Here is a 144,179-nt window from a genome sequence, read left to right as displayed (position 1 = left end):
TGGAGTTCAATCAGGGCAAATGCGAGGTGATGCATTTTGGAAGATCCAATTCAAGAGTGAACTATACAGTAAATGGAAAAGTCCTGGGGAAAATTGATGTACAGAGAGATTTGGGTGTTCAGGTCCATTGTTCCCTGAAGGTGGCAACGCAGGTCAATAGGCATACGGCATGCTTTTCTTCATCGGACGGGGTATTGAGTACAAGGGTTGGCAGGTCATGTTACAATTGTATAAGACTTTGGTTCGGCCACATTTGGAATACTGCGTGCAGTTCTGGTCGCCACATTACCAAAAGGATGTAGATGCTTTGGAGAGGGTGCAGAGGAGGTTCACCAGGATGTTGCCTGGTATGGAGGGCGCTAGCTATGAAGAGAGGTTGAGTAGATTAGGATTATTTTCATTAGAAAGACAGAGGTTGAGGGGGGACCTGATTGAGGTGTACAAAATCATGAGAGGTATAGACAGAGTGGATAGCAAGAAGCTTTTTCCCCAGAGTGGGGGATTCAATTACTAGGGGTCACGAGTTCAAAGTGAGAGGGGAAAAGTTTAGGGGGGATATGCGTGGAAAGTTCTTTACGCAGAGGGTGGTGGGTGCCTGGAACGCGTTGCCAGCGGAGGTGGTAGACACGGGCACGATAGCGTCTTTTAAGATGTATCTAGACAGATACATGAATGGGCAGGAAGCAAAGAGATACAGACCCTTAGAAAATAGGCGACATGTTTAGATAGAGGATCTGGATCGGCGCAGGCTTGCAGGGCCGAAGGGCCTGTTCCTGTGCTGTAATTTTCTTTGTTCTATGAAGCCTAATGCTTAATTATTTAATTTTTAAAGGGAACATTGATTTTCTTTATTAATTTAACATATTAGCATAAGTTTCACACAAAGCGACCTTGATGGGAAATTCATGTTCAGTATTTTACTCAAACAAAATTCTCACCAACGCTCCAGATATTCTAGAAATGTTCATCTTATGTCACACAAGTTATCTAAGATACACCGGGCTATTTTTACAAATGTCACTTTATTTTATCTCACATCATAATTATTTCTAACTATAATATTGCTAGAGTTGCACCAAATAAGCATGTTATAATTAGAACACAGGAAAACAGGCAATCTATATATACACATACAATTAATTAACTACATTGCAACAGCATTCACTTTCGATTATCACATTGCGATTTCTTGTATCACAACTTGACACTTGGTAATGACTGGTTATTTCAGCTTTAATAGGTCAAATCTGTTCAAATATAATACTAATTTCCCTTTCAGTACTCCAACAGTGCTATAGCCATGATTAAACAGCCATTTTCTGTGCACTGGATTCTGTAAGCAAGTTTTATTTTGTTGCAGCCCCCATTCTTTGACCGTAAGCCCATTCTCCAAACCATCTGCCTCCTGACCCCAAATCTCTCACTTTCATGGCTTTAACTACCAAATCTGTGACTTCTTTGCCCCAAGAGCCTCAAACACACTCTCCCTTATTTGGCTGCTCTCCACCATCTTTCCCATGCACAACCTGTGGCCTCTTGACCCCATTTAGTAATATTAATGGCTTTTGATATGCCAGAGCAAGCTTTACTGCTACACAGGAAGCAACTCAGTAGCATTTCAAGAGTTAAATACAACAAAGCCAATATTACCAAAAGGGATCAAGAGGTTGTGGGATGGATAATGGCGAAGAGCAGGAGGCTATTGATGGGGATAGAGTTGGTAGGATAAAGGTTGAAGCAATTGGCTGATGGAGAACATGGAGAGCCATTGGAGGAGACACAGGTTTGCTAATTAAGCCACAGTAATGTTCCTAAGGGCATTCCAGTATTGGAGCAAAAAAGACAAAGAATACTGTCCAGAAACAGAGAAATGCAAAAAATACAGAAAAGCTAAAAAGTGGCAAAGAATTCCATGCAAATGAAAATACAGTGAGATAAGACACACAGACAGTACAAATAGGTAAGGCATACACATAGAACACAATATAACATAACATGAAAAATAACAGTCATTGGAGTCATGCTGCTGGAGATCTAGATTTTTACAGTACAGCAATTGAACACGAGCTGTCAACCACAATCATTCATGGTAACTGCTGTTGGCATCAGGAACAGTTCCCAGAAACAGAAAAATATAGCACGACCCATAATTTTTGGCAGGATTTTGTTTTACATGCAATCATCTCAGCAAATTTAAAGCAGAGTAAAAATCATCAGTGCAGTAGCAGATTTCACTTTTGAAAAGATAAAAAGTACTTACCCCTGTAGCCTTCTGGCTTACTGGTGGAACAGGCCCAGAAAAGCATCCTAGTGTTGATGAAGTTTACAACCTCTGGGTTGCACACGGTATTACTGAGTAGAAACAAACTGACATTTAGTCAATCGTTGACAAGCTGCCAAACCCCTCAGCCCCACCCTTATGCGGAGGTATAATTCAATGGATGCCAGTAAGCCACTCATACTTCCTTAAGTAACCTTTCATCATGTGAGCATCAGTAGGCTGGTGTGCTACCTCTTTGGTGGAATAGCCTCCTTACACTCTACCCAGGCATGCACATGAAGAATGGCTACTTGTGCAACTTACTGGAGGCATGCTGGTTTTTCTGGAATCATACCTCAGCACAAATCATCGGCAAGCTGAAAAATGAAAACTGGCCTTGATAATACCCTAATTAGTGCAGTATAAAAGCAGCATACATCATAAAAACACAGCCCACTGCAAATAAAGTATTTACAGTAACTAGAATTTCAAATATTACTAAATTCAAGCCTCCCTCTGTAGCAGCTCTGGCTGTTGTGCACTATTCCCTAAAGGAGTACTATGAATCCCTGCCATCATGAAGTCCTTATAGGCAGGAACACAACTATTTTACTTGAATAGCTAATCTTCATACAAAAGCTAGGGCAACAAGTATTAGCTGGTTATTCAATTCTAAATACAAGGTGAAAAGAGCTCAATCCTTTCCTTGTCCTTTATCCACATGCACATATAATTACAGTATTTATGGCAAACACCAGCAGCTCAGCAGACTAGAATCAAATCTGGGCTCTTCCTGGGTTGTATCATATAGTACCCACATAATTTGGTACATTTAGGCATCAGGCCACCAGGAACTCTCCATAATGCTTTTTTGTTTTTAACTTTTTTGAAACAAGGGCAATCATTCCCATTTTCACTCCTCAACTCCATGGCCAGTAAGCTAGCGAGACAGATTGATCACTAGTTATAAAAAACACTCTATTTTCATTTCCGATGGGTGGGCAATTCACTTCGCCAATCTACTGACCGAGCAATGACTATAAACACTACCCAAAGTCTTTTACACAGAGTTGTGACTGAAGCATAGTGAGATATTGTTTTGCAGAATTACATACAACTTACAGCATTGAAACAGACCATTCAGCACAACTCGTCTGTGCTGGTGTTTATGCTCCACATGGCCTCCTAATGTTTTTATGCCTGTACAACTGATGTTTATAGGTTCAAACAATTTCCATGTAAGTAGCAGCTTGTGAAAAATGAAATTACAATTCATAAGAAAAGGGCAACGCACAAGTGTTGGTTTTGATTAAATGAACAAACCAGTTCAGAAGTAAAAAATGCTATACTCACTTACCGACAGAACTCATCTGTGTCCTGATGGTCATCTCCATGAAGGTAAACTAGTAAATAGCGAAGCTCCCGTTTGGCATCATTCAGTGCCTGTATTCAACCATTGAAAATAATAAATTAAGAGATTAAAACTATTTTAAAGCATGTTCAATAATTTTACTAGTTGAAAGAGAAAAACAAAGCAGCAAAAATAACCTGATGTTGGATCTACGTTGACAAGGCAAAATTACTGAATATTTAAAATCAAATTGCTCAACCAGTTTGTATAGATCCAGCTTAGATAAACTAGAAAGTCACACGTATATTTAAGCTGTTAACGAGACTTTAGCACAAACCCCAGCATTTCTGCTGGAAATCAGTTAGAAACATATTGAATATCTTTTTCATAGAAATGGACTGGTGTTTCTTGCGTAGGCAGGAGCAATCTTTGATCTCCTCTGGCATGGCAGTGGATGCATAACAATTGGCTTCATTGTTTATGAGTGGGGAATCTGTTAATTACTGTCCCGAGACCCCTGTCCAAAAAGTGCCTGTGTGGACATCAGTCATAAACAAGATCTGACTAAATGGTGATCAACTGTTATGACGGTGCTTCTATATTTTTTGTCAAGTATTTTTTTTTTTTTGAGGACTCATGTATCTTAGAATTATGGACATTGCTTTATTTGGGAAAACTGAAAAGGATTCCATGGATGTTTTTTCACTGGGGTCATTGAAAGGACACAGAGGTCTTGTTTGAAAACACCACTTACTAGATGTCATCTGTCTTCAGATAAATACCCAGTAGGGCCTTTTTGACCTGGGGGGAGATGTTTACAGAGAAGTGACAGGTCAAGAGTTATAGGGGTCAGGAGGCTTGACTCTTGAGATATTGTTTTTGGTTTCGCTTTGGACAGTGTGTTGGGGTGTGAACTGTTTTGAAGACATTTGGAGAAAACCAGCCATGACAGCAGTCACCATCAGCATTCTCTTTCATCTCTTTGAGAACTTCCTGAGAATCAAGAAATAGAGAAACTGATGCTGCATTTCTCCTGGAACGCCTGCCAAACTGATTTTCAATGTCGCCTGAAAAAGACTGTTCTCGAAAGATCCCAGTGACAACTGTCTACGGGTATTTGGGATGCCAAAAAAAAAAGGGACAACTGACATCTTTCTATATCTTCTCTTTTTTTCCTTCAAGAATTAGCAAGTATTTGGCCAAAGTATTCTTTTTTGCTTTTTGTAACAGAGCTCTAAAGAGAAAATCTTTATTTTTCTGGTTAACTGGTGTGTGTGTGTGTGTGTGAGGGGCTAGGGTAAAAGGGAACTTTCATATTTCACACTGTTAATGCTTTGCTTCATTACTGGCTATATCTTGTTTTATAATAAACTGATAATTTTGTTGTTTATTAATAAAACATGGTTGATGTATTTTATTCTGGGATAAGGAGTAGAGTCTATGATTGACCGTTTTAGTAACTGGGTAAACATTCAAATACACTTTGTGACCCGTGGAGAAGTAGATCTAGAAAAGACAGTGCACTCCTCCCACCTCGGTCGTAACACTGTGTACAAATGTAAAGAACGCATATTTTGACCCGACACCGGAGGTTAACATATTTGATAGAAACTAGAGGCCCTGCAGTTTCAATTCAAAAGAAATTCAGTACATTATCTTTTACTATTAATTTGCAGGTAGGTCAAGTAGTGCAATAAATTTATAACTAGGCTTTTATTCATAATAAGTATTCGTGTGGGAGGTAGTGAGAAACATAGAAATTCTGTCTAAAGTGGAAGTACTCATTGAAAGGGAGATGACAATTCGAATTATGTTTACCTGCTGATTTATTCTTGCTTCTGTATAATTTTATTTGTTACAATGAAATTGATTTGTAACTTTTAGCCTGAGTTATATGGTCTGTTTTATGTTTAGAGATATTTAAAGCATGGTGGTTAGGCAAGGCATATTACTTCTGGTGCATGTTCCAACAGTACAAGGGTCCATAATGTACAGTAAATAAACAGCCTCACACACAACAGCATAGGCTAATTTTCAGTCCACATGAAGTGCAGGATGGCTTATGGAAACTGGATTCTAGCAGGGAGCACAAATAAAGCTTATGACTAGCTGGAATTGTACCATTGGTGTCTGCACCTCCACCTGATTCACCAACTTCAGGAAAGAACAAAACAAAGAACAGTACAGCACAGGAACAGGCCATTCGGCCCTCCAAGCCTGCGCCGATCTTGATGCCTGCCTAAACTAAAACCTTCTGCACTTCCGGGGTCCGTATCCCTCTAGTCCCATCCTATTCATGTATTTGTCAAGATGCCTCTTAAACGTCGCTATGGTACCTGTTTCCACCACCTCCCCCAGCAACAAGTTCCAGGCACTCACCACCCTCTGTGTAAAGAACTTGCCTCGCACATCCCCTCTAAACTTTGCCCCTCTCACCTTAAACCTATGTCCCCTAGTAACTGACTCTTCCACCCTGGGAAGAAGCTTCTGACTATCCACTCTGTCCATGCCGCTTATAACTTTATAAACCTCTATCATGTCGCCCCTCCACCTCCGTCATTCCAGTGAAAACAATCAGAGTTTATCCAACCTCTCCTCATAGCTAATGCCCTCCAGACCAGGCAACATCCTGGTAAACCTCTTCTGTACCCTCTCCAAAGCCTCCACGTCCTTCTGGTAGTGTGGCGACCAGAACTGCACGCAATATTCTAAGTGTGGCCTAACTAAAGTTCTGTACAGCTGCAGCAAGACTTGCCTATTTCTATACTCTATGCCCCAACTGATTAAGGCAAGCATGCCGTATGCCTTCTTGACTACCTTATCCACCTGCGTTGCCACTTTCAGTGACCTGTGGACCTGTACGCCCAGATCTCTCTGCCTGTCAATACTCCTAAGGGTTCTGACATTTACTGTATACTTCCCACCTGCATTAGACCTTCCAAAATGCATTACCTCACATTTGTCTGGATGAAACTCCATCTGCCATTGCTCGGCCCAAGTCTCCAACCAATCTATATCCTGCTGTATCCTCTGACAATCCTCATCACTGTCCGCAACTCCACCAACCTTTGTGTTGTCCGCAAACTTACTAATCAGACCAGCTACATTTTCCTCCAAATCATTTATATTTACTACAAACAGCAAAGGTCCCAGCACTGATCCCTGCGGAACACCACTAGTCACATCCCTCCATTCGGAAAAGCACCCTTCCACTGCTACCCTCTGTCTTCTATGACCGAGCCAGTTCTGTATCCATCTTGCCAGCTCCCCTCTGATCCCATGTGACTTCACCTTTTGTATCAGTCTGCTATGAGGGACCTTGTCAAAGGCTTTACTGAAGTCCATATAGATAACATCCACTGCCCTTCCTTCATCAATCATCTTTGTCACTTCCTCAAAAAACTCAATCAAATTAGTGAGACATGACCTCCCCTTCACAAAACCATGCTGCCTCTCGCTAATAAGTCCATTTGTTTCCAAATGGGAGTAAATCCTGTCCAGAAGAATCCTCTCTAATAATTTCCCTACCACTGACATAAGGCTCACCGGCCTATAATTTCCTGGATTATCCTTGCTACCCTTCTTAAACAAAGGAACAACATTGGCTATTCTCCAATCCTCTGGGACCTCACCTGTAGCCAATGAGGATGCAAAGATTTCTGTCAAGGCCCCAACAATTTCTTCCCTTGCCTCCCTCAGTATTCTGGGGTAGATCCCATCAGGCCCTGGGGACTTATCTACCTTAATGCTTTGCAAGACACCCAACACCTCCTCCTTTTTGATAATGAGATGACTGAGACTATCTACACTCCCTTCCCTAAGCTCATCATCCACCAAGTCCTTCTCCTTGGTGAATACTGATGCAAAGTACTCATTTAGTACCTCGCCCATTTCCTCTGGCTCCACACATAGATTCCCTTCTCTGTCCTTGAGTAGGCCAACCCTTTCCCTGGTTACCCTCTTGCTCTTTATATACGTATAAAAAGCCTTGGGATTTTCCTTAATCCTGTTTGCCAATGACTTCTCATAACCCCTTTTAGCCCTCCTGACTCCTTGCTTAAGTTCCTTCCTACTGTCTTTATATTCCTCAAGGGATTCGTCTGTTCCTAGCCTTCCAGTCCTTACGAATGCTTCCTTTTTCTTTCTGACAAGGCTCACAATATCCCGCGTTATCCAAGGTTCCCGAAACTTGCCAAACTTATCCTTCTTCCTCACAGGAGCATGCTGGTCCTGGATTCTAATCAACTGACGTTTGAAAGACTCCCACATGTCAGATGTTGATTTACCCTCAAACAGCCGCCCCCCAATCTAAATTCTTCAGTTTCTGCCTAATATTGTTATAATTAGCCTTCCCCCAATTTAGCACCTTCACCCGAGGACTACTCTTATCCTTATCCACAAGTACCTTAAAACTTATGGAATTATGGTCACTGCTCCCAAAATGCTCCCCTACTGAAACTTTGACCACCTGGCCGGGCTCATTCCCCAATACCAGGTCCAGTACGGCCCCATCCCGAGTTGGACTATCTACGTATTGTTTCAAGAAGCCCTCCTGGATGCTCCTTACAAATTCTGCCCCATCCAAGCCCCTAGCACTAAGTGAGTCCCAGTCAATATAGGGGAAGTTAAAATCACCCACCACTACAACCCTGTTACCTTTACATCTTTCCAAAATCTGTCTACATATCTGCTCCTCTACCTCCGGCTGGCTGTTGGGAGGCCTGTAGCAAACCCCCAACATCGTGGGGGTTTCCTATTCCTGAGCTCCACCCAGAGGAGACAATTTGCACAGAGTTGGGGTGGGGAGGGAAGATAAACTTTTAATTGTTGTAACGGGAAAATACCCTCAATTGCAAACTTAAAATAACTGTAAAAATGAACTTTTGTACTAACCTGACTGTAGGTTCCTTGATAGAAGACTGGATGGATCCTTCCATACTGGTCATCAAAATTTTGAATAAACGCAACTACATCCCCAACAGGATCCGTAACACGGCTCCTAGGATCTGGTCGTATAAACCTTACAGCAAACCTATGCAAAGAGAGTTTAAATTCAGAATAATTGTTTTTATTTTAAGTGATGGTTTTTGAAAATTCTCAGTGTCTCACCTAAAGATGTCCAGTAGCGTATAATAGGTGAACCGGAATGGAAGCATTATCAAGTAATAACTCCATCCTAAGAGACCCTGCAAAATTCAACAGGTGTCATTGTTATCCACTTGAGGATATAAAACTATGAAACCACAACTTGTTTTGTTTTTTCATTACAACAAATTTAAATTTAGTCTAATTTAGTACATGAGGTGAAGTGAGCAGAATTTACCTATTGCCTGACCACACTACCCATCTGGGGCACATGAAGAATACACAGCTACATTGAATACATGAAGGACAACAGATGCAATGCAAATAAGCATTTAGATATGTTTAGAAGCTATCCTATAACATAAACTAAATTGCCTGAATGAGGTCTCTTGCAAACCCAATATAGATATCCATTGACCTCTTAAAACTACAATTAATTTCATGATTTCCCCTGCCCTACCAAGAACATATTTTAAATAAGCAAAAAGGAATAAGATTTGAATTATGCAGATAATGCAAGATGACACAAAAATTTGACATATATTCAACTTTGATAAATAATTCCCAAACATTTTACTAATACTGAGTTACAAAATGAATACATTATGCAAAGACAAAAACAAAAATCTAATTTAGTTAGAAACTGAAATTACAATTTTACTGTACAATTTCAACTGAAATGCAATGAACCATAATATTGTCTCACCCTAGGCTGAGGCCTTGAAACTACATAACTATAGACCCTGTGATCTGCTGTGTGGACTTGAAGTGGACGAGAGGAAGGTGGGTTGAAGACACTGGGAACTCCTTCTTGTTCATTTAGCCTATCCTGAACAGCTGCCTAGAAGATAAAATGGGGATGGAGGGGAAAGAAAAGAGGAGGAAAAATAAGACTAAGAGTAATCCAAATGATCAGAAAAATAAATCCATAACATGGGTTAAATTCTTTCATCTGGCATGTTATGAGAGATATTGTTTATATTAAGGCACCAAGCACTTTGTTGATGTTTGCTGCAATATTAACATCTATATGTCAAAACAAAAACAACTGTCAAATTATGGCAGTTTAACATCAGAAACTTTTGCTTTAATAGGAAACAGCACATTTAAAGTGATTTTCAAAATGAATGCCATAGCCCATTATAACATTTGGCACACAATCTTGTTTACTTCCTTTTTACCTCAATGTTCCAATGATGCTGCTCGAGAGTACGGCGGCATTGGTCCATTGACTCGATACCAGTCAAGTCCTATTGTGAAAAATGTAAATGCTTAAATCAAAGCAAGTTTGCATTCAATTATCAACTTAAAAAATATACAGGTATGTGGCTCAGGACTTCAAGCAACTGTCTGACATTTTATTGCCTTTATGGGTGTTTTCAGGTGCATACCTTCTTTATTTTTTGTACTTTCACCCAAAATTCTTCATTTGTCCCAACACCAAGAACTGAGAGGCTGGTGCACAACAGTTTAAGTACTAAGGTGAATGGTTCAAAGGATGCTCAAAATTAAGTACCTAATAAGATGTTAATTTTGCTGTCTCTGATCTGTTACACTGATTGCCCAACATCAAGTTTCGGATCAGCAGAAATTTCCTCCAACTAAATATTGTGAGGACTGAAGTTACTGTTTATAGTCACCCGCCACAAACTCCATTCCCGAACAACTGTTTCCATCCCTCTCCCTGACAACTTACCTGAAACTGAGAAAGACTATTAATAACCTGGGTATTGTGCCTGACCCCCAAGATGAGCTTCCTACCACATATCCACTCCATTACCAAGACTGCCTACTTCCACCTCCTTAACATCATTCAACTCCAACCAGTGCTTCTGAAACCATCATCCATTCCTTTGTTATCTCTAGATTTGACTATTCCAATGTTCTTCTGGCTGGCCTCCCATCTTCCACCTTACATAATCTCATACTCATCCAAAACTCTGATGCCCATATCTTAATTCGCACCAAGTTGCGTTCATCCATCACCGGGCGGCACAGTGGCGCAGTGGTTAGCACCGCAGCCTCACAGCTCCAGCGACCCGGGTTCAATTCTGGGTACTGCCTGTGTGGAGTTTGCAAGTTCTCCCTGTGTCTGCGTGGGTTTTCTCCGGTTTCCTCCCACAAGCCAAAAGACTTGCAGGTTGGTAGGTAAATTGGCCATTATAAATTGCCCCTAGTATAGGTAGGTGGTCGGGAAATATAGGGACAAGTGGGGATGTGGTAGGAATATGGGATTAGTGTATAGTATAAATGGGTGGTTGATTGTCGGCACAGACTCGGTGGGCTGAAGGGCCTGTTTCAGTGCTGTATAACTAAACTAAACTGTGCTTGCTGACCTATACAAACGCCTGCTCTGACAACGCCTCAATTGTGAAAACCTCACCCTTGCTTTCAAAACCCTCCATGGTCTTGCCCCTCCCTCTCTCTGTAACCTCTGCCAGCCCTAAATGATTTTTGTACTCCTTCAATTCTGACTTCCTGAGCATCTGCGATTTTAAATCGCTCAAGTATTGTTGGCCGTGCCTTCATCTGCCAAGCTCCTAAGTTCTGGAATTCCATCCCGAAACTTCCCAGCCTCTCTCCTCCTTTAAACCTACCTCGTTGACCAAGCTTTTGGTTACCTGTCCGATATCTCCTTCTGTGGCTCTGTCAAATTTTTTAATCGATAAACGCTCAAGTGCCTTGAGATATTTGTTTAAATTAATGGCATTATATAACTAAAAGCTGGTCTTAATTTGTTCTACAAAAACAAACATTCTAGGTCATATGCAAGTTTAAGTTATAACTTAAGTAACACAATGGCTGATTGGTATCTTAGGGTCAAAATTAAAATTTCAGACTTGTTTTTGGATTTTCTCTTTCTTTACAAGGAGTGCAGGAGACTATCTTGCCTCCACTCTGCAACCCTTCTCCCTCTCCAAAGGTTCAGTCCAGAACGCACCATTTGAAGAAACCACCTGACAACTTATGGTGCATTCAATGCCATCCACTCTTGTCTTGGCAACAGCTTGCCTGGCAGTCCAAGAATCTCAGATTTGATCTAATGGATCAAAAGGTGGGTTTTTGTATACCACCAGATCTAAGTATTGCATACAGGATATAGGTGTAAAGCCATATGGTTATTGTTTCATTCAATAGTGAATAATTTTGATTATGAAAACCTTGAAAAGCACTTACTCATTAAAATGATTTTTGCTTTCTCAAATGTCAACTAATTGCTGAGAAAGCCTCCTAATTTGCTTTTCATGTTATTGTTTCTTTCCCAAATATCTAGATTACAAATTAACATGGTCTCAACAGAATATTACTAAACATTTTAATACTGACATCTATTTTAATTCTTGATTTCATCTCATCCAAAATGTCACTAAGCTAAAACCTACAACCCAAATATTTTTGTTTACCAACTATTTTTGATACTAAGTTATTTTGCATAAGTTCTGTATAGTATACTACACCCTTACTAAAACCTTAATTTAGATGCTTTACACTATGTTTAGTTTGCATCAATCCTACCACAAACCGTTAAATAATTTATTTCCTAAGTGGAAATCACTGTACTTGTTATGTTTCTTCTGGAAAAAGAAAGTTAAATTGGTTACAGTTGAGATTATCAGGCAATGCTTACCTAGCACAAAATATGGATTGAATTAATTGTTTTAAAACTATTGGCATTCTTACTGTTTAGAATGTTGCAGGAAAAAACTGCAATTGACAGAGGAAGAAAAAAAATAAGTCAATCATGCCAGATGGGGGATTACCAGAAAATGTTGAGTACAGAAAAATGCCACAGGTGCAGAGGCTTCAGCCCTTCAACACGATTAAATGAATCTAATAAATGAATTAAAAAGTACCCTAGAACAACAACTCATGCCAACCTCAGTAAAATTCTATTACTTTAACGAATTTACCTGAAACTGCAACAATTTCTCAGTCTGTTCTTGCGTTAGTTCCTCCTCTTCATTCCCAGGCGCCGCCATCTTGGATATTGCGTTCCAGGCCTGTGCGGAAGTTGATGATTTTTGGGTAAAGTCACAATCATGAAACGCAAAAATTGCAACCCAAGAATATTCGATTTCTGGGGTTGTGCTGACATTCAAAAACTAAACGAGATACTTCTACGCATCCGGGTTCGGATTTCAGTGCATTCGCTCCCAGCTAGCGTGCCAGGGACGAAGACAGCCGAGGCTGTTCGGTAACACTCGGGATCCCCTTGCGCCGCCCTCAACCGAAGAGCTGAGCTGAATGGAGCTGGTCAGGGGCGGTGCAGTGTAGCGTGTCGCCTGGATTTAGCTGGTTCGGAAGCCCGATGAGTACAGCACGCGACAGGTCTTAGGATCCGGGCTGGGGTTCTAGAACCTGAACCCGGGGTTATAGAATTCCCCAACATCAAAACGCGCCAAAACCTGGAGGTGGCTTTCTTGAATTGTTCCTCACCACACGTGTCTCTGCATGTTTTTTTTCTGTCATCCGCAACACGGACCGAGATCGACAGAGGAAACGTTGCAAGAATGAGGCTGATCACACACAAGATTGTGTGGCCAACGAGCAATAATACTGACAACTGTTATGCATTAGTGAAAAAAGGATTCTTGAAACCAGGCATTATAGATAGAATTATAGATAGTTCCGAAGAAGGGTCACTGACCCGAAACGTTAACTCTGCTTCTCTTTCCACAGATGCTGCCCGACCTGCTGAGTGATTCCAGCATTTCTTGTTTTTGTTTCAGATTTCCAGCATCCGCAGTATTTTGCTTTTATTATAGATAGAATGATAGACACTGTTTTCAAATTATTTTTCTAGGCAACTAATTTTCAAATTTGTAGCTGAAAGTTGTTGTTTTCTTATGATTAAACATTGACTTTTTGAATTGTATGTTGAAGCTTTCTGCTCAGGTTAAATTTGCCTTCTGAGTTCACTGCCCTTAATATCTCCTCCCAGGTAAACACCCCAACACAAATTTGCGGCCAACCCCTTGACGTTGCAATCTCATATGGCCTCACTATTCCCATATCAATCACAGCTAAGCTCAGCTCTGGTCACTTCCTTGTATTGCTCCTCACCTACATCCTCTCCAAAGTCCTTGAACAGTCTGTTACCTCATCTTTCCCAGAACTCCATATTTGAATCCCTCCCAATTAGGTTTCCGTGCCTGCCATAATACTGAAATGGCTCTTTCAAAGTCACAAATAACATCTTATTTGATTGTGACAAAGATCCCTCCGTTCTTCTCAATCTGTCTGCATCCTTTAACACGGTTGACCACACCATATTCTTCCAACAGTTCTCCACTGTCGTCTAGTTGGGTGGGATGCACTTGATTGGTTTCATTTTCTTCTATTTAATCATAGCCAAAGAATTGCCTGCAATGGCTTCCCTCCCCACTTTTGCACTGTTACTCTGGTGTTCCACTAGGATCTATTCTTGGCCTCCTCCTATTTCTCATCTACATGCTGCCCCTTGGTGACATCAATCAAAAACAGTGTCAGTTTCCATACGTATGCTGATGACACCCAACTCTACCTCACCACCACCTCTCTCAATTCATCCACTTTCTCCAACTTGTCAGACTGCTTGTCCGACATCCAGCACTGAATGAGCAGAAATTTTCTCCAACTAAAGATTAGGAAGACCCAAACCATCGTCTTCAATCCCCACCACGTACTCCGTTCCCTAGCCACCGACTCCATCCCTCTCACTGGCAACTATCCGAAGCAGAACCAGACTGTTTGCAACCCAGCTGTCATATTTGACCCCAAGAGGAGTTCTGCCACATCACCTGACTTTGCTCCTGCCCCAGCTCATCTGCTGCTGAAGCCTTAGTCCATGCCTTTGTTACATCTATATTTTAACTATTCATTTGCACTCCTAGCTGGCCTCCCAATTTCTACCCTCTGTAAACTTGAGGTCATTCAAAATTCTGCTGCCTGTGTCCTAACTCGCACGAAATCCATTCACCCATCATTTCTGTGCTCGCTGACCTACATTGGCTCCCGGTTAAGCAACATCTCCATTTTAAAATTTTAATTCTTGTTTTTACATCACTCCATGGCCTCACCTCTTATCTCTGTCATGTCCTCCAGATCTAAACCCGCCAAGGTTCCATACTTTATACTTCTCCAATTCTGGCCTCCTGAGCATCCCACATTATAATTGCTCCATCATTGGCAGTCTTGCCTTCAGCCACCAAGGCCCTAACCTTTGGAATTCCCTCCCTAAATCTCTTTGCCTCTCTCCCCTCTTTTCTCCTTTAAGGAGCTCCTTAAAACAAACCTTTTTGAACTGGCTTTTGGTCATCTGCCCTAACATCTCCTTATGTGGCTTGATGTCAAATTTTGTTCAATGATGCTCCTCTGAAGCACCTTAGGATGTTTAACTATGTTAAAGGCACTATATAAATACAGGATGTTGTTAGCTCACTATTTTCATGAAGGAGGGTATGAATTTCCAATAAAATAGATACTTCTTATGGCTGAATCGGTACCATTCCCCATGTTCTATTGACTGATCTGAAGTAGGAGGGATATTGCCATTGGCCTCAATGTGTTTACTGTTAAACCATAAGGAGGAGCTGGAGTGCATTGTTGAATTGGGTGGCAATATTATGATTTAGTTTATTAAGTTTCCATTGTTTTATTTATAATTTGGGTGTTTATTTCTTGTGGCCCTTTTGTTAGTTTTTTTATTTGATTGATGGCACTGGGGCAACCCCATGTCACCCTGATAGCCCAGTAACAAGAGTAAAGAGGCAGTAGCCAGAGAGACCATTGTCCTCAATATTCCTGGGTTGGGAGGGAAAAATCAGGATTTAACCTAGTGACCCCTGCTGGATAATGTGAGTGGATGGAGATCGTATGAGGACAGGCATGGATTGGCTGTGATCCACTCCATACTCAAATTGCTTGGCAACATGCACTGACTTGGCACACACATGGAGAATGCCAGCTTAAGCAATTTACTGGAATGTGACTGGCGCCCATAAAAGCACATTCATCGAATGAATCATTGACTTTAGGTGAATTGGGAGATTAAATATCTCTAAATTTCAGTTACATCTCTCATCATATGCCCTTTTGTGTCATACAAACCTCCTTAATTGAAACTTTGAGTTCTTATTCGTAGTTATCAATATTAAGAACTATATTATAGGTACATTCTACATGAATAAGATATGATATAAGCATTTTGTTCATTTAGATGAATCACACCAGATAAAACTAAGCTTAAAACAATTTTAAATGACTTACTCCTATTAACTTTATATCTGATTAAATTCTGTAACTATTTTTTGTCATTACTACAATTCAGATCACTTGCCACAATGCAAAATGCATCTGGAGGATAATCTGAGATAGAATGGTTTGTGGTAAATGGACAGAAACACAACATTCACCATAGAGCACCTTTAACATAGTAAGAAATCACAAGGCACTTCACAGGAACATAATCAGACAAATATTGATACTGAGCCAAAGAAGGAGATATTTGTCTTCACTTTATCTGACTGGTTGCCTGAACACAAACAGATGCTGTAGACTCAACTAGTATTTTGTATATACACAAACACCGTGCAAATTAATGCTGGAGAAAATTCAATACTCCACTCATGAGATGTAAAATGATTTCTAAATTAAAATCATATAATTCAAAAAAGTGATTTAAAACAGTTTCTGTGGTCTTCCACTGTGTTCATTAAAAAGATTTTTCCCCATTGGCTTTTCACATTCACATTTACTGTTTTTTAGTTGTAAGATGTAGTGAGCAAAGAGCTTCTTCTGCTATTAGAATTAACTTCCACATGTGATGATTCTGTGTAATTCATATATTAGGAGCATTAATACAATACTAATCCTGGGTCTATTTTTTTTTCAGTGGCATTAATTGAACATGCTAGATTTGGAGAGTTCTATGTTTTGTTTAGTTTGTATCAATTAAATGTATTACATTCTAATTCTATAATGGAACCTATATGATCCATAATAATGGAAGCCGTCCCTTGGTAAATAATTGAAATTGGTAGATAATTAAGTCCCTGACTTTTGTAGACTATGGTACAGCAATACCATGGGCATAATAATTTAGAGAAGTAACATATTTCCATTAGCAGAAAGGTCAATATCCTGGGGGCATTGATTTAAACTAATTGGTAGAGGGATTAGAGGAGAGTTGAAGAATATTTGTTTCACCCAGCAGGTGGTGGGCTCTGGAACTCACTGCCTGAAAGGGTGGTAGAGGCAGAAACCCTCATCGCACTTAAAAACACTTGGATATGCACTTGAGGTGCCATAACCTACAGGACTACGGACCAAGAGCTGGAAGGTGGGATTAGGCATAGAGTCATAGAGTTATACAGCACAGAAACAGGCCTTTTGGCCCATCGTGTCCGTGCCGGCCATCAAGCACCTATCTGTTCTAATACCATTTTCCAGCACATGGCCCGTAGCCTTGTATGCTATGGTGTTTCAAGTGCACATCTAAATACTTCTTAAATGTTGTGAGGGTTGCTGCCTCTACCACCCCTTCAGGTAGTGTGTTCCAGATTCCAACCACCCTCTGGGTGAAAAAAAATTTCCTCAAATCCCCTCTAAACCTCCTGCCCCTTACCTTAAATCTATGCCCCCGGTTATTGACCCCTCCGCTAAGGGAAAAGGTTTCTTCCTATCTATCCTATCTATGCCCCTCATAACTTTGTATACCTCAATCAGGTCCTCCCTCAGCCTTCTCTGCTCTAAGAAAAACAACCCTAGCCTTTTCAGTCTCTCTTCATAGCTGAAATGCTCCAGCCCAGGCAACATCCTGGTGAATCTCCTCTGCACCCTCTCCAGTGCAATCACATCCTTCCTATAGTGTGGCGATCAGAACTGTACACAGTACTCCAGCTGTGGCCTAACTAGCGTTTTATACAGCTCCATCATAACCTCCCTGCTCTTATATTCTATGCCTCAGCTTTTTTTTTATCTCCAAAATATACTTTATTCATAAAAATCTGTAAAAATTACATTCCCAAACAGTTTAAAACAGCATCAAGTCAAAGAATACAGACAGTGCAAAGGTGATCAGTTACCTTCTATACAATCATGAGTTGCCTCACAACCCTTCCATTTCATTGTCATGCCATATACATTTTTACATTTACAGCACACAAAATTTCTCCGATACAGTTCGAGGGGTTTCCCATGGATCCAGCCCCTCAGTTCAGCTTGGTGGGGGGACCTTACACTGTGGTCTTTCCCCATTGAGCCTTTGCTGCGGCTGCCCCAAGCTTTAGTGCGTCCCTCAGCACGTAGTCCTGGACCTTGGAATGTGCCAGTCTGCAACATTCGGTCGTGGACATTCTATGCCTCAGCTAATAAAGGCAAGTATCCCATATGCCTTCCTAAGCACCTTATCTACCTGTGCCGCTGCCTTCAGTGATCTTTGGACAAGTACACCAAGGTCCCCCTGACCCTCTGTACTTCCTATGATCCTACCATCCATTGTTTATTCCCTTGCCTTGTTAGTCCTCCCAAAATGCATCACTCACACTTCTCAGGATTAAATTCCATTTGCCACTGCTCCACCCATCTTTCCAGCTCATCTATATCGTCCTGTAATCTAAGGCTTTCCTCCTCACCATTTACGACACCACCAATTTTTGTGTCATCTGCGAACGTACTGATCATACTTCCTATATTCACGTCTAAATCATTAACGTACACTACAAACAGCAAGGATCCGAGCACCGATCCCTACGGTACACCACTGGTTACAGGCTTCCACTTGCAAAAACGACCCTCAACCATCACCCTCTGCCTCCTGCAACTAAGCCAATTTTGGATCCAATTTGCCAAATTGCCCTGGATCCCATGGGCTCTTACCTTCTTAACCAGTCTCCCATGCGGGACCTTATCAAAAGCCTTACTGAAGTCCATGTAGACCACATCAACTGCTTTACCCTCATCTACACATCTAGTCAATTCCTCGAAAAATTCAATCAAGTTTTTTTAGCCATGATCTTCCCCTGACAAAGCCATGCTGACTATCCATGATTAATCCCTGCCTCTCCTTCTTCTTTGGCCTCCTTGTCTCGAGAGACAACGGGTAAGCACCTGGAGGTGGTCAGTGGTTTGTGAAGCAGCGCCTGGAGTGGTTATAAAGGCCAATTCTAGAGTGACAGACTCTTCCACAGGTGCTGCAGATAAAATTGGTTGTCGGGGCTGTTACACAGTTGGCTCTCTCCTTGTGCTTCTGTCTTTTTTCCTGCCAACTGCTAAGTCTCTTCGACTCGCCACGCTTTAGCCCCGCCTTTATGGTTGCCCGCCAGCTCTGGCGATCGCTGGCAACTGACTCCCACAACTTGTGATCAATGTCACAGGACTTCATGTCGCGTTTGCAGACGTCTTTAAAGCGGAAACAAGGACGGCCGGTGGGTCTGATACCAGTGACGAGCTCACTGTACAATGTGTCCTTGGGGATCCTGCCATCTTCCATGCGCCTCACATGGTCAAACAATCTCAGGTGCCGCTGGCTTAGTAGGGTGTATATGATGGGGATGTTGGCCGCCTCGAGGACTTCTGTGTTGGAGATACGGTCCTGCCACCTGATGCCAAGGATTCTCCGGAGGCAGCGAAGATGGAATGAATTGAGACGTCGCTCTTGGCTGACGTACGTTATCCAGGCCTCGTTGCCGTAGAGCAAGGTACTGAGGACACAGGCTTGATACATGCGGACTTTTGGGTTCCGTGTCAGTGCGCCATTTTCCCACACTTGGCCAGTCTGGACACAGCAGAGGAAGCCTTTCCCATGCCCTTGTTGAATTCTGCATCGGGAGACAGGTTACTGGTGATAGTTGAGCCTAGGTAGGTGAACTCTTGAACCACTTCCAGAGTGTGGTCGCCGATATATATGGATGGGGCATTTCTGACGTCCTGTCCCATGATGTTGGTTTTCTTGAGGCTGATGGTCAGGCCAAATTCGGTGCAGGCAGCTGCAATCCTGTCGATGAGTCTCTGCAGACACTCTTCAGTGTGAGATGTTAATGCAGCATCGTCAGCAAAGAGGAGTTCCCTGATGAGGACTTTCCGTACTTTGCTCTTCGCTCTTAGACGGGCAAGGTTGAACAACCTGCCACCTGATCTTGTGTGGAGGAAAATTCCTTCTTCTGAAGACTTGAAAGCATGTGAGAGCAGCAGGGAGAAGAAGATCCCAAACAGTGTAGGTGCGAGAACACAGCCCTGTTTCACGCCATTCAGGATCGGAAAGGGGTCTGATGAGGCGCCGCTATGCTGAATTGTGCCTTTCATATTGTCATGGAATGAGGTGATGATACTGAGTAGCTTTGGTGGGCATCCAATCTTTTCTAGTAGTCTGAAGAGACCACGTCTGCTGACGAGGTCAAAGGCTTTGGTGAGATCAATGAAAGCAACTTAGAGAGGCATCTGTTGTTCACGGCATTTCTCCTGTAGCTGGTGAAGGGAGAACAGCATGTCAATGGTGGATCTCTCTGCTCGAAAGCCACACTGTGCCTCAGGGTAGACACGCTCAGCCAGCTTCTGGAGCCTGTTTAAAGCGACTCTAGCGAAGACTTTCCCCACTATGCTGAGCAGGGAGATTCCACGGTAGTTGTTGCAGTCACCGCGGTCACCCTTGTTCTTATAGAGGGTGATGACATTGGCATCGCGCATGTCCTGTGATACTGCTCCCTCGACTCAGCACAGGCAAAGCAGTTCGTACAGTGCTGAAAGTATAGCAGGCTTGGCACTCTTGATGAATTCAGGGGTAATGCCGTCCTTCCCAGGGGCTTTTCCGCTGGCTGGAGAATCAATGGCATCACTGAGTTCCGATTTTGTTGGCTGTACGTCCAGCTCATCCATGACTGGCAGAGACTGGGCTGCATTGACGGCGGTCTCAGTGACAACATTTTCCCTGGAGTACAGTTCTAGGTAGTGTTCCACCCAGCGGTCCATTTGCTTGCGTTGGTCAGTGATTGTGTCCCCTGATTTAGATTTGAGGGGAACAATCTTCTTGATGGTTGGCCCAAAAGTTCTCTTAATGCCATCATACATTCCTCTGATATTTCCGGTGTCAGAGGCCAGCTGAATATGACTGCATAGGTGTTGCCAGTAGTCATTTGCGCAGCGCCTGGCTGTTCTTCGTGCAGTGCTTCTGGCTGCTTTAAATGCTACGGATGTTAACTCGCTGGGGGCTTTCTTGTAGTTCAACAGTGCAATGCGGTTAGCACCTATGACAGGTTCCAGCTCTTCAATGTGAGATTGAAACCAGTCTGCATTCCGCTTCACACGTTTGCCATAGGTGGTCAAAGCTGAGTCATAGATGGCATCTCTGATGTGGGCCCACTTAGTCTCTGCATCCAAGTGGAGATTAATCCTGTCCCTCAGAAGTTTTTCCAATAGTTTCCCTCCCACTGATGTTAGACTCACCGGCCTGTAATTACCTGGTTTATCCCTACTACCCTTCTTGAATAATGGTACCACATTTGCTGTCCTCCAGTCCTCTGGTACCTCTCCTGTGGCCATAGAGGATTTGAAAATTTGGGTCAGAGCCTCTGCTATCTCCTCCCTTGCCTCACATAACAGCTTGGGATACATCTCATCTGGGCCTATGGATTTATCCACTTTTAAGCCGGCTAAAACAGCTAATACTTCCTCCCTTTCAATGCCAGTATGTTCAAGTATATCACAATCCCCCTCCCTGATCTCTACACCTACATCGTCCTTCTCCATAGTGAACACAGATGAAAAGTATTTAAAACCTCACCTATGTCTTCTGGCTCCACACAGAGACTGCCACTCTGGTCTTTAATGGGTCCTACTCTTTCCCTGGTTATCCTCTTGCCCTTAATATACTTATAAAACGCCTTGGGATTTTCCTTTATCTTGCCCACCAGTTTTTTTTCATGCCCCCTCTTCACTCTCCTAATTACTTTTTTAATTACCCGCCCCACCCCACCCCACCCCCAACACTTTCTATACTCCTCTAGGGCCTCTGCTGTTTTCAGCCCTCTGAATCTGCCATAAGCCTCCTTTTTTTCCTTATTCAATCCTTTATATCCCTTGACATCCAGGGTTCCCTGAACTTGTTGGTCCAATCCTTCACCTATATGGGAACATGTTGGCCCTGAACTCTCACTATTTCCTCTTTGAATGACTCCCACTGGTCTGATGTAGACTTTCCTGCAAGTAGCTGCTCCCTGTCCACTTTGGCCAGATCCTGTTTTATCATATTGAAATCTGCCTTCCCACAATTCTGTACTATTATTTCCGGTCCCTCTTTGTCCTTTTCCATAACTTCCTTAAATCTTACAGAGTTATGGTCACTATCCCCAAAATGCTCCCCCACTGACACTTCTACCACTTGTCCAGCTTCATTCCCCAGGATTCGGTCCAGTACCGCCCCTTCTCTTGTAGGACTTTCTACGTGCTGGCTTAAAAAGCTCTCCTGTATGCACTTTAAGAATTCTTCCCCCTTTAAGCCTTTTGCACTAAGACTATCCCAGTTGATATTAGGGAAGTTGAAATCCCCTACTATTATTACCCTATTATTTTTACACCTCTCTGAGATTTGCCTACATATCTGCTCCTCTATCTCTTCCTGACTGTTTGGAGGCCTGTAGTACACTCCCAGCCAAGTGATTGGCCCCTTTTTGTTTTTGAGTTCTACCCATATGGCCTCATTTGAGGAACCTTCTAAGATATCATCCCTCCTTACTGCAGTAATTGACTCCTTGATCAACAGTGTAATGCCACCTCCTCTTTTACACCCTCCTCTGTCACGCCTGAAGATGATATACGCCGGAATATTGAGCTGCAGGTCCTGCCCTTCCCTCAACCATGTCACTGTGATAGCAATAATATAATTTTCCCACGTGTTAATCAATGCCCTCAATTCATCTGCCTTACGAGTAAGACTCCTTGCGTTAAAATAGATGCAATCCAGCCTTGCATTATTTGCTTGTGCCTTAACAGGTCTATATTTGCTCTGCTTTCCAGACTGACTCAGTTTCTCTTCTATATTTGACTGTGCATCACCCGCTCCTGTACCTCCACTCTGTATCCCATCCCCCTGCCAAATTAGTTTAAACCACCCCCAACAGCACTGGCAAACCTCCCAGCAAGGATGTTGGTTCCCTTCCAGTTCAGGTGCAACCCGTCCAACTTGTACAGGTCCCACCTTTGCCAGAAACAGACCCAGTGATTCAGGAAACTAAAGCCTTCCCTCCTGCACCATCTCTTCAGCCACGCATTCATCTGCTCTATCCTTCTATTCCTATACTCACTAGCACGCGGCACCGGGAGTAATCCAGAGATTACAACCTTTGAGGTCCTGCTACCTAGCTCCCTAAATTCTTGTTGCAGGACCTCATCCCTCATTCTACCTATGTCGTTGGTACCAATGTGTACCACGACCTCTGACTGTTCACTCTCCCCCTTCAGAATGCCCTGCAGCCGCTTCGTGACATCCTTGACCCTAGCACCAGGGAGGCAACATACCATCCTGGAGTCACGTTTGTGGCCGAAACGCCTGTCTGTTCCCCTTACGATTGAATCCCCTATCGCTATAGCCCTGTCACTCTTCTTCTTCCCAGCAGGATGGCTCTTTTTCAACCGGTACAGACACAGTGGGCCGAATGATCTCCTTCTGTGCTGTAAATCTTTCTATGTTTCTTTGTAAATAATGTAAATTTAATGATACTGTCTTGGGGCTGTGAATTTGATTTACATCACATAGGAGGAGAATGGTACAGTGAGATGAATTCTCACAATAAGTTTTATCTAAAAAGTTCCAGTGGATGAACCTTTAAGTTGTTAATTACAGCACAGATAATGGGGATGCCATTATATTTTAATGTACATTTTTGAACACTTCCATAAAATTTGAAAGCAGCTTAAGTACTGGTATACTCATTTTTGATCAGACCAAATGCAGGCATTTCAAACACGCTCTTTTATTGCACAGACTAGGGAATAAACATGTTAATCTGAAATATTTTCTTTTATGAAACAATAAAGCAAAGAAAGGCTACAGATGCACCATAACATTATTAGTTCTAAGTAACTAAAATGATTATATGCTTTAAATGGGGGTTAAAGATATGTCAGACCACAAGGCTACAGAGCCCCTCAGAATAAGCTGAAAATAGGGTTTCTTAAATTTGTATGGACTGAAGAGAGAGCAGTGAAATCCTCATTCAGAATTTCTTTACCTAAACAAGGCTTATGAATGTAAATGAACAGTAACATGATGACTACAGCTCAGCACTTTATTATTTGCAAAGCCAAACTCCGGAGAGATGACAACTTTAGGACAGCGGGAGCACGCAGTGTCCACGGGGATGCTTGAGGCCTTCCGCGACCGGTGGGCACCGGGGGAACTGGAGTGCTTCATCGACACCTGGGATTGAACTTTAATTTGATACGTGAAACTTTCTTTTCTTTCTTTTTCTTTCTTTGGCCTCCTTGTCTCGGGAGACAATGGGTAAGCACCTGGAGGTGGTCAGTGGTTTGTGGAACAGCGCCTGGAGTGGCTATAAAGGCCAATTTTAGAGTGACAGACGCTGCAGATAAAATTGGCTGTTGGGGCTGTTACACAGGTGGCTCTCGCCTCGCACTTCTGTCTTTTTTCCTGCCAACTGCTATGTCTCTTCGACTCGCCACTCTTTAGCCCCGCCTTTATGGCTGTCCGCCAGCTCTGTCGATCACTGGCAACTGACTCCCATGATTTGTGGGCGATGTCACAGGACTTCATGTCGCGTTTGCAGATGTCTTTAAAGTGGAGACATGGATGGCCAGTGGTTCTGATATCAGTGACGAGCGTCCTTGGGGATCCTGCCATCTTCCATGTGGCTCACATGGCCAAGCCATCTCAAGTGCCGCTGGCTCAGTAGGGTGTAAATGCTGGGGATGTTGGCCGCCTCGAGAACTTCTGTGTTGGAGATACGGTCCTGCCACCTAATGCCAAGGATTTTCCGGAGGCAGCAAAGATGGAATGAGCTGAGACATCGCTCTTGGCTGACATACGTTGTCCAGGCCTCACTGCCACAGAGCAAGGTACTGAGGACACAGGCTTTTGTGTTCCGTGTCAGTGCGCCATTTTCCCACACCCTCTTGGTAAGTCTGGACATAGCAGCGGAAGCCTTTCCCATGCGCTTGTTGATTTCTGCATCGAGAGACAGGTTACTGGTGATAGTTGAGCCTAGGTAGGTGAATCACTTCCAGAGCATGGTCGCCGATATTGATGGATGGAGCATTTCTGACGTCCTGTCCCATGCTGTTCGTTTTCTTGAGGCTGATGGTCAGGCCACGTTCGTTGCAGGCAGCCGCAATGCTGTCGATGAGTCTCTGCAGACACTCTTCTGTGTGGGATGTTAATGCAGCATCGTCAGCAAAGCGGAGTTCCCTGATGAGGACTTTCCGTACTTTGGTTTTTGCTCTTAGATGGGCAAGGTTGCCATCTGATCTTGTGTGGAGGAAAATTCCTTCTTCTGAAGACTTGAACGCATGTGATAGCAGCATTGAGAAGAAGATCCCAAACAGTGTAGGTGCGAGAACACAGCCCTGTTTCACGCCATTCAGGATAGGAAAGAGGTCTGATGAGGCACCACTATGCTGAATTGTGCCTTTCATATTGTCATGGAATGAAGTGATGATACTGAGTAGCTTTGGTGGACAACCGATCTTTGCTAGTAGTCTGAAGAGATCACGCCTGCTGATGAGGTCAAAGGCTTTGGTGAGATCTATGAAAGCAACGTAGAGGGGCATCAGTTGTTCGTGGCATTTCTCCTGCAGCTGGTGAAGGGAGAATAGCATGTCAGTGGTGGATCTCTTTGCTCGAAAGCCGCACTCTGCCTCAGGGTAGACACGCTCAGCCAGCTTCTGGAGTCTGTTTAAAACGACTCGAGCGAAGACTTTCCCCACTATGCTGAGCAGGGCGATTCCACGGTAGTTGTTGCAGTCACCGCGGTCACCCTTGTTCTTATAGAGGGTGATGATATTGGCATTGCGCATGTCCTGTGGTACTGCTCCCTCATCCAGTACAGGCAAAGCAGTTCATGGAGTGCTGAGAGTATAGCAGGCTTGGCACTCTTGATTATTTCAGGGGTAATGCCATCCTTTCCAGGGGCTTTTTCACTGGCTAGAGAATCAATGGCATCATTGAGTTCCGATTTTGTTGACTGTCCAGCTCATCCATGACGAGCAGAGACTGGGCTGCATTGATGGCGGTATCAGTGACAACATTTTCCCTGGAGTACAGTTCTAGGTAGTGCTCCACCCAGCGGTCCATTTGCTTGCGTTGGTCAGTGATCAATTTCCTTTTAATGTCCTTTTATTTGTGGTGCCCCTTTAAGAAGGGGTCTTATTACCTCTTCTTTCATTAACAGGAGCACCCATGTCAATCATGGCGAATGAGAGGCAGCCTGTGCGCAGGCGCATAGGGCACGTGGTCGCGGGGCGGGGCTTTGGCCCATGGCTGTTAAATAAAGGTGACGTAAGGTAGTCGGAATAGTTTCCGGTGTGTCTCCGCTGGGTTCCGGTTTCGCTCACTTGTAGGAAGCCGTTTGAAGATGGCGGAAGACTTTGGTTTCTTTTCCTCCGACAACGGCACAACGGGCAGTGCCGAGGAGGACCCAGCCGCCGCCTTCTTGGCGCAGCAGGAAAGCGAGATTGCCGGCATCGAGAACGATGAAGGGTTCAGCATTCTGGACGGGGGAGAGGTGCCGTCGGCCTTACAGGCGCACTCGCACGACGTTGGAGGTGAGAGCGGGGAGCCGGGCGGTGGGGGCAGGGTTGTTACTGTTCCTGGGTCTGGTGTCTGGCCGGAGATGGGGTTGCATGTTGGAAACTTGTGCCAGATGGTTGCGCTTTTTATTATTATTTCCAATCTTCCTGCTGACTTTTACTGTTGACTGTCTTCTGGATTTGTTGTAAAGTGGGCAGTGTCGCTGGAGTCACTGCAGTTGGGAACATGCCCGTCCCTGGGACGGGGAAGCCTCCTCCGCTGAGGAGGAGCTTCGAATCCTGGTTCAGTCAGCCCGCCCCAGAACCTCTTGTAAGTTGAGCCTTGGATGCGTTGAATATTGCAGCGTCATCCTGATATTGTCTGCTGTAAAGGAGAATTGTTTGTGGCTGTGTTCCAGTTTATCTTGCTTCCCTTTCTACTTCGGCGCTGTTTGAGGTTTTTTAAATTGTGCATCTGTCAATGAATTGATGGAAGTAGAACTTATCAGTACTCCCCAGTTTTGTAATGTTTCCTGGGTAACGGTCTGTAGGCATCCCAGAGCAAATTTGCTTGTGTTATGTTAAACTGTGGACGAAGTATTTTTCTTTTGCTGTGCTAGTTAATTTTGAATCGTGTCAAAATTTTGTACAGGATGCTGATTCTGCTTTGGTTTAGTTTTAATGTATTTCTGCTAAACTTAACATTCCTTTTCAGTATCTCTTTTTACCAGTGACCGCAAATTAGTGACCTTTAGTGCTTACTGTATCTGCACTTTATTAGATGAAGTGCCTTGTTCAGCCACTTCCCCGATTGAAAAAACGAGGTTTTTCGCATTACTTTGTTCAAATTTTCAACCATTGCATGTCACCGTAACTGATTCTACTGAATTATCACCAAACTACTTTTGCGATTTAAGACTACCTAAAATTTTTAGACCGTTCGGGTTTAAATTTTGCTGACTACGAAAAAACGCAAAAAAATTGAGGGCTAAAAGAAGCTTCAGTGGCTATTAAATGATGGAATAGGCAAATGGTTGATGGAATTCATGTCATGTGAAGTTGTAAGTTTTAAAAAGTAACTACATTTTGGGGGAAAATGAAGATTTTGGGGGTTTAGATTCAACATATTGGAAAGGCACATGAAGTGGATAAGACTCTGCACTGATTAGACAATGGTCTTCCGCTCTTGTTGCTATCTCAAATTCAAGTATCCTAAACATTTGAAGTTTTTAATGTAAAAGTATCATTCAAATAAATGTATCTTTTATTTCATGAAGGGTTTGGAAGCTGACTGCTAGATCACTGGTCCATAAATTGACTTTTCCACCATCTTGATTGGCAATTTAAATGTCTAGCCTTCTATGTGCATAGTGTTTGAATTATTAATTGAAAAATTATTTTAGCTGGAGTTGCCATTTGGAAAAATACTTTAACTGTATATAGTCTTTTCATGTGTTTCATATAGTTGCAGTGGTTCAATTTGAATTATGCTTTGCACTCTAGTTCTGTGGTGGCAGCTGACCTATCTTACTGAATAACATGTCAATTTAAATCTGATTTGGCTTGGTTGTGATTCTTCCACAGTCTTCTCCATGTTTACTGCAGAGTAACTGAATTGCAATCAAATGTAGACATTCTGTCTTTATTTCTCTCTCTCGTCTGATACATGAGGTAAGTTTTCATATTTCCGCTGCTTTAGATCAGTTCTAGAACGCACTCAAGGAATTGTGGGATCTGGGAAAGGGGGTGGGAAAGTGGAGCTAATGTAGAAGTTCAGCTGCAATCTTATTGGCAAAGCATAGTCTACTCCTGCTCTTATTTGTGTTCTTATGACTTGGTGATTTGTGCATTTAATCAAACCATTTGGAAGACCCATTATCCTTGACCATCAGTCCAGTGGATATGCAATATCAAATGCTCGAATAGTATGTTCTAAGTCAGAATTTTACCAGTCCTTCCTCACCAGCAGAATAAACTGAGTATCCTGCCTGTTTGCATTGTGAAATCCATACCAAGAGATAATCATTAACTCTAGAATATTCAAAGCTTGCCTTCCCTATGGACATTTTGTTGAAGGACAGCTTAGCACTTTGTGCTACATCTAGTTGTGCAGCATAATCATCAGTGGGGCTGTGGGGCCTGAACTGCTGTGGTAAGAGCTATCTGTGTGGGTTTTCTCCAGGTGCTCTGGTTTCCTCCCACAAGCCAAAAGACTTGCAGGTTGGTAAGTAAATTGGCCATTATAAATTGTCACTAGTATAGGTAGGTGGTAGGGAAATATAGGGACAGGTGGGGATGTTTGGTAGGAATATGGGATTAGTGTAGGATTAGTATAAATGGGTGGTTGATGGTCAGCACAGACTTGGTAGGCCGAAGGGCCTGTTTCAGTGCTGTATCTCTAATCTAATCTAATTAAGCAGAATAGAGATAACCCTCCCAAAAAAAGAAAGCAATATCAGGCAGCAGATTTTAAATAATTGAACTCTCGTTTTGTTTATGGATTTTATTTTCTGCTACCTCTTTTGTATATTGAGGTGTGAATGCCTATAATATGAACGGTGTGCCGATGTCACTTTGTTACACATACCGAACACTTTAAAATGTTGTGCATTTCAGCTTTTGTCTGAAATGGAGATCCTAGTTTTCAGGTTCACTGACCAAGCACTTAAACAAATACTCAGATCATAGTTTAACAGTTAGACTTTGGCCTTAGAGGGGTACAATTAACCAAACAATTTGCGTTGTATGTTAAATATCATCTGATGAACATTGAGGGATCCACTGGTACTGTAAATTAAAATCTGGCATCTGTGCACCCTTCCTGTTAATGTTTTTCATTATAAATCTATACATGTAAAGTGAGAGCTGCATTATGTCTGTATGCCCTTCAATTATCCTTCCACTCTTAACCTTTCTTCTCCTGAAGATAGTACTTGAACTTGACTCACTATGTGCCACCATGGGGGATTGCTTCAAATCTTAAAGATTGAAATTGGCACATTAAGAAGCTGAGTGTATTCCTCTCTGGAATTGTACACTTTTTATAAAACTTTCACTGAATTCAGGTTGCTAATCCCATGCAATAGCTTTTTTTTTTCCCCTTACCTCCCTCCGTCTCTACATTTCTTCAGTTCAGTACTTCATTACCACGGTTTCCAGCCCTCAAGGCCACGAGGGTGAATAACCTGTCATTGCTTACCTAGAGGAATGTTGTCAGTGATTGATGATAAAAGCAGCCATCACTGTTTAAAAATTGATATACATGCCCTTCACTATAAATTTCACATGGCTTTTTTGAATTTCTGCCTTTGTCCTTGTTCCTGAAGGCAGTGACATAAGTACCAGTAGCAATTTGACGAATCAAACAATTATTGCTGAGTTTATCTTACATTGGCACAGATTTTACATCAAGGGCAACTAAACAGCAATCTGGTAATATTTTTCCCTCAACCAAGGATACGTGGTCAGCTATAGTCTTGCTCCCTTGGTTGAAATCAGTTAACGTAGCACAGATCGACCTGGATTGTACTATCATAGCTTATCACACAGATATTGTGGGTATGTGTTCTTCTGCTTGCTTTAGGGAACTTTGGCGAGGGGTGTGGGAGTGCTTCTTGCTAAATTTTGTTTCCCCACATCTGTTCCTGTTTGACTACCACAAATTGAACCTGTTTCTTTGGGTAATCTGAGAAACGTTTATTCCTGTTGAGAACGTGCCATGAAAATGTTAACCTCTGGTAATGTCTAATATTTTAGTTACCTTGATGTGCTTTATAGACTTTCAGAAATGGCTATAATTGGGTATAATATTTGGGCCCAATTATCGATGCTGACATCAATATCATTTCAATCCAGAAGAAATGTGAGGTAATGCATTTGAGGGCAAACAAACTGAGGAATACACAAATGGTAGGACACTGACATGTAGAGTAGCAGAAGGACCTTTGGGTGCATGTTCACAGATCTCAAGGTAGCAGGACAAGTAGCCAAGGTGGTTAAATCTTATGGGATGCTTTTCCTTCATTAGCTGAGGGATAATCTAAGTTTGCAGATGAGGCAAAGCTGACTGGAGCTGTGAGGAGGATGCAGGGAAGCTCCAGTGTGATTTGGACTGCTTGAGTGAGTGGGTAAATACATGGCAAATGCAGTATAATGTGGATAAATGTGAGGTTATCCATTTTGGTGGATTATCTGAACGGCAATAGATTGGGAAAGGGCGAGGTGCAGTGAGACCTGGGTATCCTTGTGCACCAAAGTAAACATGCAAGTGCAGCAGGCAGTTAAGAAGGCAAATAGTATGTTGGCCTTCATAGTGAGAGGATTTGAGTACAGGAGCAAGGATGTCTTGCTGCAGTTATACAAGGCCTTGGTGAGACCACATCTGGTGTATTGTGTGCAGTTTTGGTCTCTATCTGAGGAAGGATGTTCTTTGTATGGAGGGAGTGCAGTGAAGGTTCACCAGACTGATTCCTGGGATGGCAGGACTGACTTGTGAAGAGAGATTGGGTCGATTTAGGCTTGTATTTGCTAGAGTTTAGAAGAATGAGAGGGGATCTCAGAAACCTACAAAATTCTAAAGACTGGACAGAAGGATGTTCCAGATGGTGGGAGTCCAGGACAAGGGGTCACAATCTAAGGATAAGAGGTAGGACTGAGGTGAGGAGGGATTTCTTCACCCAGAGTGGTGAACCTGTGGAATTCTTTACCACAGAAAGCAGTTGAGGCCAAATCACTAAATACATTTAAGAAAGTTACAGTTCTTGGGGTTAAAGGAATCAAGGGATATGGGGAGAAAGCAGGAACTGGGTGCTGAGTCTGAATGGCCTACTCCTATTTTCTATTTATATACAATGTAAAAACAGGGAGGTCATACTAGAGCCTTATAAAACTAGCTAGGCTACTGCTGGCGTACTGTGTATAGTTCTAGTCACTGCATTACCGGAAGGATGTGATCACCCTAGAGAGGGTGCAGGGAAGATTTATGCGGATATTGCTCCTGTACAGTTTTAGTTGAGTGAAAATTAGATAGGCTGGGTTTGTCTTTTTTTGAAAAGAGGCTGACAAATCTTAAAATTGAGAGGCCTAGAAAGGAAGGACCTATTTCCCTTTTTAGAGGTCAATAACTTGTAACCAATAATGGGGCATAGGTATCAAGTAATTGGAAGAATTACAGGAGAGTTGAGGATCTTTTTTCACCCACAGGGTGCTGGGGGTCTGGAACTCGCTGCTTGAAAAGATGGTAAAGGCAGAAACCCGCGTCTTTATTTTTTTAAAAAAAAAACATTGGGAGTGCTCTAACCTCTGCTACAGACCAAGAGTTGGAAAGTAGGATTAGGCTGGCTAGCTCTTTCAGCTGGCCCAGATATAATAGGCTAAATGCTTTCCATCTGCAACAATTTTTCTTTTGTTTTGCACTGCTTTTATATTGTGGCTTGTGCAAATGACATTGGGAAAATTTGGCATACATTGGCAAGATGGGTATGAAAACGGGCATAAATAAGATCAAGGAAATTCCATCCCAAACTTCTGAGCATTTGAAATGGAACTAACTGATTCCAATTTGAAATGCTGTCGGAAACTTGCATATTTTTGGTTCTTTTGACCTTGCAGAATGAAATGCAGCTATCATTAAATTTAATGAATGCCTTGTTGGTGCTGGCTACATATTAGAACACCTTCAGTAGGCAGATCAGATTGTGTTCTGGGCACATGATCTGTATGATCCAGCTATTGAAATCTGGTTGTATTTTGCATTGTATTGAGAACATAGTCTTGAAACTTCAACTTATTCAAGCACTTAATTTAGAGTTGTATATATCTAGATGTGTACTTATCTCTTCAGCAAAACTGAGATTCATTCTTTCAGCATCCTAAAAATCAAATTTTTCTGAAGGTTTAGATAATTTAGTGCAAATGAGTATTGACATCACTAGTTCAATACTGACAGGAAGTTATTGGACTAGATTTTACAATAGTAACTGAGGTTAGCAGCACTTTTATCTTTGGAATTTGGACAGCAACTTCTGGTGACCACGTGGGCAAATGTGAAAATTGAGGTTGCTGTCTAGGATGTCTTATTCAAAACTGTGAAAAGATATTTTGAATGCTGAAGTTACTGTACTTGTTTACGGACTAAACTCAACAAAATTGAGTATTTACAAGACTTGCATTTATATAACATTTTCACGACCACTGGACGCCTCAAAGCACTTTAGAGCCAATGAAGCACGTTTGAAATTACTGATGTAATGTAGATGTGGCAGCCAATTGGCCTGTGGCAAGTTCCTATAATGTGGTGATGACCAGATAAACCTGTTCTTGTAATGTTGATTGAGGCATAAATATTCCCTAGGACACCGGGAATAACTTGTTACTGCTCTTCAGAATAGTGCCATGGGATGTTTTACATGCACCTGAGCTAGACAAGGCCTCGCGTTTAACATCTCATCTGAAAGACAGCACTTCTATCTGTACTGGAGTGTCAATCTTAGTTTTTAAACTCATGTTCTGGAGTGGGACTTGAACCCACAACCTTCTGACTGAGGTGAGAGTGCTGCCAAGTGAGCCACAGCTGACATTTAGTACCTTTTTTAATAGTGTGGTTAGTCTTGGTTACTGCCAAACAAAGCCTCTGGCAGTGAAAGTTAACCTAAAAGTGTGGAGTCTTAATCTTTCAGGTTTTAATTATTAGATATTAAATTTTCTTTGGTTCCTCAATACAACCTTTTCCCTCCAATGCTTTCTTAATGTGATTTGACGCTGAATTCACTATTTTAACTGACTCCTTGGTTCTGACTCCATGCTGCTCATTAACTAACAATAATTCTTCAATCTGTTTAAGGATGTACAGTTTTCCCTGTTCATAGGTCCCAGAAACCTTTTGGAAGGTGCTGCACTTTTTGGATCTTTAAGAAGCTCCAGTGCAAAACAGCATAGAAAGTCTGAGTAAGAGTAATGGTTTGCTGCTGACAACAAAATGTTAATTATACAAGTACAAGCTTTGCAGTGGGTTCCATTGAAGTCAACTTGCTAAAACTTTTCTCTGGTGATTATCTCTGGGCTGTGCTATGGGACTTCAAGAAGAAAATACATTGACTCTTGGGGTAGAGTTGAACCATGGGAATTGTCATGTGGGTGACCTTTAACGTCTCCATTGTTTAGTAAATCTATTGTACACACAGATGAAAGCTGCATTCCTGTTTTGGATTTTTTTTAGCCCTCTTTGACATTGTCTTGATATGGGCAGCATTCATTAAAATTTTGTGTTGCAGCCTTGAAGTCAGATAAACTATGTTCAGATGCTACTTTACATAGTACATTTGCTTATATACTTAATTGGCAAAAGAAGTTGCCTGTAGGTTAGATTTGTAGTGTTATTTTTAAACTAGTTGTATTGAGAATATTGTCCTACAGTGTTTTCATTAAATATCCTGTTGCAACTTTATATAGTCAACGTTTGAACTTTTTTCCTTTTTCAGGTAGTTTTGAAGATGAGCTGTCTGCTGTTAATGGAGAAGTGTACCAGGTTGGTGTGGAAATGTTTAAGAAATGCAGTAATTTTCTAAAAAAAAAAAAAGAAACACCTAGTAGAATATTTCAGTAATTGGGTAATTACTGACTTTGTATAATACACAGCAAGTCAAACTTAATGTTTATGGGTAATTTGCTAGTTGCGTGTGATTGTTTTAGGTTAGCAAGTTTAAGAAAAATTGTGATGCAGCTGACTTTTTTTTTTAAACCTTAATTATAGATGTATATCTATTTGCAAAATTCCTAGGTTACAAAATCAGGACATTAAAACCATTTTCAAATGCAGTTTTGTGGCTGCACAACATTAAATTGAATGCTGATGGTTGGGCCTTCTAATTTATTGAGTTTGGGTCAAGAAGTTGATTAGTCTTTCAGAATGAACTGTGATGGAATTTCAAGACTTTAGGTTTTTGATAAAAATTTGTAATGAAGATTAGCTCTAGAAGTAGAATTGTGGAGTTTTTTCACCCAATGGGTTGGGGGGGGGGTGCATTCTGGAACTCGCTGCTTGAAAGGGTGGTTGAGACAGAAATCATTGCATTTTTTAAAAAAAACTTGGATATGCACTTGGCTGTAACTTAAAACTACAGACAGAGGTGGAAAGTGAGATTAAGCTAGATAGCTCCGTTAGTATAGACTCAATGGGCTGAATACCATAAATTTTCTGTTTCTAAATAGTCCACTTAAGCTTTACCTGAAAGCACAGATCTCGAATTTTGGTTTATACAGTGCATATCTCTGCAAATCAGCCAACTTATTAAGTTAAACATAATTCCAAGTTGATCAGTTTTAAAAATAAAGATGAATTAAAAATAAGGGAGTTGTACATAATGCTGCAGGTGTCGGTGGTGGGAATTAAGACACTTTTCCAGCAGGCTTGAGACCTAAAAGTTGACTGCTCATCTGGTGTACCTTCTAGGATCCGGTTTGCACAGAAATTGAAGGATGGGTGGTAGGGAAGAAATTTCAACAATGAAAAGGGTTGTGTATGGTCAGAAAATGACACTAGAAATGGCCTTTGTCACAAATCACTTGGGCATTGATGTCACAAATCACTTTAGTGAAGCTATGCAAGTGGTTGTGTTGTCACAAAGCATAGTGGTGGCACAACATATAGTGGACTAAAGTTTTAAGGGAGAAGCCTTCATTAAAATGAGGAGAATAAAAACACTGATTGGACCTATCCGAATGTTCTGGGTACTAATAATATGCTTATTTTAACATGAAGATTAAAGACTTAACAGTTTTGTCCATATTCTTTATACACTTAAGCAGGGATTTATAAAGTGGCGATAGATAATTGCAGAACCATCAATAGAAATTGAGTCGTACTTGTGTAATAATCTGTTAATACAGGAGTCAAATGGCCCAAATGACAGTTATGCAGCAATAGCTCGAGCAGATCGCTTGAGCCAGGAACCGGAGAGCATTCGGAAGTGGAGAGAAGAGCAGCTAACTCGTCTAGAAGATCTTGGTAAGAAAAACTGTACAACCTTAGTGACTTGTAACATTGTAACCATAACTATGAAAAACTGATTTGCCACTCAGTATGAGAATTAGGAACTGTAATTCTGTCCATATTCTACATCTGCACCTGTAAATTCTTACGAAATAAACTTAGTGTAAACATTACTGGTGTTGAGTGAAATGTAACTTTTTAACACATGGAAGAGGTAAACTTTTGTGATTATATGCACTAAAGTTGTCTAAGTTTTTGCTGCTTTTGTGTGACTAACCCATTTCTCCATATTTGTTTCAGTTGTGTGATTGAAATTTTACTCAATTGTACTTGGCTAATTCAGTGGCAGCATAATTCTGTCTGGTGTATGTGGCAACCTCATTCCCAAAATCATGATATCCAACTTTATTTATCCACTAGAGGAAAGTACATCCTGTAAAAAGGACTTTTAGAGCAATTCAAGAATTGGGAGATGTGAATTTTTCTTTGCTTGATTTGGTTAAGTAAGTCATTGATCTATTATGACCAAGAAAAGGTGTTCATCTGGAATATAACTAGTTTATGCCATCTCTTGGAAGCTTCTGCTTCTATCTGAGTGTGACAGAAGACTATCAGGTATTCAACTAACCTCTGGGGGAGGTGGGGGGGGGGGGTGTTGTGGAGAAAGAATTGACGAACTGGGAATCAAATGGTCGTGAGTTACAGCTATTGGTTGTCAAACTTGTAAATCAACATTGGAAATGTTAAAACAAAGTGTCTGAGTATCTTTCCTGTTGTACAGCTGTAGAATTGTTTTTCTTCTCCTTAGATGCTGCTTCTCAAAAAGCAGAAATAGAGTGGAAAGAGAAGGCACGAAAGGAACTGGAAGAGTGGTATGTCCGCCAGAATGAACAGTTGGAGAAAATTAAAAAGAATAACAGGTATGGCTAAAAATCCATTTAAAGTACAATTTATCTGTAGAAAATGTGTAATCCTAAACCTGGTGCTCAAATTGGAAAAGTTTGCAGAACAACTGATAACTTGCTAATTTTGAAGTTGTGAAATAGATTGCCTTGTACATAAAGTATACTTGTGAATATCTATTCTGTATTGATTCACCAAAGTTGTGAATGACTGCAAAATGAAATTCTTAGCTATAGGTACAAAGTTGAGTAAACAAATTCACTCTCAGTAACCTGAGAATATTATCTGAATAGTATTTCAAGCTGTTTTGAATCCAGAGTGTAGACATGAAATTTAAGAAATAAAGACTGCATTAAAAGTGGAAGTTTGGAACTTGAATTACATTCCTGTTCAGTTTTAAAATAACTGCAGTCCCTCAAATTGATATTTGAGGTTCCAGTACATTCACATTATAAATGTGTACATTTTGTATTGTGAAACCATTGGACATGCAGCTCTGCATTCACTTTATGAAACTATTGTATAATTAAAGGTACATTGGCATATTGACATTATAAAAGCATTAGATTTGGGTATATTCATGTATTTTATGAAGGTGTTTGTATTCATGAAGTTAAATGTGTGTTTGAGCAATATATTGGCTAGGCTTGGCACAACTGCACTTGGAATGATTGTGAACTTAGTAAAGCAGCTTATTTGATCTTGGATTCTGAGTTAGTATGGTGGGTGGTTAGGTGGGCACAAGGTGTCCCTAAAGGAAGTCACTGCAAAGTTACTATGTTACTAAGAAATACTAATGCTGTTTAGCTCATTGTTTCTTCCTTCCTCTTCCCTCCATCTTGTTTGCCCCAGAGCATTGAGCTATCCTTAAGCCAGAGAGAAGCGCTTTAATTGTTCAAACACCATAATTAGCGCTCCCAGTTTTGATGTGTTTTTCTTTAATCAGACTGTTCAAATTTTTTAGCTATTTTCATGGATTATTTTTTTTTTTTTTGTTAAACCCTTCTGTTACTCCTGTGTGCTATGTGATCAAGCATCTCTTCCTCCAGGGAAGTAAATTCAATCCCAAAAATATAGGCAGGAGTTGCTCTGAGGGACATGCAGGTTTTAAATATCACCTGTGGGTGGTTATTGCAGAACCAATCTGTATTAGGAATGTTCCTACTAGAATTCTTGCTGGCAATTTAATTGCACAATAGAATAAATGAGATTATTAAATCTTGTTGCTTTACAGGTATGATCTATAAATCATGTAAGTACTTAAACATTGGCTAATAGGAACAATCAAATACTATGGTATTTAGAAATTGGATCTCTTATTAACACAGCATACCTTTGTAGATAGTTAAAACATGTTTTATACCTTAGACATTTGAAGGACTATTTTCCATTTATGGATATTTTGTAGGACCAGATACACACATTTGAAGGTGGCAGGATACTTGAGACTTTTAATGGAGTCCTTGGCTTTATGAATAGAGGCAGAAAATACAAAAGCAAGGAAGTTATACAAACATTTTTACAACTTGCTGGTTAGGCCTTAACTAGTGTTGACCAATTTTGGACTATACTTTGGAAGGTTGTCAAAACCTTGGAGGGTGTAGAGGTGATTAGACTATTACCAGGGATAATGACTTCAGTTATGTGGAGGAATTGGAGGAACTGAAATTGTTCTCCCTTTTTGGAGTAGAGACGATTAAGTAAAGGTTTGATAGATGCTCCATTATGAAGGGCTCTTGATAAATAAGGGGAAATTGTTTCTGTTGTCTGGTTACCAACCTTCCTGTCAACACGTTTGAGAATTTGCAAAAGAATCAGTGGGGAGATTTTTAGTTATGATTTGGAAAAGGAATTGAAATACAGTGGGGAAAAAAATGAAGGGCTATTGAAAGAGGAGTGGGATTCATTGAATACCAGTCAGCCAGCATTTTTGGCTAAATGGCCTCCATCTGTGCTGCATGATTCTATAATTTGCAGAAATTCCAGTTGAAATGGAGCTTTATTTGCAATATTGGAGCGTACTAGTAAAATTTGGGGAAATTTAATAAAATTTGGCCAACATGCTTTTTTTTGTTTGGGATGATGTGAAGATTTTGCTAATCTAAGCATGCTTATGAACTTCAATGTTTTGCTAAGTAACAACTTCATATGTAGCTGCTTATTTCTAGAACTTGTATACAGTGACAACTAATTTCAGTGACATTGGAGACCATAATTGCAAATTTACTCAGCATTGTAAAGTTGGTTTTGCTTGGGACTAGAAGTTCAGCTATTGCGCTAATAATCTTGCTTATTTTCAACTACAGATTTCCAGTAGATGCATCTTGCAACTTTAACCACTTTCCCAGTTTTATTCCAGGCAAAGGTGAAATACTTGCTACTGCAGATATTAAACTCTTAATAAAATATTAACACTGTCCTTCCTCTTTTTTTTTATCTTTATCCGTTCTCTACCCACCTGTTGCAACTTCTGTGCTCCTTTCCTGTTGGTCTGCCGATTCTCACTTTCTGGACTAACATGCATGCGCACTAGGATCGCTGATGAAGCTTTCTACAAACAGTCCTTCGCTGATGTGATAGGCTACGTGTATGTTGGCTTATTTTTTTTAATAGTGCTGTAACATTCTAGAATTTCATTTTGCTGTTTCAAATCTGAGTTAATGGTAATGCTCTGAGACTTGAAGCATTTTACAATATCTACACATTGCATTTGCACACTGGGCTGTTCAATAATAGTTGCAGAATCAGCTTTTTGATGCAATTTTAACTTTCCTCAATATAGCAATTTTAGTTCCATCCCCAAAGGTGTATATACTCATTTTAAGACCTGAGACAATTATAGACATCATTCCATGTCTGTTTGCACTGCCCCCAGTGCCTTTTACAAGTGTAGCTGTTCAGATGAGACTAGATGATGTGTTGCAGCTAATTTGACTGACTTGCATTACTGTCAAACCTCATGTTATCTATAGATGTGCATTTATGTTTCAGAAGTTGAGTCATTAATAGTACAGTCCTTGGCTAAGCTCTCCTTTGTACTGAGGCTAATTGAAACATCTTTTGGTCTGGTTAAAATCAGCTAGCTTGGTACAGACTGGGGATTGAACATTGCTTTTTACTTGCCTGTTCTAATTCCAACATTCAAAGTCATAGTGATTCATTGAACTTTTGCAAACAAAGTTCAATAATGCACTATACAAGTGCAGATGTCCATTTTATAAGATTATGCATGAATTAAAAACTGAATATGGGAAATGTGTAAGTCTTGGGGAAACATTGCTCTCCTAATAGATTTTTTCATTAACTTAATTTTTAGTAATACCGTTTCTATAGTAGATTCACATTAATTTTTGCACTGGAGCCTGCACTCCTAGGAGTACTTTACAAGCACCTATTCCTAAATGGGGAGAAAAGCTTATGCCCAAGATTATTTTAATACTTGAATAGTTTTTTCCTAAAGAACATATGCTATAAATGAACTTCTGGGAGTTAATGGTATACTTCTGGTTGTTGTACTTTTAGTATTACAATTCAACTGCCATTTCAAATTCACTGCATTACATGCTTGATTTACCACCTTAAGGTTAACCAAAACAGTACTTTTCAGCAGCATTTAAACTAGAGATTCTGTTAAACAAATACCATCATTCATTCATTCTCCAGTTTGCCATGCCTCTTGATCTGGTTTTATCAACTGTTTCTCATGTTTGTGGATACCTCATTCTTGTATAGAGGTCTAAGTAAAAGGGAAGTTTTCCATTTGTGCTGTTGGGTATTAAAGGAATCATGTCTTGCAGCAAGTCTTATAACTCAGTAAGACTGCATTTTGAGTACTGTGCAGTTTTGGGGTCCCTGCTATCAAGGATATTGAGGCAATGGAAAAGAGCACAAGTACAGGCTATCTGATATACAGTTACAAAAGTATTAATTTGAAATTTTCACTAGAACAGAGCAAATTAAGGGTGTTACATTGTGAAGATTGAGGGTAGAAAGTTTCTAGTGATTGAGGGAGATAGAACAAGGAGACATAGTCTGTCCTAAATGTAAATGTAATCTTAATGTTACATCCAAGATTTTTTTTAACACTACCCAGACTGGACTGTAGGGCTGTAAAATATACTACAGCAGTTGGTGATTGAAGCAGAAGTCATGCCAGCTTTTAAGAAAAGGCTGTTTTGAAGAAAACTTTTATAAGTGGTGGCATAAGATTAGCATTACTACTCGTGCAAGATATAAACAGCAGCACTGAATGCCTTATTTTATAATTGTCTATCTCCTTTCCAACAGGATTATTACCCAGCTTGTTGACTGGAGGCATTAACTTTTTTAAATCTTAAACAAAAGTATCCTTACTTTGATTTTCAGTGTATTTGCCTATTTATTGGGTGAGGGTAGGAGAAAATAGGTTAGCAAGATCAGTTATGCACACTGAAGTGGATAGTGTTTGGGTTTTGAGCATACTACTCTTGCATTCCATCCTTAAGTCCAGATGTTGTCATTGACAGTAATATAAAGCTGAAGAGAGTTTTTAAAAGCCTGCAAAGAGCTTGTTTAATGCAGACTTGAAAATATTTTAGTGACCCTAAATGTTAACAGTAACCTAAGATCCAAGTAATAACTAGCGATGGTATTGCTTGGAACTGCCCCTTTTTTTTTTTATTCAGGAGTTTTCAAGCAGTGCTAATAGCCATGTGATGAACCAAGAGCATACAATGAGCTACATGAAATCTAACTTTCAAATAAGTTTAGTACTGATTAGCTTGAAGCAAAATCACCAAGTCAAATTTGAGGTACTGGCTCTAATACGGTTTTACCTAATAGTTTGGAATTGCTTTTGCAGTGAAGGTACCATATAACTTCTATTTTTAGATCTCGACTACTTGAGTGTCCACATTTCATCTCTTAATTTCTTCATGGTTCAGTGATTTTAGTGCAAGTCCAGATGTACTTGACCTGTTTTGAAATATTTTGATCAAATTCCACTCTCTGTTCTGTTCATGTTGTAACCCTGAAAGTGTCTAACCTTGAATCTGCTTTCAGACATCTGTTCCAAGATTATCTTCACCCTCCTGGTAATACACACAAAGGATATTTAGCTTTGGTTTCTGTGGATTAACAAAACTTTTAATCTCAATTTGTGGGTTTATACTCTTGGTTGTCTTCTGACTAGATATGTTCATCTTTATAGTTTTTAATCCTGATTGAATAATGTTTTGGCCAGTCCTTGTTCAAATTGGTAGGTATTGACTTTTTAATTTGTTTTCTCTTATTTGGGTATCACTGGCTAGGCCAGCATTTATTGCCCTTGCAGAGTGGCTCATTAGGGCATTTTAAGTGTCAGCCACATTGCTGTGGTTCTGGAGTCACATGTAGGCCAGTCCAAGTAAGGACAGCAGATTTCCTTCCCTAAAGGACATTAGTGAACCAGTTTGGTTTTTACATCAACCAACAATGGTTTTATGGTCATTAGACTAGCTTTTTTTAATTCCAGATTTATTGAATTCAGATTTCACCATCTGCTGTGGTGGGATTAGAACCCATGTCCCCAGGGCATTAGTCTCTATCTCAGAAAACAGAACTTGTGCCTTGCAAAGTCGTCACCCCTTGGGTGAAGGGAAACCTGAGGAAAGATGAAAATTAAGTTTGACTGCAGAAAATTTTTTGTATATTGTGGGAATTGAAAGAATGGATCCAGTAGCTTAGTAGTTGATGGACTAGAAACTGTAAGCAATGAGGTCAGATCTCTATAATTAGCTGTGAAATTGAATTTTAAGTGCTATGAAAAGTCACATTGGCTTTAACTGTAGCTGTGATGCATTTGAGCTACATGTAACAAACCATTCGAAGGGAACAAACATGATGTGTAGTTTGCTTCTCATTCATTATGTTGGCAGGCCATGAAAAATGTCATTTCAGTTTTCATCAAGTTATGCATTTCTTCAATCCTTTTCATTTACTTAATGAATTTGCATGTCAGCATGTAATATACAGTTCAGTGGGGAAGGTGAGTTTCATATTCTTGAATGGAAAGCTTGTTGATTCTGTGCAAACAAATCCTGAAGCTGAACAGTTTAGACTGAAGATTTGAGTTCTGCCTGCTTTTATGAATATGCTTAACTTTCCTATTATAGCACTGATCTTTTTATGAAGTTATTTGGAAAATAATTGTGAAGCCTTGGACACTGCACATTGATCTGAGTTTGAGGAAGAGCAAGCTGAATTTTTCTTAGTGTATCACGCTGAATGGCTGTGACTAAATATGATGCATGGTTTAGTAATAAGCCATACGGACGTGAATGTTCTAGATTCAATCCCTGGTCTTGTACTAATACAACTGATTTTTCTGGCGTAGTAATAGGAGAACTACACCTCCATCTCAAGTTAAAGGGGTGGAATCAACCAAAGCTTGTGCTCCTGATTTTCTACAGCCAAGCCTGACTGCAACATCCAGTTGAGAATAGAGGGGGTGGGGTGGTGGGGGGGTGGGGGGGGGGTGTAGGTTAAGTACTGTAGAGCATTGTTGCTACTGCCTGTGCAAAGGAGGATTCATTGCCTTCAGAAGGTGGGGTAAGTGTTTGTAATCTTCGGCTGTAGGAAGCAAACATCCACATCAATATGTAGCAAAGTAGTTTTTGTTTTTGTTTGACATGCATTCAGTAAACTTATCAATGTGCTTATTTATAGTCTTGCCTCACCTGTGGTTTATCATTTCAGAGCTGCTGAAGAGGCCTTTGTCCAGGATTGTAATGAAGATACACCTGGAACAGAATGGGAACGAGTAGCACGTCTTTGTGATTTCAATCCCAAAACCAACAAGCAGTCAAAGGATGTATCACGTATGCGTTCTGTACTGATATCACTTAAGCAGTCACCATTAGTCCGCTAGACATGTTGCATAGCACTATTGTGTGGGCTTTCTTATTGGCTCTAGTTGGTTCCCACAAAATTGATGGCCATTAGAATAGAAGAATGAATGTTAGTCATTCCTGTTTGGACCAAACCATTGTAAATTAAAGATCTGAAGTGTTTAAGTGATTCATTTTTTTCCCCCTCCTTTTCAACTGTTTGTGGTTATTGCCAATTTCTTGAGTTATTGGACAGTCCAGTAAAATGGTTGCCCTCATACACTCCTGAATCTCATTAATGTTAACTTGCTCAATTATTGATATCCCACACTGTTGTGGTGCTGCATCACATGACTATTTATGCATGAATTATGAGTCCAATCTATTGGCCCTTGTTTAAAAATCATGTTGACTACACTGTTCTGCATTAAAAGTTAAATATTAAAACTTTTTTCAGTGTCTGTTTAAAACTGTATAAATATTGATGTCTGAAGTTGATTCGTGTTAACATCATAAACAGGCCTGATAAAGTGTTTGGATCACTTTCCTTTTAGGATGGTGAAGCATTGTGCACCTCTGTCCAGTTGTAAGCAATACAAACCTGTGGCCAATTTTGGGGTTTAAAGATTTCTGGGAGATATTCTGCAACTCCTATGCTAAGGTAATCTCTAGGAGACTTTGGCTATCCATTACAATACCAATATACTTTCCCCCCACTTGTCTGTTCTAATGGACTGTCCTATATTACTAGAGACAGTACAGGACTAAGACAACTTTCATCTATCTAGTCAGTCTAGATTTGACTTCTACACTGTTTCAAGCCTTTCAATAGAGATATCTGGGGTTGGGTGGGGAAATCTATTGCCCTCTTAAATTTAGGGCATTGTTTGCACTATCTTGCTGTTCTACATATTCATCAGTATCTCAAAAGTTGCATCTTGTATGTGTTTATCTTCAACACCTCATTCTAGAGCGTTAACTTTATCAGAGTTCAAGGTTTCCAACCTTGAAAGTCTTAATACCTCTTAAGCTGCCTCCCACTAGGTTACAAGTCCCTAGTACCTATAGTCTTTCTCCAACACAAGTGACAAATCCATTTATCAACCTAGTTACACTTGTATTTTCTGAAGCCAGGATGCCCTTCTCTCTTCCTCCTTTTCTCCCCACCCACCATAGTATGTTCAAACAATGCACAATATTTCAGGTGGCTGCACAAATTAATATTTCTTGCCCTCTGGGTCCTGAATGCACTTGAGTTTACATCCCAGAACCCATTTTGCCTTTTCAGTAGTGCACATTATGCTGATGCCTTGAGGGCAGATCTCCAGTGCTCTTGCTGCTTTCTATAGACTGATTTCTACTAATGTTATACTCCTAATTTCCCTTCAGTTTTGCATATTAAATGACATATCTTAGTTTTGTCTAGATCCTGCAACTGGCTAAATGGCCAGTAATAGTGGAAGCTTGCTAAAGATAGCCCAGGATTTACTTAACCTTTTGACATTTGGTATTCTAATGCCACAATAGGCCATGCCATAATCCACTGAATATTGCTGAAGTGTAACTCCCAGTACAGGCCTGCACTGGTGCAGGACTGTCATTTTTCTCATCAGTGATGCACAAATTTGCCCTTTTATGCTGGAATCTTGATTTTTTTTTTTCCTTGCATTGTTTGGCATTCACAGATGTACAGATAAAGCATATGAGGTGATGGGCTGGCCTTATTGCTTGTTTTATACCCTTATTCTGTAGCTGGATTGCGATACTAAGGGTTGGGCAGGTGTAAGCTTTGTACAGTTTGAGTAAAGATTAAACTTTCACCCATAATTATATTTGGTCCAGCCTGGCTGTCCAGATGTAACTGTCCTCTAGAAAGTTATGAATCTCTACAACTGGTCTAATCATACAATTTTGGCAAATTTGGAGTGCTTTTCATGCTTATTCACCTGTATTTTAATAAAACTGCAGTGGCCAGCTGTTTCAATCCTCATGCCCCTTCCTTACCGATATTTTGCAGCTTCTAACTCTGACAAATTAACAGTTCTGATTTCCTTCAGTGATCATCTCATTCTGTGCCTTTCCTATCTTGTAATCTATCATGCTGTCCAGGGTTTTGAAAGAAAAAACTTGCATTTATGTAGCAGCATTTGGACATCACAAAGTGCTGTACAGCCAGTGAACTACTTCAGAAGTGTAGTCACTAACATGGAATGTTTGTCTAATACCAAACTCTAGTACTGTTTGTCAAGCAAGATCTAATATTGGTAAATCATGTTATGTTTCTCTCGATACACAGCTTCCTTTTAGTGAGGAAGATTTAAGCATTGTTCAGTGAATTATTTTTGAACACCGGCTGCATAAATAATAGAACTTCAAATCACACTCTTTGCACTAAAAAGCTGTGATTGATCTGCCATAAATTGAATTCTGGCCATCTGAATTAACTCATTATTTTTCTTTTGTGGGATGTTGGCATCACTGGCAAGGCCAGCATTTATTGCCCAGCCCTAATTGCCCTTGACAACTGGGGCTGTGGGTCTGGAGTCACATGCAGGCCAGTCCAGGTAAAGATAACAGATTTCCTTCCCTAAAGGCCATTAGTGAACCAGATGGGTTTTTGCAACAATTAGTTTCATAGCACTATTACTGAGACTAGCTTTTAATTCTCAATGTTTATTAATTGAATTTATTTAAATTTCACCAACTGCCGTGGTGGATTTTGAACCTGGCCTGGGGAATTAGCTTGGGCCTCTAGATTATTAGTTCTGATATGACCACTGTCACCATCTCCATAACTTGAATGAAATGCTGGTGGTTTAACTTTAGATCTGAGTGGGTAGTGTAGTAATGTGCATTAAAAATTCTAGTGACTCTCAATTTGGTATTGGGGCAAGGCATCAAGTTGATGCCAGAATACTGCTTTTTCTTTTGGGCCATGGAGGAAAAGATGGGTTGGTCCTAGTTTTTCCCCTCTAAGTGCTTGCCAGCACTTATTTTAACCTCTGGCCTGCAGTTTTAGTTCCAGTTTCCTCCATTTTTCTGACTTTTTTTTGGTATGTCTAGGTTATGCATTTTCTCATGCTTATTCCAGATAAATAAAATTTAATAATCCTGTTACCTGACTGTTCTTTATCATCTGACATCTTATCCAGGTTGAAGGTAATTCAACCCATTAATTCCATTTCTGGGCTTTAATCTCCCTTTTTTGTTGAAATGTGTGCCTATCTTTTTAGTCTTCCCTTCTAAGGATGCTGGCCAATTTTGCTGTCTTCCCAACAGCTTTTGCATAGATCTTTCCTTAAGTGGGTTGACTATCTTAAAAATGTTTACAGCCTATTAGGATATGAAAATGTCCCAAACATGGATTTGTCTAAATGTTTGAACAGACACTAGCTTTTTTTAGTGAATGGACAGAAGAGTTGCTGTAGAACTGCAGTGGTTGAAACTTGATAGTTATGACCTCACTGGCATAGAGGAGGATACATGTGACTTAAGCTGGGGAGTGTTCAGTACACAAGGTAGGTTAAATTCTTCCCGAACCAGTTGTGAATCTCATGCTCAAGTATGCACAACGTTTACAAATATTCACATTAATTTGGTTTAGCAACTAGTTTATCTTGTCTTGCAATATTAACTGTACTCCCTTTTTTGAATAGCTGTTTTGCCCATCCCTGCATTTGAGACATCTATCTAGCCTGATCAGTTGAGCCTCCAATCATCAATATGTGGCAAAGTACCAAATTTACTGTAGCCAAAGCTTTAGTCAGACAAGCTAAAGAAACTGGACAGTGATTTGGGATGCAAACCTTAAACTTTTCAGATTAAGCACATATGTAACACTTCATTCTCCTGTAGTCCAGACCACTTCCTTTTTTGGGGGGGAAGGAGGGGAAGAATTTTTTCTCAATTTCTTGCCCATTCTACAAGACCAGTAGAAGCGAATCAAATTCTGTAATGTTCTATTTAACGGCATTGCAGTTTCGAATTGTTAGTCTCTAAGTATCCAGCTACACAGGCAAAGACAAAAGAGGCCAAAACTAATACCTTGTTGATTCAAGTGCTAAATCTGACATTTCACTTTTCAGGGTAACCAGAGGTGATGTCTTTCTGCTCTCATGCAATAGGTACAAAGTTGCATCTAGAACAATGTGCCCAGAATTAATCTTTTTGATATAAATTGCTACAGATAACCCACATTCTTTGCTTTAAAGGAGCCAATGCTCTATCACAATGTCCAACCATTAGACTGAGATTAACATTTATTACTATCAATGGTTGAAATGTGATTGTTATGAACTCACTGGCACAGAGGAGGATGCATGTGACTTAAGCCAGGGAGTGTTCAGTGCACAAGGCAGGTTAAATTCTTCCCCAACCAGTTGTGAATCAGAGGTAATATGGCACAACCTAATCAGATGTTTTTTTTAAGTGTACTAGGTTTAAAATACTTTTCAATGTATTTCTTGCACAGCTTCAAAATAGGTGGGATTTTTGCATGAACCCTTTTCATAGAGCTTCATAGACACGTATAGTGAATTTTCAATCCCTCCCATTGAGCTCCAATGTCTAGTTGATGCATCGATAAATGTTGACGAGAACCTTTTTTCTGTACTAAAATCTTCTCACTCCCACAGTTAAAGATGAAGTAAATGAGTTCCACAAATTCATCCCTTGAAGAAAAATGTTTAAATTGAGATTACGGTTATCTTAAACATTTCCCTTGGTTCAACCATTGGAAACTTTATTTCTCTGAATCCATTCATCTGCCTGTGTTGGCTTTTTGCAAGATGGTTTCTGCCATTTGGGTAATTGCAAGACGACCCAAGCAATTCTCATTGCAAGTCAGATCAATATATTAAATGAAAATTGACCTCCCACCTGAAACTAGGGTATCCTTGAAACTAAGTTGAAGTCATTTTTAAAATTGGATTTATCTATCACCCAAATTAACAATATGGAAATGTTGACAACCCACATCACACATTCTATGTTAATGTCTGAAATGTGTGTAAACAAGACTACTTGAGTGGTATTATGCAGGAGGAGATGGGGACATTTTCCATGTGACTTTGAAGGGGATTTGTTGGCTGTGCTGGGAGTGAGGGCACATTCATGCATTCCTGAGGATGATTGAATAGATCGCTAGGAAGTCAAGATTGCTTGGTATTTGCCAAGTTTCAAGAGGAGGCTGTATATTCATTTTGCATTGACAAACTATACACTGGAGCAGTTGATTCAAAGTTTTAATTGGCACAGCTCTTCATTATCCACCTAAGTGCAGGTTTTGTTCACGTCCTTCCTAAACCATATGGTAAATGCCCAGTTTATTTAGCAACTGTTCAATTTGAGAATTTTTCAATTTTGGTTTGTTAACTTGAATCATCCTTGCTGCAGCATATAAAGGATCTAGTAATATGACCACTGTCAAGTGCTCTCCAACCTCCATTTTCCATGGTTTCATTTTTCACTACTGCAGCAGCTGTATCTATCAAAAAGCAGTTCAATGAGTTGAGCACTTCCACCAACCAAATTGAAAGATCCTCCCTCATTATTAATACTGTGCTTTTAAACCAGTGTCATGTTAACAAGTGAACCTTCAGTGCAAAACCAGCCATCTTTTTCCTCCATCACCTGTGTATATGGTCTAGTAATTAGTCTTTTGTAAATAATGGTTCAGATATTTTGAATTGGTCTAGCAATCAGTTTTGTACACAGCTAGTGCTTTACTTTAATTTTATTCATTTTTATTTAGCGATCACTGAACCAGGCCCTTCGGCCCATCAAGTCTGTGCCGACCAAGAACCACCCATTTATACTAACCCTACAGTAATCTCCTATTCCCTACCACCTACCTACACTAGGGGCAATTTACAATAGCCGATTTACCTATGTAAGTCTTTGGCGGTGGGAGGAAACTGGAGCACCTAGTGAAAACCCACGCGGGCACAGAGAACTTGCAAACTCTGCACAGGCAGTACCCAGAATTGAACCTGGAGCTGTGAGGCTGCGGTGCTCGCCACTGTACCACCCTTGTATATAAATCTGTGCATATAGACATGTCAGCTGTGGCTTTGTTGGCTGGCCTAGGCCAGCATTTATTGCCCATCCCTAATTGTCCTTGAAGGTGAGCTGCTGCCCTGAACTGCAATTGATGTGATATACATACACCCACAGTGCTGTTAGGAAGGGAGTTCCAGGATCTTATGTTAGTGACTGTGAAGGTACAGCAATATAGTTCAAATTTGGGATGGTGTGGAGGGGAACTTGTAGGTTGTGGTGGTGGTCCCATGCATCTGCTACCCTTGTTCTTCTAGGTGGCAGAGGTCATGGGTTTGGAAAGAGTAGTGAATCTTAATGGTACACACTGCTGCCACTGTCAGTGGTGGATGGGGTGCTGATCAGGCAGGCTGGATGGTGTCAAACTTGAGTGTTGGAGTTGCACTCGTCCAGGCAAGTGTAGAGTATTCAATCACACTTCTGACTCTCGTGCCTAGGAGATGGTGGACAGGCTTTGGAGAGTCGGGAGGTGTAACTCACCACAGAATTCCCAGTCTCTGACCTGCTCTTGTAGCCACAGTACTTGGGTAACTGGTCCAGTTTTTGGTCAATGATAACCTCCAGGATGTTGACAGTGGGGGACTCCGTGGTAATGCCATTGAATGTCATGGGGAGATGGTCGGATTCTCTTGGATATGGTCATTGCCTGGCACTTGTGTAGCATGTATGTAATTTGTCCAGGCCTTGCTGCATGTGGACACAGACTGCTTCAGTATCTGAGGAGTCTCAATTTGTGACATCAGCAAACATCTCTACTTCTGACCCTATGATGGAGGAAGGATCACTGAAGCAGCTGAAGATGGTTGGTCCTAGGACACTACCCTGAGGAACTCCTGCAGTGATGTTCTGGGACTGAGATGATTGACCTCAACAAGCACCACCATCTTTTTGTACTAGGTATGACTCCAACCAGTGGAGAGTTCCCCCTGATTCTCATTGACTTCAATTTGGCTAGGGCTCCTTGATGCTATATACAGCCAAATGCTGCCTTGATATCCAGGGCAGTCACACTCTCCTCACCTCAAGTTCAGCACTTTTTTGTCCATGTTTGGACCAATGAGGTCAGGAGCTGAGTAGCCCTGGCAGAACCCAAACTGAGCATAGTTGAGCAGTTATTGCTGAGTAAGTGCTGCTTGATTATACTGTTGATTTACAGCTTCCATCACTTTGCTGATTGACACAAGACTGGGGTGGTAATTAGCTAGGTTAGATTTGTCATTTTTTGTGTACAGGAAATGGCTGGGCAATTCTCCACATTTGGGTAGATGCCACTGTGCTGGACCAGCTTGGATCGGGGCACAGCCAGTTCTGGAGTCATAAAATCATTTAGAGCTCAGAAGAATGCCATTCGGCCCATCAAATTTATGTCTACTCTTCACAGCTATGCAGTCAGTCCAACTTCCTTTTTGAAGTCTGATTGTCTTTGCTTCCACCACTCTTCTGGGCAGTAAGTTCCCAGGTCATTACCATCTGTTTTTTTTTTTAAAAAGTGCTTCCTCATTTTTGGGCAAAGGTTGCTGGGGGGGAAACTTTCAAACTGTCCCCAGTCCTTTGTACCATTTGTTAATGAACAGTTTTTCCTTATCTACCTTATCTAAGCCTGTCATAATCTTGAACACTTCTATTAAATCTCCCCTCCTTCTCCTTTGTTCTAAGGAGAACAAACCCAGCTTTTCCAGTGTAACCTTGTAACTAAAATCCCCCATCCCAGGAACCATTCTAGTAAATCTTTTATACCCTCAAGTCTTCAGTGCTATTGCTGGGATGTTGTCAGGGCCCATAGCTGTTGCAATATCCAGTGCTTTCAGTTGTTTTTTGACATCAAGTAGAGTGAATTGGATTGGCTGAAGACTGGCATCTGTGATGCTGGGAACCTCAGGAGGAGGCAGAGATGCATCATCCACTCGGCATTTCTGGCTGAAGATGAATGAAAATGCTTCAGCCTTGTATTTTGCACTGTGTTGGGCTACCCCATCATTGAGGATGGGGATATTTGTGGAGCTGCCACCTCCTGTTTAATTGTCCACCTCCATTCACGACTGGATGTGGCAAGACTGCAGAGCTTAGATCTGATCTATTACATACTGCTTCTGCTGTTTGGCATGCATGTAATACTGTGTTGTAGCTTTGCCCAAGTTGATGCCTCATTTTTAAGTATGCCTGGCATTTCCTCCTGCACTCTTGGAACCAGGGTTGCTGTTTGTAGAGTGGGGTCATGAGGTTACAAATTGTGGAGGAGTACAATTCTGATGGTCAAAGCACCTCCATGGATGCCCAGTTTTGAGTTGCTAAATCTGTTTGAAATCTATCCCAAGTAGGTAATGACAACACCTGAGGGCATCTTCAATGTGAAGATGGAACTTTGTCTCCAGGAACTACAAGGACTGTGGTGTTCACTCTTACCAATAATGCATCTGACAGGTAGTGTTGAGTACAAGGTCAAGTAGATTTTTTTCCTCATTGGCACCCTCACCACCTGCTGCAGACCCAGTCCAGCAGCTGTCTCTTTTTGGACTTGCCAGCTCTGTCAATAGTGGTGCTACCAAGCTGCTCTTGGTGAGGGACCATTGAAGTCGTGCCTTACCACCCTCTGTGCTTCTTCCAAGTGGTCTTCAACATGGAGTGCTGGTTCATTAACTGAAGGTGGTAGTGGTGATCTACAGGAGGTTTTCATGCACATGTTTGACTTGATGCCATGAGACTTGGAGCCTGGAGTCAATGTTCAGGACTCGCTGGGGATCCTGACTGTTGAGGAGGACTATCTGGCAGTTAAGAGTCAACCACATTGTCTGGAGTCATATAGGCCAGACCAGGTAAAGACAGCAGTTTTTGTTCATACAGGACATTAGTAAACCAGATGGGTTTTGACAACAATGGTCACCATTACTGAGACTAGATTTTTAAATTTGATTTATTAATTGAATTTTTAAGTATTTAGATGAGCACTTGAAATGCCATAGCATACAAGGCCACGGGCCAAGTGCTAGAAAATGGGATTGGAATAGGTAGGTGCTCGATGGCCAGCACAGACATACTGGGCTGAAGGGCCTGTTTCTGTCCTTTATGACTATGAATTTAAATTCCACCAGCTGTCATGGTGGGATTTGAACCCATGTCCCCAGAGCATTAGCCTAAGCTTCTGGATTGCTAGACCAGCGACATTATCACGACGCCACCACCTCCCTGGAGTCAGACGTCTGTTCAAGTCCCACTCCAGGACGTAAGCACAAAAACCAAGGCTGATGCTCACTCCAGCGCAGTACTAGGGGGAGTGCAGCACTGTCGAGGTGGCATCCAGATAAGACATTAAACCAAGGCCCTGTCTGCCCCTTCAGGTGGATTTAAAAGATCCCATGACTTTATCAAAGAGCAGGGGAGTTATCATCTGTCCGTGAGAGATAAATATTGGCAATCAACATCAGATATCACATTGCTGTTATGGAAGCTTGCTGTGCTGTGCCAAATTGGCTTCTACGTTTTATACATTACAATAGTAACCACACTTCAAAAGCTAAATCATTAGCTGTAAAGTGCTTTCAGACATCTGGTTGTGGAAGGTATTCTATAAATGCAAGTCTTTTATACTTTGCTTACCTCATTTGAAGAGAACTGCAGGTAACAAAAATTCTCAGGTGCTGAACCATGATGACTAAAATGTCAAAGTTGATGATGGGGACATTTGTTTTATGCAGATCCTAATCACTAGTTCATAGTTTGATACTGCTTGAGTTCCATTAATGTGTAACAACTAACATTAAATTTGTACAATTAATTCAGGCCATTAATGCATTTCACTTTTTACTGTATTAGACACTTGAAACATGTTTGGCACTTCACAACATAGTGTGTATTCTTTGTGTTGATGCCTGTAAGATTGCTATGCCAGGCACCAAAATAGGCTTTTTCCTGTAGCTAATTAGATTTAATAATTGTCTCTGTTAAATTTACTTATCACTCTTTAATTACGACTGATTCAGCTAGTGACTTTTTTCTAGTCATAAAATGTGAACTTTTGAAATATTCTTTTACACTAAAAGTAGTAAATACTCAATTTAATTTCATAAATGATCAAATGGAACAGGTTTGAAGGATATTACTGTCAATTTACAAATGGTGCAACTTGTTTGACTTTCATGTCACTAGTTCACATTGCTATATCTTTGCTTTTTTAAAAAAAAGCTTGTATTGAAGTACTGGAGATTTTTTCATATCACTCACCCTTGTATGTTTCTTAGTGTCACCTTGGCTCAGTTGGTAACATTCCTGCCTCAGGTTATGGCTTTAAGCCCCACTGCAAGTCTTGACAATCTAATTTAAATTGGCATTTGGTGCAATATTGAGATGATTCATTATCAAAGCTACTATTCTCCAGATAAAATGCTAAACTGAAGCTATGTAACTCTTTAGCTGAATGGAAAAGATATTTCATCATTTTAGGTGTAAGAAGGAAGTTCTTGTGCACAAAAAACAAAATACTGCAAATTAGGAACAAAACATCATGGCTGGCTGTCTCAACTCTACTTTCCTGTCTGTACCCTCACCGCCCCTTTGACTCCCATATCTATATAACTCAGCATTGAATAAATTCAATGACCTAGCCTCCACTGCTTTCTGGGGAAGAGAATTCCACAAACGACACTCAGAACTTTCTTATCTCAGTCTTATTCCTAAACTGTCTCCTAGTTCTAGTCTCCCCCCACAAGATGAAACATCCTCCCAGTATCCACTCTATCAAGTCCACTCAGGATCTTGTATTTCAGTAAAATCACCCCTCATTCTTCATTCCCAATGGGTATAGGTCCAACCTATTCAGCCTGAATGAGTCAAGTGAACCTTCTCTGAACTGCTTTTAATGCAATTGTCTCCTTTTTCTAATAATGAGACCAAAATTATACACAGTACTCCCAATTATGGTCTCACCAAGGCCCTGGACAGCTGCAGTAAAACTTCCCTACTTTTATACCTGATTTTCCCCTTGCAGTAAACACAAATTCCATTTGTCTTCCTAATCACTTGCTGTATCTGCATGCTAACTCTTTGCAATTCATGTACCAGGACACCACCATGCTCTGCAATCTCTCAGTTTAAATATACTGCTTTTATATTTTTCCTGCCAAAGTGGACATGTTCCCATTTTCCCACATTATGCTCCATCTGCCAAATTTTTGCCCACTCAATTGACCTACCTATATCCCTTTTGTGGACTCTACCTCCTCTTGACAACTTTCCTTCCTATCTTGGTGTCATCAGCAAATTTTAGCTGCCATACATTTGATCCCTTCATCCAAGTCATTGATATAGATTGACAATATTTGAGGCCCCAACGCTGAATCTTGTGGCACTCCTAGTCACATCTGTCAACCTGAAAAAGACCCATTTATCCCTACTGTTTCCTGTTGGCTAACCAATCTCTACATATCCCCTACACCATATGCTCTTGTGTTGTAACCTTTTGTGGCACATTAACGAATGCCTTTTTGGAAATTCAAGTATGCCATATCTACAGGTTCCCATTTATCCACATTGCTTATTACTTCCTCAAAGAACTCAAATACTATTTCCCTTTTCTGGACTCTTGGCTGATCCCATTATGACTTTCTAAGTATCCTGCTATAACCTGTTACGATCAGGTGAGGAGGTGGTATAGGGTTCTCCCTGCCTTTTCCTGGTTTGGCCGTAACAGGGTTTAGTTTTTAAAACACTTTTTTTTAGCTTCCCCGAGCCCTTGCTCACTGCTTTCTAATTGTAAATGTAAAGAAATCAACCAGACAGGTTTTCTCAGATTTTAAACAAGAAAGGTGTATGTTTATTAACCTTAACTCTAATTCAGTTAAAACAACTAGTGATCACGCTAGCATGCATATGTAATATCCACACAAATGGATACAGGAGGAGAGAGAATTAAAGGAGGCAAGGTTTGAAGTAGATGGAATTCAGTTACTGGTTTTGGGTTGGATGTAAAGTCTTTGAAGTTGAGTCTTGCAGTTCTCTGGGCCCAGTACACTCTTTCTAAACTGTTTTGTTGGCACCGGGAGGTTGCAGGGGTCTTCAGTCTTGAGGCTTGTTTCTGTGGGTCCCTGGAACTTTGCATAAGAGAGACCTTGCTTTGAGCTTCAAAGAGCAATCTGCTTCAGAAATTTACTGTGAGCACAATTTGATCAATTCCCAGGTTGGCCAGTTTAGTCATGTGATGCTCTTTCACACAGCTAGTCACCTGTAAAGTTGATTCTTCCAAGCTTACCAGACAGTATGTTTGGGGGGTGGGGGGCATGGTGGAATGCTGGCTGTTACAAATGCAATGACTCTCAATGTCTCTTGATCATCACCATTGACAAAACCCATCTGGCTAATTGAATCCAGGAGTATTTCCATTTTCTCTCTGGGCAACTGTCCTCGTGTAATGCAAATGTACAGCCATGTTTTCAACCACTGCTCTGTGGTCTCTTTAAAATAAGTTATGTTCAATGTCCAGTAAATGTTCAAATGTTCCAGATGACAAAATTAATAATTCCATTTGGCAGGTGTGGTTTCCATCACAAACCTTTTTAAGAGTCCAGCAATTTCCCTATGGCAGATATTAGGCTAACTGGCCTATAGTTTCGTGCTTTCTGTCTCCCTCCTGTTGTGAATGAAGGTGTTACATTTGCTATTTTCCAAGCTGCTGGGTCCCTTTCAGAATCTTAAGGAATTTTGGAAGGTTAGAAACAAATACCTCTGGCTCTATAGCCATTTCTTTTAAGACCCTAGAATGCAGCCATTGGTCCTGGGGACTTAGCCTTTCGGTTTAATAGTTTTTCCAGCTCTTTTTTTTCCCCTAGTGATGGCTATTTCACATTCCTCCCTCCTTTTTCACCTCTAGGTTTTTTTGAGTATATTTGGGACATTTTCCAAGTCTTCTACAGTGAAGACAGACACAAAATACTTGTTCAACACCCCTGCCATTTCCATGTTTTCCATTATCAATTCCCCAGACTCGTGTTCAAGGGGACCAACACTACCTGTAGCTACTCCTTTTGTTTCCCTGTTTAAATACTTGTAGAAACTCATCTGTTTTTATATTACTAGCTAGTTTTCTCTCTTACTTTCTCCTTCCTTTAGTCATCCTTTGCTGGTTCTCAGTCTGTCCAATCTTCTGACCTACCACCAATCTTTGTAGATTGTATGTACAATGTTTCTTTCAATTTGATCCATCTTTAACTTTGTTTAGCCACAGATGATACATCCTTTGTAGTCTTTCTCACTGGTATCAATCTTTACTAAGTTGTTAAATATCTCGTTAAATGTCTGCCACTACATCTCTACTGTCCCTATTTTTTTAACCTAGTTTCCCAGTTCACTTTAGCTAGCTTTGCTTTCATAACCTTTATTAACTTTTTATTTAGGTTTAAATACTAGTCTTAAACCCATACTTCTCGCCTCCCCTTCAAACTGAACATGAATTTCTTCATGTTATGATTGCTGTCGCCTAGAGGCTCCTTTTACCATGAGGTTATTGATTGCTCCTGTCTCATTGCACATTACCAGGTCTAAAATAGCCTGCTCCCTAGCTGGCCCTAAAACATACTGCTCTAAAAAAAAAATGTACCGAATACACTATGAACTCATTTTCCAGGTTACCGTTGCCAATCTGATTTACCTAATCCACATGCAGATTCAAGTCACCTATGTTTATTGTACCTTTCTTGCACACTGTTATTTCTTCTTGTATACTCAGTCCTACAATATAATTGTTAGTGGGCCTATGAACTACTCTCAAGTGACTTTTCTCCTTTTCCTATTTTTTATCTCTACCTAAACTGCTTCTACATCTAGCTCTTTTAAGGTCATCTCTCCACTGTACTAATGACATCCTTTTAATAGAGCTACCCCACCACCTTTTCCTAGCTTCCTGTCTTTCTGAAATCTCAAATACCTTCAATATTCAGGTGCCAACCATGGTCACCTTGCAACAATGCTTCTGCAATGGCTATCAGGTCATGCATATTTATTTATATCTGTGCTAACAATTCATCCATTATGTTATTGCTGCACACATTCAGACAGAGCTTTTATCTTTTTACCACTTCTGCAATCTCTCTAATCTTATCTGCCGGTGCACTCTTAAGTTTGCATGCTCTGTCCCTTCCTGCCACACTCATTACCTAAATCGCTACCCTGCTCATGACTTCATTGTTTCACTTTGATTTACCACATGTCCTCTCATAATTCTTTCCCCCCCCCCCCCCCCCTAACTGTTTAGTTTAAAGCCCTCTCTACTGCCCTAGTTATAATACTCACCAGAATACTGGGCCCAGCATGGTTCAGGTTAAAGCCTGGCTACCCAAACCCAACCACATGCGTTGGGATCAGGTCTGTATTCTGCGCCCAGCTTTCGGGCTCTGGTCGGGCTGTACTGTTTTGTTTTTTTTGTTTTGTATTTTTGTTTTAGTTAAGACTTTCTTTCATATGTTTGGGCATTTAAAAAAAAAAATTAAAGGACTCTGCGCCCATTTGGGTTGGCTGTCAGGTTGGGGATTTTAATTTTATACCTGAGCCAGGCTTTGGTTCAGGTGAAGATTGTGCCAAAAGTGAGGCTCCCACTTTTCCCCAGTACTGGTGCCAGTGCCCCATGAATCAACCTATTTCTCCCATTCCAGTCTCTGAGCCATGCATTCATTTCTGCAAATTTTATTTACCCAATGCCAGTTTGCTCATGGCTCAGGTAATCCAGAGATTACTTTTTGAGGTTCTGCTTCTTAATTTAGCTTCTAGCTGTTCATCTGCTCTAAGCAGAACCTCTTTCCCAGTCCTGTCATTGGTCCCCACATGATCCACAACTGGATCCACTTCCACTGCAAGTTCCTCTCCAGCCCCGAGCAGATGTCCCAGACCCTGGCACTAGGCAGGCAACAGTCTTCCGGACTCACTCAGCTGCAGAAAACTGTCAATTCCCTGTCTGCTGTGCTGCCCACCCCCCCAGAAACATAGCCTTCTGGATTCTTGCTTTCAGCTGCAGAGAACTGTCTAACCACTGCCTATACTATTTCCTCCTACTGCTACATTCCTATTTACTGCCCCCCCCCCCCCCCCCACTTTAATGTCTGCCTGTGCCATGGTCCATTTGCTCATCCTCCCTGTAGTCCTCTGCTCTTGTCCGTGCAAGCTGCAAGAACCTTGAACCTATTGGACAATTGCAAGGGCTGAGGCTTTTCCATGTCTACCTTCTGTTCCTCACTCAGTCACACCCTCCTGTCCCTGACCACATCTGATGACCCTATCCTAAGGGGTGTGATTTCTTTCTGGGGCAGTGTCCAGATGATTTCCCCCTCCCTGATGCATTGCAGCAGCTGTAGCTCAGCCTCTAGCTCATTGATTCAGCCAAAGCTCCTTGAGTCATAGATGCTTACTGCAGATGTGGTTGCCTTGGACCACACTGGTGTCCAGCAGCTGCAACACATCACCTGTCCAGTTATCTTTATTCTGCAAATCAGCCAAAACAAAATGATGGAGACACTCAACAAAAAAGGGTGTAACTGTCCAGACACTCAGCAGAAAGGGTGTGTATCTAAAACAGCAGACAACCAGTTTTAGCCTAGTGTGAAACAAATGGTTATAGCACTGCATTTAAACATCAACTGACTCATTTTTCCCAATAGATATTGCCTAACCTGTGGAATGTGGTGTTTGGCCACCATTTTTATCACTCAACCAGCATGAGCAAAAAAAAAACTGCAGTTAGTAATGCTTTGCTATTGCCAAATTATATATTTTTTTTACTTAAACAGAAATTTCCCTGCTTTGGGGATGTGAGTATGAAACGACTCAAAATAAAATATAACCTGGGGAAAAAAGTTGGTGAGTCAGTTTGTGGGACTAGTGCATACAGCTCGTAGACCAAGGAGATCAGAATCTAAGAGGTTTTAAGGATGTCCTTAGCTGGAGTGACTGCTAGAGCCTAAGCTCTAAATAGCTGAAGGAAAAAGCACAAATGAGCTAAATGAGTGAGGATGCACAAAAGGTTAGAGTTGGAAAAATAGACATGCAGAAGAATGGATATGTAGGAGTTGAGCACCAGGCTGAGAATTTTAAATTATAATTGGGGGACTGGGAGTCAGTTTACACCAGCAAACACAGGGGTGATGGGTGTGCAGGTATTAATGCAAATTATGATAGGTAGCAGTGTTATGGATAAGCTGACATTATGGAGGATAGAAAACTAGCAAGGAGAGCATTGGATTAATCATTCCAGAGGTGACAAGTGCTTGGATGAGTATTTTGGCAGCAGATGGGTGAGACAAGAAGAGAGATCATTATAGAGTTGGAAATCTTTTGTGATGGAGGGGATAAAGAATCAAACCCAATGTGGTGTCAAGTAGGATGCTATGGTTTTGAACAGTTGGCTTGAACCTGACAGTGGCCAGAGAGGGGATGGAGTTTGTGACTGGACCAAAGATCTTTAGTCTTCCCAATGTTTAACTAGAAGCAATTGCAACTCTTCCAGGACTGGATATTGGACAAGCAGTCTGAAAAATTGGCGAACAAGCTGAGATGGAAAGTCAAAACTGGTATTGTCTGTGTTTACGTGGAACGTAATTCTACGTCTTTCAATGAGGTTGCTGAGGTGTGACTTTTTAGTTGAAGGAAAAATGGGCCAAGAATAGGTCCTTGCCACCACCAGAGGTAATGGTGCAGGGCTAGGTTAAGAACTCATTCCTGGAGATTGAATAGGTAAGAGTGAAGGCAGCCATTCTCAGTTACAGCAGAGGAGAGGTGTTGAAGGATAATGTGATTGACCATTTAGAAAGCTGTTTTTAGCTCAAATGAATAGTGCACTATAATGGATGTTTGTGGCTTTGATTAGCAAAAGCCATAAAAGATGCTGACAGGCTTGAAACTGAAGCAAGTCAAGTATATTTTTCCTTGTTGCTTCTGTCACCACCTGCTGCATACCCAGTCTAATAGCTATGTCTGTTAGGGCCTGGTCAGTAGTGGTGCTACTGAGCCACTCTTCCAGGACTGGATATTGGACAAGCAGTCTGAAAAAATTGGCGAACAAGCTGAGATGGAAAGTCAAAACTGGTATTGTCTGTGTTTACGTGGAACGTAATTCTACGTCTTTCAATGAGGTTGCTGAGGTGTGACTTTTTAGTTGAAGGAAAAATGGGCCAAGAATAGGTCCTTGCCACCACCAGAGGTAATGGTGCAGGGCCAGGTTAAGAACTCATTCCTGGAGATTGAATAGGTAAGAGTGAAGGCAGCCATTCTCAGTTACAGCAGAGGAGAGGTGTTGAAGGATAATGTGATTGACCATTTAGAAAGCTGTTTTTAGCTCAAATGAATAGTGCACTATAATGGATGTTTGTGGCTTTGATTAGCAAAAGCCATAAAAGATGCTGACAGGCTTGAAACTGAAGCAAGTCAAGTATATTTTTCCTTGTTGCTTCTGTCACCACCTGCTGCATACCCAGTCTAATAGCTATGTCTGTTAGGGCCTGGTCAGTAGTGGTGCTACTGAGCCACTCTTGGTGATGGACATTGAAGTTCCCCACCCAGAGTACATTGTGCCCTTGCCACCCTCTGCTTTTGTTGTTCAACACGGAGGAGTACTGATTCATCAGCTGAGGGAGGGCAGTAGGTGGTAATCAGGTGGTTTCCTTGCCTATGATTGACCCGATTCCATGAGACTTCATAGGCTCTGGAGTCTATGTTGAGGACTCTCAGTGCAACTCCCTCCCTGTATACAACTGTGCTGTTGGGTCTGTCCTGGTGGGACAGGATGTACTCTTGGCATGGTGGTGTCTGGGACATTGTAAGGTATGATTCTTTGAGTATGACTATATGTCAGGCTGTTGCTTGACTCCTCTGCAGAACAGCTCTCCCAGCTTTGGCACAAGCTGAGATATTAGTAAGGAAGACTTTGCAGGGTCGACAGGGCTGGGTTTGCCATTGTTTCTAGTGCCTAGGTCGATGCTGGGTGGTCCATCCAGTTTTGTTTGTTGATTTTATAGCAGTTAGATACAGCTGAGTTGCTTGCTAGACCATTTAAGTGTCAACCACATTTGTGGGTCTAGTCACATGTAGGCCAGACTAAGTATGGACAGTAAATTTCTTTCCCTCAAGGACATTAGTGAACCAAATGCGTTTTTACTACAATTGACAGATTTCATGGCCATCATTAGACTAGCTTTTAATTCTAGATTTATTAATTGAATTTAAATTCCACCTTCTGCTATAGGCAATACCCTGGGTCTCCAGAGTACTAGTCCAGTGACAATACCACTACATCTGGTCTCTTATGCATCCCTGACTTTAATCACTCCACCATTGGCTACACCTTCAGTTGCCTTGGCCCCAAGCTCTAAAATACACTTGCTATCCTCCTTAAAACCTACTTCTTTGACTCTGATTTTGGTCTTCTGACCTAATCTCCTTATCTGTACCATTTTTATGTTCCTCCTGAATTGCCTTGGGATGTTTCATTACATTAAAGGCATTATATAAATATTGTTTGGTCAGTTGAAATTTAACAGCAATAGATTTGTTAGATAAGGGTATTGAGGGATATGGAGCAAAGGGAGGTAAATGGAGTTAGACATAATCCATGAAAAATTGATTAAACAAGCTTGAGGGGTTGAATGGCCTACATTTTAAAATGCAGTGCTATAACCATTTAGGCTCAATGCCAAATTGAGTTTTAAAAATGCTTACTCAATTTGAGCAATCTTACTTAATGTGCAAAGACTATGAACACATCTTCAAACCATAAAATTAGCACAATTGGTTGTGCATGTGTAAACATGCATGTACCGAGCTTGTGTGACAGCAAAATATTAAGTCTACTAGGCTAAAACTGGTTCTGCTGTTTGATATTTAGGATAGATACTTGTGGGATGGTTATGAAATCAAATTTAATTTTGCATTATAAATTACCTACACTAATCATGAATCAACACTAGCAAAAGGATGTTCCCCTGCCTGTAGCCTCCTGACCCTACTTCATCAATGCCAGCTGTCTTTTTCCTCTCCCTCCTGCAAGTATGCTGAATTTGCTACTATGGTGTATATATAAAAAAAACTAGATTGAAGATGTTTACACCTCCATGTATTTAAATGGATTTGGTCTCAGTTATAAAATGAAAGTGACACTTAATCCACCAATGAATAAAAATATTCACTGTTACAAATCAGCTATCAGTATAAGCTTGAACTGCAGTGAAGGCTGGCTAGTTATATAATGATGCCATCTATTGGTGAAATACATGACAGATTTTAACAGCACAGTGTGACCACTATCTAACAATAGCTTATAACTTTAAATTCACAAGCAAGGCAAGTTAAAAATCAACTCAATCAATAGATTGAAACAAGTTAACCACCTTACTGTAATCTATACAAATCCAAGTTCTTAATGGATAAATCTAATGCCTGGTATGGCATTTAGACGAATGTATCCTGATCAAATGAAAATGTTTTAGATAAATTGAGAATTTATTTGCTCTGACCTTGTAGCTTAGTTCCCAGGAAGGATGCAGAGTCTGGTAGTTAGTGGCAAAGATGACCTGATTAACAAGCACCACTTGGGCTGATTGGTTAATCAGCATTGGGAATAATAGATCAACATTTGTTTCACAGTTGGTGACATTTGTGATCAACCGATCTCAATATTGGTGCACAGTATTATAAGGCTCATAGCCACTAATTGGACTCCAGTTAGGGTCCAACTGTCAGTGAAAAACTTGATTGTTTAACACTACTGAATGATCAAAGCATAGTGTAAATTAACAATTCTAATCCATCACAGATGAAGATTGCATGTGACTTGCTCCATTCAGCAAGTCCCATTCTTTGCTTCATGGCACTTCTGAAGTAGATGAACTTTGAGTATAGCTGACTTGCAGTTAAGAAATTTAATAAAAACTCATCTGGCTGAGGCACTCATTCAAAACTTGGTAATTTGAGGATAAAAGTATCTCACATGAAGATCAATGGTTCAATCTGTTGGCTTGAGAATTGGGGTACATTTGAACTTTTCCTTGCCACATCTTTCCTTTAAAGCCATCAACTTTCTAGGTACTTAGATCTGGATTTATGTACCAATGAATTAAATACAAACTAATTTTGATAGCAAGAGTTGCAGTTTTAAGGTAACATATGCTCCACAGTGCTGTTATTTAAAAAACAAATTGCTACTTAAAACATAACTCAAGCTATATTCTCCCTAATGAATTTCTCATTTTAGTCCTGCGTGTAAAGAACCTCAAATTAGTATGTCCAAAAACAAAGTTCATCTGTTTCAGAAGTGCCAAGATGCAAAGAATGAGTCCTGCTGAATGAGCAGATAACAAATTTGACAGCAGTATAGAATAAAGCAGTGCATTGAATTTAAGGTAGTAAACTTTCAACATTAGTTTTATTTCCATTGTAATAACCTCAAACATCTTTCAAAACAATTTCTGAAGCACATTTTAATATACAGATTAAATACAATACATTTTTATATAAAACATACAGTCGACATCTAAAGGTACACAGGCATTGGAGGCCTCAAGCTATTACCAGCAGTGTTAGATAAGTTTAGTCTGTTTGCTACTCAGTTATTTTGATTATAGCCTTTATATAGAGTGCAGCATGCTGGCAACAGGATGCCTACACTTCTTGACCAGACAAAACCAAACAATTGTGCAAAGGTGAAAAAATGTGGGCATCTGGCACTTCTCCATAGGGTGAATCAGCAAGTCATCCAGGCTATGGATTAGCAAGGACGAGGAGCCAAAAGTTTTACTGCTCTATCGAGGTGTGCAAATTATGTATGGCAAAAGAAAGTGTAGATGGAGAAGGTGGTGTGGGGGCGGGGGGGAAAAGGAGTACAATGAGAATGTGAAACAAGATGTGAAATCCTGGTCTTGTTCCAAATCCACTATTAAAGGGTTTCCTTTGCAACAGCCAGTGATAATGTAGCCAACATTGCTCGTTGAAATGTTTGGTACTGGAAACTCCCTAAATTTATCACCAGAACACTGAATGCTGAAATTGTATTTCCAGAGTCCATTTCAATCATTCATACTTATTAGAAAGGATCCATAAAAGAAACTTCCTGTTTGTTTATTTGCATTTTCCAGTTTCAGATGCTCCTGCACAAACACCAATAGCAGAAAATTCACTTATTCGTTGCGCTTCATTGCAGTAGCTACCACCCCCACCAGGATAGCAGCAACAGTAAAACCTTGGGCAAAGATACGTGCACGCATCAACAGTTGAGATTGTCGAGTCTTGCCATGTTTAAAAGCGATCAAACCATAGGTAAGAGCACCTGCTGTGCCTAACATTCCTATAAAAGAAAAAAATCAAGACATTTAAAACTATATTCCAGGGGCATGCAAGTTTTGGTCTTCATGCATATGGAGCTTTATGCAATTCCTAAAGTTAAAATTGTGTTCCTATTAATTTGCAAAAAATCAAGTTGAAATCAACAGATCTTTATGTTCTGTCATCCGCTTCAACACCAATGAGGCAGCAATGCTAAAATACACCTTTGCTCAATCTCCAGGTTCATCAAATACAATGAATAACCAGCAAACTGCGAATATGACAGTTGTCTGGGCTTTAAGGGCAGTTTTGACAGCTTAGCTTTAGTTTACATTATTTAAGCCAAATGATAGCACTTTTCACCATTTACAGCATTGCATACTAAACACGGTTATTCCAGGTTGGCGTATAACCTGACAATTCAACTGACATCACTGGACCAAATTAAGTCACTCGACCAAGTGTGGATTAAGGAAAGCCAACACATAGTTAATCACAATTTGACCTTCAACTTGATTGAGCTTTTGAGGTAAATACAGTTCAGAGAAATCATTAAAGGCAAGAAGTCACTTGTGGGAGCAGTGTACAGGCCACTTACCATTAACCACATTGTGGGACAGGGTATAAAGGAATAAATAATGGCAACTTGTCAAAGGTACAGCAATAATTATGGGAGATTTTAACCTATGTGTAGACTGGAAAAATCAGATGGGCAGAGGTAGCCTAGATGAGTACATAGAATGTTTTCAGGATAATTTCCGGGAACAATATGTTCTGGAGCCAACCAGAGAGCAGGTTATACCAGACCTGGTATTATGCAATGAGATGGGATTAATTAATGACCTCAGTTAAGCAGTGAATTTTACATTCAGTTTGAGGGAGAGAAAAGTGGGTTCAAGACTAGTATTTTAAACTTTAAGGGCGATTATGAAGGCATGAAAGTGGAGCTAGCTAAAGTGAACTGGCAAATCAGGTTAAGCGATAGGGCAATAGAGATGCAGCGGCAGACATTAAGGGGATATTTCAGAATACATAGAATACATTTCAACGAGAGAAAAATTCCAAGGGCGGGACCGGTCATTCGTGGTTAATGGAAACCGATAAAGATAGTAACAAACTCAAAGAAAAAGCCTATAATTGTGCAAAGCTGGGAGGTAGGTCAGAAGATTGGACAGAATATTAATAACAGCAAAGAATGACAAAGATTGATCAGGTAAAATTAGAGTTGAGAGAAAGCTAGAAATATAAAGAGAGTTTTTACAGGGGAGGTGGTGGTGTAGTGGTATTGTCACTGGACTAAACCCAGAGACTCAGGGCATTGCTCTGGGGACATGGGTTCAAATCCCACCACAGTAGAAGGTGGAATTTGAATTCAATTAATAAATCTGGAAATTAAAAAGCTGGCCATGAAACCATTGTCAATTTGTTGCAAAAACCCTGGTTCACTAATGTCCTTTAGGGAAGGAAATCTGTCCTTATCTTGTCTGGCCTACATGTGACTCCAGACCCACAGCAATGTGGCTGACTCTCATGTCCTCTGAAATGGCCTAGCAAGCTACGCAGTTGTATCTAACCGCTACGAAGTCAATAAAAATGAAAGAAAATGGACAGACCACCCGGCATCGACCTAGATACCGGAAACAACAATGGCAAACCCAGCCCTGTTGACCCTGCAAAGTCCTCCTTACTACCATCTGGGGGCTTGTCCCACAGACCAGTTAAGCAACAGCCTGACAGTCATACTCACGGAATCATACCTTACAGAATGTCCCAGACACTGCCATCACCATCCCTGGGTATGTCCTGTCCCATGGGCAGGACAGACCCACCAGAGATGGTGGCAGTGGTATACAGTAGGGAGGGAGTTGCCCTGGGAGTCCTCAACATCGACTCCGGACCCCATGAAGTCTCAAAGCATCAGATCAAACATGGACAAGGAAACCTCCTGCTGATTACCACCTACCGCCCTCCCTCAGCTGATGAGTCACTACTCCTCCATGTTGAACACCACTTGGAGGAAGCAAGGAAGGTGTCGAGGGTACAGAATGTACGCTGGGTGGGGGACTTCAATGTAGATCACCAAGAGTGGCTCAGTAGCACCACTACTGCCCGAGCCCTGAAGGACATATCTGCTAGACTGGGCATGCGACAGGTGGTGAGGGAACCAAGAGGGGAAAACATACTTGACCTCATCCTCACCAAACTGCCTGCCGCAGATGCATCTGTCCATGACACTATTGGTAGGAGTGACCACTGCACAGTCCTTGTGGAGACGAAGTCCCGCCTTCAAATTGAGGATACCCTCCAGTGTGTTGTATGGCGCTACCACCATGCTAAATGGGATAGATTTCAAACAGATCTCACAATGCAAAACTGGGTATCCATGAGGCGCTGTGGGCCATCAGCAGCAGCAGAACTGTACTCAACCATAATCTGTAACCTCATGGCCTGGCATATCTCCCACTCTACCATTACCATCAAGCCAGGAGACCAACCCTGGTTCAAAGAAGAGTGCAGGAGGGCATGCCAGGAGCAGCACCAGGCAAACCTCAAAATGAGGGGTCAACCTGGTGAAGCTACAACACAGGACTATCTGTGTGCCAAACTGCGTAAGCAGCATGCGATAGAGCTAAGCAATCCCATAACCAATGGATCAGATCTAAGCTCTACGGTCCTGCCGCATCCAGCTGTGAATGCAGTCCATGTAGAAATGCAGCAAGACCTGGACAATATCCAGGCTTGGGCTGACAAGTGGCAAGTAACATTCGTGCCACACAAGTGTCAGGCAATGACCATGTTCAACAAGAATCTAACTATCTCCCCTTGACATTCTATGGTATACTATCGCTGAATCCTCCACTATCAACATCCTTGGGGCTACCATTGACCAGAAACTGAACTGGAGTAGCCATACAAATACTGTGGCTACAAGAGCCAGTCAGAGACTAGGAATCCTGGGGCGGGTAACTCACCTCCTGACTCCCAAAAGCCTGCCCACCATCTACAAGGCACAAGTCAGGAATGTGGTGGAGTACTCTCCACTTGCCTGGATGGGTGCAGCTCCAACAACACTCAAGAAGCTCGATACCATCCAGGACAAAGCAGCCCGCTTGATTGGCACCCCATCTACAAACAAACATTCACTCCCTACACCACCGATGCACAGTGACAGCAGTGTGTACCATCTACAAGATGCACTGCAGCAATGCATCAAGGCTCCTTAGACAGCACCTTCCAAACCCACAACCTCTACCAACTAGAAGGACAAGGGCAGCAAATGCATGGGAACACCACCACCTGCAAGTTCCCCTCCAAGTCACACACCATCCTGACTTGGAACTATATCGCCATTCCTTCACTGTTGCTGGGTCAAAATCCTGGAACTCCCTTCCTAACAGCACTGTGGGTGTACCTACCCCAAATGGACTGCAGCGGTTCAAGAAGGCAGTTCACCACCAACTTCTCAAGGGCAATTAGGGATGGGCAATAAATGCTGGCCTGGCCAGCGACAGCCAAATCCCATGAATGAATAAAAAATAAAAAAATTTTTAAAAGGTGTTAACAAAGTGAGCATGGGTCCTATAAAGTGATCCTGGGGAATTAATATTGGATAATAAGAGATGGCAGATGAACAGAAATTTTGCATCGGTCTTCACCATTGAGGATGCAAGTAACATCCCAGTATTAGGTGCAAGTCAGGAAATGGAAGGGAGGGAGGAACTTGAGAAAATTGCAATCACCAGGGAAGTAGGCATAAATGGGTCACTTTCTGGTTGGCCAGATGTAACGAGTGGTCTGCAACAGGGATCTGTCCTGGGGCCTCAACTTTTTACAATTTATATAAATGACTTGGAAGAAGGGAATGAAGGTATGGTTGCTAAATTTGCTGATGACACAAAGATGGGCAGGAAAGTAACTTGTGAAGAGGACATAAGGAGGCTACAAAGGGATATAGGTTAAATGAGTGGGCAAAGACCTGGCAAATGGAGTATCATGCGGGAAAGTGTGAAATTGTCCACTTTGGCAGGAAGAATAAAAAAGCATATTATCTAAATGGTGAGGGATTGCAGAGCTCAGATGCAGAGGGATCTGGTGTCCTAGTACATGAATCACAAAAGGTTAGTATGTAGGAACAGCACGTAATTAGGAAAGCTTATGGGATGTTATCTTTTATCGCGAGGGGAATTGAATACAGATGTAGGGAGCTTATGCTTCAGCTATACTGGGCATTGGCGAGACCACATCTGGAGTACTGTGTACAGTACTGGTCTCCTTATTTAAGGAAGGATGTAAATGTGTTGGAGGCAGTACAGAGAAGGTTTACTAGACTAAACCTGGAATGGGTGCGCTGTCTTATGCGGAAAGATTGGACAGGCTAGGCATGAATCCACTGGAATTTAGAAGAGCAAGAGGCAACTTGATTAAAACATACAAGATCCTGAGGGGTCTTGACAGGGTAGATGTAGAAACAATGTTTCCCCTTGTGGGAGAATCTAGAACTAGTGGTCACTGTTTAAAAATAAGGGGTCGTCCATTTAAGACAGATGAGGAGAAATTTTTTCTGAGGGGCGTGAGTCTTTGGAATTCTTTTCCTCAAAAGGCAGTGGAAGCAGAGTCTTTGAATATTTTTAAGACAGAAGTAGATAGATTCTTGATGAGCAAGGGAGTGGAAGGTTTTCGGGGGTAGGTGGAAATGTTTTGTAATCAGTTCAGCCATGAACTTATTGAATGGCGGTGCAGGCTCGAGGGTTCGAGTGGCCTACTCCTGCTCCTAATTCGTATGTTCTTATTGTGTCTGGACTGACTCTTCGAATGAGCAATTCAATTAGTGCTATTTCCCTACCTTCTCCCTGTAACCCTGCACGTTCTTCTTTTTCATATAGCAGTCTAATTCCCTTTTGAATGCTTCAATTGAACATGCCTCCACCACACCCAGGCTGTGCATTCCAGACCTAACCACTCTGCACAAAAAAGTTTTACTTTGTCGCTTTTGCTTCTTTTACCAATTTCTTAAAATCTGTGCCCTCTTGTTCTCGATCCTTTTGCGAGTGGGAACAGTTTCTCTCGATCTACTCTGTCCAGACCCCTCAAGATTTTGAATCACTATCAAATTTCCTCTCAGCTTCTTTTCTCCAAAGAAAACAGCCCTAACTTCTCTATCTTCATAACTGAAGTTCCTCATCCCTGGAACCATTCTCGTGAATCTTTTCTGCACTCTCTCCAATGCGTTCACATCTTTCCTAAAGTGCGCCGCCCAGAACTGGATGCAATACTCCAGCTGAGGTAGAACTAGTGTCTTATACAAGTTCACCATAACCTCCTTGCTCTTGTACTCTATGCAGGTATTAATAATGCCAGGATACTGTATGCTTTATTAACTGCTCTCTCAACCTGTCCTGTCACCTTCAATGACTTGTGCACATCCACACCCAGGTCCCTCTGCTCCTGCACCCAGTTTAGAATTGTGCCCTTTATTTTATATTGTTTCTCCATATTCTTCCTACCAAAAGGAGTCACTTCACATTTCTCTGCATTGATCTTTATCTGTCACCTGTCCTCCTATTCCATCAACTTGTCTGTCCTTTTGAAGTTCTACACTATGCTCCTCACAGTTCACAAGGCAATATAAAATAAAGGATGCAATTCTAAAGAGGGTGTAGCAGCAGAGAGATCTGACGGTATAGGAGCACAAATCATTGAAGGTGGCAGGGCAGGCTGAGAAAGTGGGATCCTGGCTTTTATAAATGGAGAGTACAAAAGCAAGGGAGTTATGATGAACCTTTATAAAACACCGGTTCGACCTCAACTGGAGTGGTGTGTCCAATTCTAGGCACCACACTAAGAATGTGAAAGCATTAGAGAGGGTGCAGAAAAGATTTGAGCCTAGTCAAAAAGAAAAAGGAAGCATTTGTAAGGGCTAGAAGGCTGGGAACAGATGAAGCCCTTGAGGAATATAAAGACAGTAGGATGGAACTTAAGCAAGGAGTCAGGAGGGCTAAAAGGGGTCATGAAAAGTCATTGGCAAACAGGATTAAGGAGAATCCCAAGGCTTTTTATACGTATATAAAGAGCAAGAGGGTAACCAGGGAAAGGGTTGGCCCACTCAAGGACAGAGGAGGGAATCTATGTGTGGAGCCAGAGGAAATGGGCGAGGTACTAAATGAGTACTTTGCATCAGTATTCACCAAGGAGAAGGACTTGGTGGATGATGAGCCTAGAGAAGGGAGTGTAGATAGTCTCAGTCATCTCATTATCAAAAAGGAGGTGGTGTTGGGTGTCTTGCAAAGCATTAAGGTAGATAAGTCCCCAGGGCCTGATGGGATCTACCCCAGAATACTGAGGGAGGCAAGGGAAGAAATTGCTGGGGCCTTGACAGAAATCTTTGCATCCTCATTGGCTACAGGTAAGGTCCCAGAGGACTGGAGAATAGCCAATGTTGTTCCTTTGTTTAAGAAGGGTAGCAAGGATAATCCAGGAAATTATAGGCCGCTGAGCCTTAAGTCAGTGGTAGGGAAATTATTAGAGAGGATTCTTCTGGACAGGATTTACTCCCATTTGGAAACAAATGAAATTAGCGAGAGACAGCATGGTTTTGTGAAGGGGAGGTCGTGTCTCACTAACGTTTGAGTTTTTTGAGGAAATGACGAAGATGATTGATGAAGGAAGGGCAGTGGATGTTGTCTATATGGACTTCAGTAAAGCCTTTGACAAGGTCCCTCATGGCAGACTGATACAAAAGGTGAAGTCACAAGGGATCAGAGGTGAGCTGGCAAGATAAATACAGAACTGGCTCGGTCATAGAAGACAGAGGGTAGCAGTGGAAGGGTGCTTTTCTGAATGGAGGGCTGTGACTAGTGGTGTTCCTCAGGGATCAGTACTGGGACCTTTGCTGTTTGTAGTATATATAAATGGTTTGGAGGAAACTGTAGCTGGTCTGATTAGTAAGTTTGCGGACGACACAAAGGTTGGTGGAGTTGCGGATAGTGATGAGGATTGTCAGAGGATACAGCAGGATATAGATCGGTTGGAGACTTGGGCGGAGAAATGTGAGGTAATGCATTTTGGAAGATCTAATACAGGTGGGAAGTATACAGTAAATGGCAGAACCCTTAGGAGTATTGACAGGCAGAGAGATCTGGGTGTACAGGTCCAAAGGTCACTGAAAGTGGCAACACAGGTGGATGAGGTTGTCAAGAAGGCATACGGCATGCTTGCTTTCATCGGTCGGAGCATAGAGTATAAAAATTGGCAAGTCATGCTGCAGCTGTATAGAACTTTAGTTAGGCCACACCTAGAATATTGCGTGCAATTCTGGTCGCCACACTACCAGAAGAACGTGGAGGCTTTGGAGAGGGTACAGAAGAGGTTTACCAGGATGTTGCCTGGTCTGGAGGGCATTAGCTATGAGGAGAGGTTGGATAAACTCGGACTGTTTTCACTGGAATGACGAAGGTGGAGGGGCGACATGATAGAGGTCTACAAAGTTATGAGTGGCATGGACAGAGTGGATAGTCAGAAGCTTTTTCCCATGGTGAAAGAGTCAGTTACTAGGGGACATAGGTTTAAGGTGCGAGGGGCAAAGTTTAGTGGGGATGTGTGAGGCAAGTTCTTTACACAGAGGGTGGTGAGTGCCTGGAACTTGCTGCCGGGGAGGTGGTGGAAGCAGGTACGATAGCGACGTTTAAGAGGCATCTTGACAAATACATGAATAGGATGGGAATAGAGGGATACGGACCCCGGAAGTGCAGACGTTTTTAAGTTTAGACAGGTATCAAGATCGGCGCAGGCTTGGAGGGCTGAATGGCCTGTTCCTGTGCTGTACTGTTCTTTGTTCGTTCTAATGGTTCCAGGGATGAGGCACTTCAGTGATGTGGACAGATTACAGCAGCTGGAGCTGTTCTCCTTAGAAGGTTGAGAGGAGATTTGATGGAGGTGCTCAAAATCATGAGGGGTCTGGACAAAGTACAGGGGAATAAACTGGCAAACGAGTTCAGAACCAAAGGTCACTGATTTAAGGCGATTGGCAAAAGACCAAAGAGTGACATGAGGAAAACATTTTTTTACATAGCGAGTGGTTAGGATCTGTAACGCACTGCCTGACAGTGTGGTGGAGAGAATGTGGGAAAGGGGAACTAGATAATTATCCGAAGAACAAAAAATGTTGTAGGGCTACGAGGAAATGCAGGGGAATGGAACTAGTTGACTTGCTCTGGCAGAGAGCCAGCATAGACAGGACACTCCTGTGCTGTAACCATCTGATTCTATAAATTTTAGAGATTAGGCACTGTGTGGCAGTAGGGCACTAAAATCTGAGTTTGATCGCTGCAAGCATTGATATAATTTTCTTTTACTGCTGCATACTTTGAGCAATAGTTTTATAATGGATATTAAAATTGTTATAAAAGACCATCACAAAACAAATTCTATAGCAATGCTGAATGAGAACAATCATCACTATGGTTAAGCTAAGGAACGTAATGTACAAGATGGAAAGTTAAATTGGGCCAATTTTTCCAGTCACCTGTAGGATGATAATTTTGTTCCTCAGATTCGGCCTGTATAAATTTGTATTTTTACAGTCTAATAGATGTATTATAAGAGAGACTGGCCAATATATTTAAAAAGTTATGATATTTTGAAAAACAATTAGAACCGTGAGATCAGCGTCATGAAGAAAAGTTAATAAACTCAATACGTAAAGTACAAAGGTGCATACTGATCTTTTAACAACCAATTTCAACTCTGTATGTCAATTCAACTGTCAACCAGAGTTCAGTTTGGAGCTCTTCCTTTTGCTTGAAGATTAATTATAGTTTTAATGGGCCCTTTTTCCCCAACGTCATGACCCAATTACTTTCACCTAGCCTCATTAATCTAAACTCCTGTACTGCCCCAGGGAACCCGCTCACCGATTGGCACAAACGGATTCTCCTTCGTTTTCCTGATAAACTTGTCTCGAAACCCTTCCTCCTTGGGTTTGGGGATTGAGGTAAAACCCTCGATATCCGGAGGCTTCGTTAAATCGAGCACCGAAACTGCAGCAAGCGACTTCATTCTTATCAGCTTCCGCTACTCCGGGAACCAGGACATGTGACCACAATGAAGGCGCGGCTTCAGCCACTCCCTCCTATTAGGAGCAAAGGCAGGGCCTTAACCTGTGATTGACAGCCATTCCCTCCTATCACGAGCAAAGACAGGGCTTTAACCTGTGATTGACAGCCACTCCCTCCTATTAGGAGCAAAGGCAGGGCCTTAACCTGTGATTGACAGCCATTCCCTCCTATCACGAGCAAAGACAGGGCTTTAACCTGTGATTGACAGCCACTCCCTCCTATTAGGAGCAAAGGCAGGGCCTCAATCTGTGATTGACAGCCAATCGCACCACCATCAGTAGAAACGGTGGGCTTATTGTCATCGTATTATCTTATAACTGAATCATTTAATCAAAAAAAGTATTAGGAAGATTAATAATCATTGGTAGCACAAATCTAATTTTTATTCCTAATAAATTGCAATTATGACGCTGGTCGACCAGGAAGGTCAGAGGTCACAGTTGAGGCGGGGGTGAGGCACGTTGCTGAAGTTGAGCGGACATTTGCTGGAAAATGCCGAAAGCAAAAGGGAAAACCAGGAGGAAGAAGTTTGATTATAAATCTGATCGGAAAAAGCTGAAACGGAAAATGCTGAAGAAAGCGGCGCCGCGGATCGAGTGGTGAGTGTAAGTGGGGCTGGGGCCGCTCCCAGGCAGCCAGGAACCTGCTGCAACACGTACTTCCCCTCCGCAGGGATAGTCGCTGCAGGAACCTTTCCAAAAGTAGTGGAAACTTTCATATAATATATGGAAACTTTCATCACACGTTGAGCAATCAGAAGATGACAATGGCCCTTGCCGGTTTATTCAAAGTAATTCCCGGGTAGCAGTTGTACTTCTTAATCATTTCCTCTTCCGTCGTCTGGCTTCTTTCGCTGTGTTAGCATGGTTTAGCCGGCACCACCCCTCACCTCTGAGTCAGTGGAATGAGTTCCCTCAGTACAATATTGAGGGAGTGCTACATTGTCAGAGGTGCCATATTTGAATCAGATGGTAAAGAAAGGAAGGCATTCCCAGGTGTCTTACTCCAACATTGTTTTCAACACAGACCATTTAAAGGGAAACGAGATATTTTCACGAGAGAGAAAGGAATACACAGATGCGTTCATTGGGTATGATGAAGTAAACAGTGGGAGGAGGCACATGTGGCTGTAAATTCTATCTCAATACTACAGTGGAGTGTCAGCCTACATTTTATGCTCAGACCTTTGGAGTGGGACTTGTCCAATCACATCGTCCTATTATCGCAAAAATATCCAGGCACTGGCAGCAGTGAAGAATTGGGCAACTAAACTGATATCTTAACTTGAGGCAACAGTGATGTGTGTGGGGGGGGGGGAGTTAAAGAGCTCGGGGTTGCTTACTTTGGAGAAAATGCTTCGGTGAGATTTTATTCAAAATTCCTAAGGAAATAGAGAAATTGATTAATGAGTTCAATATTGCCACAAATTCCACGGTACACAGATATTTAGATTTAACTACCTGATATAGAAGGTGGTGAATGTGTGGAATTGACTAGCAAGGTAATATTGGTAGATACTGCTGGGAAAATTTTAAGGAAGAATTGATTAGCTATTTGAGGGTGTGTTCAATTTATTGTTGGAACTGGCCAGATAGATTTCAGAGTACTTTCTGGTCCTGTACTTTCCTAGTAGGGTTGGTGAAACATTTTGTTTGCTCTTAAATAAGTTACTCTGTTACATTGCTTATTTGCAGTGGTCACTAAATTATTGTGCTGGAATGCTTCAGATAGTATTTTTCAGTGTAAAGTTCTACAAATGATGACTTAAAGAGTTTAATTGAGCAAAGTGTTTAATTGAAGATTTTTCTTTTAAGTGCACAGATAAGAAAAGCATGGAACATCAAGAAATCAGTTGCTCAGAATCTAGCTGACATGGGTTTAGCATCTGACCCAAACCGTACAATTCCCATTAAGAAGAACAAGGTGTGTATTACTTTGATTCTGCATTAATGCTAAAAAATTGTCTACTCACTGACACACACACTACAAAGATTTCAGGTGCTTGACATAGAACTGTAGAATATGATGAGTTTTCCATGATGACCTGACTGCATAACATTCATAGTGATTTATTGCTTGTGCCTATAATGAAGAGAATATTCTCACCTACATATTCCCGCTTATGTTGTTAATTTGCAAAATAATGCAATTGATTCTTAGACTAAACTTGAAGATCACCTATATGAAAATTACAGCATAGTTTCAAGCTGCTTGACCATTTTGATGAAATGACATCTCAAGTGGACATTAGAAAATCCTAAACTATAGTTTCGTACAAAAGCAAAGTACTGTGGATGCTGGAAACCTGAAATAAAAACTGAAAATATTAGAAATACTCAGCAGGTCTGGCAGCATCTTTTGAGAGAGAAACAGAGTTAATGCTTCAGGTCGATGACCTTTCAACAGATATGTTCTGCTGAAAGGTCATTGACCTGAAACATTAACTCTTTCTCCACAGATGCTGCCAGACATAGGATCAGGAGTAGGCCATTCAACCTGTCGAGCCTGCTCTGCCATTCAATTAGATCATGGCTGATCATCTACCTCAACACCCCTTCTGAGTATTTCCATCACTTTCTGTTTTTATTACTATAGTTTTGTACTTGTTTCAGGATGTAGAAGCCACTACCAGAGCTGCATTTAATACTTGTGGCAAGTTGCCCTGAGATACTGGTGGTTGGTTTTCTCCTTAAACAGCTGCATCCTTGTGGCAATGCTGCTCCCACATTGGTATTATGTAGGGAATCCCAGAACCTTCACCCAGAGATGATGGAGGAATGTGTCCAAATCAGTTTAGTGTATGACTTGGAGGAGGTGTTCCCATGATCTTGCTATTCCTGTCTTTCTCTGTGGCAAGAGATTGCAGGGCTGGGGTTGCTGTGCTGTTAAGGTAAGTTTGGTGAGTTGTTATCCAGAAGATAATACACACTCCAGACACAGTGTGTTGGTGATTGAGGGGCTGAGTTTTGAGTTCTGTAGCAAGGGCAGTAATTAGGCAGACTGCTTTGTCCTGGGTAGTGGCAAGATTCTTAAGTGTTGTTGTGGCTGCGCTGCACCTTTGCAGCTAAGTGGTGACTATTCCATCAAGTTCCTGACCTGAACCTTGAATATGCCGGGAGAGGCTTTGAGAGTCAGGAGACAAGTCATCTTTCGCAGATTACTTCACCTCTGCCAGAATTTCTAGCCAAAAGTGTGAATGTGGCTGATCTAGATAAGGTTCTGGTCAGTGGTGACCCCAGGAATGTTGATGGTGGGGAATTTGGCAATAGTAGTGCTGTTGAAAGTAAGTGGGGAGTGGTTTGGTCTTATTTGTTCTTAGGATTTGGTCCACACTGCCAAGGAAAAATTTATTGCCCATCCCTAGTTAACTTGAAGGCTTTGAGAATCAAGCATGTTGTATGGGACTGGAATCACATGTTGGTCAGATCAAGTAGGAAGAGCAGTTGTATTCCCTGAATCATATTAATTAGCCATTTGGGTTTTTAGCACCAATCCAGTAGTTATTGTGGCCATTTTTTCTTGTATTAGCCTATGAATTATCTGATTTGTTGAATTCATTTTCACAATTTGCCATCATAAGATTTGAATTCATGACCTCTGGGTTAATAATCCAGTACTGTAATTACTATGCGAGCCTTTGGCTTGCTTAGTGGTATTATTCCTTCCCGAGTCAAAAGGTGCAACCATTGAACCTGCTCCAGGCAGTCAGCATGGATTTGTGGTGGGTAGAATGATGCCTAATTATTAGGCTTGTTGAATTTTTTTTGAGAAGGTCAATTAGCACGGGAGTGTATATGAATGTTATCTAAATGGACTTCGAGTATGGGCATTGGCCTTGGAGGGGTTACACAGCAGATCGGCCAAAATGATACCTGGGATTAAAGTTATGAGACCAGGTTGCATGAACTTACTTTGTATTTCCTTTAGTTGATTGAAGAATAATCGAATTGGGGTCTTTAAAATGATAGTGATTTGATGCGTTCCTTACAGGAAACCTCTTTCTTGTGCGCAATGCTGAACAGGAAAGCAAAATTAGAACTAGGCATTTAGGAATGAAATTGGGAAGCACTTTTTCATGCAAAAGATAGTTGAAATCTTCCTGCAAAAAACTATGGATGCTGGGTCAACTGAAATTTTCAAGACTGAGAATTGCTCGATATTTGTAAAATAGCGTATCATGGATAGGGTGCAAAGGCGGATAAATGATGTTGATGTACAGACTAGCCACAATTTACTTCCATGGTGGCAGGCTTAAGGGGCGGACTGGCCTACTCCTATTCTTGCGTTCCTTAATTAGAATGCAAGTCTGAGGCCACTATGCTGAAGCTGTGTAGTGTTTTACTCAGACCACACCTTGATACTGCCTTCAGTTCTGTTCATTGAAGCACAGGAATCCTCAAAGTGGTGCAGAGAAGGGTCACAAAGCTGTGTCAGAGGACTGAGTAATGAGGAAAGGTTAGAAAAACTGATTCTTCAACCTTGAAAGATGGGAGAGAGGGGACATTGTAGAAGTGTACAAATACTATGTACAATAAAAAAGATTCATTTGGAGTACAATTACAAATTAAACCACCACTTCAGGGATGTAGGTACATTATAATAAACAGCAGCTTCAGGACATACCAGGAATGGTCTTTGTGGTAGGATGATGGGGTTAAAATCTCTGGTCCTGAACTTCCTCAGTGTTTAGTGCTCTTGTGGTGCCAGAAAGAGAGTAGCACTGAGAGTTTCCTGCACAAGTTGTCAGGCAAACCCCCTACCTGCCAAGACTGAGGCACACATTATTTTGCCACATGAACATTAAAACTTAAAATTGTAAGCCCCTGACTGGAAGGACATTTGTTCCAACACTGCTAGTACTATACAATCGGGACCCAGTCGTTGCTTCCCCAAAACACAGAAGAAGTGGTCTCACCATTTTTAGTCACATGACTAACTGGCTGTTGCAGAGAATTTAAACTTCCAACAAAGGATTTGAACTCGGACAAAGCCGTGTGCTCATGGAGTGAAGATCTCTCCTGGAACTGAAACAAGAATTGCCTCCTCTCCTATCTGCTTGCTCCATCTCTTTCCCACGGAACTGAATCTTGTGAAGACACGTAAACTCAGAAAAATCTCCTACTTGAACAAGGTTTACGAAGAATACTGGGCCCCAATGAAACACAAGACCATGGCCGGAGTTTTACGCCACCCCAATGAGCCGGATGGTGGCGGGGAGGGGGTGTGGCGTAAAATGGAGCGGGAGGCTCCAGGAGGCTTTCCCGACCTGCTGCTGCCTCTGCCCCTCTTTACGTAAGGCGGGGGGGCGGAAAACAGCCCGCCCGCCACAGGCCAAACAAGGCCCTTAAGTGGCCGCTTAACGGTCATTTAAGAGCCTTCGTCCACCTCCACGCGGATTTTACGCATGGCAAGCGATTGTCCTGGAGCAGGGAAAAGCCACTTGAGAAAAGCAGGTGGCCTCTCAGTGTACCAGGGGAGGGGCCCTGCTCATTGGGAACAGGGTGCCTGATGAAGGGCCGCCCCTGCTACCCCAACCCCCCCCCCCCCCCAACTGACCACCCTTGCCTCGCCGGGGCCCGATTACCCCTGGTGACGCAACCAAAACTTACCTGCCTTCCCAGCTCCCAGGCATCTTCTGTGCACGCTGGGCTGCAGTGGCCACCGCTCCCAGTGGTGCTGCTGGGACTGAGAGCTGCTGGCCCGTTGATTGGATGGCAGCTCAATGAAGCGGATGGAAGTTCCGCCTCAGAACAATTAAAGCCTAGGGACCTGTAAGATGCGGGTCGGATCCCCAGGCGAGGCGGAAGCGGGTTTGCCACCGGCTTTTCAGTCGGTGGCCGGCTCCCGTCCGCCCAATGTGAAATCCCGGCCAATATCTTCAATCAAGGACTACAGCAAGCTCAAGAAACAGTAACAAGATATTGCCTGAAACTGTTCTACTTATCTTTTCTTCTGCTCTTTTCTGTCCCTATTTGCATGTGTGTATCGCGTGTGCATGCTAGCATGGGCATGTCGTATATCCGTAGGCGTTAACCGTATTGGAGTTTAAGTTTAAGGTTTAATAAATTTCATCTTTCTTCTTTAAACCCCAGAAAGCCTGTATGTGCTCATTTCTTTGCCGTTATAATTGGAAAGTTGTGGACAAGGATTCACAAAAAGGGGAGCTCAATTGGAAACTGTGAACAAGGACTCATAAAAGGGGAGCTCAAAACACACTGTGTTTTAAAAAAACAGGTGAAGATAGTAACAGACCCCCTAGACACATTTTTCACCTGGTCATAACAAAGTTTATTTTCAAAAAAATCAGATGTGGTGTGATAGTGCTTTGAGAAGGTTCGGCCCCAGGAAGTTTTAATGCAAAAGTGCATAGCGTATATAAAGACAGTATTCTTCATCAGAGCACTTGGAGGATGAATGGGGGGGGGATGCTCCTGAGATTTTTTAGAGATACAGCACTGAAACAGGCCCTTCGGCCCACCGAGTCTGTGCCGAACATCAACCACCCATTTATACTAATCCTACACTAATCCCATATTCCTACCAAACATCCCCACCTGTCCCTATATTTCCCTACCACCTACCTATACTAGTGACAATTTATAATGGCCAATTTACCTATCAACCTGCAAGTCTTTTGGCTTGTGGGAGGAAACCGGAGCACCCGGAGAAAACCCACGCAGACACAGGGAGAACTTGCAAACTCCACACAGGCAGTACCCGGAATCGAACCCGGGTCCCTGGAGCTGTGAGGCTGCGGTGCTAACCACTGCGCCACTGTGCCGCCCCATTTTCTTGATGTGTTTGTATTTGAGCCACTCGGAGCATCTCCCAACTTCAGATGAAGTTGTCTCTTGTGAGACCAATGACTGGTCACAAGCCATCTGTGCTTGGAGATGTCATGAGAGGGTGGGTAGGTAGTTACCCAAGTGCTGACCTGCAAGCTTTCCTAAAAAAGGTGGCAGACAGGAGGGACAGACTCTTGGGTGTGCTGGAGTGAGGTCGCCCCAGACATGAAGTCGACTCCCTTATGCTGAGGACTGCACAGCAATGTCAGAAGTTCATTGGCTTGACCAGGGCAAGCCAAGTAAGGTTCAAAGCAGTTTGTCCCTTTCTTCCTTGTCCATCCTCGGCACCAACACGCTGTCGACCTTATTAAAATAACACTTTGTCGTACTCCGCTCTATTGAAGGGCACCAAAAACTCTCTTCTGCACTATGGCCACACACCTTTCAAACACCCACATTTCCCTGGAACAAAAACAGAAAAAGCTGGAAAAACTCTGTAGGTCAGGCATCATCTGTGGAGAGAAAAACAGTTAACATTTCAGGTCTGTGACCTTTCATCAGAACTGGCAAAAATGTAATAGATTTTGAGCAACTGAAAGTTTGGGGGGGGGTGGGGTGGTGGAAGAACAACAAAAGGAAAGGTAGGTCAGTGATAGGGTGGAGGGCAGGAGAGATTAAATGACAAAAGGTTTCATGGTACAAAGCCAAGGGGAGTTGTAATGGGACAAGTAAAGAAACAAAAGCTGTGACTGGATGAGGTGTGAATGGCAGGATAGCAGCTGTCCAAACACAAAACCAACAAATAAAAACACGAAAAAATGGGGGCAGAGGTTATGATCTAAAATTATTGAACTCTGTATTGAATCCAGAAGGTTGTAAAGTGCCCAAAAGATGAGGTGCTGTTTCATGAATTTCATTGGAACACTGTAGTAGGCCAAAGACAGAAAGTTCAGAGTGGGAGCAAGGTGGAGAATTAAAATGACAAGTGACAGGATGCTCAGGATTGCACTTGCAGACTGAATGGAGCTATTCCACAAAGCGCTCACCCAGTCTTTGTTTAGTCTCCCCAATGTAGAGGAGACCACATTATGAACAGCGAATACAGTATACTAAATTGAAAGAAGTACAAGGAAATCACGGTTTCACTTAAAAGGAGTGTTTGGGGAGTGACCTTAACATCAACTCTGTTTTTCTCGCCACAGATGCTGTCTGACCTAAGTTTTTCCAGCATACACAGTATTGCTTTTATATTAGTGCATACATATTTCTCTGGGGTGGAGTTCATAAGAGGTGCACAGCGGGTCCTAACACTGAGAGAGTTCCACAGTACGAAGATGGGAATGAGACGGTGTTGCAGTGGAAGTGCTGCTACAACACTAGAGGGGACGATAAGAGACTTGTTTTAAAGGGGCTGATACATGCTAAAGATCGGCCTAACTGTCCCACAGAAGGCCTCAGCCATGACCAGTGCCTTCAGCAGCTGAGTGTTGAAGGCATAATGGAGGCATTTTAAGGCAGTTACTGCTGCTTCCCAGAGCCTACTGCTGTCTTTCCATGGCAGCCCTGTGAAGTGGCTGTAACACAGGTGGACAGGGGCTAGTTCACTGGGGACCTTGGCCCTTCCGCTGCTACCTTTTATATAGAATGAGAGGTCAGTGGTGGTATCGATAGGAACAGCAGGTAGGAAAATACAGACCAGGCATTAAACAGTGGTAGGCCTGACTGACAGCAATTTTCTTCCTCCTTTGATGCTATCCTGCCACCATTTCAAAGGAAAATCCTGGTCTTGGTTTTTATAGAAAGATATAACCTTCCTAATTTGTATTCTTTTGATCTGCCATGTTGTTGAAAGTGTTGCAAAACAAGAACACTTGTTTTTACTAGCTTCTCCTTTATGTGGAGGCAGACCTGTACCAGCTATGCTGAAAAGTAATGGAATTATCCTGCATTTCATGGGCTTCAGTGGATGTTCATTGGATCATGGGCCACTTTAAACTTTAAAAAAAAATCCATTTTAATTGCCGCTTCCAATGCAATTCTCTTCCAAGTGGAAAGATAGATGAGTGGATAATCATTTTTTTTACTTCTTCACAGCCAAATCATATAGATGCATGTAGAAGATTTTTACTGTTCCTCTGCCAGCCCTTCAGTTACTGTTGTGGAATATTGGTTGACTGAAGCTGGACTAAGGCATTAACTGTGTGCATGTTAGATCAGAGCTTAAAATTTTACATTTATTAACACATCTCTGAAAAGTCTTATCTTTAATGTAGCTCTATTGAAATTTTATTCAAAATGCTGCTACTTTCTCCTTGATTTGTGAACTGTGAACTGCTATTAGTGTTGCCTTGGTTCAATTGGTAATGCTCCTGCCTCTGGATTAAAGTGCTACTTCAGGACTTTAGCAATAAATCTAAGTTAACAATTTGTTCTGGTGTCGAGGGAGTGCTGCTTTGTCAGAAATACTGTCCTTTGTACGAGACCTTAAATCATGCCTCTACCTGCCTGTTTAGTTGGATGTTCAAAGACACATGGCACAATTCGAGGAACAACCTGTCCAAAATATTTACATTAGCAAACATCACCCAAAACAATTTGACTGGTAATTCATCTCATTACTGTTTGTGGGACATTTTTGTGTGAAAAATAACTGTGACATTCACCTGTATTAGTGGTGTCCAACTTGGGCCCCTAACACCTTTTGACTCTAAATGCTGGAACCACTCAGCAGGTCTGGCAGCATCTGTGGAAAGAGAAGCAGAATTAACGTTTTGGGTCAGTGACCCTTCTTCGGAACTCCGAAGAAGGGTCAGTGACCCGAAACGTTACCTCTGCTTCTCTTTCCACAGATGCTGCCAGACCTGCTGAGTGGTTCCAGCATTTCTTGTTTTTATTTCAGATTTCCAGCATCCGCAGTATTTTGCTTTTACCTTTTGACTCTAAATCTGTGTGTGCTTATGTATCTTACTTCCTGGTTTTTTCTGTTTGAATGTTGTGAGCCTGGCAGTTTGCAAAGGGCTTTTTCTGGCACATGTCTTATTAGTGGATAAATTTTAATTCAACACCAAGATTGATGTATGCACGTTAATGGAAACATGGATTTAAATTTTTATGTGACCCCTGAGGCTCAGTGGTACATGCTTCTGTGATCTATGATTGCACTGCACTTCAAAGCAGTTCATTGCATGTTCATTGTAAATGAAGTGCATTGTGAGTTCTCTGAGATGTGATAAGTATATAAACCAGCTTATTTTCTATTAAATATGTGCAAAATAACTTCTCCAAATTATTTGAACTTTATGTAACTTGAGTAGCTGAATTTGAGTTTTCACTTTAAACCTTAGGTTTTGGGTGATGTACTTTGAACAGTTGTGATGTGGAATTCGGACATATAACATTTTTAGTGGCATGACTTTCCTACATTTTTAGTGGCATGACTTTCCTACATTTTTAGTGGCATTACTTTTCTTTCACTTGGACAGAGCGTGAGACACTTAATTGGCCTTAAGTATGTTATACTGCACCAGTGTTCTCCCTTCTCAGTATACAGTATATACACACTGTAAGAAGTATCATAGGCACCAATCTGTACAGCTGTAGTGTCAAACATAGGTTTTGACAAACCAAATCTTTCGTACTGTTTCTATGCATGAAGTGGGGAAGAGTTTCAGAACAAATTCAACCAATATTTCTGCATTTCTTTTCTAATCTGCTTACAAATATTGTGTTGTAGACAAATAATGGCATATTATGTCACTTATTCTTATGATTACCTCTGTTCATTTAATTTGTTTTACAGCAAATTAAAATGGAAACAGCCTCGACAGATGGAAAACACGTCGTTATTAAGCCATATGTCATTAATGGTTTGTATCCAGTTGTCTTTTTTTCATTTTAGATGCCCTTATGTCAGCATTACTATATCGTAGATTTTTTTTCCCTGTCTTTATTTGACTTTTGCAGCTGTTGATGATTCCATCAGGGAGGCTATGACCTAATTTTTGTGTGTGGATTAGCAGAGGATGAGACTAACAAATCCAAGAAAATTTGTTTTATACTTTATTGTTGGAATGCTTAATTCATAGTAATTCTTTAGGTACATATAATACTGAATAAATAAATAAAAGTAGTGATAAAACTGACATATGTGGGAACCTATTTATAGACAAATGGTCTTGCTTAGTTTTATTAAAGTGAAATATAAACTACTCCCCATCTTTCTCCATTACAGAGCTAGAGGCAGAGGCTAGCCTCCCAGAAGTGAAAAGGTCTACCCTTTCCAGAGAATTAATTGATTATGTGCGGCATATGATTGAAAACTACAAGGACAATTACAAGGTATGAAAAAAAGTTTCATGCAACATTGATCTGGTTTCAGAAGATAGTGTTGGCAGCATACAAAGCTGACCAACAAAATTGCTCCTTAGATAGTCTGACAGAAGCAAGGGACCACTTTCTGATTGGTGAGATACTATGTTTGATATATGGAAGTGAATAGTTGCTGTATTTAAAATTGAAACTAAATTTCTCAATAAAACAAAATTGAAATTAAAGATAGATGAAACTAAAACTAAAATCACTTCTTGAACGAGAACATTGAACAGTTGTCCACAACTTTTGAAACATAAATATCTATTGTCATTCATGCAGCAGTTTATTATTTTTCACCATTACTTGTGGCCTTAAGTTGTATGAGAAATGAAACAACAATTGACATTTCTAAAAAAAAATTTGAAAAAGAAAAGATTAAGTTAAAATGCAAGTGTAAGGCATTCGTGTTTCACAGTACTTAATTTTGTTGAATATTGTCAAATAATACCAGATATCACAATCTAACATTGTAAAACTCAATAGCCCGATAGTTACCAGGAATATAGTAAAACATCCTTGTGCATATGGCCAGTCTGGGTGGGCACTGCCTAACAGTGCATGTGACTCCTGCCATTGCAGGTGAGTCTCTCTTTTCTGAATTAGAAAATTTTAAATAAATTGCATTATAGAAAACATTTTAAAAATTAGGATTTATCTGAAATTTAGTTTTGTCACATGGCAAAAGCATTCTACAATTAATTTAATAACAACTGCTGTGCGGGAGTCGGGGGACAGACCCGGGTGTGATTTGATGATGAGGCACACTGTCACCGCAACAGTCTGGGTGGGACAAGTGTTGGAATGTATAGCCAAGCGGGAGACTTCATTTAGGGGCTGATGTCATCACCCCTCATCTCGGTTTCCATCAAAGCCATGATGTCAATGCAATCGTTCACATTGAGCTCGTGGGTGGTGGGAGCCTTGTTCACAAGTGAACGGACATTCTGGAGAAAGATATGGAGAGCGTCAATGAAAGCTGATCCACGGGTGGAATTTATAGGGTAAGTACTAGAAGGGGTGAGTGGGACAAGGAGGAGATAGGCAGGAAGGTCAGTGAGAGAGTAGGATGGGCAGTTGCAGGTTGAGGCAGTTAAGAGTGCCTAATTGAGCCCTTTGAAGGATGCCAGGAGAAGCAATGAGGGAAATTGTCGGCTTATCTAAAAGGAAGTCAAGCTTGGGATGACAGCAGAATTGTAGGTAGGTCACAGAGTACTGAAGGGCTGGAATTTGGGAGGGCAGAGTACCCAAGAGGGGAGAAATGAAAGGAGGCATGGTGCCATGAGAGAGGGGTATAGGAGGGATAGACAAAAGTTAATAGGGAAACGGAGAGGAGACAATTGTACTCCAAGGAACTGTTATTTTATAGATATGAGATGGCGAAATGAAAAAGAGAATGTTTAAGAAGTGCATTGATGAAACAAATTTGATTAATCTGCCAGGCAGGGTAGTAGAAGAAACACGTTAAGGGCATTGAAATTCAGTTGGCTGTCAGGCTAAGAGAATTGAGACATTAAATAGATGAGTTTTGATAAGCCAAATTTTTTTCATCCCTAAATTCTGTTAAGTCAACAAGCAATTCAACCACGGGAGGGCAAGGCTAAATCTAATCCTGTCCTCATAGAAAACACTTTGGGTAGGAATCGGTAGCTCAAACCCTGGTCAATTTCCTGTACTCACCACAGCAAAGCTGTAGCTCAGATCACTTTTGCTCAGTATAGATCAGGGATTGAATACTTGAACTTTCTTGATCTATATTGTTCAGTGCAATGCACTGATTTACAAGCGCAATTTTATTTTAAAATCAGAGCCATTGAACATGTGCTGTTCATTTCTCCATTTAGGCTATGGCGAGAGATGAGATAAACTATTACCAGGACACACCACATCAGATCAAGAAAAAAATTGAAGCTTACGAACGTTTTTATCCAAGTGAATACAATGTTTTGGTTGCTTCTTTGCCAGGAAAGATGGATGTATCTTGAGACTGGATTTTTTTCTTAACAGGCTACAGTGTGCAACAACTACACTAGCAGCCTTAAGAACTGGAATTCTTCTGTTGTTCAGTTCTTGTATACCATTCCATTTTGCAAAGGGACTATTTGGACTATTCTTGTAACTTTTGAGGGACAACAGCTATTTGTGAATTTCTACTCCTAGAAGTGAGTGGTATGGCCTGTTATCATTAAAATTGTGGATCGAAGATTATTTTTTGCTGAAGATTGAATGTGTTCAAAAGTAACCATAGCAGTTGGATGTGATGATTCTTTGAGGTTTACAAATGGATTTTGATAGTTCTGTTTGTATCTAAAACTATAATAAAATACGCATTTATAGCAATATTTGGAGAGTTTTTATATTTGATTAGAAGAAAGCTTTACCTCCATATGTGGCCTGTGTTACACTTGGCCTGGTAGTTGATGTTGATATTAACTACCAAAAATGAATGAGGGGTGGAGGGTGTTCCCATTTCCCAGCTCACATCATTAAATCTTAAATAAACTGTAAACTTCATACTACAGTTCAGGTAGAGTCAATTTCATGTCTCTAAGGGATGACGTGCAGCTGATTTTGCAAAAGTAACAAATATGCTTAAATCAGTATCATAAATCCCAGAATAGCACTGAACACTTGGATTAATTTATAGCTATCAGGAAAGATTGAACAGGCTGGGTTTTTCAGAAAAAGTAAGAGGTGACCTGATGGAAGCTTTTAGGATTATGAAAGGGTTTGATAGGATAGACAGAGAAGATACTTCCACCTGCTGGGAAGACCAGAACTAAGGGCCATAAATATCATCATCTTCTTCTTTGGCCTCCTTGTCTCGGGAGACAATGGGTAAGCGCCTGGAGGTGGTCAGTGGTTTGTGCAGCAGCGCCTGGAGTGGCTATAAAGGCCAATACTAGAGTGACAGACTCTTCCACAGGTGCTGCAGAAAAAATTGGTTGTCGGGGCTGTTACACAGTTGGCTCTCTCCTTGTGCTTCTGTCTTTTTTCCTGCCAACTGCTAAGTCTCTTCGACTCACCACACTTTAGCCCTGCCTTTATGGCTGCCCGCCAGCTCTGGCGATCGCTGGCAACTGACTCCCACGACTTGTGATCAATGTCACAGGACTTCATGTTGCGTTTGCAGACGTCTTTAAAGCGGAGACATGGATGGCCGGTAGGTCTGATACCAGTGGCGAGCTCGCTGTACAATGTGTCCTTGGGGATCCTGCCATCTTCCATTCGGCTCACGTGGCCAAGCCATCTCAAGCGCCGCTGACTCAGTAGTGTGTATAAGCTGGGGATGTTGGCCGCCTCGAGGACTACTGTGTTGGAGATGCGGTCCTGCCACCTGATGCCAAGGATTCTCCGGAGGCAGCGAAGATGGAATGAATTGAGACGCCGCTCTTGGCTGAATATAAGGGTCGCTAAATCTAATAGGGAATTCAGGAGAAACTTCTTCACCCAGAAATTGATTAGAATGTGCAATTCACTACCACGAGGAATAATTAAAGCCAACTAGCATGGATGTATTTAAGGGGAAGCTAGATAAGCTCGCGGGAGACAAAGACAATATAATGGGGTTAGATAAAGGATGGGAGGAAGCTAGTGTGGAGTATCAACACCATCATGGACCTGTTGGACCAAATGGCCATTTTGTGCTGTAAATACTTTTTAAATTTGTTTGTGGGATGTGGGCATCGCTGACTAGGCCAGTATTTATTGCCCATCCCTAATTGCTCTTGAGAAGGTGGTGGTGAGCTGCCTTTTTGAACCGCTGCAGTCCATGTGGGGTAAGTACTCCCACAATGTTGTTAGGAAGGGAGTTCCAGGATTTTGACCCAGCGACTGAAGGAACAATGACATAGTTTGAAGTCAGGATGGTGTGTGGCTTGAAGGAGACTTGCAGGTGGTGGTGTTCCCATGCATCTGCTGCCCTTGTCCTTCTAAGTGGTAGAGGTTGCGGGTTTGGAAGGTACTGTCGAAGGAGCCTTGGTGAGTTGCTGCAGTGCATCTTGTATATGGTACACACTGCTGCCACTGTGCATCAGTGGTGGAGGGAGTGAGTGTTGAAGATGGTGGATGGGGTGCCAATCAATTGGGCTGCTTTGTCATGGATGGTGTCAAGCTTCTTGAGTGTTGTTGGAGCTGCACCCATCCAGGCAAGTGGAGAGTATTCCATCACACTCCTGACGTGCCTTGTAGATGGTGGATAGGCATTGTGGAGACAGGAGATGAGTTACTCATTGCAGATTTCCTAGCCTCTGACCTGCTTTTGTAGCCACAGCATTTATGTGGCTGGTTCAGTTCAGTTTCTGGTCATTGGTAACCCCCCAGGATGTTGATAGTGGGGATTCAGCGATGCTAATGCCATTGAATATCAAGGGGAGATGGTTAGATTCTCATTTGAGATGGTCATTGCCTGGCATTTGACGCAAATGTTACTTTCCACTTATCAGCCCAAGCCTGGATGTTGTCCAGCTCTTGTTGCATATGAACACGAGCTGCTTCAGTATCTGAGGAGTCGTAAATAATGCTGAACATTGTGCAATCATCAACAAACATCCCTACTTCTGACCTTATGAAGGTCATTGAGGAAGCGACTGAAGATGGTTGGGCCTGTTGGTTGGGACATTACCCTGAGGAACTCCGGCAGTGATGTCCTGGGACTGAAATGATTGACCTCCAACAACCACAACCATCTTCCTTTTATGCGAGGTATGACTCCAACCAGCGGAGAGTTTTCCCCCTGATTCCCATTGACTCCAGTTTTGCTATGGCTCCTTGATGCCATACTCAGTCAAATGCTGCCTTGATATCAAGGGCAGTCACTCTCACCTCACCTCGAGTTCAGCTCTTTTGTCCATATTTGGACCAAGGCTGTAATGAGGTCAGGAGCTGAGTGGCCTGGCGGAACCCAAACTGAGCGTCAGTGATCATTATTGCTGAGAGTGCTGCTTGATAGCACTGTCAATGACCCATTCCATCACTTTACTGATGATTGAGAGTAGACAGATAGGGTGGTAATTGGCCAGTTTGGATTTGTCCTACTTTTTTGTGGACAGGATATTCCTGGGCAATTTTCCACATTGCCAGGTAGATGCCAGTGTTGGAGTTGTACTGGAACAGATTGGCTAGGGATACAGCTAGTTGTGGAGAACAAGTTTCAGTATTATTAGCAGAATGTTGTCGGGGCCCATAGCCTTTGCAGTACCAGCACCTTCAACCATTTCTTGATATTACGTGGAGTGCATCGGATTGGCTGAAGACCGGCATCTGTGATGCTGGGGACCTCAGAAGGATGCTGAGATGGATCATCCACTTGGCACTTATGGCTGAAGATGGATGCAAATGCTTCAGCCTTTTCTTTTGCACTGATGTGCTGGGCTCTCCCGTCGTTGAGGATGAGGATATTTGTGGAGCCTCTTCCTCCTGTCAGTTGTTTAATTGTCCACCACCATTCACGACTTAAATGTGGCAGGACTGCCTAGCTTAAATGTGATCTGTTGGTTGTGGGATTGCTTAGCCCTGTCTATCGCATGCTGCTTCTGTTTGGCATGCAAGCAGTCCTGTGTTGTCGCTTCACCAGGCTGACACCTCATTTTTAAGTATGCCCTCCTGCACTCTTCATCGAACAAGGGTTGCTCCCTCGGCTTGATGGTAATGGTAGAGTGGGGGATATGCGGGCCGTGAGTTTACAAATTGTGGTTGAATACAATTCTGCTGCTGCCTCATGGATGTCCAGTTCTGAGTTGCTAGATCTGTTCAAAATCTATCCCATTTAGCATGGTGGTGGTGCCACACAACACAATGGTGGATATCTTCCGTGTGAAGACGGGACTTCATCCCCACAAGGACTGTGCGGTGGTCACTCCTACCAATATGGTCATCGACAGATGCATCTGCAACAGGTAGATTGGTGAGGACAAGGTCAAGTGGGTTTTTCCCCTCTTATTCGTTCCCTCACCACCTACCACAGACCCAGTCCAGCAGCTATGTCCTTTAGGGTTTGGCCAGCTTGGGCAGTAGTGGTGCTACCAAACCACTCTTAGTGACGGACATTGAAGTCCTGTGAAACACTATGCAGTGAAGTGCAGTATTTTTGGAAGTATGTTAAAATTGACAACAAAAACAAGAAATGCTGGATTCACTCAGCAGGTCTGGCAGCATCTGTAGAAAGAGAAGCACAGTTAACGTTTCGGGTCAGTGACCCTTCTTCGGAACTGACAAATATTAGAAAAGTCACAGATTATAAACAAGTGAGGTGGGGGTTGGGCAAGAGATAACAAAGGAGAAGGTGCAGATTGGACCAGGCCACATAGCTGACCAAAAGGTCACAGAGCAAAGGCAAACAATATGTTAATGGTGTTTTGAAAGACAAAGCCTGAAACGTTAACTCTGCTTCTCTTTCTACAGATGCTGCCAGACCTGCTGAGTGAATCCAGCATTTCTTGTTTTTGTTTCAGATTTCCAGCATCCGCAGTATTTTGCTTTTATTAAAATTGACAATGTCCACTCATTTAAATAGAATGGGTAGTTTTTTTTAAATTTTCATTCAACTAAATAAGAACATATTCCATTTATATATGTTTAATATCTTAAATGTAATCTCAAAAAATAGTAGGAAATTCAACTCCTGGTAGGTCATTAATTACAAATACTTGTATTGCAAACAAATACTTTTTCCTCAATTTGTGGCACTTCCATAATTGAAATATGCCATTACCTTAAATACTTAAAAAAAAAATGTTCCTCCAAGATATATACTGCTATAATAGTAAGCAATTTATGTCAACTTCTGATGGCACCAGAATGTTTCAAACAGATAACCTACTCAATTGTTTGCTCTTGCCTCTTGTTTTCTATTAATACCACTGTATTAGCCAGATTTCTGAAATTTAGCAAAATCTCAAACCGCATTATCAAGCTAAATACTGTGGATCAAATTTCCAGCATTTTCTCCTTTTTTAATATCATGCTTAATCATTTACGTCTCTTAGGTTTTCTCTAGCAAATAGCTTGTCTGCAATCTTTATTGATTCTCACAAACAACTCCCCTTAAATTTTGGACAACCTATGCTAAATAAGAAATAACAGAAAATGCTGGAAATACTCAGCAGTTCTGGAAACCTCTGGAGAGACCAGCATCTGCAGTATTTTGCTTCGGAGAAAGTTTCTTAATTATCATCTTTTTCGCTCCTCTTTCCTCACCTCTCCAAGAAGAGGTGTATGATTTCAGCAGCTAAGCTGAAATAAGGACAATTTCAGAAAGTTGAAGTTACAGTTACAGTATGAAATTAGTTTAACAGTTTGAAAACAAGATGGCTTTTTTAAAATAAATGGCTTCTGCAATACTTATTCAAATTCTGCAATCTGGAAAATAAATAGAAATTGATTAACAATTCAATTTGCCTCAAATCCAAAATTAATAAATCTTTTCTTATAATCGGTGTATAAACATTGAAAATCTAATGTTTGAACAAATGTGTATATAAATAACTAATTAGAAATTTGAATTGACAAATAGAACCACTAAATTAGCATAATTGCCCCAATTTAAAATTCTCATCCCATTTTCTTTAGAATATTTGTGGAAAATTTTTAAGGTGCTTCATAAAATGAATTTAAGTATACAAATTTCCATTTAATCATGCCTATTAAAAGTATATGGAAATAAAAGTAATATAGCTGTCACTTAATGACTTGAGTAAAAGCTTTTGTGACGTATGAATGGAAATCTTTTTTTAAAAGCATTTGAAGTTGTTAAAAAAAAAAAGTCTGCTATTAATATCAACCGATTGAGCAACTTACAGGTTAGTGCCAAACGACATGACAATGATGCAGCTTTTATTTAAATAAAGAAGTATCAGATAATGCAAAACAGATTGAAACCACAGTTAAACCAATGACTAGTCTGCTGGTGCTGTGGCCAATTTACTCACTTTACATTTGTAAAGTTGTATGTTTCAGTTCCATTAGCGATGGATACTTGAATCCACATTTAATAATGTCAAGAGTAAATGAAGCATGGTGGAATAGTTCTAATCTAGAAATTTTCACTATTTCACACTTAACTGGGGCTATTCTGGCTCTAGCCTCTACCCATGTCTCCATGGACATTCCGAAGCAAGACCTGAATACAAAGGACTAAAAGTTTTCAGCATCCATTTACCTTGTGCTCTAAGTTAATATATTCAGTATGTTAAATAGCGGTCATTCTGATGAGGCTTTTTCTTCCACTTTTCAACTGCTTTAAAATGAGCTAAAAATATCCTTCTGTTCTTTGCCTTTGGATGAATGTACCCCATGTCATGTATAATTATTTACAGCAATTTGATTTTTTTTTTCCAAGTTAGGAAAAGCCTGTGATTCTTTTAACCAATGCCACCTGGTACTACCACAAGAATCTACTATTGTCTGTATATAATTAATTAGTAGGCTTGCAGTGTCCACTGTTATAAAGTACTTTTGTTTAGCAGCTTGGCAAAAATGTAGTGAAATACTTCAATAATTACACATACATTCAAGAAAAAAATTATGAATGATGTCCCCAAATTAGAAAAAAGTGGAAATTAATGGGAAGATTAAGACATGGAGAAAGACTGAAAAAAAAAAACAAATTGTCAGAAAATGCTGATTTGAAATGAAAACTTGCAATTTTTTATAGTACCTTTCATATTGCCCCAAAGCACTTTACAGCCAATAATTTTGTTTTGAAGTGCTGTCACCGTTATTGGCAAACATGGCAGCCAATTTGCCAAAGAAAGAGCCAAGAATGTAGGTTGAAAAAGTAGGGTAAATTGTACTAGCTATAGAAATCTTATGTCTGACATTAGGATTGTCAAAAATGTAAGACATCATATTCAAGAATGCTGAAACTCAGTGTTGCTTTGGAAAGTAGTCCTTGCATTCAAGGACTTATGTAAAATGAAATTAAGTATGTATACCAGTACATAATTTCTTGCAAAGTAAATCTATAGCTTTTCCCCTGATTTGGCTGAATAAATTATGAAAAGACATGAATTACAATTAAGCATTACAGTATTATACGGTAAATAAATTTCTAACAATCTCCCAGTAACATGAATTGATGTCTGCTCAGCTTTTCTGTGAGATCAACTGTGTGATAAGTTCCTTAACGTCATGGATACTTTTAGGGATCTCTGTTCCATCCTCAGTGACATTAGTAGCCAGGAGGAAAAGCTTTCTTTCATAATTCACATCGTGGAGTCGAAGCTTTCTATGAAGATCAGAAATATTAAGAGCACCATCAAGGTCCTAGGAATAAAATTAATACAACTATTGAAATAATGGTTACAAGTAACTTTTCTAAAGTACAGTTAATGAATACTGTGTGTCTATTCATCGGTGGTAGGAAAGAAAGTCAAATATGTAATAGAAAAACATCTAGAAACTGATGTTATAATAGAATAGTCTGCACAGATTCCAAAAGGGAAGGTCATGCTTGACCAATCTTACTGAATTCTTGAAGTAACAGAACATAGATAAGGGTAATGACTGCAGTAGACACAATATATTTGGATTTCCAAAAAGCCTGACCCATGACTAAGGTCACAACGTGTGCAGTCAGGGGACAAATAGCAGAACCAATGGCGATCTGGTTCCAAAACAAAAAAAAAAGGGAAAAAGGTGATCTTTGGACTGGCAAATAATGGGAAGTGGTGTTTATCACAAGCTTCCTCCCACCCTTCTTCATCTAATCCCATCAACATATCCTTGGTCAAGGATTGGCGCTGGGACCACTGTTGTTCACAATTTACATAACAGATTTGGGGCTGCATTTTAAAATTCTGCCACCGAAATAGGTGGCGGGTGGAAAAACCTGTAGCCCATATGCACGGGGCCCACATTGCGGAGCTGCTGCGATTCCGTGGAGGGAGCTGGCGAGCCGTCCCCGGCAACAGTGTCTGGTGCCAATGCACAGGCACCATTTTTAAAGGGCTTAGAGCTTTTAAATTTCAAAAGGGACAGTGACTTAAAAATTCTTAAAAGTTCTTAAAAATTAATAAAATTAATAAAATAAGCTTTCCAGGCCTTCTCCCACAGCACCCCCCACCCCACCCCCCCCCCCCACCCCCAAATAGCACTATACAGCATTCCTGCCCTCCCACCTTGGAATACCTGTGAAAATTTGATCTTCCACCCCACCTGCCCCCCCACAAAGTTCGGAACCTATGTCCTTTACACCTTCCCATCATCGCCCCGACCAATCTGAAGCATTTTAACCGAGCTCCCCACCACCCCTTCCAAATCACCACCTCCCCCCTCCCCACAGGTGTTGCGCGGTTCCCTGAACGGGGATTCACTGGCGTGGCATTGCCAGCCGCCTGAATGAAGATTGGTGCGGCAAATAAGGAGGCAACAGGACCTTCGTTAAGTCAGGTATGTTAATTTATTTAAATATGGAAATCGCGGCCCCGTCGCCAAGTGGTGGAGGGGTCATTGCGAAGCCTCTCCACCTCCGTTGAGATTGGGATGGGGCCTGCCAGCATTGGGGTCGGTGGCAGACCTCATCCGTTGCGTTCTTCATGCCCCCTCGCCACTGTTCCCGGCGTCAGAGACCCTTTAAAATCCAGCCCTTGCACTCAGGAATTGGAAGTACAATTTTTAAATTTGCCGATGATACCAATTAGGGGATTTTGTTTAATACAGAGGAGGACTGCAACAAAATACAAAATGCCATTAATAAACTTGTAGAATGGGCATGTGATGATCTTCAGTATATACAAGTTGTTACGACTGACCGCTCCTGTCAAAGCCCCCAATCAAAACATACGATTCTGACTGTGGTGGGACCACAGGTTAATTCAATCCCGTTGCTCCACAGTTCGGCTAACATATCATTTAAACTTTCCAAATTAAAGACCCAGCCAAATTGTACCATATATTAATGCCCAAATAAGGCTAACCAAACCAGGTGTCTTTAAATCAATAAATTAACTTTAATTAGAAGAACTAAATTCTTAAACACTACGAAGATATAAACAACATTTAAAATAGAAAAAAATTAGAGTCCTTGCAAATTACGGTCCAATGTTGCTCGAAGTCCCCACAGAATGTTGCTTTCCTTCTCCAGCGAATTTCAACAATTAACGACTTGCAAACTCTTCCAATGGAATCAAGCTGACTTGAGTTTTTGAGGGATAAAAGATTGTCATAGTCTAACTTCCCTTTCTTCAATTTAAATTACCAGAGAGCTGTGTTTGGCTTGACTTTTTCTTAGAATTTTGTGAGATAATAACAAAACAGACTAAAATTCTATTCCTTCAGTTTAAATGGTTGAGAGCCCTTTTTCAGGTGTCTGAACACCACGGATGTCTGTCTCCTTTGTTTGTGTGTTCTGTCAGAATAAACTGTCTTCAACTAAAAGCCAGTTCAAAACTGAATTGTAACAAATGTATCGCATGAGACTCACTCCCAGTGGCTATAACTATGGTAATGAGAATGCACCCTTTGAATCACAGTCTCCAAATGGCTGTTTCCAATGCCAACCAAAAATGCACCTTTCTATAATTCCTGAGGCTGGTTCTTAAAGCAATACTGATCCTTTGCAAACCTTAAAGGCAAACTGCATATTCTCCGGAGAAAAAAAAACTACAGGACCATTTCACTCTACCCCTAGCGGAATGAAACGCCATTCCTGAAATGCATTTCATTACAATGGGTAATAAAAATACAAATTGAAAATACGCTAACTCATTTTTTTCCCACACATTTACAGATATACACATTTCTAAAAAAAAATGTTTAGACTACAGCAACAAGTTCCACCAGAACATTTCAACTTTAAATTTTCAAAAGGTTGTTCCAATTAACCCATTTCAAGTTTACAAGCACAGTCTTCCAATTGTTTCGTGTTTTCCTTCCAAGTTTCCCTATTGTCCATCGCCTCAGCCAGGTGAGCTGCACAGCTAGGAGCACAGACCTGGGTTCACTATTCTCTGAGAAGTTTCTCAAATGCCCCATAACCTATGTGGCATCACTTGACACTGGAAAACCCTGTCCGATGTAACAGAAGCTGATTTTTTCTTACCCTAGGATGTCAAAGAAATTTGACAGTATCCTTCCAACACATCTGTCTCTTTAAGACACACTGTCTTGCCCACTCTGTCCATACATGAGAATTTGAACAACAAAAGAACAAAGATAATTACAGCACAGGAAACAGGCCCTTCGGCCCTCCAAGCCTGCGCCGATCCAGATCCTCTCTCTAAACATGTCGCCTATTTTCTAAGGTTCTGTATCTCTTTTCTTCCTGCCCATTCATGTATCTGTCTAGATACATCTTAAAAGACTCCATCGTGCCCGCATCTACCACCTCCACTGGCAATGCGTTCCAGGTGCCCACCACCCTCTGCGTAAAGAACTTTCCACGCATATCCCCCCTAAACCTTTCCCCTTTCACTTTGAACTCATGTCCTCTAGTAATTGAAACCCCCACTCTGGGAAAAAGCCTCTTGCTATCCACCCTGTCTATACCGCTCATGATTTTGTACACCTCAATCAGGTCCCCCCTCAACCTCCGTCTTTCTAATGAAAATAATCCTAATCTGCTCAACCTCTCTTCATAGCTAGCGCCCTCCATACCAGGCAACATCCTGGTGAACCTCCTCTGCACCCTCTCCAAAGCATCCACATCCTTTTGATAATGTGGCGACCAGAACTGTACGCAGTATTCCAAATGTGGCCGAACCAAAGTCCTATACAACTGTAACATGACCTGCCAACTCTTGTACTCAATGCCCCGTCCGATGAAGGAAAGCATGCCGTATGCCTTCTTGACCACTCTATTTACCTGCGTTGCCACCTTCAGGGAACAGTGGACCTGAACACCCAAATCTCTCTGGACATCAATTTTCCCCAGGACTTTTCCATTTACTGTATAGTTCACTCTTGAATTGGATCTTCCAAAATGCATCACCTCGCATTTGCCCTGATTGAACTCCATCTGCCATTTCTCTGCCCAACTCTCCAATCTATCTATATTCTGCTGTATTCTCTGACAGTCCCCTTCACTATCTGCTACTCCACCAATCTTAGTGTCGTCTGCAAATTTGCTAATCAGTCCACCTATACTTTCCTCCAAATCATTAATGTATATCACAAACAACAGTGGTCCCAGCACGGATCCCTGTGGAACACCACTGGTCACACGTCTCCATTTTGAGAAACTCCCTTCTACTGCTACTCTCTGTCTCCTGTTGCCCAGCCAGTTCTTTATCCATCTAGCTAGTACACCTTGGACCCCAAACGCCTTCACTTTCTCCATCAGCCTGCCATGGGGAACCTTATCAAACGCCTTACTGAAGTCCATGTATATGACATCGACAGCCCTTCCCTCATCAATCAACTTTGTCACTTCCTCAAAGAATTCTATTAAGTTGGTAAGACATGACCTTCCCTGCACAAAACCATGTTGCCTATCACTGATGAGTCCATTTTCTTCCAAATGGGAATAGATCCTATCCCTCAGTATCTTCTCCAGCAGCTTCCCTACCACTGACGTCAGGCTCACCGGTCTATAATTACCTGGATTATCCCTGCTACCCTTCTTAAACAAGGGGACAACATTAGCAATTCTCCAGTCCTCCGGGACCTCACCCGTGTTTAAGGATGCTGCAAAGATATCTGTTAAGGCCCCAGCTATTTCCTCTCTCGCTTCCCTCAGTAACCTGGGATAGATCCCATCCGGACCTGGGGACTTGTCCACCTTAATGCCCTTTAGAATACCCAACACTTCCTCCCTCCTTATGCCGACTTGACCTAGAGTAATCAAACATCTGTTCCTAACCTCAACATCCGTCATGTCCCTCTCCTCGGTGAATACCGATGCAAAGTACTCGTTTAGAATCTCACCCATTTTCTCTGAGTCCAAGCATAACATTCCTCCTTTGTCCTTTAGTGGGCCAATCCTTTCTCTAGTTACCCTCTTTCTCCTTATATATGAATAAAAGGCTTTGGGATTTTCCTTAACCCTGTTTGCTAAAGATATTTCATGACCCCTTTTAGCCCTCTTAATTCCTCGTTTCAGATTGGTCCTACATTCCCGATATTCTTTCAAAGCTTCGTCTTTCATCAGCCGCCTAGACCTTATGTATGCTTCCTTTTTCCTCTTAGCTAGTCTCACAATTTCACCTGTCATCCATGGTTCCCTAATCTTGCCATTTCTATCCCTCATTTTCACAGGAACATGTCTCTCCTGCACGCTAATCAACCTCTCTTTAAAAGCCTCCCACATATCACATGTGGATTTACCTTCAAACAGCTGCTCCCAATCTACATTTCCCAGCTCCTGCCGAATTTTGGTGTAGTTGGCCTTCCCCCAATTTAGCACTCTCCCTTTTGGACCACTCTCGTCTTTGTCCATGAGTATTTTAAAGCTTACGGAATTGTGATCACTATTCCCAAAGTAGTCCCCTACTGAAACTTCAACAACCTGGCCGGGCTCATTCCCCAACACCAGGTCCAGTATGGCCCCTTCCCGAGTTGGACTATTTACATACTGCTCTAGAAAACCCTCCTGGATGCTCCTTACAAATTCTGCTCCATCTGGCCCTCTAACACTAAGCGAATCCCAGTCAATGTTGGGAAAATTAAAATCTCCTATCACCACCACCCTGTTGCTCCTACATCTTTCCATAATCTGTTTACATATTTGTACCTCTATCTCACGCTCGCTGTTGGGAGGCCTGTAGTACAGCCCCAACATTGTTACCGCACCCTTCCTATTTCTGAGTTCTGTCCATATTGCCTCACTGCTCGAGTCCTCCATAGTGCCCTCCTTCAGCACAGCTGTGATATCCTCTTTGACCAGTAATGCAACTCCTCCACCCCTTTTACCTCCCTCTCTATCCCGCCTGAAGCATCGATATCCTGGGATATTTAGTTGCCAATCATGCCCTTCCCTCAACCAAGTCTCAGTAATAGCAATAACATCATACTCCCAGGTACTAATCCAAGCCCTAAGTTCATCTGCCTTACCTACTACACTTCTTGCATTAAAACAAATGCACCTCAGACCACCAGTCCCTTTATATTCATCATCTGCTCCCTGCCTGCTCTTCCCCTTAGTCACACTGACTTCATTATCTAGTTCCTTACAGGCTTTTGTTACTACCTCCTTACTGTCAACTGACCTCAATTGGTTCCCATCCCCCTGCCACATTAGTTTAAACCCTCCCCAACAGCGTTAGCAAAAGCACCTCCAAGGACATTGGTTCCAGTCCGGCCCAGGTGTAGACCGTCCAATTTGTAATAGTCCCACCTCCCCCAGAACCGGTCCCAATGTCCCAAAAATCTGAACCCCTCCTTCCTGCACCATCTCTCAAGCCACGCATTCATCCTGACTATTCTTTCATTTTTACTCTGACTATCACGTGGCACTGGTAGTAATCCTGAGATTACTACCTTTGAGGTCCTACTTTTTAACTTGGCTCCTAACTCCCTAAACTCTGCATGTAGGACCTCATCCCGTTTTTTACCTATATCATTAGTGCCTATGTGCACAATGACAACTGGCTGTTCACCCTCCCCCTTTAGAATGTTCTGCAGCCGATCTGAGACGTCCCTGACCCGTGCACCTGGGAGGCAACATACCATTCGGGAGCCTCGTTTTCGACCACAGAACCGCCTATCTACTCCCCTTACAATCGAATCCCCTACGACTATAGCCCTTCCACTCTTTTTCCCGCCCTTCGGAACAGCAGAGCCAGCCACGGTGCCATGGACCTGGCTACTGCTGCCTTCCCCTGGTGAGCCATCTCCCTCAACAGTATCCAAAACGGTATACTTGTTTTGGAGGGAGATGACCGCAGGGGACTCCTGCGCTGCCTCCTGCTCTTTCTCTGCCTTTTGGTCACCCATTCCCTTTCTCCCTCAGCAATCCTAATCTGCGGTGTGACCAATTCACTAAACGTGCTATCCACGACCTCCTCAGCATCGCGCATGCTCCAAAGTGAGTCCATCCGCAGCTCGAGAGCCGTCATGCGGTCTAACAAGAGCTGCAGCTGGACACACTTCCTGCACGTGAAGGAGTCAGGGTCATCAGCCAGGTCCCTGAGCTCCCACATTGAGCAAGAGGAGCATGATACGGGTCTGAGATCTCCTGCCATTTTTAATCTTAAGTTTAAACTTAGTTAAATGAAAAAGGAACGAAAAGTTTTTACCAATCACAATAAAACCAGAGAAATCGAAAAAGCCTTACCTTATAAACACCCCACCGAGTCCTTTTTTTTGGTTAGAGGAGGAGGGCGGGTGGGAGACACTACAAGTGTGGTGTCTCGGGTTCAGAAACCGCCCAAATATATAGTGTTTTACTTACCCAGCAGCCCCCTGGCCTCCGCCGAAAAACAAAAGGAAATTATATTTACTTTCAAACGGACTTTCCCAGCTGCTCACTCGCTCACACGCTGCTCCCGAAAAAGCTGCTGCACTGAAAGGAAAGTTATTTTAAACCGCCCAAATATATAGTGTTTTACTTACCCAGCAGCCCCCTGGCCTCCGCCGAAAAACAAAAGGAAATTAAATTTACTTTCAAACGGACTTTCCCAGCTGCTCACTCGCTCACACGCTGCTCCCGAAAAAGCTGCTGCACTGAAAGGAAAGTTATTTTAAACCGCCCAAATATATAGTGTTTTACTTACCCAGCAGCCCCCTGGCCTCCGCCGAAAAACAAAAGGAAATTAAATTTACTTTCAAACGGACTTTCCCAGCTGCTCACTCGCTCACACGCTGCTCCCGAAAAAGCTGCTGCACTGAAAGGAAAGTTATTTTAAACCGCCCAAATATATAGTGTTTTACTTACCCAGCAGCCCCCTGGCCTCCGCCGAAAAACAAAAGGAAATTAAATTTACTTTCAAACGGACTTTCCCAGCTGCTCACTCGCTCACACGCTGCTCCCGAAAAAGCTGCTGCCTTCTTTACTACAGTGACTGTTCTAGAGTCTATGCAAATTTGAGCCGTCCCATCAGGTTTAGTCATCAAGATCATCTGCGAATTCCAGCTATCCTGACTAGGTTCATCTAAGCTGTCCTTCAGCATGCATTGTACCTCTGCTTCCACTTGGGCCTGTCTGTCTGGACCTAAGCAACAAGGATGTCGTTTTAAAGGAACGGCTCCCCCTATACCCACATCATGTGTGTCTAAGGTTGTACATCCTGGCTTATCCCTACAAACTTTTTGAAACGTTGTGAAAACCCTGGTTAGGACTTCACGCTGTTTTGCCTCCAAGTGTAAAAGCCTATTGTTTACTTTTCCTAGCCATTCTGCATTTGCTAATGGGATAGTTGGAGGTTCAACCTGAGAATTTCCTAAACCTACTTCTGCCTCATCCTCACTATCCTTTTCCTTTTCCACAGTCCCGATTACCTGACATATCCTCCTCCCTGCGGTAATATGGTTTAAGCATATTAATGTGACACAACCGGTTCTTCTTCCAGCTATCAGGGGTGTCAATCAAGTAATCTACCTTACCCACTCTTTTGATCACTCTATATGGGCCACTGAACCGTGCTTTCACTGTTTCTCCCTGTGATAGTAACAACACTAATACTTCATCCACTGGTTTTATGGTAGGTTGTGGTTTTCCCACCGTTTGACAAGTGTGGCATGCCCTACAAAACTCTCACATCCTTTGTAAGACCTGGCCAGTAATAATGTTTACTTATGTGTGATTTGGTCTTCCGAATTCCCCCATGTCCTGAAAAGGGAATGTCACCTTAATAATCCTTGGTGATATTTAGGTGGTACCACTATCTGTTAAACAACTGTCTAGTCTTGGTCGGCTGGTCTATGATGCTCTCTCCATTTCCTCCTCAAAACCCATATTTTGCCATATAATAGCCTTTCACCTCCGCTTCTGACAGAGCCTTCTGTGCTATTTGGTAGATCTCTGGATCAGCTTGCTGTGCTGCAATGATAGACGATCTGTTAAATATCTCATTTGGATTATCTAAATCCCCAAATAAGGTTTCAGATGCCTGATTATCTATTTGTGGTGCCCCTTTTACCTCCGACAATGGATCCTGTTTCGCCATTACTCAGGTAACTACACACACAGGAAATATTCCCGGAACTTGCTCCTGTAATTGCTCCGTTTCCTTAATTTCACATGGTTCCTCTGTAACCATAGGAGAAACTGATCCAGCCAAATCATTTCCTAGGAGTGGATCAATTCCCTTTACTGGTAAACTGTAGACAACATCTACAGTTAATATGCCAGATATTAAGTCACTCTCTAGGCATAATTTATACAAAGGTATGGGTATACACATCCTGCCAATTCCATTAACTAAAACTTTAGCGTTCAAGGTGCTCTCTGGTGGAAAACTCATCTTTCCCAAGCAAGAATGTTTGGGTTGCTCCTGTATCTCTGAGTACAAAGATAGGTTTTCCTGCCTCACTTACAGGATACGGAGTTACTCTCCCCTTTAACAAAAAATCATTATAACTCTCAGGTATTTTATTATTAACCTCTACACTCCTCTTAGTTTTAGTATCTGGTTTCACATTCACAGCTGTCATTAAAGCTATAGCCTGGTCTGCTATACTCTCAGTCAGAGTCTTTTCCTCTGCACTCAGAGCGAAGAGGGGACATGAAGAAACACTGGCGGGCAAGATAAAGGAAAATCCTAAGGTGTTTTATAAGTATATTAAGGGCAAGAGGATAACCAGGGAAAAAAAAAGTAGGGCCCATTAGGGACCAAAGTGGCGATCTGTGCATGGAGCCGGAGGACATGGGTGAGGTTTTAAATGATTACTTTTCATCTGTGTTCACTATGGAGAAGGACGATGCAGATGTAGTGATCAGGGAGGGGGATTGTGATATACTTGAATAAATTAGCATTGAAAGAGAGGAAGTATTAGTTGTTTTAGAGGGCTTAGAAGTGGATAAATCCCCAGGCCCAGGTGAGATGTATCCCAAGCTGTTATGTGAGACAAAGGAGGAGATAGCAGGGGCTCTGATACAAATTTTCAAATCCTCTCTGGCCACAGGAGAGGTACCAGAGGATTGGAGGACAGCGAATGTGGTACCATTATTCAAGAAGGGTAGCAGGGATAAACCAGGTAATTACAGGCCGGTGAGTCTAACATCAGTGCTAGGGAAACTATTGGAAAAATTCTGAGGGACAGGATTAATCTCCACTTTGAGAGGCAGGGATTAATCAGGGATAGTCAGCATGGCTTTGTCAGGGGGAGATCGTGTCTATCTAACTTGATTGAATTTTTCGAGGCAGTGACTAGATGTATAGATGAGGGTAAAGCAGTTGATGTAGTGTACGTGGACTTCAGTAAGGCTTTTGATAAGGTCCCACATGGGCGATTGGTTAAGAAGGTAACAGCCCATGGGATCCAGGGCAATTTGGCAAATTGGATCCAAAATTAGCTTAGTGGCAGGAGGCAGAGGGTAATGGTCGAGGGTTGTTTTTGCGATTGGAAGCCTGTGACCAGTGGTGTATCACAGGGATTGGTGCTGGGACCCTTGCTGTTTGTAGTGTACATTTATGATTTAGACGTGAATATAGGAGGTATGATCAGTAAGTTTGCAGATGACACAAAAATTGGTGGTGTCGTGAGGAGGAAAGCCTTAGATTACAGGACAATATAGATGGGCTGGTAAGATGGGCGGAACTGTGGCAAATGGAATTTAATCCTGAGAAGTGTGAGGTGATGCATTTTGGGTGGACTAACAAGACAAGGGAATATACAATGGATGGTAGGACCCTAGAAATTAGAGGGTCAGAGGGACCTTGGTGTACTTGTCCATAGATCACTAAAGGCAGCAACACAGGTAGATAAGGTAGTTAGGAAAGCATATGGGATACTTGCCTTTATTAGCTGAGAGGCATACAAGAGCTGTATAAAACGCTAGTTAGGCCACAGCTGGAGTACTGTGTACAATTCTGGGCACCACACTATAGGAAGGATGTTATTGCACTGGAGGGGGTGCAGAGGAGATTCACCAGGATGATGCCTGGGTTGGAGCATTTCAGCTAAGCGAGACTGAAAAGCTAGGGTTCTTTTCCTTAGAGCACAGAAGGCTGAGGGGGAACATGATTGAGGTGTAAAAAATTATGAGGGGCATTGATAGGTTAGTTAGGAAGAAACTTTTTCCCTTAGCGGAGGGGTCAATAACCAGGGGGCATAGACTTAAGGTAAGGGGCAGGAGGTTTAGAGGGATTTGAGGAAAAATCTTTTCACTCAGAGGGTGATTGGAATCTGGAACACACTGCCTGAAGGAGTGGTAGAGGCAGGAACCCTCACATCATTTAAGAAGTATTTAGATGAGCACTTGAAACGCCATAGCATATAAGGCTACGGGGCAAGTGCTGGAAAATGGGATTAGAATAGTTAGGTGCTTGATGGCTGGCACAGACACAATGGGCTGAAGGGCCTGTTTCTGTGCTGTATAACTCTACTCTAACTTTGTGTACCCCAACAAGTCCTATGGGTTTACCTCGCATTGTCCAGCACTCTGAACGAAGATGACCCGTTTTGTTGCAATGTTAACACTTTGGCTTGCGAACCTCACTTCTACCCTCAGCACCTTCCTTTCTGACCTGGGGCATTCCTAGCTGTTCCTTCTTGTCCCCGGCCACTTGTCTTCCTTTCACTCTCCCACTTTCTATCCTTCTTGGGTTTATGGGGGTGATGGACAAAATAGGTTGGCTTATTCACAAGCTCAAAATCATCAGCAATCCCTGCTGCTTGCCTAGATTTCAAAACTTTCAGGTTATCTATGAGTTCTTACTACTGAAGGAATGGAGTTTTTAAACTCTCAGAGAATCAATTCTCGAAGGTTCTCATATGTGGGTTCTATCATTAATGCCTGTATCCAACGGTCAAAATTCATCTGCTTCACCCTCTCAAATTCTATCGATGTCTGCCCAGTCAATCTCCGTAAGTTCCTAAACTTCTGACGATAAGCTTCAGGGACTAACTCATTACGCAGAGAGAATAGCCTTTTTTGCCATCTCATAATCTGCAGAAGCCTCTTCAGAGAGCATGGCATAAGCATCATGAGCTCTGCCTACCAACCTGCCCTGCATGAGCAATGTCCAGCTTTCTTTCGGCCATTTCATCTGTTTGGCTATTTTATCAAAAGATATGAAAAATGCCTCTACGTCCCTTTCCTCGAACTTAGGAAGACCCTGTATAAATTTAAACAACTTCTTGCTCGGTCCGGATCTAAATTCAGATTCTTCCTGACCCGAATTTTCCCTGGATTTAAGACTACCCCTTTGTCTTAGTTCCATCTCTTTTAGCCTAAATTCCTTATCTTCTCTTTCACTCTTTCTCTGATGTTCAAGTTTTCTTATTTCTAACGGAATCCTAGCCAATTCCACTGCATCACTCTCGAACCTACTACCTTCTTGTTCCTCGTATTGCCCTTCATCTATATTATCATCACCCTCTTCTACTAATTCCAAATGTTCAGCTATCAATCCAATTATCCCTGCTTTTTTGGCATCTGATTTCAATTCCAACCCCAATTTCACTGCCAATTCTTTTAATTTATTCTTAGTTAAAGTTATCAAGTCACTCAGGGAAACATTCTGCTTTCCCAAAAACTCTGCTACAACCACTAATGCCATAACAATGGTATAGACTGTAAATTATTATACAAGAGACCTGGTTCTTTTAATTTCTTTGTAACTGGCATCTGATTTAGATCCCAACAATCAAGTTTCCAATTGATAAGATCCCAGACTTGACAGCAATTAATCTGATACCAAACACAAGACCCCAATTTAAATGTTATCCCAGAGACAAGTAATTACTATTATTCCAAATGCAAACCCTGCAAATTTGTCTGATTCTGATCCCAGACGCGAGTCACCGAATTAAATATGATTCAACTGCAAGCGAGCCCCCAATTAAGATATGATTCAAATCCACAGATGAGAAACCCAATTAATATGTGATTCAAATCTTGAGTGAGCCCCCAATTAATATGCTTTTCAAGTCGCGGACGAGCCCTCAATGTTACTGACCGCTCCTGTCAAAGCCCCCAATCAAAATATACGATTCTGATTGTGATTGGACCAACGCACTGTTAATTCAATCCTGTCACTCCAAAGACTGGCTAACATATCATTTAAACTTTCCAAATTAAAGAAAGACCCAGCCAAATTGTACCATCTATTAACCCCCAAATGAGGCTTACTAAACCAGGTGTCTTTAAATCAATAAAATAACTTTTTAATTAGAAGAACTAAATTCTTAAACACTTTGAAGATATAAACAACATTTACAATAGAAAAAAATAGAGTCCTTGCAAATTTACAGTACAATGTTGCTCAAAGTCCTCACAGAATGTTGCTCGAAGTCTTCACAGAATGTTGCTTTCCTTCTCCAGCAAATTTCAACAATAAACGACTTGCAAACTGTTCCAATGGAATCAAGCTGACTTTTAGAGTTTTTGAGGGCTAAAAGATTGTCATAGTCTAACTTCCCTTTCTTCAATTTAAATTACCAGAGATCTGTGTTTTGGCTTGACTTTTTCTTAGAATTTTGTGAGAAAATAATAAAAGACAAAAATCTTATTCCTTTAGTTTAAATGGTTGAGAGCTGTTTCTCAGGTGTCTGAACACCATGGCTGACCTCTGTTTGTGTGTTCTGTCAGAACCAACTGTCTTCAACTATAAGCTAGTTCAAAACTGAATTGTAACAAATGTATCGCATGAGACTCACTCCCAGTGGCTATATCTATGGTAACGAGAATGCACTCTTTGAATTGCAGTCTCCAAATGGCTGCTTCCAACAGCAACCGAAAATGCACCGTTGTATAACTCCTGAGGTTTGCTGGTTCTTAAAGCAATACTGATCCTTTGCAAACCTTAAAGGCAAACCGCATATTCCCGGGAGAAAAAAACTACAGGACCATGACAAAGTGCAAGGTAATACATTTTGGTAGGAAGAATAAGGAAACCACATACTGTTTGGAAAGCAAGTGTCTAAATGGGTTTAGTAAGATAGGGATCTGGGTGTACAGACACACAGATCATTAAAATAGTTAAATAAAAACAGAAAGATCTGGAAATAGGATCTGTGAAGAGAGAAGCAGGGTTAACGTTTCAGATCTGTGACCTTTCATCAGAATAGAAGTAAACAGTAGTAAAGGAGTGATGCAGGTTAATAACGCCATTAAAAAAAGGAAAAAAGTACTGGGGTTGATTTCTAGAGGGAAAGAATTGAAAAGCTGGATCCAAAGCCGTTGGCATTAGTCTGCCTAATATTTAGATGGAGGATGTCAGACGGACAGTCTAATAGCACTGAGGCAATGCAGAGTTTCGAGCCATAGTGGAGTTGGGTATCCTCAGCATGTGGAAGCTGGCCTTTGTGCCTATGGCTGATGTTGCAAGGGGCAGCATTTAGATGAGGAAGAGCATAGGGCCAAGGATGAAATCTTGGGGTAACTCTCAAGAACATGTTGTAGGGGTGGGGGGAAAAAGCCACTGCTAGAAATGCTCTAGTGAAACTAAGCAAGGGTAAGCTTTGGAGGACAGTGCTTGCTGTTCAGGGAATTGCAGACAAAAACTCGGGTCTGACCAAAAATTAGAATACAAACTACACCATTGGTACCAAACATGTATTAAATTCTCCACAAAATCCAATAGTGCAGAATATTTCCACCATCTAAATATGATTTGTGAACATTACCCAGACAATTTAATTAAAAGTTTAAACAAAAAGCCTAGGATCATAGTAGTTAAGATGTTCCGTTCATGAACCTGTGATTGTGGATTTGAATATCAGGGCTGTCTGTTTTAGATATACCAGCCACAAATATAGCAAGTTTAATAGATTCTCAGCTGAAATGCCACATGAATCATCCATGGAGTGAAAACATGAAAGATCGAACATGCTCCCTTGAGGTGCATTACTTTAAATGAGTGATACAAAGAAGCCTGCAGCTCAACAGTCCGTTCTCATTTCCCCTTTCCTTCCACCCCTGCAACAAAGGACTTCCATCAAACACACGTTACCTGTTTATTTGCCAGTAGCACTAGTGGCAGCAATGGATCTTCTTTGAGCAGTTGATGCAGCTCCTGCCCAGCAAGAGGCAAACGTTCCTGGTCTGCAGAATCCACCACATAAATCAACATTTGGGCTTTATTTAGGTATAGATTCCAGTATGAACGCAAGTTGCAGCTACCACCAACTGTTGAAAAACAAAGTATCTTTAAGAACTAAATTGGATATTTTGTGCAATTTTAAGTTAAAGGCATATACTATTCAAACTGCAACTTGCATTTCTATAGCATTCCTCAAATGCTGCAAGATGTCTCAAAATACTGTAAGTGAATACCAAGCTGGAGGGAAAAAGGGAAAATGGAGAGGGTTAGGGTAAGAATCTGTTGTCACAGTTGTAAAGTTTTGAGGAGGTTTTTAAAAGTAGGGAGAAAGGTGGCAAAATGGAAAATAACTGGACAGATATTTTCAGAGGATAGGAGCATAATGATTAAATAAGCGGCCCCCACGATGGAGCAGAGGACAAGGAGTATCAAGATGTTAAAGCAGAGCATGTGTGCAGGAATATGAAGCTGGAAGAGGTCATTATCGCCATGGAGGCATTTGAAAGCGAGGCTAAGAGTAGTGTTTGAGCACTGTGAACCAGCAGAGCTTGGAGGATGGGGTGGGGATAGGTGATGTTAGACAAAAGAAAATGAGAGTGAGGATACAGACTGCCATGTTATCAATGATTTGTAATTGGTAGAGAGTTGAAGCAGCGAGGCCACTCAGTTCATTAGAAAAAGTTGTGCCTCAATGTAATTAAGCTTGGTCTTGGATTTCATCAGTAGTGAGGGCATGGTGATGCTGTGATGGTGGAAGAAAGTAGTTGGTATCAGTGGATGTGGATGTGCTGAAGGAAACTGAGCTTCGGATCATGCAATATTGCAAGGTTCTGTATCTCCTGATTTAGTCTGAGGTAGTAATTGGAAGGATTGATGGAGTTATGGTCACACTGATGTAGGTGTTGACCACTGTCAAAGCAGTTTTCAGTTTTATCAATATTAAGCTGGAGGAAATTTTGGTTTAGTCTTGGTGTTGATGTCCTAAGCAATCCACATTATAATAGATGATCAAAAATGATTTTGTGGCTGTAATATTATGTTAAGCCATCTTAATATTTTGCAGTTTAGTTTAGGTCTACAGCGCAGTGAAATGGAAAATCATGGGGTGGAACTTTTAATTTTGGTGGGTTGTAAAACAAGTGATAAAGGATTAGCTGGTGTTATACATTCTGCCCAACTTGACTTGAGTTTTTAAATCTGTCAGCTATCAAGGTCATTTGCCTGGCTCCAGTCCACAAATTACTAGATTTATTGAGTTTAATTTCACAGCTTTTCATGGTGGGATTAGAACTCATGACTTCCCGGTACCATAACCTTACTAAGGTTTCTGGTTCTGTGTATTTCTGGAACATAGGAAATAGGAGCAGGAGTAGGCCATCTGGCCCTTCAAGCCTGCTCTGCCATTCAACCAGATCATGGCTGATCTTCTACTTCAACGCCATTTTCCCGCACTATTCCCATATTCCTTGATATTTTTAATATCGAGAAATCTATCAAATTCTGTTTTGAATATACTCAATGACGGAGCCTCAACAGCCCTCTGGGGTAGAGAATTCTAAAGAGTCACCACCCTCTGAGTGGAGAAATTCGTCCTCATCTCAGTCCTAAATGGCTTACCTCTTATTCAGAGACTGTGCCCCCTGGTTTTAGACCCACAGCCAGGGGAAATATCCTTCCGGCATCAACCCAACGAGCCCTGAAAGAATTCTGTATGCTTCAATGAGATCACCTCTCATTCTTCTAAACTCTAGAGAATACAGGTCCAGTCTCCTTAGTCTCTCCTCATAGGACAATCCCGCCATCCCAGGAATCAGTCTGGTGAATCTCGGTTGCACTCCCTCTATGGCAAGTATGTCCTTCCTTAGGTAAGGAGACCAAAACTGTACACCTTACTCCAGGTGTGGTCTCATCAAGGCTCTATACAACTGCAGCAAGACATCTTTACTCCTGTGCTCAAATCCTCTTGTAATAAAGGTCAACATATCATTTGTCTTCCTAATTGCTTGCTGCACCTGCATATTAGCTTTTAGTGACTCATGAACAAGGACATGCGGGTCCCTTTGGACATCAACACTTTCTAATCTCTCACCATTTAAGAAATATTTTGCATTTCTGTTTTTCCTACCAAAGTGGATAATTTCACATTTTTCCACATTATATTCCATCTGCCATGTTCTTGCCCACTCAGCCCTGTCTAAATCTCCTTGAAGTCTCGTTGCATCCTCCTCACAACTCACATTCCCACCTAGTTTTGTGTCAGTATATTACCACTAATCCCATGTGCTCTAATTTTGTTTACTAACCTCCTGTGTGGGAACTTATCGGAAGCCTTCTGAAAGTCCAAATACACCACATCCACTGATTCCCCCTTATCTATTCCGCTAGTTACATCCTCAAAAAACTCCAACAGGTTTGTCAAACATGATTTGCCTTTCATAAATCCATTCATAATTTCCAGAGTATTAGTGTTTATTTTTATTCATTTTTATTTATACCAAATGCAGTGCTTTCATTGTTGCATTGAAGAAAAATTACCACAAGAGACTGCATTCAGAAGTATTGGAGCACTGCAAGTCAAGATAGATCAGTGTGGGCCAAGATAAAGGCAGCAGAGTTTTGGATGAGCTGAAATTTATGGAGGATGCAGGATGGGAGGCTAGCCAGGAGAACATTTGAATAACTGAACCTGCATTAACAAAGGCATGAATCTAAAACGCAGCTTAGGAACGAACAGGATGTAGAGTTTGCATACAGTTCAGTTCAACCTGACACATTAGCCCAGGGAGGAGAATGGAATTGTTGGTGAGGGTATAGATGTTGTGAATCTTCAATTTTCCCGATATTTAATTGGGTAAGCTCATCCAAAGTAGATGCCTTGACAGGCAGTCTCAGCACAGATGCAGTGGAGGAGTTGATAGAGATACAGCTGGATATCATTGGCATATACATGGAAACGGACTCCATGCCTGGATGATGTCGCTAATGGGAATCATGCAAGTGAGGCAGGAGCCAAGGATAGGTCCAGAAATGATGTTGTGGGGTGGGAAGAGAAGCCATTTCTAGAGATACTTTGGCTACGATCAGTTAGATATAAGTGGAACCAAGCAAGGTAAGTTCCACAAGAGCTGCACAGAGGAGAGGTGCTGGAGGAGGACTGTGTGATTAACTGTATGAAGGAGAAGTTGAAGTAGAGGTTGAAGAGGACAAAAATCATAGGTCATGTGGTCATAGGCTTTGCTCGGGTCTTTTCCATGTTGAGAGACAGGTAGGAACATGGTTGGGTGAAATCAAACAGATAGCTGCATGGATCTGGGAGGTAACAACATGTTCAAGGACCTTAGAGACGAATGGAAGATTGAAGATGAAACATTAGTAAGCAAGGACAGAGGAGCTGAGGGTTGGTTTTCTTAAGGCGGGGTTAAGGACGGCCCTTTTGAAACAGAGGAGGATAGTGTCTGAGGAGAGTGGACAATTTACAATAGACTAGCAGGGGGACAAGGAAGAAAAGTTGGGTGATCAGTAATATGGTGGAAATGAGTTAAAAAAAGCAGAAAGTAAATCTTGTGGAGATGAGCTTTTGCAGATGGTAGGGGAGCAATTAGGGAGAGGTGGCTCAGGGCTGGAGTGGGGATGGGACAGGTAAAAGTCTGGCTTGGTGGGTAAAGAGAAAGGGGAAAGCAGCAGAGATAACTGAAAAGATGGCCCCATCTTCATTAAAAAGCAATCCATGTGCTCCTAGCACTTGTTAGAGGAGAGGTGGAGGGGGCAAGAGAAAGAGGTAGTAGAGAAAAGGAGCCTGAGTTTGTCATCCTGGATCATTCCAGAGCAATGGTCAGTTTCGGAAGAAGATAGTGAGGCCTCAAGCAAGAGCTTGATGTGATCAAGTCGAATCTGGTTAAGCCAATTGTTTGTTGATATACACAAGTGTAAAACTGCATATGCATTAGGACACTTGGATAAAACAATCTTTTATACAGCTTTATATTGTTGAAGGTATGTGTATTTGATATGAGTGCATAGCTCTACATAGAAATGAAAAGCAGAAACCAGAGTTTTGACTTATTGCATTAGAAATGTTTCATGTCACAGCTGTTTTTGAAGAACAAATAACAACTCGAGACTTCAACAGGACCCACAACAAGTGTTAACTGCCCTTCTTTCAAATATGTTTCCCAAGATGGTTCAACTATTGGAGAAACTGAATCTGGCTATTTCCTGGGTCTGTTGACCAGCATATGTTAACATTTCACAGAGATTGCCCCTGTGACCTTTGACTTGCTTCATTCTTTCAGAATCGATGCTTCTTATTGAATATGCTGATAGGTTGGCTCAGTTATTTGTCATGGCAAAGAGACAATCGTTGTTCGCTCAGATACAGATGGCTGAAATTAATAAACCTGATCCTGCCTATCTAATTGAAAATATAATTCAGAAATTCCTATTTTGTCACAATGCTAACTGCAGTTTAATTGAAAGGCAACTACTATCTTTCCATTCCTCCAGCAACCTCCACTTCTTTCAGTCATGTCAAAGCTGCCTTGTAGCTTCCTCTCTATCCTTCATCAATGTTGATAGCACAATTTATCCTGTAGAAAAAGCTGACCCTCAATTCTTGACCTACTGCCAATGATAAACTGTCACACCAACAACATCCTCCATCTAGCCCAACTGCTGCATGGAAGAAACATGCACTAACCCACCTGCCAATGGAATTTCATAGTTATAGCTACGCCACCAGAAAGACCGATACTACTTACCAGAACAAACCACGTACTAGCTGTACACCTCTGATGGGTTGCACCCACAATGCTTCTGTATACTACAGTGAAATGTATAATTGCATGCCTATATGTTGTCCAGGTAGAACATCTGCATTTATTGAAAAAGACAGATCTCTTTACACTTACAGCACTAATCTCTAGCGTCAAAGAATTTTCCTCCATTGCCCCAGCAGTTCTAGGAACAGGGTTGATATCAATTTTTATTTCTGCCAGATCTGTTGGATCCTCCACTCTAATCTTCAATAGCAGTTCAGCTGCTTCACTGCCTGACATTGATCATTTGTACAGTTCTTAACATTCACTTAAATTATCGATCACCTTGAAAGTTCCATGCCAACAATTACCTATGCTTCACCACAGGTAGCATAATGGTAATGTTACTGGACTACTAATCCAGAGGCCCAGACTAATGTCTGGAAACACAAATTCAAACCCCACCACAGCAGGTGGGAGAATTGAAATTCAATTAATTGATAAATCTGGAATAAAAAGCTAGTGTCATTAAAAATGATCATGCAACAACCAGATTGTCACAAAAACCCACCTGGTTCACTAATGCCTTTCAGGGAAGGAAATCTGCCATCCTTACCTGGTCTGGCCTACGTGACTCCAGACCCACAGCAATGTGGTTGACTCTTAACTGCCCTCTGAAATAGCCTAGCAAGCCACCCAGTTATATCAAATTGCTAAAAGTCAAGGAAGAATAAAACCGGACGGATCACCCGACATTGACCTAGGTACAGGAAACGACAAAAGCACACCCTGCCCAGTTGACACTGCCAAGTCCTCTTCACAAACATCTGGGGACTTGTCCTAAAATTGAGAAAACTGTCCCATAGACTAGTCAAGCAACAGTCTTAGTCATACCGAATCATACCTTACAGCCAATGTCCCAGGTGACTCCATCACCTTCCCTAGGCATGTGCTGTCCCACCGGCGGGACAGACCCACCACAGGTGGCAACATAGTGGTGTACAGGAGGGAGGGAATGGCCCTGGGAGTCCTCAACATTGACTTTGGACCCCATGAAGTCTCATGGCATCAGGTCAAACATGTACAAAGAAACCTCCTGCTGATTACCACCTACCACCCCCAACTCAGCTGATGAATCAGTACTCCTTCATGTTGAACACTGCCTGGAAGAAGCACTGAGGGTAGCTAGGGCACAGAATGTACTCTGGGTGGGGGACTTCAAAGTTCATCACTAAGAATGGCTCGGTAGCACCACTACTGACCTAGCTGGCCGAGTCCTGAAGGACAGATCTGCCAGACTGGACCTGCAGCAGGTAGTGATAAAAACCAAGAGGCAAAACCTATTTGACCTTCTCCTTACAAATCTACCTGTTGTAGATGCATCGATCCGTGACAGTATTGGTACGAGCGACCACCACACAGTCTTTGTAGAGACCAAGTACCGTCTTCACGCTGAGGACACCCTCTATCATGTTTTGTGGCACTACCACCGTGCTAAATGGGATAGACTCACAACAGATCTACCAGCTCAAAACTGGGCATCCATGAATCATACCTAGCACAAAGGAAGATGGTTGTGTTTGTTGGAGACCAATTATCTCAACCCCAGGACATCGCTGCAGAAGTTCATTAGGGTACTGTACTAGGCCCAACCAACTTCAGCTGTTTCATCAATGACCTTCCCTCCAACATAAGGGCAGAAGTGGGGATGCTCGCTAATGATTGCACAATGTTCAGTACCATTTACAACTCCTCAGATACTGAAGCAATCTGTGCCCACATGCAGCAAGACGTGGACAAAATTCAGGCTTGGACTGATAAGTGGCAAGTGACATTCGGACCACACAAGTGCCAGGTAATGACCATCTCCAACAAGAGAGAATCTAATCATCTCCCCTAGACATTCAAAGGCATTACCATTGCTGAATCCAACATCAACATCCTGGGGCTAGCGTTGACCAGAAACTGAACTGGACCAGCCTTATAAATACTGTGACTGCAAGAGCAGGTCAGAGGCTGAGAATTCTGCAGTGAGTAACTCACCTCCTGACTCTCCAAAGCTTGTCCACCATCTACAAAAGCACAAGTCAGGAGCGTGATGGAATACTCTCCACTTGCCTGGAATGAGTGCTGCTCCAACACCATCCAGGACAAGGAAGCCTGCGTGATTGGCACCCCATCCACTACTTTAAACATTCACTCCGTCCACTACCGGCACACTGGCAGCAGTGTGTACTATCTACAAGATGCACTGCAGTAACTCGCCAAGCCTTTCCAAACCTGCAGCCTCTACCACCTAGAAGGACAAGGGCAGCAGACACTTGGGAACACCACCTGCAAATTCACCTCCAAGTCTCTCACCATCCTGATTTGGCACTATATCATCATTCCTTCAGTGCCGCTGGGTCAAAATCCTGTAACTCCCTTCCTAGCAGCACTGTGGGTGAACCTACACCACATGGAGTGCAGCAGTTCAAGAAAGTGGCTCACTACCATCTTCCCAAGGGTAATTGGGGATGGGCAATAAATGCTGGCTTTGCCACATCCAAAGAATGAAGAAAAAAATTGCTTGTTTTCTGGTGATCTTTTTGCCTAAGTTACATACCTCATGAAAACTCTGGTGAATCAGTGGTTACTGCTTTAGACACCTCCAATGCCTCTGACAATGTCTGGCACTGTGCACTTCAAAACAATTTACCATCATAAATAGTCTCCAACAAAGTTCTGTTTATTGCAATCTAAATTCCTCCAAAATGCGCTGTAGTAAATGGCTCTTTAACTATTTTTCATTAGCTCAGTAGTTCCCGATGTTTCTTTCCATTTCCATTATCAATGGCCTCCCAAATTCATCATCTAATCCTATCCACTATTTTTCTAAGAATACAATTTTACATTCAGCAACTCCCTCCATGTGACATAACCTCAGTGCACAAAAGCTCCAATTCTCCCTTAATGTGGTTGCTGAATCACTACATCTTCATCTCTATTCCGCTTGATGCGTCTATGAAAGAAAACTCTCAGTTCCTGAGAAATATAGCTTCTTATATCTCTCACTAGTCTAACTAACATCCGTACATTTGAAGCTCCACCTTTACCTCTATTTGTGGCATTCTTAGCCTTGCTATCTGCTCTGACCTCAAAAGAACTCCCACATTTTTTACAGATATCCCCAAGAAACTTGTTTTTCTCTTTTGTGCCAAATACTTCTTTTTTGTTCGACTTGAATACAGCTCCTATATCTGGGAAGGCTGTTTTCGGATTATTCGTATACTTCTAGACAAGATTATGGAAGAAGCTGGTTATCTGAAAGGTAATGTTTCTCTTGCCTCTAATTTCTCCTTTCCTCCAGCACAAGGTTATTTGGCTCTCTCTAATTTATGAAAACTACTATGGTCATGGCTCCTCTTAAATTTCCCTCCGATCCTCCTAAACTGAAAATATTCTATTCTATACACTTTTCCTCCTTTCTAACCTTGTTTTTGCAATCCACTAATACATTCTTTCCCAGGATAACAAAACTGCACATTCTTTACCTTCCTCCTTCCTACAATCTTCAGGCTTTGAAAAACACTTTTCCTCAACTAATCATCAGTATTTTGTCTCCACTTGCTCCTTTCAACTCTGCATGATGTGCCTTGGCCTTTCACCTTGGTTTTTAATTATATTTTGCATATCAGCAATCTCAGTAGTAGGATTGTCAAAATTCAACCCAATTTTGATGTCGGATCTTTTCCTATGGATAACAACTTGTATTTATATAGCACCTTTAACGTGATAAAACATTCCAAGGCACTTCACAGGAGCATTATAAAACAAAATATGACATCAAGTCACATAAGGAGATATTAGGACAGATGACCAAAAACTCAATGCAAGCTTCAGGAACCGCCCTTCATCTTTTCGACTGGGCACTTTACAACCTTCCGGACTCAACATTGAGTTAAACAATTTTAGATCAACCACTGCCCCCATTTTTTGTGCTTTTTTGCTGATTTGTTTTCCTTTCCCACTTCTTTCTTTCTTAACCCCTTTACTCTGCATTCAGACGGCTGCTATCCTGCCATTCACACCTCATCCATACATATCTTTTGTTTCTTTACTTGTGCCATTACCACTCTCCTTGGCTTTGTACCATGAAACCAGTTGTATATTGTTGCTAGCATTTAAGATGCTAGGTCGAGCTTTGCTTACAGAGATCTTGGAGTCTTTGTAAGTCTAAATAGTAACTCATTTATTGTATTGACACAATTATATACATACTCTTATGCATGTCTAGCTAGAACATCTCATGATGCTTCTTGCTTCTCCCAAGCCTATTACCCATGTGACTCTTACATCATTGTCACCAGAGTGGGAGGTGTTACTCTCACTATCTCAAACATTAACCCTTTCAGACCCTTATACTACATTCCCACCCCCAAGTCTTTGGTCATATATTCTTTTAATTTATTTTTGTTTTTGACTTTACAAACTACCCCATCTCCCCAAGTCTCTGACATCACAGATTCAATGTGCCAGGAAGTTTTATGACTCTCCCTGATCGTGTTCTTGTCTGACTTGGAAGATAAGCTGTTTTTCCTGGAAGTCTTGTTTGACAACTTTGATGGCCTTGTATTATCCAGTTGTCTCTGGATTTCAGGATCACCATCTGGTTCATCCAGATATATGACTGTTTTGTTTTGTTTGTGGAATAGGGATAAGGTTTCTCCTATTTCATCTTATTTAGTACATACCTCAGAAGGTACTACAAGATCTCTGATGATTTTCATCTCTCTGGATGAGTACACCTTTTCTTCCTAGGACTCATATCCATACCTATTCTCCTTCCTTCATTTGGGTAGGTTTCCGGTAAGAAATCTATTATAATTGTGAGCTTGCTGTTTCCTGTAAGAATTTCTCTGTCTTGAGCTCTGATAATCCTGGACTTCTAGCCCTGGAAGTAGTTTTTTCGATAGAATAGGAAGTTGAGATTTTAGCTTCCTCCCCATCAAAAGCTCTGAAGGTTCTAATCCACATAACAACGGAGTAGATCTATAGTTTAAGATTGCAGTTGGGAGACCTTCCTTCTTCTTCAACAACAACTTAATAGTTCCGACTCCTCCCTCAGCTTCACCATTGGATTCAGGATACCTAGGGGAACTTGAGATGTACAAATCCCCGTTTTCTTGCAAATTGTATGAAGTATTCATTTGCGAACTGTGATCCATTGTCTGACACAACCTCGTCAGGAATATCATGCGTTGCAAAGATCACCTGTAAAGCTCGAATGACAAATTCTGTAGTTGTTATGTACAACCTTTTTACTTCAATCCATCTTGAGAAATAATCGAATCATTAACATGTAGGATTTTCCATTATACATAAATAGATCCATCCCTAGACATTCCCCCAGTCTGGTCAGGAATTGTGTCAATATTAAAGGTTCCCTCTGATCTGCAACAGCCTGCTTGACGAAGTGCAGCTTCTTGATGCGCATACCTGGCAATTAGAGATTGTGTGTTCTATGTCTTCGGATATTCCTGGCCACCAAATGGAAGATTGAGCCCGTGCTCTGCATTTTGTGATAGCCATGTGGCCGTAATGAATTCTTTCCAAGATATCTGACCAGCGTCAGACCGCAATGGCCAGTCTGTTGTTATACACCAGCAAATCATAGGTACATAGGAAGATAGGAACAGGAGTAGGCCATTCAGCCCCTTGAGCCTGTCCCGCCATTCAATGAGATCATGGCTGATCCGCGGCCTAACTCCATATACCTGCATTTGGCCCATATCCCTTAACATCTTTGCTTAACAAAAATCTTTCTATCTCAGATTTAAAATTAACAACTGTTCTAGCTTCAACTGCTGTTTGTGGGAGAGAGTTCCAAACCTCTACCACCCTTTGCATGAAGAAGTGCTTCCCAACATCTCTCCTGAATGGTCTGGCCCCAATTTTTAGACTATGTCCCCTAGTTTTAGAATCTCCAACCAGTGGAAATAGTTTATCTTTATCTATCCTGTCTTTTCCTGTTAATATCTTGAAGACTTCGATCAGATCACCCTTTAACTTTCGAAATTCTAGTGAAAACAGGCCTAATTTTGTAATCCCTCCTCGTAACTTAACCCCTGTAGTCCAGGTATCATTCTTGTAAACCTACGTTGCATTCCCTCCCAGGCCAATATATCCTTCCAAAGGTGTGGTGCCCAGAACTGCTCACAGTACTCCAAGTGGGGGCTAACCAGGGTTTTGTGCTGCTGCAGCATAACCTCTGTGTCTTTATACTCCAATCCTCTAGATATAAAGGCTAGCATTCCATTAGCCTTTTTGATTATTTTCTGCACTTGCTCGTGGCATTTTAAAGATCTATGCACCTGAACCCCCAAGTCTCTTTGGACATCCACTGTACTTAACCTCTTCCCATTTAGAAAGTATCCTGCTCTATCCTTTTTTGGTCTAAAATGGATAATCTCACACTTGCCCGCATTGAAATTCATCTTGCCACAGTTTTGCCCACTCACCTAGTCTGTCAATATCTCTTTGTAATTTTATGCTATCATCTAGACTGTCTACAATGCCGTCTAACTTTGTGTCATCAGCAAATTTGGATATATGACTTACTATGCCATCATCCAAGTTGTTAATGAATAATGTGAATAATTGAGGCCCCAACAGATCCCTGCGGGACACCACTAGTCACATCCTGCCAATCAAAGTACATACCCATTGTCCCCACTCTCTGTCGCCTACCACTCAACCAACTTCCTAACCATGTCAATAATTTGCCCTCAACTCCATGGGCTTCTACCTTAGTTAACAGTCTCTTATGTGGGACTTTATCAAATGCCTTCTGGAAGTCCATATAAATAACATCCATAGACATTCTCCTGTCCACTACCTTAGTCACTTCTTCAAAAAATTCAATGAGATTTGTCAGGCATGACCTTCCCGTCATGAATCCATGCTGGCTGTCCCTAATTAACTGAAATTTTTCAGTCACCCTATCCTTGATTATAGACTCCAGCAACTTGCCCATCACATCTGTCAGGCTAACTGGTCTGTAATTTCCTTGGTTCCCCCTTTCACCCTTCTTAAAAAGTGGAGTGACATGTGCAACTTTCCAATCCAGAAGGACCACTCCTGAATCTAGGGAACTCTGAAAGACTATAGTTAGGGCATCTACAATGTGCTCCCCTACTTCCTTTAACACCCTCGGATGGAAACAGTCAGGTCCTGGGGATTTCTCACTCTTCAGTTCCATTAATTTCTTTGTTACTGATGTTTTACTTACGTTAATTGTATTAAGTTCCTGTCCCCTATAGGCTATTAATTTTTTTGGGACTTCCGGCAAGTTATCCTCCTTTTCAACTGTAAATACTGAGGCAAAGTAATTGTTCAACATGTCTGCCATTTCCCCATTATCAATGACAATATCTCCATTTTCAGCTTTTAGTGGGCCTACATTGCTCTTGACCACCCGCTTTCCCTTTATGTAACTATAAAATTTCTTCTTATTGATTTTGATGTCCCTTGCACGTTTCCTTTCATAATCTCTTTTAGTAGCTCTTATAAGCTGATTTGTGACCCTTTGCTGGTCTTTGTATCAATCCCATTCAGCTGGATCGGTGCTGCGTTTTGCATTTTTGTAAGCCCTTTCTTTTAGTTTTATGCTATCCCTAATCTCTTTAGTTGTCCATGGCTGTTTTTTCTGTGAAGTGGAGCTTGTTCCTCTCAGCTCTGTATTTTGTTAAATGTTTCTTTAAATATTCTCCACTGTTCTTCAGTCATTTGACCCATTGACAGACTTACCCAGTTTATCGTGGACAGTCTCTGTCTCATCCACGATAGTGAAGTGCTTCCTGAATTCGAAGAAAATTTTCATTATCTTACTGCTGGGATGTTGCTGTGGCCAACCTTGTGTGTAGTATTGGCAAATACGAATGCCATCATCAACTCGTTTTTGAGTGTGACAAACTTCTTGGAGCTTTTGTGAACTTGCTGCCATTGTGACGCTGTGAACTGTGAATATGACTCAATCTAGTCAACTAATCTAACATCCTGCTGTGTAGGATGGTCAACCGTAGCTCTCGATAATGCACCTGCAGAAATTTGCATCTTTCCCTGTACATATACCATCTCATATGTGTACCTCATTAACCTCAACCGGAATCTCTGAATTCTTGGAGGCATTCTTGCAATTTCCTTCTCATCCAGTAAGGAAACTAAGGGTTTGTGGTCTGTCTCAATGACAACTTTTAAGCTACTAATGTAATCTGAGAACTTCTTGCAAGCCCACGTGACTGCAAGTGCCTCTTTCTCAACTATAGCATAACTTGTATCAATCGCGGACAATGCCCTAGATGCATAATAGATCGGTCTTTGACAACCATCTGGCTGTTCTTGAAAAAGGACTGCCCTTAACCCTGTAGATAAGGTGTCTGCTGCAATTGTGGTTGGTAGCAAGGGGTTATAATGCACTAAGACATCTGGCGAAATGAGCATTTCCTTGATCCTTCAAAATGCCTGCTCTTGACATGCATCCCAACACCATGCTTGATCTTTCTTCAAGACTTGTCTTAATGGATTGATAACTTGTGCTAAATTGGGTAAAATGTTTGCCAACTGATTAACCATTCCAAGGACTCGAAGATGTTGGACAGAAGTAGGAATTGGGAATTCCCTAATTGCTCTCGTCTTGCAGAAATGCCATTATGTCCTTGCTACTAACAACGTGCCCTAAGAAATGAATAGATATTTGAGAATTCATATTTTCCATTAAGTGTAAGCCCTTCTTCTTAAAGACAATTTAAAACCGCTCTAACCCTCAGGTCATGTTCTTCAACAGATTCTGCAAGAATCGAGGAACTGTAAGATATTAATATTAGTAAAAATAAAGTACAAGAGAAATTAATGGGACTTAAAGTAGATAAATCCACTGGACCTGATGATCTGTATGTAAGAGAGTGTTGAAAGAGGTGGATGCAGAGATGGTAGATACATTGGTGGTCATCTTTCAAAATTCTATAGACTCTGGAATGGTTCCTACAGATTGGAAGGTGGCAATCGTAACCCCACTATTTAAGGAGGGAAAAAGAAAATGGGGAACTATAGACCTGTTAGTCTAACATCAGTCCTGGGAAAATGCTAGAATCTACAATAGAGGATGTGTCAACAGGACACTTAGGATTGGAGAGAGTCAACATGGATTTATGAAAGGGAAATCATGTTTGATAAACCTGTTGGAGTTTTTTGAAGATGTAACTAGCAGAATAGATAAGGGGGAACTGGTGGATGTGGTATATTTAGATTTTCATAATGCTTTTGATCAGGTCCCACAGAAGAGGTGAGTGAACAAAATTAGAGCACATGGGATTGGGGGAAATATACTGGCATGGATTGAGAACTGGTTAACGGAGAGAAAACAGAGAGTAGGAATAAATGGGTCATTGTCAGATTGGCAGACTGTGATTAGTGGGGTACTGCAAGGATCAGTGTTTAGGCCCCAGCTATTCACAATCTATATCAAAGATTTGGATGTGGGGATTAAATGTAATATTTCCAAGTTTGCAGATGACATAAAACTAAGTGGAAGCATGAGTTGTGAGGGGGATGCAAATACACTTCAAGGGGATTTGGACAGACTAAGAGAGTGGTCAAAAATTTGGCAGATGGAATACAATGTGGAGAAATGTGAGATTATCTACTTTGGTAGGAAAAACAAAAATACAGAATATTTCTTAATTGGTGAGAGGCTGGGAAGTGTTGAACTTCAAAGGGACCTGGATGTCCTCAAGTCACTGAAAGCTAACATACAGGCACAGCAAGCAATTTAGGCAGCAAATGGTATGTTGGTTTTAATTACAAGAGAATTTGGGTTTAGGAGTAAAGATGTCTTACTGCAATTTATAGAGCCTTGGTGAGACCGCACCTGGAGTATTGTATGCAGTTTTGGTCTCCTTACCCAAGGAAAGATATACTTGCCATAGTGGGAGTGCAATGAAGGGTCACCAAACTAATTCTTGGGATGGAGAGATTGCCCTATGAGGAAAGATTAAATAGACTGGGCCTTTATTCTCTGAAGTTTAGAAGAATGAGAGGTGATCCAATTCAAATATACAAAATTCTTACAGGGCCGGACAGGTAGATGCAGGAAGGAGGTTTCCTCTGGCTGGGGGGTCCAGAAACAGGAGACACATTCTCAGAAGGGGCAGGCCATTTAGGACTGAGATGAGGAGGAATTTCTTCACTCAGAGGGTGGTGAATCTTTGGAATTCTCTGCCTCAGAGGGCTGTGGAGCCTCAGTCATTGAGTATGTTCAAGACTAAGATCGATAGATTTCTGTATATTAAAAAGATCAAGGATTTCGGGGATCGTGCAGGAAAATGGAGAAGAAGTAGATGATCAGCCATGATCTCATTGAATGGTGCAGCAGGCTCGAAGGGCTGAATAGCCTACTCCTGCTCCTATTTCTTATGTTATGTTCTGTTCTTCATGGACCAGGATGTCACCCATATAGCATATTACCCCTTTAAGGCCCTGTAGAATGTTTGACATATTTCTTTGGAAAATTTCAGATGCAGATGTTATACCGAATGGTAAACAATTAAAACAAAATCTTTCGAACAGAGTGATAAATATTGTCAGTAATCTTGACTTCTCATGCATAGGAACTTGCCAAAAACCACTATTCACATTGAGTTTAGAGAAGAGACAATAATGCTGTTGGATATGAACATACGAATTAGGAGCCGGAGTAGGCCACTCGGCCCTGTTTCACCTTTCAAAAAGTTCATGGCTGAACACATTTCCACCTATCCCCGATAACCTTCCACCCCCTTGCTCATCAAGAATTTATCTACCTCTGCCTTAGAAATATTCAAAGACTCTGTTTCCACCACCTTTTGAGCAAAAGAATTCCAAAGACTCACCACCCTCAGAGAAAAACATTTCTCATCTCAGTCTTAAATGGGCGACCCCTTATTTTTAAACAGTGACTCCTAGTTCTAGATTCTCCCACAAGGGGAAACATCCTTTCCACATCCACCTTGTCAAGACCCCTCAGGAACTTGTATGTTTCAATCAACTCACCTCTTACTCTTCCAAATTCCAGCGGACACAAGCCTAGCCTGTCTAATCTTTCCTCGTAAGACAGCATGCCCATTCCCAGTATTAGTCTAGTAAACCTTCTCTGTACTGCCTCCAACACATTTACATCCTTCCTTAAATAAGGAGACCAGTACAGTACAGAGTACTCCAGATGTAGTCTCACCAATGCCCTGTATAGCTGAAGCATAACCTCCCTACTTTTGTAGTCAATTCCCCTTGTGATAAACAATAACATTCTATTAGCTTTTCTAATTACCTTTTGCGATTCATGCACTAGGACACCCTGATCCCTCTGCATTTCAGAGCTTTGCAATCTCTCACCATTTACATAATAAGCTTCTTTTTTATTCTTCTTGTCAAAGTGTACAATTTCCCACTTTCCCACATTATACTCCATTTGCCAGGTCTTTGCCCACTCACTTAACCTATCTATATCCCTTTGTAGTCTCCTTCTGTCCTCTTCACAACTTACTTTCCTACCTATCTTTGTGTCATCAGCAAATTTAGCAACCATACCTTCGGTCCCTTCATCTAAGTCATTTATATAAATTGTAAAAAGTTGAGGTCTGTGGCACAACACTCGCTACATCTTGCCAACCAGAAAATGACTCATTTATGTCTACTCTCCGTTTCCTGTTGGCTAGCCAATCTTCTATCCATGCCAATATGTTACCTCCTACACCATGAGCTTTTATTTTCTGCAATAACCTTTGATGTGGCACCTTATCAAATGCCTTTTGGAAATAGAAGTACACTACATCCACCAGTTCCCCTTTATCCACAGAACATGTAACTTCCTCAAAGAATGCCAATAAATTAGTTAAACATGATTTCCCTTTCACAAAACCATGTTGACTCTGCCTGATTACCTTGAATTTTTCTAAATGCCCTGCCATAACGTCTTTAGTAATAGTTTGTAACATTTTCCCGAAGACAGATGTTAAGCTAACTGGCCTGTAGTTTCCTGCTTTCTGTCCCCCTCTATTTTTGAATAAAGGAGTTACATTTACTATTTTCCAATCTAACAGAACCTTCCCCGAATCTTGGGTACTTTGGAAAATTAAAATGAATGCATCAACTATCTCACTAGCCACTTCTTTTAACACCCTAGGATAAAGTCCATCTGGACCCGGGGACTTGTCAGCCCGCAGCTCAACAATTTGTTCAGTACCACTTCGCTGGTGATTGTAATTTTCTTGAGTTCCTCCCTCCCTTCCATTTCCTGACTTACAGCTAATACTGGGATGTTACTTGTAGCCTCAATAGTAAAAACCGATGCAAAATATCTGTTCAATTCATCTGCCATCTCCTTATTATCCATTACAAATTCCCCAGACTCACTTTTTATAGGACCAACGCTCATTTTGTTAACTCTTTTCTTTTTTAAAAATATCTATAGAAACTCTTATTAACCGTCTTAATATTTCTAGCTAGCTTTCTCTCGTACTCCAATTTTACCTTCCTTATCAATCCTTTAGCCATTCTTTGCTGTTTTTTTATATTCCATCCAATCTTCTGACCTGCCACCCATCTTTGCGCAATTATAGGCTTTTTCTTTAAGTTTGCTACTATGTTCAACTGTTTCAGTTAACCACGGATGGCGGGTCCCACCCTTGGAATTTTTCTTTCTCATTGAAATTAATCTGTTCTGTGTACTCTGAAATATCCCCTTAAATGTCTACCACTGCATCACTATTGACCTATCCCTTAACCTGATTTGCCAGTTCACTTTAGCTAGCTCTGCTTTCATGCACTCATAATTGCCCTTATTTAAGTTTAAAATACTAGTCTTGGACCCACTCTTCTCTCCCTCAAACTGAATGTAAAACTCAATCATATTATGATCGCTACTGCCTAGGGGCACCTTAACTATGAGGTCATTAATTAATCCCATATCATTGCACAATACCAGGTCTAGTATAGCCTGCTCTCTGGTTGGCTCCAGAACATACTGTTCCAAGAAATGATCCCGAAAACTTTCTATGTACACCTCGTCTAGGCTACCTCTGCCCATCTGATTTTTCCAGTCTATATGCAGGTTAAAATGCCCCATAATTAATTATCGCTGTACCTTTCTGACAAGCTGCCATTATTTTTTCCTTTATACCCCGTCCTACAGTGTGGTTAATGTTAGGTGGCCTGTACACCACTCCCACAAGTCACTTCTTGCCTTTATGATTTCTCAACTCTACCCAAACTGCTTCTACATCCTGGTCTCCTGAACTTAGGTCATCCCTCTCTATTGCATTAATACCATCATTAATTAATAGAGCTACCCCTCCAACTTTTCCTAGCTTCCTGTCCTTCCTAAATGCCATGTACTCTTCAATATTCAAGTCCCAATCTATGTCGTCCTGCAGCCATGTCTCTGTAATGGCTATCAGATCGTACTTATTTATTTCTATTTGTTTCGAATGCTACGTGCATTCAGATACAGAGCCTTTAGTTTTGTCCTATTATTTTTGTAACCTCTAGCCTTATCTGTTGATTTACTTTCCAATATTGTACACTCTGTCCCTTCTTGTCAGAGTCTGTTTATCATATCCCATATTAATACTTTTCTCTCTTGCCTTGTCTCTAATCCTTGATTTACTATATCTTCCCAAATTTGATCCCTTGCCCCCAATATTCAGTTTAAAACCCTCTCTACTTCCCTAGTTATACGGCTCGTTAGAACACCGGCCCCAGCACAGTTCAAGTGTAGACCATCCCAATGGTACAGCCACCACTTTCCTCAGTACTGGTGCCAGTGTACCACGAACTGGAACCCACTTCTACCACACCAGTCTTTGAGCCATGCATTAATTTCTCTAATCTTATTTGCCCTATGCCAATTTGCACTTGGCTCAGGTAATAATCCAGAGATTATTACCTTTGAGGTTCTGCCTCTTAATTTGGTACCTAGTTCCTCATACTGACTATGCAGAACCTCTTTCCTTGTCCTGCCTATGTCGTCGGTACCTACATAGACCATGACGACTGAATCCTCCCTCTGCCACTGTTAGTTCCCCTCCAGCCCTGAGCAGATGTCCTGAACCCTAGCACCAGGTAGACAACACAGCTGTCTGCACTTTTGCTCTTTGCTGCAGAGAACAGTGTCAACCCCCCTAACTATACTGTCCCTTACTACCACTACATTCCTTTTTTTCTCCCTCCACTTGAATGGCTTCCTGTACCATGGTGCCATGGTCAGGTTGCTCATCCACCCTGCAGCCCCCACTCTCATCCAAACAAGCTGAAAGAACCGGAAACCTGATGGACAATCGCAAAGGCTGAGGCTCCTGCACTCCTGCCCTCTGGGTCCCCTTACCTGCCTCAGCTGTAGCCACACTCTCCTGACCTCTGACCAAATCAGAAGACCCAATCCTAAGTAATGTGACCGCCTCCTGGTACAAAATGTCCAGGTAACTTTCCCCCTCCCTGATGTGTCGCAGCCAAATTTGCCAAGCCTTCGTCTACTGAGGACATTGGATGAATTTCCCCTGCTACAGCCTTGTTAACCTGCGTGAAGTCCACACAGATATGAACAGTACCATTTGGCTTTGAAACTGGAGCCATAGATGAATACCTCTCTGTTAGCTTTGTGACCAGAGAAATGACACCCATTCAGGTCATCTCTTCCAGCTACTGTTGGACTTGGTTCATCAACAGGAATGGTATCTTCCTAGGTGTAAAGATACATACCGGTCAGACATCTTTTCTCAACGTAATATTATACTCAGTTCTCAGTCGAACCTAGACCAGAAAATAGTTTTGGAAAGTCTGCTTGAAAGCAACTGTTGGACTCTGGCTGGTTTGATTTCATACATTTTTTGTAAATTAGGTGTAGGTCTAAGCACGCTTTTCTGCTCAACAGAGAAAATTCTTGGTTTTTCACAATGTACATCGTTTCCATTATCTGCATTCCCATAAACTGGAGTGTTGCCTGCAGTTTTCCTTTGACTTTCAGTCAATCCCTCCTGGACCGTGTAACTGAATGTTGGCTGCAAGTAATGCGTTGACAACCATGGCTCTTGGTCTGACAAAACTGTGACATTTGCACCTGCGTCCAATTTGAAATTAGTAATATGTATTCACAAAGATCTGCAGACCAGAATGTCTGATCAGGGTCATTAATCTCCCCTAGGAAGTCTCCGGTTTATCTTCCAATGGAAGTTGTTCCACTTTATTTACAGCTCTTTGTGTTAAGACTTTTTGTTTGGTTTATTTGTAAGAAGAGATCTTGCTCTGGCACATCTTTCCAAAATGGCCTGTCTTTTTGCAATTAAAGCATTCAGCTTTATTAGCAGTACACTGTCCACGTCTGTGCTTTTTTTTGGTGCTACAGTGCTGGCACGGTTTCATGGCATCATGCACCTGCCCTCCTGAGTGTACCTTCTTATCTGGAGATTGCTTTGCAGTTCTGGGCTTCAGGAACTGTACAGTCATCGGAGTTCTCCTGACCCAAGGTTTCTCTTCAGCCCGCAGGATAGCTCTGTTTTGTCTTCAGACCTCTACCTGTCGCACCATCTGAATTGCTTTCTTGAGGTGAGGTCATCTTTTGACTGCAAGAGATCGGATAAAGACTCATCAGCTATCCCCACTATTATTTAGTCCCTGATCAAGTCAGACTTCAGTTCTCCACAGTCACATCCCTCAGCCAATCTGTACAAATCATTAGTGAAAACATCCACTGACACACCCAACTTTTGGACCCTTTTTATTAAACTTTGCTCTTTTCAAGATCTTATTGCTTCTTAAAGTATTTAATCAAAGGCTTGTCTGCTCGAGTAATGGCTGCCAACGCCGGATCCGCCCTTCATGAGAGATTGGCTTTTCTCCCTGTTGTGCCTGACTAATGTGCCGTTAGACAACATTTGTACCCCTTTCTATAGGTTTCTCACCCAATTGCTCGGTTCTGTGATTCGCAGCCTGTGATCGCTGGACCTGGATTCTTCTCACAGACCATCACGCTTCTGTGGTGCAGCCCGAATGCCCGTGCAGCTGACTCACCGACTATCCAGGTCTTCTTTCGGCTATGGAGCAGCTCTGGAGCTCTTCCCAGTCTCCCCACGAGATCTGTAGTCTTCTTGGTGCTACTGTACCAGGTTAGGTTTCTCAATATTCTCAGTGTGTTCACCGCTACCACCATATTGTATATTGTTGCTAGCATTGAAGATGCTAGGTCGAGTTTTGCTTACAGAGATCTCGGAGTCTTTGTATGCTTAAATAGTAACTCATTTATTGTATTTACACAACTATATACACTCTCCTTAAGCATGTCTAGCTAGCACCTCTCAAGATGCTTCTTGCTTCACCCATGTGACCCTTACATCATTGTCACCACAGTAGGAGGGGTTACTCTCACTATCTCAAACATTAACTATTTCAGACTCTTACACTACAAAACCTTTTGTCATTTAATCTCTCCTGCTCTCCACCCTATCACAGACCTTTTTGTTCTTCTTTCCCGCCCGCCCCCCTTTTCACTTGCACAAAACCTATTACATTTCTAACTTTTACAATTCTGGTGAAAGGTCATAGACCTGAAATGTTAACTCTCCACAAATGCTGCCTGACCTGAATATTTCCAGAATTTTCTGTTTTTGTTTCAGATTTCTAGCATCCACATTATTTTGCTTTTGTGCTGGCTTGGTCAAAGTGGTGGGTTTTCAGGAACTTTTTTTTTTTAAATCTGAATCCTGCATTCTGTCACAATCATGTATCCAAAATATAATACTCACTTTCAAGGAAGTCTAATTTACAGCCTCTTATGTGTAAGCAGACTGCATTAAAGCCTTGGGTAGGTGATGTGTTACGTTTCACCGTGTAGGTGGTCAAACAGTTGAGAATGCTGGTTTTTCCAGCACCATCTAAACCAAGAACCAGAATCTGCTTTTCCCTAGGTTGGGTCTGTTTGAAAAAATAAACAATATAGTAAAGAAACAAGCTATGCAAGGTAATCAAAGTCAAGCAAAACAATGAAACCACAGTACATAGAACATCAAAGGCACCAGGAGACAAATTTCATCTAATATGTTAGACTGGTTCTTCCATCATCAATAAGCCTTTGAGTCTCAAACCTTAATATACCTGCTTTGAAAGCCTTTCAATTTACCTCACTTTTCAGCATTTATACATTGTCTCTGTGGGAATGGACAATGCCCATATATTAAAGCAAAATAATGAAAATAAAAAGGAGAAAAAGAGAATCAATAAAGATAAATTAAAAGAAAATATCTATGAAAGGTGCAGATAAGATTTACTAGAATGGTTTCAGGGACGAGGGAATTTAGCTACAAGGTTAGGGTGGAGAAGTTGGGCTTGTTCTCTTTGGAGCAAAGGATACTCAGGGGAGATTTGATGAAAGGTGCTCAAGATTATGACAGGTTTAGATAAGGTAGACAAAGAAAAGCTGTTCCCATTAACTGATGGTACAAGGACAAAGGGACACAGATTGAAGGGGCAGAATTTTATTCTGCCCTTGGAGGTGAGCACGGAGGTGGGGGGTGCGGAAGCAAAATGTCAGGGGGTGCAGGGGGAGGGTTAAGGGTACCATTCCTGACATTGCCCGGGCCCCCTGCCATTTAGTTTGGGTTGGGGAAGGCGGAGGACAATTCCCAGGCCAATTGAAGCCATTAAAGTGGACAATTAATGGCCACTTAAGGGCCTCTTCCCACCTCCACCTCAATTTTCAGGGAGGTGGAGGGGCTCACTGTCACCGGGAGATGCCAACAGGTAAAGCCTGGCAGCCTATCAGGTGGGGGTCTCTCCTTTGTGGACAATCCAGGGCCCTCGAAGGGCTACCCCCCTACCCACCCCATTGCCAGGGCCTGCCTGAATGGCCCAGAAGACCTCAATCCCATTCACCTTTCCTGGGGTCTCACCTCTTCCTACTGTAGGGCCTCCTGCAAAACCGGCAGTTACCACTGCTCCCAATGGGCCTGTCGGTACTGCAGAGCTGCCAGCCTTTCGACTGGCCGGCAGCTCCGGAAGCGGGAGCTCATCCTTTAAAGGGGTGCCTTACCCGATGGCAAGCAGTTAATTGCCTGTCCCCTGTGAAATGGCTTTGGGGCTTGGAGTGCCCTGGCGGGGTCTTCCCCTGCCTTTCGGTCTGCCGCCTGGACCCCCATTGCAAGAATAAAATGCATTTCAAGGTTTTGGTTAAGAGATACAAGGGGATGCGAGGAAGAATTTTGTTATGCAATGAGTGGTAGTGATTTGGAACTCACTACCTAAGTGGGTGCTGGAAGCAGAGACGATCAATGATGTCAAAAGGAAACTGGATGGGCACTTGAGGGAAATAAACTTGCTTCAGGGATGGAAGGGAGGAATGGGACTGACTGGATTGCTTTACAGAGAGCAGGCATGGACCCGATGGGACAAATGACCTTCTTCTGTGCCATAATGATTCTATGATAGTTAATTAACTTTTAAGTAGAAAGCATCTCTAAAGAAAAATTAATCTGTTCAAAAATATAAATTAATAGATGATAGATCGTAGAGGCTTTTGACTTTTCTCATCAGCTTCTCTATTCAATTCATTGCTGAGGATATGTTCCACCTGCAGTTAAACAGAACAGGGCAAAAGAGAGAAAGAAAGTAAAATGTCATATGAAGTAAGACTTCCTTAAAAGGAAGCTGATATGTTGGGAGTTGGGGGCGGAGTAGGAAGATGTTATGACCAGGTGAGCCAGGGGTCTAGGGCTCCTCTCTCAGCCTTTTCCTGGTTTGGCCGTAACAGGGTTTAATTTGTTAAAAACACCGTGTTTTAGCTTCCCTCTCAGTGAGTCCTTGCTCACTGCTCTCTAATTGTAATGGCAAAGAAATCAACCAAACAGGTTTTCTCAGACTTAAACAAGAAAGGTATAAGTTTATTAACCTTAAAACTCTAACTTAGTTAAAACTACTAAAAATATGCAATGCAACCACACTAGCATGCAGAGAGAAAGAGAGAGGTGACTACCTCCTTATTTGGAACAGCCACTCCTGGGAGGTTTGTGGATTCTCCCAAGTTCACCTGACACTCTCAGTGGCTGGGGGGAAATGCTGGTTCTTACACATTCAACGTCTCTTGATCATCCCTATTGACAAAAATCCATCTAGCTAATTGAATCAGGAAATACTCCCATTGTCTTCTTCAGGCAACTGTCTTTTAGAATGCAAATGTGCAGCCATGTTTTCAGCCACTGTTGTGGTCTTTTTAAACAAGTTATTTCAAGTGAAGTTCAAGAATAATGTTCCATATGATGAAATTAATATTCTCATTTTGGCAGGTGTGGTTTCCATCACAAAGCCATGAATATTTAAAGCAGAAAGAAAGACATATGACTGAGTTCATGCTTTGACAACTTTTCTGGTGGTTCAGTTGGTAAATGCATTCCCTTATATTGATGTAGGCCACATAGACATTCACTGGTCCAATCCCAGGCTTGTTCTTAGATACAAAATCATAGAATGATTACAGCACAGATGAGGCCATTCAGCCGGTTGTATCCATGCTGGCTCACTGCAAGGGTAACTTAGATAGTCCCACTCCCCACCCTATTCCCATTGCCCTGCAAATTTCTGTTTGCTCTTTCCAGACCCCGCATGATTTTGAGCACCTCTATCAAATCTCTTCTCAACCTTCTCTTCTCTAAGGAGACCACCACCAAGACCTCCACTCTATCCAAGCAACTTATGTCCCTCATCCCTGGAATCATTCTTGTAAATCTTTTCTGTACCCTCTCTAAAGCCTACACATCCTTCCTAAAGTGGTGTCCAGAAATTGGACCCAACACTCCAGTTGAGGCCGAACTAGTGTTTTATAAAGATTCACTATAATTTCCTTGCATTTGTATTTTATGCCTCTATTTATGAAGCCCAGAAACCAGTGTGCCTTTTCAACCACTTTCTCAACCTGCCCTTCGACCTTCAACAATTTGTGCATATATCCCCAACGTCTCTCCGTTCCTGCACCCACTTTAAAATTGTACCCTTTATTTTATATAGCCTCTCCTCATTTATCATACCAAAATGTCTCACTTCATATTTCTCTGCATTAAATTTCAGCTGTCACGTGCACACCCATTCCACCAGCCTGTCTATGTCCTCTTGAAGTCTATCACTATCCTGCTCACAGCTTACAATATGTCAAAATTTTGTGTCATCTGAAAATTTTGAAATTACGCCTTGAACACCAAAGTCTAGGTCATTGATATAGATCAACAAAAGCAGTGGTCCTAGTACCGTGCCCTGGGGAATCCCCACTGTATACTTTCCTCCAATCCGAAAAACAACCATTCACTAGTACTCTCTGTTTCCTGTCATTTCAGCCAACTTCATATCCACGTTGCCACTGTCCCTTTTATTGCATGGGCTTCAACTTTGCTGGAAAGCCTATTATGTGGCACTTCATCAAACACCTTTTGGGAAGTCCATATACACCACATCAATTGCATTACCTTCAACAACCCTCTCTGTTAACTCACCAAAAAACTTTGCCTTTAACAAATCTTTGCTGGCTTTCCTTAATCAGTCCAGACTTGTCCAAGTGACTTATATTTTGTCCTGGATTATCATTTCTAAAAGCTTTTCCACCACTGAGGTTAAACTGACTGGCCTGTAGTTGCTGGGCTCATCCTTACTCCCTTTTTTGAACACATGTTACAACCAAGGCTGGAAGAGTGCACTGTCTTTCTCTCATTCCACTTCTCTACGGGTCACAACATATATTTAAACGTTTTACCCACATACTGATATGGCCAATTATGTACTTTATCTATTTTAGTTTCAGAATAAAATCCACCAACAGGTTACTTTAATAAACAACAAAATTATTAAATTATAAAACAAGACTTATTCAATAAAGATGCAAAGCTTGTGAACACACATGTTGAAATATGAAAGTTCACTTCTAAATTAACCCAACACACACACACAGGTTAAAGAAAAAATAAAGAAGTTTTCTCTGCAGAGATCTTTTCACAAAAAAATCAACTTTGGGCAAATACTTGTTAATTCTTGAAGAAAAAGGATAGATATGGTATCTTCCCAGCTGGTCCTTTCTTCTGGCATCTAAGTAAGCGTGGACAGCTGTCACTGGGATCTTTCTGGGGCAGTTCTTTTCAGGCGACGTCGCGGATTAGTCTGGCTGGCTTTCCAGGAGAATCACTGCATCAGGGGTTTTAGCTATCATGCTGGAATCTCAGGGTTTCTCAAAGAGGTGGAAAAAGGATGAGCTGGTGTAATTTCTCTTAGCAAGCTTACCCACAAATGACTCAAAACAATGTGCAAAAATGAAACCAACTTTTGACCACCATAAATCTTGACGTCACTTCTCTGTAAACAACTCCCAGTCATCAACGCTCCTGCTGTTTACTTAGATTAAGGCATGTGACTTCCAGTAAGGGTTTGTTTTTAAACAAAGTCCCAAGTCCTTCCAGTGGCTTTTATCTTTTAAAAAAAAAGTCCGGCAACTATTGAACCTCCTCACTCTTTCAAATGAATCAATTTCTGCAATTTTTAAACACAAGTCCTCAAAAGAAATGTTTAACTGTAAGCAGGTTCATAACACCTCCATCCTTGGAGCAATGAAATGCCATTTTTAAATGTATTTCATTACAAAGAGTGGGGAAAAAAGGATGAAAAAAATATTAAAATACATTTACACGCTCATTCTCATTCACTCTTTACCTGTAACTAATACAGTTATGCCTTTTATCATCTTCAATGTTTTAAATGAATTAATTTCCAAAATTTTTAACAAGAGTCCTCAAAAAATATTTTTTAAAAACAAAGTGTAATATTTGTAACTCTCCAGTCCTCTGCCACTACCCACTAAGGAGGACTGGAAGATTATGGCCAGCACCTCCCCAGTTTCCTCCCCTACTTCCATCAGCTTGCTCAGATACATCCCATCAGTCCTGGTGACTTAACAACTTTAAGTACAGCCAGCCTTTCTAATACATCCACTTTATTGATTTTTTAGCTCATCCTGTATCTTAGCTACTTCCTCTTTCACTATGACTTTGGCAGCATCTTCTTCCTTGGTAAAGACAGCTGCAAAGTACTCAATTAATACATCAGACATGCTCTCTATGCCTGCATGCATAGATCCCCTTTTTGGTCCCTAATTGGCTCCATCCCTCCCCTTACTATCCTTTTATTATTTATAATGCCTATGTTGCCAGTAGTCATTTGCGCAGCGCCTGACTGTTCTTTGTGCAGTGCTTCTGGCTGCTTTAAGTGCTACGGATGTTAACTCGCTGGGGGCTTTCTTGTAGTTCAACAGTGCAATGCGCTTAGCGGCTATGACAGGTTCCAGCTCTTCAATATGAGATTGAAACCAGTCTGCATTTCTCTTCGCACGTTTGCCGTAGGTGGTCAAAGCTGACTCATAGATGGCGTCTCTGATGTGGGCCCACTTGGTCTCAGCATCCCCTATGGGAGTGTTTTGAAAGGCTGTTACAAGTGAATTTAGAAATTTTTGTAACAGCTGTGGATGAGAAATTCTGCTTGTGTTGATGCGCGGGTGGCCCTTCTGCTTGGAATGATGCAACTTCTTTGGTCTGACTCTAACCTTGCTGCACACCAGGGAGTGGTCGGTGTCGCAGTCCGCACTGTGGAAGCTGCGTGTGATTTGAACACTGTTTAAGGAGGCTCGCCTTGTGACGATGAGGTCTAGCTGGTGCCAACGACGCGATCTTGGGTGCCTCCATGAAACCTGGTGACAGGGTTTAGTGTGAAAGAACGAGTTGGTGATGCAGAGGTTATGATAGGTACACAACTCAAGCAGTCTCTGCCCATTCTCATTCATCCTTCCAACGCCATAACGCCCAAGGCAGGAGCGAAGTCCAAAGTACGGAAAGTCCTCATCAGGGAACTCCTCTTTGCTGACGATGCTGCTTTAACGTCTCACACTGAAGACTGCCTGCAGAGTCTCATCGACAGGATTGCGGCTGCCTGCACCGAATTTGGCCGAACCATCAGCCTCAAGATAACGAACATCATGGGGCAGGACGTCAGAAATGCTCCATCCATCAATATTGGCAACCACGCTCTGGAAGTGGTTCAAGAGTTCACCTACCTAGGCTCAACTATCACCAGTAACCTGTCTCTAGATGCAGAAATCAACAAGCGCACGGGAAAGGCTTCCACTGCTATGTCCAGACTGGCCAAGAGAGTGTGGGAAAATGGCACACTGACACGGAACACAAAAGTCTGTGTGTATCGAGCCTGTGTCCTCAGTACCTTGCTCTATGGCAGCGAGGCCTGGACAACGTATGTCAGCCAAGAATGACGTCTCAATTCATTCCATCTTCGCTGCCTCCGGAGAATACTTGGCATCAGGTGGCAGGACCATATCTCCAACACAGAAGTCCTCGAGGCGGCCAACATCCCCAGCTTATACACACTACTGAGTCAGCGGCACTGGAGATGGCTTGGTCATGTGAGCCACATGGAAGATGGCAGGATCCCCAAAGACACATTGTACAGCGAGCTCGCCACTGGTATCAGACCCACCGGCCGTCCATGTCTCCGCTTTAAAGACGTCTGCAAACGCGACATGACGTCCTGTGACACTGATCACAAGTCGTGGGAGTCAGTTGCCAGCGTTCGCCAGAGCTGGCGGGCAGCCATAAAGGCGGGGCTAAAGTGTGGCGAGTCGAAGAGACTTAGCAGTTGGCAGGAAAAAAGACAGAAGCGCAAGGAGAGCGCCAACTGTGTAACAGCCCCGACAAACAAATTTTTCTGCAGCACCTGTGGAAGAGCCTGTCACTCGAGAATTGGCCTTTATAGCCATTCCAGGTGCTGCTCCACACACCACTGACCACCTCCAGGCGCTTACCCATTGTCTCGAGATAAGGAGGCCAAAGAAGAAGATAGAAAACATTTGGATTCCCTTTTTATGTTAGCTGCCAGTATCTTCTCAAACTCTCTTTTCCCCCCCTCTTTGTTAATGTTAACTATGTTGTTAAAAGATACATAGGTGAAGGTCATCGTTTAATTAAGGACCTTTCCTTTTTCACTTCTCTGAACTTACTCTATTCAGCCTGGTTCTCACTTGCATTATCAACCTGACACCTGTAATACGCACCCTTTTCTGCTTCATTTTACTCGTTACGATCGAGGATGGAGGAGTGCACGGCCTTTCTCTCATTCTACTTCTCCATGTGCCACAACATATATTTAAATGTTTTACCCATTTACCGATAAGGCCAATTATATACTTTATTTTAGTTTCAGAATAAAATCTCTACCAACCAGGTTTCTTTGATAAACAGCAAAATTATCAATTTATTATGAAACAAGACTTATTCAATAAAGATGTAAAGCTTATTAACACAGGTTGAAATTTGAAGGTATAAATAAGTTCCCTTCTAAATAACCCAACACATGCACACACACGTACCAGTTAAAGAAAAAATAAGCTTTCTCTGCAGAGATTAACTTTACTGAAAAAAAGTAATTTGGCCAAATATTTGTTAATTCTTGAAGAAAAAGGATAAGGTATGGAATTTTCCAGATAGTTCTTTGGTCTGGCGTCCAGGTACATATAGACAGGTATCACTAGACACATGCGGTTGTCACTAGGATCTTTTCAGAAGCAGTTCATTCATTTAGGGGCGGCACAGTGGTTAGCACCGCAGCCTCACAGCTCCAGCGACCCGGGTTCAATTCTGGGTACTGCCTGTGTGGAATTTGCAAGTTCTCCCTGTGTCTGCGTGGGTTTCCTCCGGGTGCTCCGGTTTCCTCCCACATGCCAAAGACTTGCGGGTTGATAGGTAAATTGGCCATTATAAATTATCCCTTGTATAGGTAGGTGGTAGGGAAATATAAGGACAGGTGGGGATGTGGTAGGAATATGGAATTAGTGTAGGATTAGTATATAAATGGGTGGTTGATGGTCGGCACAGACTCGGTGGGCCGAAGGGCCTGTTTCAGTGCTGTATCTCTAAACTAAATGTTGAGAAAAAGTCTTGCAGAAGCTTTTCGGGAGAAATGCTGTATCAGTTTCTCCAGTTCTCACATGGATTCTCTGGGTTTTTCAAAGAGGTAGAACAGGGTGAGCTGGTAGCCTCTCTCTCTTAGCAGGCATACATACCAATTGAATTCCAAATAATATCCAAACATGAAACCAAAAACTCCTGAGTCAGAAACCCAGCCACGTGCCTTCTCTATAAACAACTCCAATAGCCAGCAAGGTTCCATATGTTTATTTAACCTTCATTGTTTTTAAACACACACTTACTGGAAGAGACAAAGTCCCAAGTGTCCTTCCAGCATCTCCTCAAATATTCTCCACAGTCTTTTACACAAAAGTCCTCAAAAAAATATTAACAATGGCAGAATGTTCATGACACTGTCTATCTCTTTTGTCATCCAGGGAACTCTGGCTTTGGTTGTCCTACCTTGTCACTCCTTGCCCCCTAGTGGGAATGTACCAGGTCTCAGCTGGCCATTTTAGCTGCCTTGTCAGTTTCTCAAAAGACACGAAAAGTACTTCCACATCTTCCTCACTGAATTTTGGAATCAACTGGGCGAGTTTTAGCAACCTTATACTCAATCCTGAATTCTGATCCTCCATATTGGCTATGCTTTCACTAGGGTTACTCTGTCACCCCCTAGCTAACTTAAGCCGGCACAGTGGTTAGCCACGCAGCCACACAGCTCCAGCAACCCGGGTTCAGTTCTGGGTACTGCCTGTGCGGAGTTTGCAAGTTCTCCCTGTGTCTGCGTGGGTTTCCGCCGGGTGCTCCGGTTTCCTCCCACAGCCAAAGACTTGCAGGTTGATAGGTAAATTGGCCATTATAAATTGCCTCTAGTGTAGGTAGGTGGTAGAAGAATGGTGGGGATGTGGTAGAGAATATGGGGTTAATGTAGGATTAGTATAAATGGGTGGTTGTTGGTCAGCACAAGGGTCTGTTTCAGTGCTGTATCTCTAAATAAATAAATAAAAATAAATAAATACTCTTTCTTTCTGGAATTTTCTTCTCTCTCTCTCTCATTCCCTCTCCTGTCTTTCTTTATCTTTCTCTTCAAATTCCATTTGGAAGGCTCTTTCTTTCTCCCTCTCCTCTAATTCAAGTTTCCTCTATTCCAATTGTATCTTTGCTAACACTACCCTGTTGGATTCTCCTTCTAAATCGGTTTCTACTTCTTCAGATTCAAGGGAAAAAATGGCTGGCCACTAGCCTTAGGAGTTCAGACTTCCTAGACTTGTTACGTACAATGATCCCACACTGCTCAGCCATTTTTCTTAACTCCTCCATAGACAATGTTTTTAAACTTATCCCAAGTTACTTCACTCTGGCTTGGAGAGCTACTCGTTCAGTTGCAGACATGTTAGTATTCAATCACACACAACCGCAAGAAAATCTGTATTGATTTGCTCTTTTCGATTGGGAACAATTTAGCTTCCCACTTCAATTTTCACTTGTTTGTCTGTGGGTAACAATCCGGACACTAGCACCCAATTTCTGTTACGACCAGGTGAGCAATGTGTCTAGGGGGTCTCTTGCTGTCTTCACCTGGTCTTATTGTAACAGGGTTGAATTTTAAACAGAGTTTTGAGCTCCCCTTTTTGTGAATCCGTGTTCACAGTTTCCAATAATCAGGCATCAGGCAAATAACTAAGCACAAACAGGGTTTCTTTGGTTTAAAGCAGAAAGATGAAATTTATTAAACCTTAAACTTAACTCTAATATGGCTATCGCCTGTGGATATACAACGCACACTAGCGTGCACATACGATATAAACATGCAAGATAGGGACAGGAAACAGAAGAGATAAGTAGAACAGTTTGAGGCAAGATCTTGTTACGGTTTCTCGAGCTCGCTGGAGTCCTTGATTGAAGTTATATTCTTGCATTTCTTGGGGCCCAGTAATCTCCTTAAAACTTTGTTCATATGGCAAACCTTTCTCTCTGAGTTTCACATGTCTTCAATGGTTTCAGTTCCCTGAGAGATAGCAGGCAGACCGGCAGAAGAGATATTCTTAGTTCCAGGAGAACACACAGCATTCTGCCTGGCAATCCCTTCGTTTGGGAGTTCAAATTCAAAAAGCTCCCAGGGTGCTCAGCAGGTTAGTCATGTGACTAGTTCCTTATATGGAACAATCTCTTCACATCCCTTATTGGAGGTTCAAATTTCCCAGCCAGCTAACCATGTGACTAAAACTAGTCTGACTACTTCTGTGTATTGGAGAGCCACTGCAGAGTCTCCATTGTTTCAACATTGTTGTTACCATGGAAATGTCTTTCCAATCAGAGATGGCAATTTTTAAAGTTTTAATGTTCATGTGGCAAAATGATGTGTGCTCAGCCTTGGCAGGTGTGGGTTTGCCGGACAACATTTTGTGCTCTTGCTACCCTCAGTGCTTCTTCCAAGTGGTGTTCAACATGGAGTAGTACTGATTCATCAGCTGAGGTTGGTGGTAATCAGCAGGAGGTTTCCTTGCCCATGTTTGACCTGAGACCATGGGACTTCATGGGGTCCAGCGTAAATGTTGAGGACTCCAAGGGCCTCTCTCTTCTGACTATATGTGCTGCCGTCGCTGGAGGATCTGTCCTAATGGTGGGACAGGACATACCCAGGGATGATGATGGAGTCATCTGGGACAGTGACTGCATGATTCAGTGAGTATGATTATATCATGCTATTGCTGGACTAGTCTGTGGGGCAGCTCTCCTAATTGCCTCTGGAAGACTACATAAACTAGATCCATGGATATTCCCCATCTACTACTACTGTTACTTCCTCAAAAAATTCAATTAGGTTCGTTGGACACAGCTCACCTTTTACAAATCCATGTTGGCTCTCTAATCGGCGCAATTTTCAAAGTGCTCGATCACTCTTACTTATAAATTTCAATAACTTCACCAGTTCCACAGCAATCAACTGTGATGTTACCAAACCATTTTGTTTCAATTTTTTTCTAAGACAAAAATATATACATTTTAATCATAATTATCATTTCCTTTCTCAACAATTTTACATTAGCACTTTCATCATTTATTTTCGATAAAAGATCAGAGGAATGTTTAATGCTAATTCTGAACTTTATCTGTGCTTTAATTAATTATAAACCACAGCAAGAATTAACAAATGTGATTCAGCTGGATTAAGTCTGTACTCACCATTTTAAAACTGAAACAAATGTGCAAATATTGTTTTATCACTATGATACTTTATTAGAATTTGCATGACTTAGAAGAATTGGATTCAATAAAACAAATGTTTGAATATTAGTACACCAAAACATGATCATTTCTGCAACCTACTTTTCCTAACGTTTTCATTTCTCAGTAGAGTATAGCATGACATTCTTTGCTTCAGTTCATGTCTGAGCCTGCTCATACCATTGATGGCTGTGGTTGAGAAGCAGGTCATTTGACAAATCATGTTTGTGTCGACTCTTTGCTGGGCAATCCAAAGCAACGACTCCTATCCCTACTCTCGCCTCTTTTCCTTACAGGTACAATAATCACTGCCATAGTTACTCTTTGTGGCAAAGCATTTAATGGTCTAATTTTATATAGAAGGGAAAAAATGTCGCAAACCAGATAATCTTAATAGGATTTGATAGCGGCAGCAGCCACTTCCCGTTTCCTCCTTATGAACAAAAGAAATGTAACCACTTAACTGATTCTTTGTCTTTTACCTCTTTGATAATATCGTACTCTTCCTCGAAATAATGTATTTTGCTGTGAAAGTACTTCCATGAGATGAAAACAACGCTGCCCAGGATTGCAACTACAGCTCCCATTGCAGCTGCAATTTGCCGCAGGTAAGCCATTGTTCTACGTTGATCCCTAATAACCGGGACAGGAAACGTCGCCTCGCTCTGTAGTCTTCACTACTTGCTGCCAGCACGTCATGCCGCATACCCAACAGTTGTTTGTTTCTCTCATTCAAGTCGTTTCCTTCCAATTTATAAACAACCAACGTACAATAAGGAGCAAAGAAAGTTAGAGACAGGTTTAGGATTTCCTGCGCATTCGCTTATGGTTTGATTGGCTGCGAATAGATGAAACATCCTCAGATGATTACCAGGAGGGAATGTGTCTCAAATTCTGTCGCAGAGAAGCAAAAATAACCGTACGTGCTTATTATTTTTCACTGAATTGCCCTCTGGACTGTCTAAATGCAATTCTTCGTCAGTGACAAAATGACTATTGTAACTTTTACAGCCTATCTTATTGTCTACTCAGGAAATACTGTTTAAAAAAACACAACATATTATGTAAAATAACATTTTAATAACATCCAATAACAACAACATCCAAAAAAAGCTTTGAATCAAAAGAAAATATTTCCCACAATCCAAAATATTGCAAGCAAACTGTCTTATGTTTTGTCTATATTAGTAAGCAGATGATATATGTAAGGAATAAATTATGAGAACCCCAGTTAATATTTTGTACCCGTAGATAGCATTCAAGTAGGATCTTCTAACAAGATGCTCTTAACGAGAACTTGCATTTGATCATCTGCTGTTTCGTGAGCTAAACCGATTACAGAACGGTGCAAGAAATACAGAGTAGTGATAACTTCAATTATTTTAATATAGATTGGCTTACTAACTGTGTAAAAGGCAAATGGGGGAGGAATTCTTGAAATGCATACAAAATCTTTTTTGATCCGTATGTTTCCAGCCCACCAAGGAATGAAGCAGTGCTGGATCTAGTTCTGGGAAATTAAATGGGCCAAGTGAAACATGTTTCATTGGGATAGCATTTAGGAAACAGTGATCATAATATCATTCATTTGGTTTAGAATAGTAATGAAGGGCTAACACCAATCAGTTGAAATGGGATTGGTCCAGGTAGATTGGAATCAAAAATTTGTAGGCAAAACAATAATTTAGCAATGGGAGGTCTTCAAAGAGCACAAAGTACACACATTCCTGGGCACAGAGAACACACATTCCTGTGTGGGGTAAAGGAAGGGCATCTAAAGCTAAAGCTTCCTGGATGACTAAATATGTAGAAGTTAAAATGGGACAGAAAAAAGAGACTTATGACAATTGTAAGGTTCATAATACAGTGTAAAACCAAGCTGAATATAGAAAGTACACAGAAGATCTAAAAAGGGAGTAAGGGGGAGGCAAAGAGACAGTATGAGAATAGATTAGCAAATTTAAGGTTTTGGGCAAGAGATAGAGGGAAGATGTGAGGAAGAAGTTTTTTACGCAGCAAATGATAATGACCTGGAACTCGCTGCCTACGAGAGTGGTGGAAGCGGAGACAATCATTGATTTTAAAAGGAAATTGGATGGGTGCTAGAGGGAAATAAACTTACAGGGTTATGGGGATAGAGAGTGGGGGACTGGGATTGATTGGATTCCTCTCCAGAGAGCTGGTATGGACTTGCTGGGCACAATGGCCTCCTTCAATGCCACAATGACTCTATAACTCCATGGCTAACATTACAGGGAGCCTAAACGTCTTTTATAAACATATAAATAAAAGGGTAGTCATAGGAACTCCAAGTTGGCTAGCAGGTTAGTCATGTGACTAACTCCTTATTTGGAACA

General features: G+C 41.6%; 5 protein-coding genes across 8 annotated transcripts in view; 2 read left to right on the top strand and 3 right to left on the bottom strand.

The window, feature by feature from the left end:
• Positions 1-12,867, bottom strand: part of faf2 (Fas associated factor family member 2) — a 24,876-nt gene extending 12,009 nt beyond the window's left edge. Inside the window, exons 1-7 of the mRNA XM_068043471.1 lie at positions 12,608-12,867; positions 9,878-9,946; positions 9,403-9,537; positions 8,721-8,797; positions 8,505-8,643; positions 3,618-3,703; positions 2,261-2,352 (exon numbers count right to left, since the gene is read on the bottom strand). Coding sequence (XP_067899572.1) covers positions 2,261-2,352; positions 3,618-3,703; positions 8,505-8,643; positions 8,721-8,797; positions 9,403-9,537; positions 9,878-9,946; positions 12,608-12,676 — 667 coding nt within the window. The 5' untranslated portion in view covers positions 12,677-12,867. The remainder of the gene's footprint in view (positions 1-2,260; positions 2,353-3,617; positions 3,704-8,504; positions 8,644-8,720; positions 8,798-9,402; positions 9,538-9,877; positions 9,947-12,607) is intronic.
• A 13,338-nt stretch (positions 12,868-26,205) lies between these two features.
• Positions 26,206-43,599, top strand: LOC137375872 (clathrin light chain A-like). 3 transcript variants are annotated; one of them, XM_068043468.1, is made up of 6 exons: positions 26,207-26,447; positions 33,890-33,936; positions 35,298-35,415; positions 36,209-36,320; positions 38,837-38,890; positions 43,018-43,599. In XM_068043468.1, exons 1-6 carry the CDS (start codon positions 26,258-26,260, stop codon positions 43,187-43,189), a joined length of 693 nt encoding a protein of 230 aa, XP_067899569.1. In that variant the 5' UTR covers positions 26,207-26,257; the 3' UTR covers positions 43,190-43,599. The 3 variants fall into 3 exon arrangements, with proteins under 3 accessions (XP_067899571.1, XP_067899569.1, XP_067899570.1); XM_068043470.1 differs by lacking the exons at positions 38,837-38,890; positions 43,018-43,599 and adding an exon at positions 38,610-38,730 and having other exon boundaries at positions 26,206-26,447; XM_068043469.1 differs by lacking the exon at positions 38,837-38,890 and having other exon boundaries at positions 26,208-26,447.
• A 19,966-nt stretch (positions 43,600-63,565) lies between these two features.
• Positions 63,566-73,589, bottom strand: higd2a (HIG1 hypoxia inducible domain family, member 2A). Its single transcript, XM_068043467.1, has 2 exons — positions 73,400-73,589; positions 63,566-64,512 (listed from the first exon to the last, which is right to left on the bottom strand). The coding sequence occupies exons 1-2, from the start codon at positions 73,542-73,544 to the stop codon at positions 64,346-64,348; spliced, it is 312 nt and encodes a 103-aa protein (XP_067899568.1). The 5' UTR covers positions 73,545-73,589; the 3' UTR covers positions 63,566-64,345.
• A 423-nt stretch (positions 73,590-74,012) lies between these two features.
• nop16 (NOP16 nucleolar protein homolog (yeast)) lies at positions 74,013-87,098 on the top strand. The gene is made up of 5 exons (XM_068043466.1): positions 74,013-74,202; positions 75,418-75,526; positions 84,188-84,254; positions 84,620-84,726; positions 86,601-87,098. Exons 1-5 carry the CDS (start codon positions 74,096-74,098, stop codon positions 86,739-86,741), a joined length of 531 nt encoding a protein of 176 aa, XP_067899567.1. The 5' UTR covers positions 74,013-74,095; the 3' UTR covers positions 86,742-87,098.
• Positions 87,099-92,238: 5,140 nt separating this feature from the next.
• LOC137375599 (ADP-ribosylation factor-like protein 9) lies at positions 92,239-142,594 on the bottom strand. Of its 2 annotated transcripts, none has more exons than XM_068042965.1 (4): positions 142,287-142,594; positions 130,402-130,570; positions 108,750-108,925; positions 92,239-94,020 (listed from the first exon to the last, which is right to left on the bottom strand). In XM_068042965.1, exons 1-4 carry the CDS (start codon positions 142,437-142,439, stop codon positions 93,841-93,843), a joined length of 678 nt encoding a protein of 225 aa, XP_067899066.1. In that variant the 5' UTR covers positions 142,440-142,594; the 3' UTR covers positions 92,239-93,840. The 2 variants fall into 2 exon arrangements, with proteins under 2 accessions (XP_067899066.1, XP_067899067.1); XM_068042966.1 differs by having other exon boundaries at positions 142,305-142,594.
• Positions 142,595-144,179: the final 1,585 nt, after the last annotated feature.

Source organism: Heterodontus francisci, chromosome 12 (genome assembly GCF_036365525.1).
Source record: "Heterodontus francisci isolate sHetFra1 chromosome 12, sHetFra1.hap1, whole genome shotgun sequence".
Lineage (NCBI taxonomy): Eukaryota > Metazoa > Chordata > Chondrichthyes > Heterodontiformes > Heterodontidae > Heterodontus > Heterodontus francisci.
This window is presented reverse-complemented; position numbering and strand designations above follow the sequence as displayed.

Coding starts and splice junctions, on each gene's coding strand:
- LOC137375872 (XM_068043468.1), top strand. CDS start 26,258: ATGGCGGAAGACTTTGGTTTCTTTTCCTCCGACAACGGCACAACGGGC. Junction 26,448..33,889: donor GCACTCGCACGACGTTGGAG/GTGAGAGCGGGG, acceptor TTCCTTTTTCAG/GTAGTTTTGAAGATGAGCTG. Junction 36,321..38,836: donor AAAATTAAAAAGAATAACAG/GTATGGCTAAAA, acceptor CATGCGCACTAG/GATCGCTGATGAAGCTTTCT.
- nop16 (XM_068043466.1), top strand. CDS start 74,096: ATGCCGAAAGCAAAAGGGAAAACCAGGAGGAAGAAGTTTGATTATAAA. Junction 74,203..75,417: donor GCGGCGCCGCGGATCGAGTG/GTGAGTGTAAGT, acceptor TTTTCTTTTAAG/TGCACAGATAAGAAAAGCAT. Junction 84,255..84,619: donor TAAGCCATATGTCATTAATG/GTTTGTATCCAG, acceptor TCTCCATTACAG/AGCTAGAGGCAGAGGCTAGC.
- higd2a (XM_068043467.1), bottom strand. CDS start 73,544: ATGAAGTCGCTTGCTGCAGTTTCGGTGCTCGATTTAACGAAGCCTCCG. Junction 64,513..73,399: donor GAATCCGTTTGTGCCAATCG/GTGAGCGGGTTC, acceptor TTTCTTTTATAG/GAATGTTAGGCACAGCAGGT.
- LOC137375599 (XM_068042965.1), bottom strand. CDS start 142,439: ATGGCTTACCTGCGGCAAATTGCAGCTGCAATGGGAGCTGTAGTTGCA. Junction 108,926..130,401: donor TAAATTAGACTTCCTTGAAA/GTGAGTATTATA, acceptor GTTTTTCAACAG/TTGGTGGTAGCTGCAACTTG. Junction 94,021..108,749: donor TGCTACTGGCAAATAAACAG/GTAACGTGTGTT, acceptor TTTTATTCCTAG/GACCTTGATGGTGCTCTTAA.